The sequence below is a fragment of the Nomascus leucogenys genome, chromosome 4, assembly GCF_006542625.1.
Source record: "Nomascus leucogenys isolate Asia chromosome 4, Asia_NLE_v1, whole genome shotgun sequence".
NCBI classification, from domain to species: Eukaryota; Metazoa; Chordata; class Mammalia; order Primates; family Hylobatidae; genus Nomascus; species Nomascus leucogenys.
The window spans coordinates 66,378,454-66,522,632 of record NC_044384.1 but is presented as its reverse complement, the minus strand read 5'-3'; the positions used below and the strand labels follow the sequence as shown (position 1 = coordinate 66,522,632).

The 144,179-nt window shown below is 43.0% G+C and overlaps 1 protein-coding gene across 1 annotated transcript; it reads left to right on the top strand.

Moving 5' to 3' along the window:
- The first annotated feature begins 65,785 nt into the window (after positions 1–65,785).
- Positions 65,786–66,388, top strand: LOC115834691 (uncharacterized LOC112577592 homolog). The gene has a single exon (XM_030810109.1). It carries the CDS (start codon positions 65,786–65,788, stop codon positions 66,185–66,187), a length of 402 nt encoding a protein of 133 aa, XP_030665969.1. The 3' UTR covers positions 66,188–66,388.
- The last annotated feature ends 77,791 nt before the right edge of the window (positions 66,389–144,179 follow it).

The window sequence follows — 144,179 nt, the reverse complement described above, 5'->3', positions numbered from 1 at the left end:
ATATCATACACAGCAGGCATTATCAGGAGATAAAGTAAGCGGTACCTTACATAGCTCAGTTTGAGGAATATTACAGGACACCTTATTTCAAAATACCCACTTACCTAAAGTCATTCCATTCTTAAAGCTTTGCTATTCTAGTTTGTGATGTGTTTTCCTTTGGTGTTAGCAGGGATTGATTGACAGTCTATTAGAATAAAGTACTGTGCAGCAGGGAAGGGGAGGGAGAAGGGAAAATGGGAGCAATCCACTTAGAGAAGTATAGAGTTTCCTAGGGCTGAGGAAGGGTTCCAGGTGTTAAATATTTTCCTTCTTTCCTTAACCTGAATAGATCGTTGTCACTTTCCTTCTCTTAATGAATATTTTATAGGAAAACCATTATGTTCAAGATTCTTGGCCGGGCGTGGTGGTTCACACCTGTAATCCCAGCACTTTGGGAGGCCGAGGCAGGTGGATCATGAGGTCAGGAGTTTGAGACCAGTCTGGCCAAGATGGCAAAACTCCATCTCTACTAAAAATCTTTAAAAAAAATTAGCTGAGCATGGTAGTGGGCACCTGTAATCCCAGCTACTCGGGAGACTAAGGCAGAGAATTGCTTGAACCCGAGAGGCAGAGGTTGCCGTGAGCCAAGATCGCACCACTGCACTCCAGCCTGGGAGACAGAGTGAAACTCTGTCTCAAAAAAACAAACAAAAATAATTCTCAACCAGGGCCAGGGCCATTCCCTGCGCACTCCTCCCCTGTCGCCAACCGATCACACAGACACAGACACACAACAGGGTAAATTTGACAATGCCTGAAACATTTTTGCTTGTCATACTGGGAAGACAGTGCTACTGGCATCTGGTGTGCAGACGGCAGAGAAGCTGCTCAATATTCAATAATGCAGGGGACAGACCTCAAAAGAAAGGATGATCCAGCCTAAAATGTCAAAAGTGCCAAGGTTGAGAAACCCTGGTCTTCTAATACAGTCGTGTAAATGAAAGACAAATAGTTCCAGTCAAATTCGCGTGATCATCCATTCACTCATTCGCATTTAGTGAATTTCCCCTATTTTCCAGTGTGTTAGGTACTAAGATGCACAGAAGAGATACACACAATCCCTGCCTTTAAGAATTTGCCATTTTCAACAAGAATGACACCATATCTGATACAAACATTCAGAGCAAAGCCGATGATTCCCAGATGTGCGATCAGGGAGCGCCAATAAATGGCAGCATTTAAATAGACAGGTATTAATCACATCGCGGAGTGGGGAGCGCTGAGAGGAGGGTTAAGGTAAGGCACAGCTAGGAAAGAGAAACCGGAGAGGCAATTCATTATGCAGAACCAGGGGCAAACCCATAGTACAGGATCAGAGCAAACAATCTGGAGTGGAAAGGATGAGAGGTTACACTGGAAGGGCAAATGAAGCCAGATTGCATGACGTCAAAAAGCCAGGCTAAGAAAGTTTTGTTGCTGTTTGTCTCCTTTTTTGTTTTTTACTACATGTTATAGCAAAGGGAAACCATGAAAGGTTTTTTGAGACAAAATATCATGATCAGAGACATGAAGCTGAAACACTTTCCTGGCAGAAGTGTGTGAGTGGTGGCCCCCACTGCTTCCTGAACCGGCCACCTGGAGAAAGAATAGGAGCACCTGCTCTGTAAGACCAGGCTGCCTTTTGCAGACGCTGATCTTGCTGCTTATCTCCTATTTCCTTCCTTTCCTCGCTGTTAGGATTTCATCTTTATTACTGGTTTTTGAGCTGTGACTCTAGGACTTCTTAGTGACAATTTTGATCCTCACATATTAGTATCAGAATCATGTGGGGAGGGTGGGGCTAGGGAGACAGGACTGAGGGGCTACCAAGGGGTGAAGAATATGTTCATTATCTTGACTGTGGTGATGGTTTATGGTGTGTGCATGTGGTAAAACTTCTATATTGTGTGTTTTAAATAGGTGCAATTTATGTCAAGTACACTACAACAAAGCTGTTCAGGGAAAATAAAAAGAATCACCTCTAAGGCTCTTTATAACTTATTGTTTCTGATTATGCAAATTTGGGGTGAGGCTTGAGATTTTGCATTTCTAACACACGTTGGGAAGCATTGCTCTATGCTGACCTTGATAAACCATTTCCCTTCCTCTTCTGCTTGGTTTCCAGATTTCCCTGTCAAGATTCCTCTTGAAGGGGTCTTGGGCACATGCCGACCTTACTTCATCAACCGCTATTTATCTCTTATCAGTGAGGTCTGCCTTCTCCCTTCTCCCACTCTAATGAAATTGCTCCTTCAAGGATCATATGTGATACTGATCATCAGCATTTGTACAGTACTTATGTGCCAACTTTGTTATAAATACTTTACATATATTTTAACTCATGAATCCTCCTAACAGACAGTAAGATAGATACTATTGTAATCTCAACGCTGGCTCCAGAGTCATGTTCTTAACCACTACTTGTCTTAATTGCCATTTCAATGGCCTCTTTTTATTTGACCACTGAGAATGGAGAAAAAAGAGCAACCCCTGACATTCCGAAGCTGGCCTGGCGCTCATAGCTAGTGTTGGGAATAACACTCAAAATCCTAGGGAGACTGAACACTCAAACAGAGGATTCTTAGCAAAGCAATTTTACTTCTACACAGAGGGGTGCTTCCCCTTAGCCAGTCACCATGAGAGCACACCTGAACAAAGGGGCATGAGAGCCTTTATTCCTGACACAAGTCCTGCCCCTGTACCCTTTCCCCTTTGGCCGGGGTCAGGTCGCACAATCTGAACTAATCCCAGTTGGCTAGACATTTGAACTTTTTTTAGATAAGGTGGGCACGTAAGGGAGAGAGGGGAAAGAAGGGGAAGGGGTGTCTGCAATGAGCTAGAGAGCTAGTCTTCTTTCCAAATAAGGAAAGGAATGTGAGCTGGTACTGATAAGCCTGGTACTGTGGCGTGTCCCGGCATGTAACAAAGGCAGAAAAGAGAAAAAAAGGAAAAGGGGTGGGTGGGGGGTGTGGATTACTATGAATTAAAGAGTAATGGATTGGTCAGGCTATTTGAAGAGAAACCTCATCATATCCCACAGCTAGGATGTGTTAATTTCCTATTAGACATAAACAACTTCACAGAATACCACCCTCAAACAAGCCTACCCTGAGACTGTGGTAAAATGAGTCAAAGCAAGGCAAGTTTGTCATTTTGTCTAAGAACAGATAAAAGCAAGGTCACTGTGTCACCCACGAAACACCAAACCCCCTCTCCCAGCCAAAATGAGTGACTGCTACTTTACCAATTACAATTTTATCCTCTTTCTAATTCTCCCTCTCTACACATAAGATTTATTGAGATACCCAATCACAGAATTGTTGTACTCCTGAAAATACCCAATTCTGAGTATGCCCCTGCCTCCTTCAATACCTCCTAAATCACTCAACCAAAGCCCAGCTCTTATAATTGGTTGTCACACATCTTACTGAGACATGCCATAATTACACTGGTGTGTGATTTCCCTGCCTGCAACAAGAGATAAGCCCAACTTGTTCAACTCTAAGTGTCTTCCTGGTAGCCTTTGGCTGGAGGGCACTGCCACCTCTGTGCCACATACAACTTTCCACTCCTTGAAATCCTCTTCTTCCTTGGCCTATAGACATCATTCTCTCCTGATTCTCCTCCTATTATTTTTTAACAACTTCCAATGATTTCTACTTCCTGGTATTCATGTCCTTGTGTAATCCCTTCCCCTTGAGTGTGGGCTGGTAGTGACTTGCTTCAAATGGACAGAATACACCAAAAGCAATAGACTGTCCCTTGTGAGAGTCGGTAGCAAAAAGACTGGCTTCTGTCTTACTTGCCATCTCTTGCTTTCTTACCTGCACACTCTTGGTGGAGCCAGGTGCCATATTGTGAGCTTCTATACAGAGAAGCCCATAGTGTCAAGGAACCCAGGTAGCCTCCCGGCTACAGCCAGTGAGGAACTAAGGCCATCAGTCCAAGCCTTGTAAGAACTGAATCCTACCAACCACCATTTGAGTTATGTTGAACTGGATCTTCCCTTCATCAAGCCTTGAGAGAACTCTGACCCTGGCTGAAACTTGTAATTGCAGCTTTGGGAGAGACTTCGAAGAGAGACATCCAGCTTACCTGTGCTGGATTCCTAACCCACAGAAACTTAAGATAGTAAATTTTTGTTATTTCAAGTCTCTAAATATTGGGGTAATTTGTTATGCAGCCATAAATAACAATTACAGATCTCCATAATAGAAATATAATTTTTTCCACAGCATAGATTTAGCTGTATCACTGACATAAACTCTTTCACAGTTGACCATCGCCTCTAGGGTAAAGGCTGACCTATCCGTGAAATATATCCTCTGCTTTAGTCCCAATAAACTGCTTATAGGTCTCAGAACATGCCAAGTGCACTCTCTCTGTGACTTTGACTTCCCTGTTGACTTTCCCTGGATGTAAGTCTTCCCAAGAGCTCCCACACTAGAATTAACTGCTCTTCCTCTGGGGTTCCAAAGCCCAAAGTAAAAGTAATGGAGGCAGGAAAGGTAGAGAAAACACACAGAAATGAGGAAACAAAGAAAAATACATTTAATAACACAAGAGACAGCAGCTAGAAGAATGATGGCAAAAATTCAATGGTCCCAAAAAGAAGGGACAGTGCACTGCAGCAAAGGGCGGGCTTACCTACAAAGGGGATGGAAGGCATCCTTTGTGAGAGAGTCAGTCTGATCCTTAGGTTGGGAGTTACATTTGTAGCTAGGGGGAATGATGGTATAAGCCTTAGGTGAAAGAATGCAGTTGCTATTTTTGCCCAATCAACATAAGCAGCCTGAGGCACAGGCAGATGCCTAGAGCCCTGCTCCTGTGTGGGTGCCCATCATGCAATAGCCTCTGGGTACATTTACAAATATTATTTTTAGATGTCATTTTTGGCTCTCAGAACTTTTGGCTATCAGAGTTACTTTACTCTCCACCCTTAAATTAGGTTTCTTCCCTGTGGAATGTCAGGGGTTCTATGATGAAACCATATCAACTGCGCTCAAAATTATTATTAAATTTCCTTTTCACAATGTTGTTTTTATTTTTCCTGGTTGGGGTGGCCATTTGGTGTAAAGAAATGAATAAGGGAAAAACCTTTGCTAAAGGCAGCAGCTATGAGAAATATTTAACAGTATGCAAATTCAGCAGGCAGCTCTCCCACTGAAAGAGAAGGGAGGGGGTTGTTCTACCCTTAAAAAAAGGAAATGCATTAAAATGCAGTCATTAACTGGTGGAGTATTCTAGAATTGGCAGTTACCTACTGAGATTTTGGGTTAAGTTTCTCTAGGGGTATAACAAAATTGTACATCCTCATGGGAAGCAAGAAGAGAGGAGGACTTGGAGCAGTGGAGCATGGATCTTAGCAGAGTGGAAAGAAAGGAAAAGAAATGCCTTCCCGGCATCATTCTGATGGAAGATGGGGAAAAGCTGCCTGTGGCAGAAACAGGGAGAGCAGTTCCGCCTGCCAGGGTTAGCCAGCGGCCATGTGTTACTCATTTACTCTGCAAGAGTTTTGATGCCAGCTCCGGCAAGTTTGAAAGAAGCACTCTAAGCCCTGTTTAGGATGTGGGTAGTTAATTACAGTGACAATACATTGAAAGGGAATAAGACAGCCATGTATCTGGCTGTCACCAAACCACAGATTTTTAGGACCCAGAATAGGCCTTAGCACTGATAATATTTATTTCTTTGATCATCAAAGGTCATAAGAAGGCTTTTAAATATGAAAGGCATGCTAATATTTTATATGGTTTATGAATTTCTTGAACTAATGTATATGAACACAGTGTTGTCATTTTTGCTTTTATTTATATTGCTTGCCTGTTTGCTTGCCTGCCTTTCTCTCTCTCTTTCTTTCCTTCTCTTCCTCTATCATCTAGGAACGCTGCCAGCGTTCCCAGGAGCCACAGGACCCCAGAGATGTTCCCAGCTGCATGATCCCGGGCATCAGCTGAGGGCAAGTCAACCTCTCTAAGGCTTTGAGTTGTGCAGGCTCCTTGGCTGCCTCAGCACCTCCCTCAAAGCAAAGCCCTCCCACCTTGGAGTTCAGCCCATCAAGCCTTCCACCTACCCAGCTGCCTCAGTCACCATCAGAGTCCATGTCTCAATATCACCACCACTGGCTGGATTGTTCTGAATATTCTCTAATCTAACCTCATTCCCACCCATCTCCATCCTCCCAAATTATTCCAAAATGTCCCTCTGCAATTCATAGTTCATCATCAATAAAGTCCGAGTGTATCTTCAACCTCTCATCTAAATATTCCATTCCACTTCTTGCTTTAACTCAGGAGTTGGAAAACATTTTTTTGTAATGGGCCAGATAGTAAATATTTTAGGCTTTGCAGGCCACATCATCTCCATTGTCATTGTTACTTGAAAGGGGTCCCAATCCAGACACCAAGAGAGGGTTCTTGTATCTTGTGCAGGAAGGAATTCAGGGTGAGTCTGTAAAGTGAAAGCAAGTTTATTGGAAAAGTAAAGAACACAAAAGAATGGCTACTGTATAGGCAGAGCAGCCCCGAGGGCTGCTGGTTGGTTATTTTTATGGTTATTTCTTGATCATATGCTAAACAAGGGGTGGATTATTCATGAGTTTTCTGGGAAAGAGGTGGGATTTTCCCAGGAACTGTGGGTTCCTCCCCTTTTTTAGACCATATAGAATAATTTCCGGGTGTTGCCATGGCATCTGTAAACTGTCATGGTGCTGGTGGGAGTGTCTTTTAGCATGTTAATGTATTATAATTAGTGTATAATGAGCACTTTTGTCACCATCTTGGATTTGGTGGGTTTTGGCCAGCTTCTTTACTGCCTCCTGTTTTATTGGCGGGTCTTTGTGACCGTATCTTGTGTGACCTGTATCTTATGCCAACCTCCTATCTCATCCTGTGACCAAGAATGCCTAACCTCCTGAGAATGCAGCCCAGTAGGTCTCAGCCTTATTTTACCGAGGTCTTATTCAAGATTGAGTTATTCTGGTTCTAATGCCCCGACACAATTACTTAACTTTGTTATTCTGGCACAGAAGCAGCCATAGAAAATATGTGAACAAATGAGTGTGCCTGTGTTACAATAAAATGTTATTTACAAAACCTGGGGGTGGGCCATACTTGGCCCAGGGGTGGTGGTTTCTTGATGCCTGTCCTAAGGGAAACCAGTCTACACCCCAAGGACTGTGCTTCCCACAATGTTCAGGTGAAGGTTGTTTTTCCCCCTTAGAAACTTCCTAGATCTGAGCTATCCATTACCAATCTCTTTGTTATCTCCTCTCATTTTTTGATGAATTGAACATTTGAATCACTTCGTTTTCAACCCTACCATCATTCTTGGAGATTTCAGAATTTAATAAATGTTCCATCTAACACCCTGGTCATTCAGTTCCTTAATCTTTTAGAGCCAATAATCTCTTATTCTGTCTCACCTCAACCACCCACTCACAAAGCATGCCCTAGACCTTGTTATCACCAAGCACATTCCCAATATTATGAGGGCAAATATCTTATTTCCAGCAGTTACCTCCGATCCTTCAGCACATCCAATCAGCCTACCTTACGAGTTCCCTGAATTTAATGAGACCTCCAAGCCACTGGCCCCTATCTCTCTGTCATGCCCTGCTTCGTTCACATCCTCATTTCTCTCCTGGGCTTGATGATCCAGCACCATAACCACTCCCTGGAAAACATGCAGAGCCCTCTTGCCTTTTCAATCTCCTTATCATATTCCGACCCTGGCTAAGCCTAGATATCCTCTAAATGTGTACCTGCTGCAGAGCAATTCAGTGTGGCAGCAAAGACTCACACAGCCACACTGACTGGACTCACTGGGCACAAAATACAACAGGGAGCATAACAGACTGAAATCCCTGTTCTGGTGGAGCTATCATTTTAGTGAGAGAAAAATAGACAATAAGCAAGAGAAGTCATTAAAATATATAGTAAGCTAGAGGATGATAAATGCTAAAGGCAAAAAAATAAAGGAGGGAAGAAAGTAATGAAAGGAGAGGGAGATGGGAAATTTTAGATAAGGTGGCCAGGGAAGTCTTGCTGATAAGATAGCTTTTGGGCAAAAACAAGAAATCAGTGAGTACAAAACCATGTGTACATCTGAGGGAAGGGCATTCCAAGCTGAGAGAACACAACAATATAAAGGCGTTGTGATGGGCATGTGCCTGGCCCTTTTGAGACACAGCAAAGAGGCCTGTGGGGCTCAAGCAGAGTGGATGAAAGGGAAGAGTGGAAGGAGATGTGATCAGAGAAGTAGTAGGACTGCAGTAGTTATTTATCACTGCATAATCAGTTACCACAAACTGGGAGGCTCAAAAGAATACCCATTGATTATGGTCTTAGTTTCCATGGTTCAGCAATTCATCACTGGGTCCTTGGCTCAGGTCTCACAAGGCTGCAATCAAGATTATAGAGTGGGCTGCAGTCTCACTAGAGATTCAACCAGGGAAGGTTGTCTTCTAAGTTCATTCATGTTGTTGGCAGAATTCACTTGCTTGCAGCTATAGAATTGAGAGCTTTAAGATTGTTTTACTGGGTGTCAGCCAGAGGCCACCTTCAGCTTCTAGAGGCTGCACAGAATTTCCTGCCACATGGCCCACTCCATAGGCAGATCAAAACATGGCACCTTGCTTTCTTAAGGCCAGCAAGAGAGGGAGAAAGTCTGCTAGCAAGAGGTAATGGTAGATAATGTAATCAAAAGAGTAACAGCCATCACTTTGCTGTATGCTATTGGTTAGAAGGTAGCCATGGATTCCACCCACACTCAAGGAAGGGGATCACACAGCAGCATGAACACCAGGAGAGAGGATCATGAGGCCACCTTAGAGTCTGTCTTCCACAAGGACTCATCACCTAGGGATATATGCCCTTGTAAGGTCTTTGGCTTTTTCTCTGAGACAGGGAGCCATTGGAAGGCTTTGAACCAAGGAATTACATGCTGTGATTTGTTTTAACAGAATCACTCTGAATGATGGTTGGAAATAGACTCCCACAGGCTGAGGACAAAAGCACAGGATCAACTAAGATGCTATCCAGGTGAAAGTGGATAAGGGTAAGTTTGGGGTGGTGGCCATGGAGAAGGAGAAGCCATGTTCTGAATATATTTTGAAAGCCAGGCCAACATGATTTGTTACAGGTCGGATGTAGAACACGAGGAAAAATGAGGAGTCAAGGTTTATCTCAGATTTTTGTGCTGAACAACTGGAAGGATGGAGTTGCCATTATCTGAGGTGGGGAAGATTGAGGGAGAATATCAGGGGCCCTTTTTTGGATACATTTGAGCTTCCAGCCATTTCATGGCAGATAAGTTATGCTACGTACACTCAACCCTGGAAGGAAGAGTGATTCGTCTTTATTGGAACTGCCATCTATGCCAGATTTGGGTTTGCATTCCACACCTGCAGCACATCTGCAAGCATTACTGCTTGAGTGCTGAGTGCTTCATTTATGGGCATCAGATCCCAGATTCCACAGTATTGCCTCAGAGGACCCATTTATGGCAAAAAAAGTATGAGATACAGTGGTTCTCCTTATACATCCCATTACCTGGAAGCAGTAAGAATGTTGGAATGACGTAGTAAAGGTTCCAAAAGGGTGTGAGCTTGGGGATGCTGTCTTTCAGGATGGTGTCTCTGCACTGAGCTACTGGCTGATACAGAGTGTTGTGTCTCTGACAGTCAGACTTCATGGGTCCAAGAATTAAGGGGTAAAAGAAGGATTGGCCCTTTCAACATCACTCCCAGTGACTCACCAATCCTGCAAGTCTAAGCTCCAATGGATTGAAGATTCTTGTTCTCAGAAGAACATTGCTTCAACCTGGGCACAGTAAGATGTCCATGGAAACTAAAGCAAGTCTGAAGCCTGGACAATTTGGTCTCTTCAAGAGGAGACAACAGCAGGCAAAGGAAGTTTCTATATGAACATGGGAAATCAATTCTGATTATCATGAACAGCTACTTATTGTTCCTGCTACTATGCAACCTGGAGGACCATATCTGGAACCCAGGGAATTCATGGGGGCATCTCATAAGTGCCCCAGGATGGGTGAATCTGTGAAAAAGTCGACCCAATGTGGACATAAGTAGAGCTGAGATCTGCAAGAGATTGGCCAGCAGACATGGGCGGTGCCCCACATCATGCCCCCATGCCCTCCACCCTGATTTCAGCAGCAGGTATGGCAGACAGTTCTTGTGTATGTGGCAGTACGTGACCTCCAGTGCCTTCTGCTTCAGAACTTTCTCTGAGGTTGCACTAACTCACTCAGCTGAGGACATGTGGTTGGGAAGGTGAAGGGATTTAATGTCTTCAGAAGCAACCCCAGAGCAAGAGGTGATGGGAATGATAGAGAATGTCCAGGCTTCTATGTTTTGGTGGGATACTTTTCTGCATGGGTCCTCAAGGGTTTTCTAGTGGGACATGAGCCTCAGGTGCCCAGAGCAGCAAACAACTCAATAACATACATTGTATTGGCTTTGGCTTTTATTCCTTCCGTTCCTCACACTTTCCCTCCTTAACTTCTGCCTCTCAGGATCACCACCCAAATCCAGCTTAGGCGCTAGTCCCCCCTGGCCTCTACTGTGTGGACCTTCACTGACAGAGGAAGCCCTGAAGTCTACCAAGTCTGCAGCACAACTCCCAGGAGTCCCTGGGGCAAGCCTAGGGCTTCCATGGACAACAGAGCCCAGGGCTCTGACTTTCCAAATCCCAATCGCTTCTTTATTTCTAAGAAATGCCCTATCCACAAAGGGTCATTTCAAATGATAACTTGTTGTTTTAGGTATGCAGTTCAGTGAAAATCTGCATCGATTAGAAAAAGTTTAAGACTTCTCCCCGACTAGAATTGAAATTGCACCCCCCAACTTTCCTAGTCCTACCCCATATGGTCAAGTCAAAAGTGATTTAAAGATAAAGATATCGCTATCTTTAAATCATTTTTAACTTGAATTTGATGCAAATCAGGCAGCGCATATTCATGTATTGTTTTATTACTTTTATGCTAAAGTTCCTGTTTCATTTATATGGTTTCCACTCAGAATGGGCATCTCCTAAAAGAGAGGAACTAAGTTTGTATAAGCCTCTTTGCTATGCAGTTAGATGCATAATACATACATACACATATTATATATATATATATAGAGAGAGAGAGAGACAGAGAGAGAGATTTTATGCCACAGGTGAAATTGTTTCTTTCTTTACTTGATGATGAGTGCTCCTTCTGTCCATTGAGTTAGACTATGGATAAATTCATCACACATGAAAAAGAAATCCTTTAAAATTACATGCATCTTTCCTGATCTAAATCAGTTCAGAAATATCATTTTGACAAATGTCTGAAAGTCTTAACAGACCTAATTTCCCAGAGGTCAAAATATGGCAGAAAGAGGAATGAGATGGAGGACATTTGGCTAATGGCTTCACAGGCTGGAGTGGGAAAATTGAGAGCATCATATACCATGATGACATGGAAGTGCCCATCTTGCCATACTTCATGCCAGCTCAGATATCATAAAAAAATGCCAGCTTTTATCAGCTCTCTAATGGATTTGTTAGCAGTTCACGCAAGGGAGTGTCCCTTCCCATGATCTTCCTTTCAAAGAGTACATTTCTTTTCTTCCTAATTCTGCTCCATCATAAGAAGGAAACTGGTTTATAGAGTAGGGTGTCCTCTGATCAAAATGAAATTAATAAAGAATCAGAGGATTTTCCCCAGGGTATTCCAATAGCCTCTCCAACTAAAACAGCTTCTGATAACTGACAAGGATCACGCAGTTTTATGATCAGAGTCCTCTGCTCTGGCTCAGCTCTTCATCTCACGTCTTTGAGCTATCATGCCAGGTTGCTGGATGTCAAAAGGGAGAACAATACCAGGCTTCACATCCAAACAGTCCTTTTGTCCACCTGTGAGCACAGATTATCTGAATTAAGAATGTTACACAGCTATGAGAAATGTAGTTTCCTTATAATGCAACACCCTGATTGGAGTAATTAAACAACAACCATTAAAAGTACCTTTCCAAATTCTGTTTTCCCCCTAATTTAATGACACAGATTTATTACTCATCAGATATATCTCTAAAACAAACATGGGGTTCATTTATTAATCAGTAGAAGGATGTGCTATTGGGCTTTTCTTGGCTTTGGCTGTTAGTTACATTTAAAAACCACAAAGATTAAGGCAATGAAAAAATACACTGTATTTTATTTGTGTTAATGTCAAAGCACACTGATGAATTGAGTTTCCCAGGCTGTACAACTGAGGAAAACCTTACATGGGATGAGGGGCTCTTGCTGAGATTAGCCTTGCTGAGATGAGATCCTATTTGCCCTGGATAGATGCTCTCACCCCGGAAGTGATGAGAGAAGCATCTTCCTCCAGCATAGAAGGCTCTCACCTCTCTGTCAGAGCAAATTAAATCACAGAATTTGCCTTGCTCATATTTTAGAGCCTGGTGCAAGTCTCATCTTCCCCTATACCATATTCAGATATCTTCATTCAGTATTCTCTTTCTCTGAACATTTAAACAATTGCTGTCCTTAGTATCTGTTCTAGCACTTAATCATTTGCTATTTTGTGTTACCTAACAGTTTATGCATTTATGTCTCATTTCCTTGTTCAAATTTTCTTTTTTCTCCTTGTTCAAATGTCTAAGCTCTTACAAAATCATATCTGCTGATCCCAGGGCTGGGAAAGTAACAAAAACTCAATAGTAGATGTTTGAATGGATAGATGAATCAGGATGGATTCAGACTGAGAAATGGGGTGGCATCAGTGTGTGGTGACTTCGCCAGTTCGGAATACTTCTCAGTCTACTCTGAGAATGACTTGGAGAACTTTGTACTTTGAGACCATCAGCAGTTAAGGAAGATACTGCTATGGACAGGAAGCAAGCAAATACTCGGTAGAAGAGGGTGGTTCCCTGGGAGAGGCCCCACCCCCAACACTGGAAGCCCTCAGCCCTAAATGGGAGCAGGCATTCTTGTTTGTGCATCCATATGTTGCCTTTTGACCTGCCCTATCCTGCACCCATATAAACCCCAAACCCCAGGCTCCATGAGCAGAAGAGCAGCACAGCAGAGAAGGAGAGAAGAGAAGGAGCATCTGAAAGCTAAGAGTAATACAGCTGGGGACAGTTGGAGAGGAGATTGGCCATGGGGCAACCAAACTCCAGGGGCAGATCATCTTCCCACTCCATCCCCTTTCCAGCTCCCCATCCATACTGCTTAGAGCCACCTCCATCTGGCAATAAAATCCCCCACATTTGCCCTCCTTCAATTTGTCTGTGTGACCTAATTCTTCTTGGATGCCAGACAAGGACCTGGATACCAAGAGGGCACTGAGTTGGTTAATACTTAAGCCATCTGTGGATGGCAGAGCTAAAAGAGCACTGTAATACCTCCACTGGGGCTTTGGGAGTTGCAGGCATCCACCCCTAGATGCTACAGTGGGGCCAGAGCCCAAAAGTGCTCCCCTCGGCTCTTGCACCTGCCCGTCTGTGTGCTCCTCCTCCCATAAGGGGTTGAGTGCACAGCGGCCAAACAGACAAGCCACACCCATCCCATGTCCTGTGAGGGAGGTCAGGGAACTCTCCCATTTCAATACTACACAGGAGTTTGATTACTGCCCTGAGACGATATTACAAAGACTTACATTCAATATGCTCTTGAAATGAATTATAAGACATCATTAAAAGAAACTGATTTACTTTTTTTCCAATTTGGGAAATACAAATAATATGCATAATGTTTTCTCTATTGTATTTCTCATCTTTTTAAAGGATAAAATAAAATTCAAAAGAGCAGGAGTTCAGACATCACTAACTTTCTGCCCAAGCCATCACAACAACTTGTATCAGTGAATCCTTTTGCCATTTTGTTACTTAGAATTCTACTAAGGTTGATGCAGGAATTCAAAGTCTCTATTGTTGGGGAATCACACTGGTCTCAAAACTTCAGTCTTTTTAATATTTATTCTTAATCTCAAATCCCTGTGGCTTTCTTTGTTTTAGCCAAATTACATACATTCTCCTAATGACAGTAAGCCCATTCCCCATTATCCTCAGGGATACATATGTTCCAAGACCCTTCCCCATGGATGCCTGAAACCTTGGATAGTATATATACAGTTTTTTTCCTATACATGCATACCTATGATAAAATTTAACTTATAAATTAGGCATAATGAGAGATTGACAATGATAATAATAAAATATAACAATTATAACAATATACTGTAATAAAAGTTATGTGAATGTGGTTTTTCTCTCTTTCTCTCTCCCTTTCTCTCTCTCAAAGTGTCTTAAGATTTTCCAACTGTGGTTGACCTCAGGTAACTGAAGCTACAGAAAGCAAAATCACAGATAAGAGGGCACTACTCTATATGTCAATTTAGTTTTTAATTATTTTTTTAAAAAATGAAAAACTCTTCAACAAGTAAATATGATCAAATGAAATATTCAATAGCATTTTTTATTAAAAAAACTCTGGATTTTTGTTTTTAGAAGATGATACAATTTTTGATTAAACCTCATATCTGGTCTGGTTCCATTTCCTAAAACATCCCTAAAGTTGCTTATAAACGATTTTAGGGGACTTTACATATTTTGATTGATTACTTGATGAAGAGCATCAAATATTCACCATATTGTTATGATTAAAACTAATCTTGAAAAACAGCACTTTGCTATATGGCTCCTGTTTCAATCAGGTCTTTTTTAGCTTTGGCCATCCACATTCATTCTGCCTCCAGAATCGATAGACTACAGCCCACAGGCCATATCTGGCCACAATCTATTTTTGTATGGCATGTAAGCTAAGAATAACTTTCACATTTTTAAATGGTTTAAAAGAATCCAGTAAATATTATTTTGTGATATATGGCAATTATATAAAATTCAAATTCCAGTGTCCATAGATAAAAGTTTTTTTTTGTTTGTTTGTTTTTTGTTTTTTGTTTTTTTTTGAGATGGAATCTCGCTCTGTTGCCCAGGCTGGAGTGCAGTGGCACAATCTTGGCTCACTGCAACCTCCGCCTCCCGGGTTCAAGTGATTCTCCTGCCTCCCAAAGTGCTGGGATGACAGGCGTGAGCCACCGTGCCCAGCCAAATGAAAGTTGTAATGGAACGTAGCCAGCGTATCCATTTATATTTTGTCTATGGCTGCTTACATACTACAGTGCCGAGTTGGGTAATTGCAACAGGGACCATACGGCTCAAAAAGCCTTAAGTATATGATCTAGTCCTTTACAGAAGAAGTTTGACAACTCCTGCTCTGTTCTGTTGATTTTTTTCAGGCAGATAATCCCATCTGCCTCCCCTTGTTTGCCGCCCCCAGCACTAGTTACCTTTAAGCCTGAGCTCAGCTCCTCACACTCTGTGGAGCTTTTGTTCATATTGTAAGTCCACACTGAGTTTTCCTTTTCTTAATGTCAATAAAGCTGTTCCCAAACAGATAGGCTGCAACCCGGGACTCGTGGTAGCCAGCCCTTAAGATGGCCCCAGTGTGCTAAGGTTGGTGTTTGTGACCAGAAGAATTTAGAAAAAGTGATTGTCATTCCTGAGATTCCATTATAAAGACACTGTTGCTTTCATTTTGGTCTCTCTCTAGCAGTCTCATGCTCAGATGTCTCTGCTTGGGGAAACCATGTTGTGAGCAAACTGACAGAGGGGGCCATGTGGAGAGGAAGCCTCCTGCCAACCTCTTGCAAGTGAACTTGCAAGTGGATCCCCCAGCCTGATGTCAAGAATTCAGAGAATATGGCCCCAGCCAACAGCCTGAGAAACCCTGGCCCAGACCATCCAGCCGGGTCATCACAGATTCCCAACCCTGAGACAGCATGTAAGAAAATAAATATTTGCTCCTTTAAGCAGCTAATTTTGCAGTAATTTGTTATACAGCAATAGATAACCAACACAGACCTCAGCCAGTCTGGTATTGTCTACTGGGGCACTATCTTTCTTCCTCGGTCAGATATCCCCAGTCTGCTTCTAATTTTGTTTGTTTGTTTGTTTGTTTTTTTGAGGCTCACTGCAGCCTTGAACTCCTGGGCAGCCTCAACCAATCCTCCTGCCTTAGCCTCCCACATAGCTTGAACAACAGATGCATGCCACAACAGCTGGCAAATTTTAAGAATTTTGCTACTGACATGGGGGTCTCAACATCTTGAGCAGGCTGGTCTCAAACTCCTGGTCTCAAGCCATCCTCCTGCCTTGGCCTCCCAAAGCTCTGGGATTACAGGCACGAGCCACCATGCCCAGTTTGTTTCTGGTCTTTTTTGAGGTGTGAGTTTCTTTCTCTTTTAAGACCCTGCCACAGCTGTGGGACTTGGCTGATTTTTTTTTTTAATTTTATTTTATTATTATTATACTTTAAGTTTTAGGGTACATGTGCACAATGTGCAGGTTTGTTACATATGTATACATGTGCCATGTTGGTGTGCTGCACCCATTAACTCATCATTTACATTAGGTATATCTCCTAATGCTATCCCTCCCCACTCCCCCCACCCCACAACAGTCCCCAGAGTGTGATGTTCCCCTTCCTGTGTCCATGTGTTCTCATTGTTCACTTCCCACCTATGAGTGAGAACATGCAGTGTTTGGTTTTTTGTCCTTGCGATAGTTTGCTGAGAATGATGGTTTCCAGTTTCATCCATGTCCCTACAAAGGACATGAACTCATCATTTTTTACAGCTGCATAGTATTCCATGGTGTATATGTGCCACATTTTCTTAATCCAGTCTATCGTTGTTGGGCATTCACCAAGTCTTTGCTATTGTGAATAGTGCCGCAATAAACATACATGTGCATGTGTCTTTATAGCAGCATGATTTATAATCCTTTGGGTATGTACTCAGTAATGGGATGGCTGGGTCAAATGGTATTTCTAGTTCTAGATCCCTGAGGAATCGCCACACTGACTTCCACAATGGTTGAACTAGTTTACAGTCCCACCAACAGTGTAAAAGTGTTCCTATTTCTCCACATCCTCTCCAGCACCTGTTGTTTCCTGACTTTTTAATGATCGCCATTCTAATTGGTGTGAGATGGTATCTCATTGTGGTTTTGATTTGCATTTCTCTGATGGCCAGTGATGATGAGCATTTTTTCATGTGTTTTTTGGCTGCATAAATGTCTTCTTTTGAGAAGTGTCTGTTCATATCCTTCACCCACTTTTTGATGGGGTTGTTTTTTTTCTTGTAAATTTGTTTGAGTTCATTGTAGATTCTGGATATTAGCCCTTTGTCAGATGAGTAGGTTGCAAAAATTTTCTCCCATTGTGTAGGTTGCCTGTTCACTCTGATGGTAGTTTCTTTTGCTGTGCAGAAGCTCTTTAGTTTAATTAGATCCCGTTTGTCAATTTTGGCTTTTGTTGCCATTGCTTTTGGTGTTTTAGACACGAAGTCCTTGCCCATGCATATGTCCTGAATGGTATTGCCTAGGTTTTCTTCTAGGGTTTTTATGGTTTTAGGTCTAAGCTGTAAGTCCTTAATCCATCTTGAATTAATTTTTGTATAAGGCGTAAGGAAAGGATCCAGTTTCAGCTTTCTACATATGGCTAGCCAGTTTTCCCAGCACCATTTATTGAATAGGGAATCCTTTCCCCATTGCTTGTTTTTGTCAGGTTTGTCAAAGATCAGATGATTGTAGATATGCGGCATTATTTCTGAAGGCTCTGTCCTGTTCCATTGACCTATATGTCTGTTTTGGTACCAGTACCATGCTGTTTTGGTTACTGTAGCCTTGTAGTATAGTTTGAAGTCAGGTAGCGTGATGCCTCCGGCTTTGTTCTTTTGGCTTAGGATTGACTTGGCGATGCGCGCTCTTTTTTGGTTCCATATGAACTTTAAAGTAGCTTTTTCCAATTCTGTGAATTCTGTGAAGAAAGTCATTGGTAGCTTGATGAGGATGCCATTGAATCTATTGAGTCTGGCTCTGTCGCCTAGGCTGGAGTGCAGTGGCATGATCTCCCCTCACTGCAGCCTCCGCCTCCCAGGTTCAAGCCATTCTCCTGCCTCAGCCTCCTGAGTAGCTGGGACTACAGGCCCACACCACCACGCCCAGCTAATTTTTTGTATTTTCGTAGAGATGGGGGTTCACTGTGTTGCTCAGGCTGGTCGCCAACTCCTGAGCTCAGGCAATCCGCCCACCTCCGCCTTCCAAAGTGCTGGGATTACAGGCGTGAGCCACCACGCCTAGTCGGTTGATTATTTTTTCTTAACTTTGACCTTTTGCTTTTCTCCTCCGCTAGGATCCAGCCTCTCCCCTTGGTTGTTGCGGTTCCTGGCTGAGGCTTTATAGCCTAGTGCAGACTCCTCGGTTCTCTCCAGCCCCAGAATAGGAATTCAATTCTAGGTTGTGGATTTCAAATGTCAGATAGCCATTGGTGTCAAGGTCTCTTGATTAATATTTTAAATAAGAAAACAAGGCAAAAAATTTCCCAGGGGAAAACACTTGTTATGTGTTTTTGAATATTCTTACTATTAATAATATCATTGTCATATTTTAACCTTTCATTTGAGGAAGATAAGGATTATAAGAACATGTAGAATCATGGAGGAAATTTAGGAAATCTGATTTATACCTGATAAAAATGAGGCCCCTGAGGTTATGTGAAGTTCCCAAGGTCACTCAACGCTAAGAAAGAGCATTTAAGTGGAACAAGTATGTTAAGGATAATGGAAGCTGAGCAAGGATCTTTTGGGGAGATGGGTGGAGCTTCCCTGAGGATGGCTATCACGCCTTTCTGTATGAGTGAGTCCTAGTCCAGCTACCACAGGCTGGACACCGAATGCAATGAACCAGCGATATGACTCGAGATGTTGTTTCTTATGTTTTTATGTTACTTTTAGGTATGACACAAAGTCTGGATCAAATAGCAGCTACTTGGCTGGGCACAGTGGCTCACACCTGTAATCCCAGTAATTTGGGAGGCCGAGGCGGGTGGATCACCTGAGGTCAGGAGTTGGAGACCAGCCTGGCAAACATGGCAAAACTCCTTCTCTACCAAAAATACAGAAATCAGCCAGTCGTGGTGACGGGCCTCTGTAATCCCACCTACTGGGGAGGCTGAGGCAGGAGAATCACTTGAACCAGTGAGGCAGAGACTGCACAGTGAGCCGAGATCGTGCCACTGCACTACAGCCTGGGTTACAGAGCCAGACTCTGCATCCAAAAAAAAAAAAAGCAGCTGCTAGACCCGAGTGCCCAGCTTCCATAGGAAGATGTAAGAGTCTTTTTTGATGGATGCTTAACTGTCTGTTTGAGTCTTTGAGTCTATGAATCTGCATTTCTTCCAGTGCTACACAGAGAAAATAAGGCCTAATCAAGTCTGGGGAGGAAAAAATTCAAAACACGCTGACAGAATGTCTAGGAATTGGATGGAAAATGTACATAGTGAAAGGATTGGAAATGAAATGGAGCGGGGAAGAGGAAAGGATGCTCTAGTGTTTTATTCTACACACTTTATATTTTTGAATCTTTTACAGTAAGAATGTATTTGAGCATTTCTTGTGTAATTTTTATAAGGGTTTATGAATTTTTACCAGAAAAGTAGGCCTACTGGTCGTAACCATTTTAGAAACTGAGTTTAAAAGTGGAATTTGTGAATGTGTATGGCACGTATGGAGCTCAAATAATTGTCCCTACTGAACAAATAAGCATGGGTTGATGATTGCTATCATACAGGAAGAAGCTAAAGCAACCTATAAATCAATCCACATGTCTTAATAGAAGTGAAAATCAAAGGCAATAAATTCAACACAACCAATCCCGGGAGAAGAAACGGGGCTAAGTTATGGCTTAAGAGATTTGAATGAACTGTAATAAAGGGCTTCTTTATGGTGGAGCTATTAAAAGCAGGGAGGAAATTTAGTAACAGATTATTCAGGCAAACTGGGACTCTTTTCCCTTGGACATTTTACAAATGGAATTAAAAAGCACTTGTTTCTGACTAATTAGGAATAGTTCAGCTTGCGGGTTGAATTAGTTATTTCTATTTGGTTACAGAGAAGACAACTAATAGCGACTTTGGTAGTCACAGTCAACGTGCAATCATTTTAAAATAAAATAAATTTGGAGATAAATATGTGTGTTTTAACTGCCTAAATCCTGGAAAATAAATTGAAATTTAAAGGGATATTCCTTATAAATATCTCTACTTTGTCACACACCTATGGTTCAAGTTCAGATCTTCACATCTTTTAAATGTTTTAAAACTTAGTTATAATTTTAACTTTAAAAATAATGGACACTTTTTTTTGAGATGGTGGGGTCTCACTATGTTGCTCAGGCTGGACTTGAACCCCTGGGCTCAAGTGATCCTCCTGCCTCAGCCTCCTGAGTAGTTGGGACTACACATCTGTGCCACCACACCCAAAGACACATATTTTTGTGTGATTAAAAAAAAAGGTAGATACAAAAGCTATAAAGAAAAAAAAAGAAGTATTTCCAGTCAATAATATCCTGGAAAGCTTAATACAGTAAAATCTTACTATTTTGGACTAGTTCAGAGAAAAAAACAAAGGATTTTATTTTAAATGATTTTAATACTTGAAGGTAAATATTATGCATAACATAACTAGGATAAAAAAATGGTTGTTTTTTAATGAACAAACAAGTTATATGACTCCAAAAATATGTAAGGCAAGCTCGCTTTTATAAATATTTTAAGCATTTTATCTTGATTAAGCTTTTAATTCATAGTAACAGTAAAAGAAGACTGACTTGTTGAAGAAAATCAACCACTGTCTACACTTAATCACATTTTTCAAATAATGGAATCCGTACTACTGTGGTTTTACTTCCTTGTCTTCTTTTTCCCTGTGAAGTGACAATCTTAGTTTCTGACTGTCGAATTAAAAGACGCAGAGACAAAGCAAGGAACCGGAGCAAACACTGTGCATAACTTATGCAACGAGAGCAACAAACCAAAATGCCAGCAATTAAATATTGAGACAAGTTTTCACACACGATAAATTATTTGGCATAGGTGATTTGCTTTAAAATTCATCCCTCAAGGAATATATTTATCACTTTCCAAATGTTTATATCCAGGTCAAGAAAAGCTACAGGATAAAGGAAACTTAAGTTAATCCAAATAGCATATTGAAATCCCACCTTTAAAAATGTTAGAAATTATTTATTTATTTATTTATTTATTTATTTATTTATTATTTATTTTTTGAGACAGAGTCTCGCTCTGTCACCCAGGCTGGAGTGCAGTGGTGCCATCTCGGCTCACTGCAAGCTCCACCTCCTGGGTTCACACCATTCTCCTCCCTCAGCTTCCCGAGTAGCTGGGACTACAGGCACCTGCCACCACGCCCAGCTAATTTTTTTGTATTTTTAGTAGACACGAGGTTTCACCGTGTTAGCCAGGATGGTCTTGATCTCCTGACCTCGTGACCCACCTGCTTTGGCCTCCCAAAGTGCTGGGATTACAGGTGTGAGCCACTGCGCCTGGCCTAGAAATTATTGAGAATAATGCCTGTATTCATTTGAGACATTTTCCAATCCTTTTTTTGTATTGTGATTTTTAGATGTGATATTAACTTTCCTGTTTAATTTGCTTTAGTTTATTTTAAATTATTAGCTTAGTAGCCATAGTAATATTTAAGGATTAAACTATATAAATCATAGGATTATGAATATTTAATTTTTTTCTTTTATACTTTTATATGTTTTCTGACTTTTAAAAAAGGTAATGTGCACCTATTATTTTTGTAATAAGAAAGAAACTCCATGTTATGGATTTAAAAATATTGATTCAGAACCTTGAATCTTTCCAGGACAGGGGAACTCACTAGCTGTGCCACACTGAAATCCTGTCTTGAGAGAGATTTCGAGGATTCTGTATAACCATCTTCCCCAAGTCATGAGGTAACTAGACAGGATGGGAAGGCTCTACACAAGAGTGAGTCCCCAACCTTTATAGGTATACCTTGGAAAACCAGAAATCACTCCTCCATTTCTCAGAGACTCCATGAGCCAGGAAAAGGAAAGATCTGGCCAGGTATTACCTCCATCATTCCCTTCTCCTCCTCTTCCTCCCCCTCTTCCTTCTCCTCCTCTTCCTCCTCCTCCTCCTCTTCCTCCTCCTCTTCCTCCTCCCCCCTTCCTTCTTCTCCTCTTCCTCCTGTTCTTCTTCCTCTTCCTCCTCCCTCTCTTCCTTCTCCTCTTCCTCTTCCTGTTCTTCCTCCTCTTCCTCCTCCTCTTCTTTCTCCTCCTCCTCCTCTTCCTCCTTTCTCCTCTTCCTCCTCCTCCTATTCTCCTCCTCCTCTTCCTCCCTTCTTGTTCTTCATGAGGAGATGAGAACTTTTTTAAATTCTATTGGAAAAATAATATAAGCAAAAAATTATTTATGTGTATTTATCCATCCATCCATCTGTTCATCTATCCATTTGTCCATTTATCCATGTATATCGGTTGCCTCGAGGAGGGGGAACTGGATGGTTGCTGGGGAGGGAGGAAGATTTACTCTCCACTGTATACTCTCTTTTAACTTTTGACTTTTCTGCCATGTTCATGTAATACCTATTCAAAAAAATAATTTCCTAAGGAAAATTACAACATGAGACAAAAATTTTTTTCAGAATAATGATGTAAGAAAACCAGCTAAGAGAAAGTTATAAGAGCACTGTTGTGAGCACTTCCTTTACACATGTAGACTTATTTACCCCTACCAGGTGGGTACTCTGAGCAGCATCTCCACTTTACAAATATGAAATGGGAGAAACTAAGTATCTGCCTATACACACACACACACACACTCACACACACACACACACATACTCACACACGGTTTTGTTATTGCCAGATAATCTTCAAAATTAATTGTGTAAGATTATCTCTTCCCCAAATTTGCATAAGTATGCCAGTTTCCCCATACTTTTGGCAATACTTTTATATTTTAACCACTGAATAAACCAATATACATCAAGTTCTATTAGACGTTAGCCTTCCCAACTAGATTTAAACAAACCGACCAACAGAGTTGCTCACAAGTAGTGAAACTGACTTACTAATGATTTACCTCAAGGTTTCTACTGACAACTCAGTAATGATGTTAATAGCTAATGAAATCTTCAGTAGCAAGTTACCCAGCTAGATGGAGAAGGATGAGGGCCAAAAGGTTGATGACACTCAACTAACACACTCATACACAAGAGACCAGGACTCCTTTATGTGCTCCTATTGCAACACATGACTTTCTCCCACGGCACTTATCACTGGTTTAACATTTTCGCTTGTGTGTATGATCCCTTGATTTGTGAGACCTAGAATTGAAATATCCATCTTTTCCAGTAGATCATGAGCTCCATGAGGGCAGAGCATTGTGATTTTGTTGGTCATCTTATTCCTGCACCTGTCCCAGGGACTATCACAGGTCTAGACAGATGGATGAGAGTTTCAACTTTATCCTGTGTGTCCCTGAAGGCTCTTTTGGTTGCAGGTGCAGAAGAAGTCATCCCCATAATAGACAGTTACGTGTCACATAGTTCGAGAAAAGGCTAGAATCTGAGCACATTAGAACCCTTGAGTTTGACTCTCCTTGGACAAATACTATGGCTTTGTTGACAAGTGGGTTTGTCAGCACTCTTGAAACTAGCTCTCTAAGTTGACAACTATATTCAACACCATAGAATACTTTGCAGTATTGTAACCCCTTGCTATGAAGAGATATTCTTAGGAGTTACTATGATTAAAAAATCCATTGCAGGCTGGGTGCAGTGGCTCACCACCTGTAATCCCAGCACTTTGGGAGGCCGAGGCTGGTGGATTACTTGAGCCCAGGAGTTCAAGACCAGCCTGAACAATATGGTGAAATATCATTTATTAAAAAAAAAAATTAGCCGGGTGTGGTGGCATGCACCTGTGTTCCCAGCTACTCAGGAGGCTGAGGTGGTAGGGTCACCTCAGCCAGCGGAGTCAAGGCTGTAGTGAGCCATGAACACACTCTGAACTCCAGCCTGGGTGACAGGGTGAAACCCTGTCTCAAAAAAAAAAAAAATCCATTGCCAACAGAATAGAGAACCCAGAAATAAAGCTGCACACCTATACCAGTGCACACCTAGTCTTCAACAAAGTTAACAAAAATAAGCAATGGGGAAGATCTCCCTATTCAATAAATGGTGCAGGGATAACTGGATAGCCATATGCAGAAGACTGGAATTGGATCCCTACCTTTCACAATATACAAAAGTCAACCCGAGGTGAATTAAAAATTTTAATATAAGACTTCATGCTATAAGAATCCTAGAAGAAAACCTGGAGGCCACCATTTTGGACATCAGCCTTGGCAAATAATTTATGACTAAGTCCCCAAAAGCAATTGCAACAAAATAAAAAATTGGCAAGCGAGACCTAATTAAACTAAAGAGCTTCTGCACAGCAAAAGCAACTACAAACAGAGTAAACAGACAACCTACAGAATGGAAGAAAATGTGTGCAAACTATGCATCTGACAAAGGTCTAATATCCTTATAGATTCTTATAGATTCTGGATAGAATCTATAAGGAACTTAATTCAACTAGCAGAAAACAACTAACCCCATTAAAAAGTGGGCAAGGAATATGAATAGACATCTCTCAAAAGAAGACATACAAGTGGCTGACAAACGTGAATAAAACTTTCCACATCACTAATCATCACAGAAATGCAAATCAGAACCACAGTGAGAAACTGTCTCACATCAGTCAGAATGGCTACTACTTGAAAATCAGAAAAACAGGCCAGGCATAGTGGCTCATGTCTGTAATCCCAGCACGTTGGGAGGCTGAGGTGGGAGGATCATTTGAGTTCAGGAGTTCGAGACCAGCCTGACCAACATGGTGAGACCCCATCTCTACTAAAAGTACAAAAATTAGCCAGGTATAGTGGTGCACGCCTGTAGTCCCAGCTACTAGGGAGACCGAGGCAGGAGAATCGCTTGAACTCTGGAGGCAGAGGCTGTAGCGAGCGGAGATCATGCCACTGCACTCCAGCCTGGGCAACAGAGTGAGACTGCATCTCAAAAACAATAATAATAATAATAATCAGAAAAACAACTGATGCTGGCAAGGCTGCATTGAAATGCAAACACTTATATACCATTGGTGGAAATGCGAGTTAGTTCAGCCACTGTGGAAAGCCATTTGGAGATTTCTTGAAGAACTTAAAACAGAATCACCATTTGACCCAGCAATCCTATTACTGGGTATATATTCAAAAGAAAATAAATCATTCTACAAAAAAGACACATGCATTTGTATGCTTATGGCAGCACTATGCACAATAGCAAGATATGGAATCAACCTAGGTGCCCATCAACAGTGGATTGGATAAAGAAAATGTGGTACATATGCTCCATGGAACACAATGCAGCCATAAAAAATAACAAAATCATGCCCTTTGCAGCAACATGAATGTAGCTGGAGGCCACTATTCTAAGTGAATTAATGTGGGAATGGAAAACCAAATACCACATGTTCTTACTCTTAAGTGGGAACTAAACATTGGTTACTCATGGATGTAAAGATGGCAACAATAGACACTGGGAACTACTAGTAGGGGGAGAGAAGAAGGGAGGCAAGTGTTGAAAAACTAACTGTTGGGTACTATGTTTAGTACCTGAGTGACGGGATCAGTTGTACCCCAAACCTCAGTATCCTGCAATATACCCATGTAGCAAACCTACATATGTACCCCATGAATCTAAAATAAAAGTTAAAAATATTTTTTAAAATCCATTGCCTTTATCACTACTCCCTTCCCCACATTCCCATTTTGTGGATCTAAACTTTGAACCCAGCAGCCAGTCAAAGAAATGGAGTTAAATAGTCTCCTTGCTTCTGAATGGTGAATGCTCCCCCTTCCCTCCAGTATTTAGCTATTAGTAAATAGCTGGATCTTACCTTAAACTTTAAGTCTGTGTTCTTTTTTTTTTTTTTTCCAACACACAGGTGTTATGCTTTAAATGTGCTTCCTGGAGTTCATGTGTTGGAAACTTAATTCCCAGTGGGACAATGTTGTGAGGTGAGATGTAATGTTTGGTTTTGAGGGCTCAGCCCTTATGAATAGATTAATGGCATTATTAAAAAGAATGGCCGGAGTGGGTTTGCTCTCCTGTGCTCTTGCCCTTCCACCTTCTGTTATACAGCAAGTTGCCCCACACAAGATGCCAGCACCTTGATGTTTTACTTCCCAGCCTCCAGAACTATGAGCCAATAAATGTATGTTGATTATAAATTACCCAGCCTCAGGTATTGTGGTATAGCAGCACAAAATGGACTACAACAATAGGTGATAGAAAACTCAGCACACGCTGGCTTAAATATTAGGACCATTAGTTAACTCACATAACTGACTTAAATGTTGGCTTAAACTAGTAACTCAAACTCATCATGGAGCTGGCTTCTTTCCATTTCTTCTCTGCCTTTCAAAATGTCAGCTTCATCTTAGAGTGGACACCAATCATGCTGCAATATAGCTTCCAGATGCTTGCAGGACAATATATATCTCTGCTGGAGTGGGAGGCCTTTCTATTAATTCTATTAATATAATATATCTCCCCAAGGAGTGGGGGGCCCTTCTATTAATCATGAAAAAAGAGACTTTTCTTACTTGAACCAAATAGTGAAGATTTTCTTTCAGGGTTTATCCCAGGAATTAGAGGTAGAATCAGTACCACCAAAACCACGGGGGTTTTGGTAAATGCTGGAGAGGCTGCCACAGTGTCCTCTAAGTCAGTAATAGCTGTTATAGTACTCGCTAAAGTTTACTGAGCACATCCTGTTGGCCCAATATTAGCTTAACAGTTTACACACATTGTATTATTTAATCATTACAACAAACATGACAAGTAGGCATTACCATCCCCATTTTACAAATGAGGAAACTGGAATATGTCCAAGGTTGTACAGGAGGATTCTAGAGATAGACTGAGGACTACAATATCAAGTCCATGATTAAAACAACCTCAGTACACAGTAAGAGTTATGGAAGGCTTTTGAAGGTGGTGTGGTATGTGTAAAGCAATGATTTAGGGCCCTCAAAACCATCCCTTTAGACCTCTAGATAAACCATCCATTTCCCTTATAAAACCAATGAAACCATATTTACACCCCTGCAATGTATGTGTCTTCTCCACTCTCCCACATAACCCCCTACCCCTTACCCTCAAACAGGCATTTTAAAGTATTTAAAGTATGAATTTTTTTCACCATAATTTGCAACAAGAAGCATTAGATATAAATCCAATTTAGTTAAAAATAGGGAGAAGATATAGATAACATCCAGAGACCCCATTGTTATCTTGAAACATGAAAAGAAGCAAAACCTAAATAATCTGTCAAATTATAAGACATAATTGATTTATTTAACACACCCTCCAGTGATTCTCTGGATTCTACTTCCTCCTGCCTATTCAGGGAGTCTTTTCCTGTAATGATAATTATTCTCTCTCTTCCATTGTTGGTTCTCCTCCTGTTTTAGATCATTCTCATCAGCATAAAAGAATGCTACAATTTCTCCCACTACAAAAAACACCTTGAACCCCGCCCCCTTCTTTTCCAGGAAATGACCCTTTTCTCTTCTTTCCTTTACAGCAAAACACCTTGACAGAGTTCTCTCTTCAACCTGGTCCCAACAGGTCTCCCTACTCCTTGGAGACCATTCTGATAAGGGTCACCAATGTCCTCCCAGTGCCAAGCCCAATGATCTGTTCTCAGTCCTCATTTGTTTGACCTTTTGGAAACATGACACAGTGATCACTCCATCCTGCTTGAATCATATTCTTCACTTGGCCTCCAGGAAACCACATTCTTGGGTCTTCTCCCACCACTTCTTCTCAAGTTTCTTTACTTGGCATTCCTCCTTATCTTCTTGACCTCTAAATGGTAGACCGCCATGGGGCTCCATTTGACGTCAGACCCCGTTCTTCATAGATTTCATTCCCTGAGTGGTCTTGTTCACTTCCGTGGCTTTAAATACTATAGGTGGGTGTCGGAATACATCCAGGTTGCTATAACAAAATACTTTAGGCTGGGTAACTTATAAATAATAGAAATTTATTACTCACAGTTCTGGAGACTGGAAGTCCAAGATCTTGCCACCAGCAGATGCTGCTCCTGGGGAAGGTTCATTCTGGCTCATAGATGGTGTCCTCTCACTGAATCCTCATATAGTGGAAAATACAAACAAGCCCCCTTGGGCCCTTTTATAAAGGCACTAATCCCATTCATGAAGGTGGAGCCCTCATGACTTAATCATCTCCTAAAGGCCCCACCTGTCAATACTATCATATTGGAGAGTAAGTTCCAACATATAAATTTTGGGGAGATCATAGCAGCTGACAACTCCCCCATTTATATCTTCAATCTTTACCATCTCCCTGAACTCTAGATGCTATATCCAACTTCCTACCTGACATCTCCACTTGGATGTTTAACAGGTATCTTCAACTTTACATGTCCCAGAAAGAACCCTTAGTGTACTTCCCCCAAAACCTGCTTCTTCCAGAGTGATCCACAACTCATTTTTTCAAGTTGCTCAGAAAACTTGTGATCATTTTTGGATACCCATCTTCCCCCTCACAACTAAAATAAAATTTATTAGTAAATTTTGCCAGCTTGACTTCCAAAACACACTGCAAATATGGCCATATCTCTGCTGCTATCATCCTAGTCCAAACCATGCCATTCTTCCTTGGCTTCCTGAAACAAACTTCTCTGCTCTCTCAGCTTTCATTCTTCCTTCCCTAGTCTATGCCTCACATAAGAGCTAGAATAAATACTTTTAAATGACACTTCTAGACATAGAATGCACCCACAACTTCCTCACCTCACCCAGAATTAAGTTCCCATATTTACATGGTGCAGGAGGACCAATATGGCTTGTCCCCTTGGTACCTCTACCACTTCATCTTCTGTATGCCGACCCTTGTTCATTCACCTCCAGCCCCAATGAATCCCTTGCTGGAAAGGACACTTCTGGCACACTCCCACCTCTTGTGTTTGCAGTTACTGTTCTGCTTCCTAAATGCTCTTCCCTAGATGTTCACATGGCTTGCTTCTTCATTTTATTCCGATTTTGCTTGACTGTTACCTTACCAATGTGGCCTTCTGCTCACTGTAACTGAAATAGTAATGTCTATTCCCCCAGTCTCTGTTCCTCTTTATCCCCTTATCTAGTTCTCTTTTCTTCACCTGATGTAATTTATGGTGTCGTATTTGCTTATTGTTTCTCTCCCCTCCACTAGCATTTAAGTTCCAGTAGAGCAGGGACAGCTGTATTCCAGGAATGTAGAATAGTGTCTGCTAGGTGGTGGGTGCTTAAGATGTATTTGCTGAATGAAGAATGAAGGAATGAGTGAGGGACTTCGTAGTTATCCCCCTTTGCTTTGTGCATCTATTCAGTGACAAGTATCTGTAGATTCTTCAAAAGGCCATTCATATCTCTCTCTTCCTTTCATTTTCATGACCACAACCTTAGTGGACCTCCCACCTGGAGTAGTGAACCTCCCACCTGGAGAGGGATCTCCAGTCTTTGGTTTCTACTCAGTCCACCTCTCAAATGGACCCTGAACACCGATGTTGTTAATAGTCCTGAAACCACTTTCACCTAAAGCTGATTGCACTCTCTATAGTGAAATCTAATATTTGAAAAGCCCAGTTACTCCCTATTGACTCTTTTTTTTTTTTTAGACAGGGTCTCATTCTGTGGCCCAGGCTGGAGTGCAGTGGTGTGATCACAGCTCACCGCACCCTTGACCTCCAGGCTCAGGTGATCCTCTCGCCTCAGCTTCCCAGATAGCTGGGACTGCAGGTACATGGCACAACACCTAGCTATTTTTTGTTGTTTTTGTTGTAGATACAGGGTTTTGCCATGATCCTCAGGCTGGTCTTGAACTCCTAAGCTCAAGTGATCCACCCACCTTGGCTTCCCAAAGTGCTGGGCTTACAGGTGTGAGACACCATACCCATCCCCTATTGACTTTAATATAAGTACAAACTCCTTTATTTGATATTCAATAAACTTCATGTTATGGTGTTAAAATATTTCAAGCTTTGTTTCCCATTTTTCTCTTAAATGAACCTCTCTTTCCACTGTCTTTGGACTATTCTAGGCCCATTCTTCATTACAGATCCTTACTCATATTCTTGCCATAGCCTCTCCAAATTGGGCCTAAATTATAAAGCTTAGCTCAAAGTCCACCTTCTTTTGTTAGTCCTTACTACAGCCCTACAGCTCATTGATAGCCCTCTGAAATGGAAGCCCTTCCTATCTGTATCACTCACTTTTTACCTAATCCGATGACACAGCCAGAAGGAACTGTTCTATGTTTCCAAATATCGTTGCTTGACTTTTCCAATGTATACATTGCACAATGATCAAATGAGGGTAATTAGCATATCCATCACCTCAAATAATTCTCATTTCTTTGTAGTAAGAGCATTTAAAATCTTCTCTTTCAGCTATTTTGAAATATATAATACATTATTGTTAACTACAGTCACCCTACTGTGAAATAGAACACAATAACTTATTCCTCCCATCTGACTGTAACTTCGTACCCATTCACCAACCTCTCCCCATCCTCCCCTCCTCCCCAGCCTCTGCAAACCACTATTCTACTCTTTACTTCTACAAGATCAGCTTTTAAGATTCCACATATGAGTGAGCTCATGCAGTATTTGTCCTTCTGTTCTTGGCTTATTTCACTTAACATAATGTCCTCTAGGTTCATACATGTTGTTTATAGTATTTCATTGTGTATATATACCACATTTTAAAAATCCATTTATCCATTGACTTAGGTTGACTCCATATCTTGGCTATTATCAATAGTGCTGCAATAAATAAGGGAGTGCAAATATCTTTTCAACATACTGATTTCAATCCTATGCAGTGGTGGGATTGTTGGATCATATGGTAGTTCTATCTTTAATTTTTTGAGGAACCTCCATAACTTGTTGTCCATAATGACTGTATTAATTTACATTCCCACAACAGAGTACGAATTCCCCTTTCTCCATATCCTCACTAGCATGGGGTGAGATGGTGTCTCATGGTTATTTTGATTTGCATTCTCTGATGATTAGTGATGTTGGGCATTTTTTAAATATATCTGTTGGCCATTTGCATGTCTTCTTTTGAGAAATGTTTATTCAGATCTTTTGTTTATTTTAAAATCGAGTTATATATTATTTTCCTTTTATGCTATTGAGTTGTTTGAGTTTTTTATATACTCTGGATATTAACCTTTGGTCAGATGCCTAGTTTGCAAATATTTTCTCCCATTCTGTTAGTTGTCTCTTTGCTCCTTTTTTCCTTTGCTGTGCAGAAGGTTTTTTAGTTTGATATAATCCCATTTGTCTATTTTGTTTTTATTGGCTTTGCTTTTGAGGTCTTATCCAAAAAATCCTTGCTCGGACCAATTTCATGAAGTGTCTCTTCTGTGTTTTCTTCTTGCAGTTTTTGAGTTTTGGGTCTTGCATTTAAGTCTTTAATTCATTTTAATTTTTGAAATGGTAGGAGATGAGGTCTAGTTTCATTGTTCTGCATGTGGATATCCAGTTTCCCCAGCACCACTTATTGAAAAGACTGTCTTTTTCTTTTCTTTTCTCTTTTCTTTTCTTTTCTTTTCTTTTTTTTGAGATGGCGTGTCACTCTGTTGCCCAGGCTGGAGTGCAGTGGCGCAATCTTGGCTCACTGCAACCTAAGCCTCCCAGGTTCAAGCAATTCTTCTGTCTCAGCCTCCCAAGTAGCTGGGATTACAGGCACCCACCACCACACCCAGCTAATTATATCTTTTTCTTAATGTGTGTTCTTGGTGCCTTTGTTGAAAATCAGTTGGCTGTAAGTACATGAATTTATTTCTGGATTCTCTATTTTGTTCCATTGGTCTGTGTGTCTGTACCAGGATGTTTTGGTTACTATTCCTTTCTAGTATATTTTGAAGTCAGGTAGTGTGATGCCTCCAGCTTTATTCTTTTTGCTCAAGATTGCTTTGGCTATTTGAGGTCACAAAAGATCACAAGTAGCCAAAGAAATTTTGATCTTTTGGGATTCTTCACAAATTTTGGGACTGCTTTTTCTATTTCTGTGAAAAAATGTAATGGTATTCTAATAGAATTGCATTGAATCTATACATCACTTTTTCTGGTAGACTGCCGGCATATAGCAGCACTACTGATTTTTTTAGTGTTGATTTTGTATCCTGCCAGTTTACTGAATTTGTTTATTAATTCTAACTGTTTTCTGGTGGAATCCGTATGGGGTTTTCTATATATACGATCATGTCACTAGCAAACAGGGAAAATTTGACTTCGTCCTTTCCAATTTGGATGCCCTTTGTTTCTGGTGCCAATTATCTTTTAATCTGGTTTTGTTTTGTTCCTTCCCTGTGGTAGTCAATTGGGTTATTTGTTAACCAAGTCATTCAATATGAATGTTAGTCAGAATAGGCTAGGTTATGCTGCAGTAACAAAACAACCCCCAGATCCCAGTGGCTTAAATAGAACAAAGGTTTCTTTCTCATTTGTGCTACTTACCCAGTGCAAATAGGCAGGGAGCTTGTATCTCATAGTCTCTCGAAGACCCAGGCTGAGAGGTGCTATAGCACCTCATATGGGCACTCTGTGGTCACGGCAGGTGGGAAGGTGGGAGGGTGGAGCGCTGACTTCGGGTTTTAAAACCTCAAATCAGATATGACACTCATGATTCACATCATGTGACACTCATGATTCCCATTCCCATTCACATGGTTTCACCTATCTGTAATGGAGCTGAGGAATGGGAGGGCACATGGCTATCAAGCAAAATATTTACATCATGAATAACTCAGATATTTACACAAATTGGTAGTTACCTAGAATGGACTGGAAAGTAAATAGATTTTAAGCTGTATGATGTTTCCTGCAGCTGAGAAATGTCATATAATTTGTTTGTATGTCTTCTTACTGTGATTTAATTTAAGGTGAAAGCTCAATTCAATGCCAAACCATAACAAGCTTAATTTTATGCCTTGGAGTTAAGAATCAACTGGTGTTGATTCTTGTGTACACAAAGCAACTATTTTTAAAACTTATTTGCAAAGTCTTAAAAGATTTTCACATATTCCAAGATAACTATGAAAATCATCATCTTATTTAATATATGGCTGATGCCTGTTAGAAAGAAATGTCATTTTCCTAGCATCTCTTACTGGCAATTGAATGGGGGATTGTAACACTTGGTATGTCATTCAATCTCTGCTGAAGGATTTTTAGGTCAGAAGTGCACTTCTTAGTCTCCCTGACGAAGCTACAAGATCTATAATCAGTTAATAAAATGTTTTCGTGAATCATGACTAGGGTATTTCACTCAAATGTAACTGAAATAGCACAGATTATTCTGGCTTGTAAAGATAAAGCTGTGTGCAAACTTATTATGCAATAGAGAATAGCTTCATGTTCATTATGTTCCAACCATGCTTGGTAGACTTGCATTTGGATATGTCAAAGTCAGGGTAATGGCTCTGTTGCCCAGGCTGGAGGGCAGTGGCACAATCTCGGCTCACTGCAACCTCCACTTTCTGGGTTCAAGCAATTCCCCCACCTCAGCCTCCTGAGTAGCTGGGACTACAGGCGCATGCCACCAGGCCCGGCTAATTTTCCTATTGACTTTCGAAGTGTGATTTTCTAATTGCAACTTTCAAAATACTTTTTCTTATCATGTAAGACTAAAAAAAGTCTTTGTAATTTGCATGTGTGACAGATACCTGTAGTATTCAACACTTCATTTCTTCCTCTCTCCCTCCCCTTCTTTCTCCTCTTCTCTTTCTCTCTTTTGCTTTGGGCTTAGAGGGTCAACTTAAGCATTCATTAAAAATTAACATTCATAGAAACTATTTTCATTCATTCACATAAAGCTCTTCTCTTGTTTGTTAGTGAGTGTGTTTTTATATTAGTCTTTTATCAACATATTTCATTACCCTTCCTGCTCACTATTACAGGCAAACATTTAAATTTGATATGCACTTTATATTTGCATGGCTTCTTGCAAAATGCGTGGTTTTTTTGTAGGTATCTTTACTTTTGAAATAGGATTTTAAGTCTCATTCTAGTTCCTACCACATGTTGGTATGTGAACTGCCATGGGTTCTAATTGCTGTATGGTATGCCATGGCATCTATCTGCCATGGATTACTTTCCCAGTGATGGAAACCAGGTCACCCCTTGCCACCACAAACAATGCTTCCATGGACATCTTCACATATGTCCCCTGATGGACATGCCTAAGACCTTTCATGACTTTTGCTCCAGGGTGGAGGAGTTGCGTCACACATGACTTAGCCATGTTGTACTACTCTGAGGTGGCTGTCGCACATCACTGTGCTGTGAACTGTCCCTCCGCATCTTCGTTAATGCCAAGGTGCTGTGGGAGCCATCATATGAGCACCACTTGATCTTGCCTTCTGGTCTCAGTTAGTTTGGCCAGAGGTCACCCAGGGCTTCAACTGGGCCAATGACTTCAATCCCAGGGTGTTAGGACTCAGGAAGGACTGATTCACAGAAAGAAGAAAATTTGATGCAAGTCAGGGCACCAAGACAAAAGCCCAGCTAGCTGGAGACAAGACTCTGATAAAAATTAAGAGGAGCAGGGAGGAAAGGATGAAAGGAACAACAACAACAACAAAAAATTAGGGCAAAGCTGAAATGTGATGGATGGGAGGGTTTACAGGGCTCAGTGGATTCCTAGCTTGGGGGGTATAGACAGGCCAGCCCCTCTCAGAAACCCCATGTGCCTTAGCAGTCGCTGCCAGAGTCATGTGGCGAGGAATGATCCCCTTTCAGCAAAACATCATCATCTCTCACATTAAATTAATGATGTTAATTTGAATGTTATTGCTTTTGTAGTTCTGCTGGTAATTAATTTGTAAATTTGTTTTGGTTTTATAACTGTAAACGAGCTATGATCATAAGGTGCTTATACTTAATTTTAATTTCTTTTTTTTGAGTAGCAATGTGATAAAAAATATATTTAAAATCAATGCTGAGAGTGTCCCTTTGTTTTGTAAAAGTGTCTGAAGTTTCCAACTCAGGTTGGAGAAGTATTGCTCAAAGCCTGGTCTCATGGTGCTGGATTTTGGGCTCACTTTGGGCACACCTATTTATCTGTTTGATATCCTCTTCTTAGATTCCAACTCCTAATAGTCTTTTGTATCCTGTTATGCCATCCAGTAGATTGCTTTCCTTCCAGCCTCATGGCTTTGGTAAAGTTTGAAAAGCATGCTGCCAGTCAATCGTTCTTAGTTGGAAGCAACAAAGCCAACTCTGGCTGCTATAAGCAGAGAAGAAACTGATTGCAAATATTTTGAGTGGTTCATTGGTGCACTGGGAAGGCCACAGAACTTTGGGTGGAACAGGGAGAAGGTAGCCTGAGCAGTAGAAGGGACGGCATCACAAACCACTCGACAGAGCCCAGCTGCAGAGGACATTGCTGCTCCTGGCACCTGGACGGCACTGCCTGCGCAGTGTCTGGCCCTGGACCATGGACATAGATGCTACAGTGGTGCCAGTGCTGACCTGGAAACCCAGAGCTTCTGCCACCAGAAGGAATTTGTCTCAGTCACTATTCTGAGTTCCTATCCTCTGTTCAAAGTGGGTGGAGGGCGGTGAGTCTGAGTGGCTGTGCTAGGGTCACTTACCCACACTCCAGCTGCATGGAGGCCTGGGACCCAAATATCTGGCACTTTTTTTCTTTTTTTTTTGAGATGGAGTGTCACTCTGTCACCAGGCTGGAGTGCAGTGGCACGATCTGAGCTCACTGCAACCTCCGACTCCCTGGTTCAAGTGATTCTCCTGCCTCAGCCTCCCGGGTAGCTGGGATTACAGGCATGCACCACCATGCCCAGCTAATTTTTGTATTTTTAGTAGAGACGGGGTTTCACCAACGTCTCAGTCTCCTGACCTTGTGATCTGCCCCCCTTGGCCTCCCAAAGTGTTGGGATTACAGGCGTGAGCCACCGTGCCCGGCCAGTGTCTGACACTTTCAGAATCTATTTTTGGAGGTAAGCTCTGCTTCCCATCAGGGCTTATTATGTAAGCAATTCTCCAAACACAAGAAGAAGGTTCAGATGAGAGAGGTCGGGGGGAGAATTGATACTCTCCATGCCTTTTATGTCTTTATCTGAGTAATTGTTTAACATGTCGAATAGGAACTCAGGATGAGGACAGCTAGGAGCTGGCAGGAAGCCTTCCTCCTGTCACTCTGCCCATCTGGATGGATGGCGAGACAAGTCCACGCAGTGAAACCGGGCAGCATCTGAAGTTTGTCCCTGCTTTCTGCATCATCCACAAGTCATGTTTCCTCCCAAAACCCACATTCATGAAGGGAGGAGGAGGGAGGAGACAGGAGGAGAATCAGGTTAATTCTTGTTTTGTTTGTGTTCTTTCATCTGGCTAGATGCATTTCCAGAACCATGTAAATCAATGAATTTTTTTCATTACTGCAATAAAATTTGCCTTTGTACCCGACTCCCCAAGGTATTGGAACATAAACAGAGCTTCCACAATTCACACTTCACCTCGCTCAGGCGCGATGTCTTTGTTAGACTCTCTTTGATCATTTCACTTTTGATCTGCCTGTTTGCTTGGAAAGAGCTATTCAAATCTGCAGAGGGCCCTTCTACAGCAAACTGTCCGAGGAGGCCCACTCAGGACCCACATCAGCTGTGATGTTAATTTTATGTGTCAACTTGACTGGGCTAAAGGATGCCCAGATAGTGGTAAACATTACTTCTGGGTGTGTCTGTGAGAGTGTTTCCAGAAGAGATTAGCATTTGAGCTGGGGGCTGAATAAAGAAGATTGCCCTCACCATTGCAGATAGGCACTATCCAATCCCTTGAGGGCCCGAATAGAACAAAAAAGTTGGAGGAAAGGTGAATTTATCTTCTCTGTTTGAGCTGGGGCATCTGTCTTCTCCTGCGTATGGACATCAGGACTTACATCCCTGCACCCCCTGCCAAGTTCCCAGGCCTCACATAAGGGTGAAGGTGGGAGGTGGCCAGTAGCTCATCAGCTAGAGCCAAGTTAATTTCCCCTTTGGACCAGAGCAAGGGAAAGAAGAAAGATTGGTAAGGAATGGTATTTTCCTTCACCTTCAGGAGAGAACACTCAAACAGGTGTAAAGGAGCCCAACAAATGCTAATCAAATATATCTCAATAAGCTATTTTACAAAAACAGACAATGCTGGATTAATAAAACTTAAAAACAGCAACTGCAATCTTAGACCCAAATCTAGGAAGTCCCTTACTTTCACATGGAATGAGTTATAAATGCCAAAGTTTAGATGCAGTGGGGGAGAATCCCAAGACAGCTGATATATATCATAAAAATGCTTGAATTATTGCTCCTTCAGGGCTGCTTACCCAGCCATCCTGCAGGATGGTAAGAGGCTTCCTATTTTAGGAGGCAACTTGCAGCACCCAGGGGCTAGGAGAGCTCAGCTGCCATTCCCTTCTCAAGGAGGCCACAAGGCCCTCTCAGCCACACGCTTGAGGTGGATATGCAGGGCCACCGGCCACAAGCCTTCAAGCTGGGACATACCAGTTCCCAAAGACTGAAGTAATGGGAAGGGTTGACCCTCTCTCCCTCTTCCCTGAACACTTCTACTCAATTGGGAAAGGGGTATAGGGTCATTGCAGGTTCATTCTAGGGATAGCCTAGGTATTTGAAAGATGAAGTGGGCCACAATGTGTAGACAGATGCCCAGCCAGCTGTTAGTATTAAATTATTTTTGAATGTTAAAATGTTGGCCCAAATGATTTCTTAATTATTTCAAATAGAAACTATATTTGGATTAGGCCTTTAAATGTGGATAGAAGCTGCACTGGAAAATGCCTGGTCTTTCGGCCTAAATACAAAGGCAGCTCAGCATTTGTTTGTTGCACTCATCATCAAATACTAAGGTATTTTGATAAGAAAGCCCTTTATCCATCCTTGTTTAATGGAATTGGGAGCAGGGAGATAGGAGAGCCAAGCTTCTCAGGGTCACAACTATCTGGTGTCAGAATAGATGGATAATTAGAATGATTATTACTTTAAATACACTATAGGCAAATTAATTTTGTAAAAGTGAAAACGCATTTGTTCTCTCTTCACAGAGATGCAGAATGAAATAGTTTGACATCAGATAATAAGAGCCAAGGCAGAATTGTTTCCTCTCAGTTATTTGGAGAGCCATCCATCCGGTCTTTGTGTGTACCTATTCGTTCTAATGGCATGGCTGGCTCCCATTCATTCTAAGCAGTGGAGACGGAGCTCAGGAGGGCTCTTCCAGTGTGGTATTGGTGAGATCTGGGTCCCTCTTCCTTTTTTTTTTTCCTCAGCTCTACCACTGACTTGCAGTCGGGACATTTATCCTCTTTACAGGGTTTACAGAGCTGTGATCAAGCACTCAGTCTTGGATTACAGTCCCATCTATCACTGAGGAGGGGCTGTGGACCTTGGAAAAATTAGTCCCCAAGTTCCCTCCTTTATATAATGAAATTAGGAGCAGTACCTACCCCATAGTTTGTTAAATCATTAATAAGAGAATCCACCTAGAACACTGGCCAGCATGCAGAGCACTCACTAAATTCTCAAACACCATAATTTATTATTATTTAAATAATTTTCTCTTATCTTGCCCTTTATTTGACTAAATGATTGAGAAGACATAATTATATTGATGATCATGTGTTTGTGTTACAAATATGAAAGAGACTAACGTATTTAATGAAAAGAATGCTCTGCACTGTTTTATATGCCTCAACACAGGGATGAGTAGTACCTTCTTCCTGAAAGCAGCACGTCAGATGATCACTATCGAGCACATGTTTGGGTTGGAACTCTATGGCTGCCTTTGTGTAGGAGACTTTTTTGGGTTCTGTTACTTCAACTAAGCAACAATTCAGTACTTTCCAGACAGCTCTCGTGTGCTATATCTGGGTCTACTCCAGTCAGAATCTTCAAATTTTAATTCCAAAACACTTAGTTTTCTTTCTTTGTTAAGTATGATACCATGACAATACAATTCTGGGTGGGAAGTTGCCTCATTTATAGCTTTCTAGGAATTTTTTTTAAATTTAAAGTACCCTTTAACAAGACAAACTACATTTTGACAATGCTAAAGCACATTTTAAGAAGGATGGAAGTGTTTTGAGGAGTGAGATGCTTTTACCTTTACTAATTTATTTCTCTGTCAAGAGATAGTTTTCAATGACAGAGATCATGCTTAGTGTGGGAATGGTGAGAACTCTGTTAATGTGACAGTTTTAGAAACTTTCAACTTTTTTTTAACAACAGCAACAAAAACCCTCTGCTTAAAAACAAAGTGATAAATTTTAAAAAAATTTTAGTCCTTAGAACATTCGCATTTGTGTTTATAACTTCAGGCACATTAAGTTCTTTTAGTCTTTTGTTGTACTCCAGAAATACCTGTTTACCAGATTTCTCAATGGAAGGTCAAGTCTCTTGAGAACGCACCTTTGTAAGAATATCTTCTCAACAGATGGATTTTCTTAGCCTGGATTTTAGATTATGTATTTTCATGATATATGCATTTGAAGGTTCTGCAAATATATTTCCTTCTATTGATAAAGTAATTTATTCCAATTCCAATTTTCTCCCAAAAATATTTTGATGGCTTTCAAAAAGCTTTTATTAGAGATACAACCAAGAAAGAAAAATGAAAACCACAAGATTCAGCCCAATCGCTTCTAATGTTATTGCTCTGAGCCTCCTCATAGTGCAAACAAAGAGGAAAATGAAATTAGTTACAATATTGACATTGTTTTAAAACCTAAATACCCATGAATTGCTTATGAGGAGGACATTTTGTCCTGGCCCCAGGATCTGAGAAAACTTTCTTCCCTTGGGTCTTATAAAAAGAAAACTATGTAATATAATTTTTCTAAAGTTCAAAAGATCCCTACACTAAACTTGTAATACTGAATTTTCTATGACTGTCCTCCCATAAGTAGGAGACAGTGCAAAACCACAATTCACTAAAAGCCATTCTATGAAAGGTCAAAGCACAGGCAAGTAACCTAGGACCCATAACGATGTGAGTCCCGCCCTCCTTCCACCATGGACTGAAATCTAATTCCAGGAAGCCCTCTCAGGAAGAGACATAAAACCCTAAAGAGAAGAGCTGACTCACCCCAATCTGCAACAGGTGACAGGGTCAGAAAAAGACAGGTATCCTTTCCATGCAGACCGAGCTAGCAGAACTCCTGGCCTAACAATCGTCAGCTGCAGGACGTGTGATACCTTCCAGGGCAGTGCTGTCCATGGGAACGTTCTGCAGTGACAGGAACCTTCCATACTCTGTGCTGTCCACTTCCATAGCTACTAGACACATGTGACTGTTCAGCATGTGAAATATTGAGGCTGAGAAACCGAGCTCAAATTTTCTTTGCACTTAATGAATTGAAATTTGAGGCCGGGCATGGTGGCTCATGCCTGTAATCCTAGCACTTTGGGAGGCAGAGGAGGGTGGATCACCTAAGGTCAGGAGTTTGAGACTAGCCTGGCCAACATGGCGAAACCCTATCTCTACTAAAAATACAAAAATTAGCCAGGCACAGTAGCTGGCACCTGTAATCCCAGCTACTTGGGAGGCTGAAGCAGGAGAATCACTGGATCCCAGGAGGCGGAGATTGCAGTGAGCCGAGGTCGTGCCACTTCACTCCAGCCTGGGCAACAGAGCAAGACTCTGTCTCAAAAAACAAAAACAAACAAAAAAAGAAATTTGAAAATCCACATGTGGCTAGTGGCTACCTTATCAAACAGGAGGCTCCTGAGCACCATGAAGTAGGCAATTCAATGTACCCCTGCTCTCACTCTGGGCCTCCTGTGCTGCTGGGGGCTTCTCTTGGCCAGGCCTGGTGTAGAGGGGAAGAGCCAGACATTGCATCTGTCTGGATGGTAGTTCTGAGAGCATGAATTGGTAATGGCCTCAGTCAGGGATGATGGAGCAGGACAAAGGCTGGGCAAGTGAGTGAGATGCCCAAACTGGGCCCAAAGCCTACAGCAGTCACGGGGTCATTGACAGCACTCAGAGGCCTCTGTACTCATCTTGATGGCCATACCTGGGGACAGGTGATGTGCAGCTCAGGCCGGGGTTTACAGTGGCGGCTCTTGTGACAAGTTCGGACTCAGTGGTGCGTTTATCTCCTTTCGCTGTTCTCAGGCATGAGGTGTAGAGGGCCACCAGCCGGGGACCCACATTACCGATGAGTAACAATGTCATGAACTCATTTTAGTCACATTGCTTAGATTGCAATTCATAAGTTTAAAGTAGAAGAAAGTTTTTAAAAAAGAATACAATAATAAGAAACAAACCTCATTTCACAACACAGGTCCAGTTAAGGAAAGTAAATATAAACCAGATTCCACGGTGTCTTACTCAACAGCAAAATGTTTTTAAAGGGTAATAAGACAAGATGTTCCAACATATTCCAGTAATTGCTGAAATTTTAACCCCCAAAAGGATACACTTTGGTGATACAGAAATAATAAGGGAATGTTTTGGAACAGTAGCAGATATTGCATTCGTTATTTGAACATATGTAAATTTGATATAAAAAGAATGATGCTGGTAACATTTTATTTTTTTTTGAAAAAGTTTGTGTGTGTGTGCAGGAAAAAATCACTTGCTTGGAAATGGGTCAGTGTAATGCAGTTCAAGTAAAAAGCTTCTATACACTGGCTTACACCAAGAACTTCCCTAAACATGATTGTGATTTTTCATAATGATCATAAATACTAGGGCAAATGGAAAATAATTACTCTCTCTTGCACTAATATATTGCATTAGCTATAGAAAGTGATGTCAGATTCAAGTCTAATTACTTCTGTTTCACTTCTGCTATTTTTCTCCTCGCTTTATTATTTTGTTTTCTGAGCTTCCAGCCATTTCTCTAAAAACGCAATATTTCTTTATCAAGTAGCAACAGAAATGATGTAAATAAACAATTCCTTAAAAATTAAATGAAGCCAGTCATAAGAGTCGGGTGAAACAAGTTATTGCTTTCTTCTAACAGCAAGCCTATGGGATAAGTAAAAAGATGTATTAAATATCCCTTGAATATTAAGTGTACTTTACTCGTGGATGCTTGGCACACATTTGCACACCACATTAATGTGGCATATTCAGGCTTCAAAGGTCAGAAGCAAAAGCCTCATATTTTAGCCCATGAGAATGAGGAAGAGGATAGGTAAGGGAAAGTTACATGATGATTCCTCAGGCCCCGGTGGAAGCTAATGTGGATGCTGATAGGACCATTTTTACCTCCCCTCTGACAAATAGAAGCCAACGTCAAAAAGGAAAGGTCAAAATAGATGACAGAGGAGAGTCAATAGGAACAAAAGTAAAGAAACTGCAATTGTAATCCCAGCAGTTTGGGAGGCTGAGGCCGGTGGATTACCTGAGGTCAGGAGTTCGAGACCAGCCTGGCCAACATGGCGAAACCCCATCTCTACTAAAAATACAAAAATTAGCCAGGCGTCATGGCGCGTGCCTGTAGTCCCAGCTACTCAGGAGGCTGAGGCAGGAGAATCACTTGAACCTGGGAGGCGGAGCTTGCAGTGAGCTCAGATCATGCACTGCACTCCAGTCTGGGTAACAGAGTGAGATTCCATCCACAAAACAAAACAAAACAAAAAACAACAACAAAAAATCTTGCTATATTGCATGGAGTCCTGTTGTTAACATGCTAGCATCAAGCTCCCAAAGGCTTCATGAGGGTATTATAACTACTCTCATTATTGTTGATAATCGTAAACACATACTGAGACCTTATAATGAACCAGATGATACGCTAAATATTTTACTTATGTTCTATCACTAATTGTTTAAACCAATTCAGTGAGTTAGATACTTTTTATAGCTGAAGAAGCTGAGCTGCACAGTGTTGAAATAGCTTGTTCAATAAGTGGAGGAATAAGATTCAGGCTCAGATCTTCCTGATGCCATGTCTCCCTTCTGATGGCCACACTCTCACATGGGAAATAGATTCTTAGGGTACCAGATTTCCAAGTGTCCAAGCGGTTCGAATTTAGTTACATTTCCTGTCACTCTCACATTTTGGGGTAGGAGTTACACAGGTTGCTTACAGACTCTTAAGGGCCTTCGTCTTATTTCTTATTTGTTCTCAAGCTTCAAAGTGCATCAACTGTATCCATGAAACTCACAGTATTAAAGATTATATTCATGAAGTTCTTTATTCCTATTTCCTTTTCTAGATGGAAAGTCTCTGTCCTTTCTGTATCATTTCAGGGTGGGGATTTTGCTCCCTGCCATATTCTTGGACAATTGGAACATAGAAATCCAGATTTGGAAAATATGTTTATACAATGAAGATCTCAGCTTTGTGACATGGCCCGTAGGGACTGTTCACATAATTGTTTGTAGGTGCCAGGTTAATCTTTATAATCCATGTAGTACAAGCCTTGTTGCTAGGCAAACCTGGATTTGAACCCTGGTTCTGCTACTGAATACTCTAGGAAGTTGTTTATCTTTGCTCTGCTTTGCATTCTCCTATAAAATGGGCTAAAAGTATTTGTCTCTTAAATGAAGTTGTGTGGTTTTCATACATGGGAGGTGAAAAGACCTGTTCAGTGGTGCTTAGTCACTCAACAAATGACAGCCCTGTGGTCCACAGCTGAAATTATGTCATGACCAGACCCGGGGAACAGAAACAGCATACAGCAAACACCGTGGCCTCACCTTACTCCATGCAATTCCCAGCAAACTAGTTCAGAAAGTGGTAGTTGGACAGTTCTAATTTCCTTGGGTTCCTGCATGGCTGAGAATATCTATTGCCTTTATACATGAAAGACATGTACACATGGAGGACAACTTGACCTCTTATGCAGTTCTGTGTTATGTGCTTTCTCCTTCAGAATGCCACGGGCGTTGCCCTACTATGTTCTGGCACAAACAGTCAAGGAAAAATCATTGCTAGCCTGGTTCCACCCTCCTCCCTGCCCCCATGAGGTATTCTCTTCCTCTGCCTGGATTCCTTTGAAATGGAGGTTCTGTAAATTTACCCAAATGTGTCTTGGTGTTGATTCTGTATCACTTTTTCCCAGGACACAGATTTATTTTCATGGAGAGAGATGGTCAGGAAACACAACATAAAGAGTAAATTACAGGCCAGGTGCACTAGCTCATGCCTGTAATCCCAGCACTTTGGGAAGCTGAGGCAGGTGGATCACTGGAGGTTAGGAGTTCGAGACCAGCCTGGCCAACATGTTGAAACCCTGTCTCTACTAAAAATACAAAAATTTAGCCTGGCATGGTGGCATGCGCCTGTAGTCCTAGCTACTCGGGAGGGTGGGGCAGGAGAATCGCTGGAACCTGGGAGGTGGAAGCTGCAGTGAGCTGAGATTGTGCCACTGCACTCCAGGCTGGGCAACAGAGCCAGACTCTGTCTAAAAAAAAAAAAAAAAAGAGTAAATTACATACTGTTTGGAAAGGGATAGGGACCTGCTGGATAGAGGTGGGATGCAATTTTCAGTAGGGTGGTTTTGGGTAGATCTCTCTTGGAAGGGGACATTTAAGCTCGAGTTGAAGGAGGTGAGGGTTGAAGCCAAGTGCACATCCTGAAGGACGGGAGGTTCATGTAGAGGGAGCCACAGCTGAGGGAAGCAGCGAGAAGCGAACTGCAGAGTGAGAGGGGAGGGGAGAGCAGGGGGAGGTCAGGGAGTGCAGGGGGCTGGGTCCAGTAGAGCCCTGTGACCATGATGGAGGCTTCAGCTTTCTTTCTGAGTGACCTGGGAGCCACTGCAAGGTTTTGAGCAGACGAGAAACCTGATCTGATTTGTGCTGTGAAAGGAACATTCTGACAGCTGTGTTAAGAATAGATTAGGTTGAGGGAAGACTCAGCTTTTCTTCAGAAACACTTTTTCTTTAAAAATCTATTATATTTTTTATTGTTTTGGTTCCATTTTATTCTGGTATTCTCTTTAGAAACAAGAAGGACACATGTCTTGGGTCTCTTGCTCAGTATCTCACCTCTGTGATCTTTACAGGCTTTTGCAGACAGCTGCCTTCTCATCATCTTGGGACGAGGTCCCCATATGTGCTCTCTATTTATTCATTCAACAGATAGCGATTGCGTGCGTTTTTGTGTGTTAGTGACTGCTCCACTGCTCAAGGTACAGAGGGAGCAGGAAGGTGAGGGCGCTTGCTTCGAAGATGCTTACACATCAGTAGCGATGATAGAGTGAGAGCAGATGAACACACACGAGGATCCCATACAGCCATGGGGCTGCAGGGAATAGAAAGTGGGGGTGACGTTCTAGAAAATGATGGAGGGAGGAGCTTGGGATACTTAGGTCAAAGGAGGTCGCTCTGAGGTGATCTTCGAGCTGAGACCAAAGTGACAAGACGACACCAGCCATGCGCCTAATCAGCAGAGATCAATCGAGGCAGCAGGAAACAGGGAGACCCCGAGCACTGGGAATGAGCTTGGTGTGTTTGAGGAAGGAAGAGAAGGTGGGCACATAGCAAGCAAGGGAGGCAGTGTCACCGTAAGGTCAGAGACGCAGGCAAGGAAGGAAATTGGATTTTATTTTCAGGCAAAGGTAGTCATTGGAGGATTTTAAGCAGAACACGGATGTTGTCTGGTTTACATTGCTGGAAGGTCAGAGTAGGGCAAGATTTCTTAAACAAGACATAGAAAGCAAACTGCAAAGGAGAAGATTCATAAATCATACTTTTTATTGTTAAAATAAAAACTTCTACCAAAAAATAAGATTTAAAAAGGGAAGAGGCAAGCAATCATAAAACCAACCAATGGTTAGTGTCCAGAATATATTTAAAAATTCCTACAAATCAAGAAGAAGGAAAACCTTCAATAGAAAAGTGGGTTGAATATATCAATAGGAAAATGGAAGTCAATTCACATGAAAAGGATGCTCAAGGGGACTGGTGTTCAGGGACATGCAGATTTTAAAAGCCAAAAGATACTCTTTCATTCCCATCAGATTGGTAAAAGTCAATAGACCTACCATATAACATGCTGGAAAAGATGTAGAGGAATTGGTACTCACACACTGCTGGTGGGGGTTAGAGTGGTAAACGATATTGTGGAGAGTGGTAGGTACTACCAAGAAAAGTTGAAGATGCTTATTCTTTTCAACCCAGAAATCCTACCACTGAATACATATCTTACATAAAGTACTGTACATGTATGCAAGGAAACGCCTCAAATATGTTCATAATAGCATTGTTTCTAATAACAAAAAAGAAACAAAGTATCAATGGGAAAATAAATTATTTTCTATATTTAGGATACTATACAGCAGTGAGAAATTGATGAATAAGAGTCACAGGTATTAAAGTAGATCAATTTCACAAGCATACCGTGGAATGAAAGAAAGTTGTAGAAAAAACACTTAGTATGATACCCATAAATATAATTTAAAATGCCCAAGCACTGTATGTATTGCTTAGAAATCAAGAACAAGGATACAAATGTATAGAAATGCATGAAAATGACAAACCAAAATACAGATTAATGCTTACCTTTCATGGGCAAGAAAGGGGACCTAATTAGGGAGACATATTCAGAGCTTTCACCAATGTTTGCAATGTTGTTTTTTGTTTTTTGTTTTGTTTTGTTTTTTGTTTTTTTTTGAGGCGGAGTCTCGATCTGTCGCCCAGGCTGGAGTGCAGTGGTGCGATCTCCGCTCACTGCAAGCTCCTCCTCCTGGGTTCACGCCATTCTCCTGCCTCAGCCTCCCGAATAGCTGGGACTACAGGCGCCCGCCACTGCGCCTGGCTGATGTTTTGCATTTTTAGTAGAGACGGGGTTTCACCGTGCTAGCCAGGATGGTCTCGATCTCCTGATCTCATGATCCACCTGCCTCGGCCTCCCAAAGTGCTGGGATTACAGGCGTGAGCCACCGCGCCAGGCCTGCAATGTTGTTTTAATTAAGTCGCATATGGTGGGTATATGGGTATAGACTGGGATTTTTTTTGGTTGTTATTTTTACATACAACATACTATTACGAAACCTTTAGATACAAAAAACAGATATAAAGAAAAAAGATCCCTTAAGCTACTTGTGGAAAATGGCAAGAGAGAGTGAAAGCAGAGATAGCCAGTGGAGGATTGGCAAATACATCAATCCAGGCAAGAAACTGTGGAGATGGGGGAACGTCAGGGTAGCACCAACAGGACTTGGTGATAATTGATGCAGAGGGAGTTAAAGAGAGGAATTAGGTATGACTCCTAGAATGTGGACTTGAGAAATGGAATGAATGTAGAGCCACTTATAATGAAGACTGGCACATAAGAATGTTTAGGGATGGGAAGAGATCATGAAGTTCAGTTCAGAATAAATTATGTTCGCGATAATTAGTAAACATCCAAGTCCAAATGTCAAGTTGACATTTAGATATGAGCCAAGAGCTCAAGGAAAGGATTCGGTGCTAGAGATTTGAATTTGGGAGTTATTAACATCTAGATGGGATGATAATACCAGGAGAGAGATGCCAGAGTGTAAGATGCCCAGGAATATTCACTGGGCATTCATTCTGTTATTGACCTAGAAGGAGGTAACACAGAAACCTGAAAAGGAGCCAGGTGTCTTCAGAAGCCAAGTAAGGGGATAATATCGAGAAGAAAGGAAGGGCTAATCCTGCTGAAGTCAAGTAAAATATGGACAGTGTAGTGTCACTATGGAGGTTGCTGGTGTCTTGGCAAGATATGCTTTGGTGTTGTGGTTGGGGCAAAATACAGACTGCACTGAGCTCAGAGTGAATGACAGGAAAAATGGAGATGGACTAACCCACCTACAGGTAGCAAACAAAATACAATTGAGGGTCCTTTTTATACCCCCACTCTTCTTCTTTCCCTCCCATCCAGAGTCAATCACTGTTTTGGAGGTGGTAAATATTCTTTCCATCACATTTTTATACTTCACATGCATATTTATAGAATTAAAATGCTTTGTGTTTGAAAGTTTATACAAATGCTATCATATTTGACACATCAACATGCAACTTGGCCTTTTCCACTGCATATTGAAATTTTGAGATATTGGCAACTGCAGATTAGTAGACGAGTCATTTGTTGTTAACTGTTTTATAGTATTCACTGTATCAATGTAGGACAATTTATTTCTTTATTCTCCTATTTACAAATATTTAGGTGAGTTTCAACTTTTGTTGTACCTGGCTCCTTAGACTTATGTTTAGAGTTTCTTTTGTTCGAATACCTAAAAGTTGAAGGGTTTTTTTTGTTTGTTTGTTTGTTTTGAGACGGAGACTCGCTCTGTCTCCAGTTTGGAGTGCAGTGACACGATCTCTGCTCACCACAACCTCCGACTCCCTGGTTCAAGCAATTCTCCTGCCTCAGCCTCCCGAGTAGCTGGGATGACAGACATGTGCCACCATGCCCAGCTAATTTTTGTATTTTTAGTAGAGACAGGGTTACACCATGTTGGCCAGGCTGGTCTTGAACTCCTGATCTTGTGATCCTCCCTCCCCTGCCTCCCAAAGTCTTGGGATTACAGGCATGAGCCACCACACCCGGCCAAAGTTGAACTTCTGATATCTTAGATTATAGGTGTCTTAAACGTCTGGAGCTGCCATTTAAAAATACCATAGATGGCTATAATAGCTTAAACAACAGAAATTTATTTTCTCACAATTCTAGAGGCTGGAATTCTGAGATAAGAGTGTCAGCATGTCTGATGGAGGTCCTCCGCCTGGCTTGCAGACTGCTGCCTTCTGGCTGTGTCCTCACATAGCAGGGGGAAAGAGAGAAATAGAGAGAGAGAGAGAGAGAGAGAGAGAGAAAGAGATCTGTTTTCCATTTATTTATTTATTTTGAGATAGGGTCTCACTCTGTCACCCAGGCTGGAGTGTGGTGATGCGATCATTACTCACTGCAGCCTTCACCTCCTAGGCTCAAATGATCCTCCCACCTCAGCCTCCTGAGTAGCTAGGACCGTAGGCATGCGCCACCACACCCAGCTAATTTTTAAATTTTCTGTAGAGATGGGGTGTAGAGATGTGTTGCCCAGGGTCTTCTGGAATTCCTGGGCGCAAGAAATCCTCCTGCCTTGGCCTCCCAAAGTGCTAGAATCACAGTTGTGAGCCCAGTACTTGGTCTTCTTTTTTTCTTATAAGGTCACAGTCTATCAGATTAGAGTCCCACCCTATGAGTTCATTTAACCTTAATTACCTCCTAAAGTTCCTATCTCCAAATATAGTCACATAGGGGCTTAGGGCTTCAACATATGACTGTGTGTGAGTGTGTGTGTGTGTGTGTGTGTGTGAGAGAGAGAGAGAGTGTGTGTGTGTGAGAGTGTGTGTGTGAGTGTGTGGCAGGGGCACAATTCAGTCCATAGCAATAGGCTATGGGAATTTTCAGTTTTATTGGATACTGCCAAATTGCTTTCCTGAGAGTTTGTATCAATTTACACTCTGATAAACAGGGTAAGAACCACGTGAAGTTGAAAATCAAGCAAAGTAGTAAAACTTTTAAGTTTTTCTAACATTGTAGGTCACAAATTGATATCTGACATTGAAAACTCATAAGACATGAATGGGAACCAAATTCCAGATTCTAGAAACCATTAAATTACAGACTCTTAAGAACCCTCATCTTTGAGAGGCACCTTAAATGCCATTTTGTTTAACCACTAGATAATATCAGAATCAGTCAGGTTGTCCACCCAAACACCAATCATTTGTTAAGCATGTGAGATTTCTCAAACATCTTTCAATCATGGAATTCAATTAATGTAGGATAAATTAGTTGATTAATTAATCATTAAACAGTAGCTTCCTAAGATGACATGGGTCATCTTAGGAAGCTACTATTCTTTAGAGTAAAATGTGGGAATGCTACTTTATAGCACTATAGGAGCAAAACCATGCACAATATTTCAAATATACACTTTCTAAGTGCTTAGGACAAATACTGCCTCATTCTGATAACATAGTGTAAGAAGGCCTTGCCCGGCCGGGCGTGGTGGCTCACGCTTGTAATCCCAGCACTTTGGGAGGCCGAGACAGGCGGATCACCAGGTCAGGAGATCAAGACCACGGTGAAACCCCGTCTCTACTAAAAATACAAAAAAAAAAATTAGCCGGGCGTGGTGGCGGGAGCCTGTAGTCCCAGCTACTCAGGAGGCTGAGGTAGGAGAATGGCTTGAACCCGGGAGGCGGAGCTTGCAGTGAGCTAAGATTGTGCCACTGCACTCCAGCCTGGGCGACAGAGCAAGACTCCGTCTCAAAAAAAAAAAAAAAAAAAAAAAAGGCCTTGCCCAGGAACTCATGAGGTTCAGAGTTAACTTAGTTGAGCTGTTGGTCCCTTTTTGACCTGATATCTTGGTTTGTATGCCCGATTTCTTGCTAAGATTCTGAGTAAATGGTCAGAACCTTGTGCCCTTCTTTCCAGTAATTAGTTCTCCTGATTTTATGGTCACTCCAACACTCTACTTGAGATACTGGGTGCCCTCAGTACTCCAGTCCTACTTTGCTCTGCCCATCCACGCAGATCTCCTGTCACCTACGCCAGATAGCACTTACCCACCTGCTTGGCTTCCTCTTTTTTTTTTTTTTTTTTTTGAGATGGAGTCTCGCTATGTTGCCTAGACTGGAGTGCAGTGGCACAATCTCAGCTCACTGCAACTTCCGCCTCCCAGGTTCAAGTGATTCTCCTGCCTCAGCCTCCCGAGTAGCTGGAATTACACGTGCCCACCACCACATCCGGCTAATTTTTTGTATTTTTAGTAGAGACAGGGTTTCACGGTGTTAGCCAGGCTGGTCTTGAACTCCTGACCTCAGATGATCTGCCCACCTCAGCCTCCCAAAGTGCTGGGATTACAGGCATGAGCCACTGCACCTGGCCCCTCCTTTTGCCTTCAGTGTATCCTGGCTGCCCTTTGTCTATCCCATACTGTACTTCTATCTGTTCAACAAATATTTGTTTAATTCCTACTGAAAGTTGTGAAGACTGAAATGAGCAAGAAATACTCACAGAAGAAATAAATTGTGAGCTGAGCTTGAGGGATAGAGAAGTGTAGGAGCGATGAGAAGGCATTCCAGGCCAAAGAAATACCATTAGGAACAGGGACACACCTCTGGAATGAACACGGCATGGTAAGTTACTTGTAAAGCCAAATGAGAAGGGCAGGAACAGGTACCAAAAGGACAAACTCAGTTCCAGCTGCTACCAAAAAGGCACTGGTGTAGCAGGCTAGCATGCATCCAAGGAGGAGCTGCACCTTCAGTGGCAATCAAAGCACATGGTGCCCAGGTGTGGGTAGTGCGGATTTAGATGATGTAAGTGACCCAGGAAAGGAGTCCCATGAGCCAGGAGAAGAATAGCAGCAGTGTAATACACAGTGAGGAATACTCAAGAAGGCAAGGCAGGAAAGCCAGTGGCACTAGGCAGGTCTGTGGTGAGGGGGCAGTCCTAGCCACTGAGCTGGGGCTCAGGAAACAGAGCCTCAAGCCCTGGAAATGGGGGTAGGAGAGTAAAATGGAGCTTCAACTATTAGAACCAGAGCACCGTGGCAGGAGTATTATTAGTGTGCAGCCCCCTAAGATGGACTTACATAGCTTTTTAGATTGGCTGTGGTCCAGGGAAGATGAGGATGGCTTTAGCTGCACGTGGGGCACAGCAGGTCGCAGCTGCCGCTGGGGTAGGGACACCACGGCTGGAATGATGAAGTGCTTTATGGAGAACAACTCCATTCTGAGGTCTCCCGGACCAAATCCAATCCTCAATCCTGCCCGTGAAGGGAGGTATTTTTTCCAGTTCAGGGAAGCAGTAAAAGGAAATGGATGTGAGTAAGAAGAGCAAATCTGTTGGTAAGTATGATTAAAGGTGGCTAAATAGAACATTTTAGGTGCCAAATAATTTTTTTTTTTTTTTTTTTTTTTTTTTTTGAGACGGAGTCTCACTCTGTCGCCCAGGCTGGAGTGCAGTGGCGCAGTCTCGGCTCACTGCAAGCTCCGCCTCCCGGGTTCACGCCATTCTCCTGCCTCAGCCTCTCCGAGTAGCTGTGACTACAGGCGCCCGCCACCACGCCCAGCTAATTTTTTGTATTTTTAATAGAGACGGGGTTTCACCGTGGTCTTGATCTCCTGACCTCGTGATCCGCCCGCCTCGGCCTCCCAAAGTGCTGATATTAAAAGCGTGAGCCACCGCGCCCGGCCGATGCCAAATTATTTTTAAAACAGTGTGCAGTGTTTACATGCACTGCCACAATCTTATGGTTGTTTTCCAATTATTGTTTTCATCAGTGCAGATCTGAGTGTGAACCATATGTTATGCTTGTTAAAATAGAAAAGAAGAGAAATTATGTAAGATTTGTTGACCATTGCACAAATGTACTAGAATCCTGGCAAGTTCTTTGTGGGTGTCAGCCTGCCATGCTGGCTTGCATAGACAGTTGCAGGGTTTTTTTTGTTTTTGTTTTTTACAGGGTCTCATTCTGTTGTCCAGGCTGGAATGCAGTGGCATGATCCCAGCTTGACCTCTTGGCTTAAGCAATCCTCCTGCCTACACCTACTGAGTAGCAGGGGCTACAGGCATTCACCGCCACACCTGGCCAATTTTAAGGTTTTTATTGTATAGACGGCATCTCACCATGTTGCCCAGGCTGGTCTGGAACCCCTGGCCTCAAGCAATCTTCTCACCTCAGTCTTCCAAAGTGCTGGAATTACAGGCCTGAGCCACCACACCCTGCCGACAGTTCAAGATCTTAATTGACCTTAGAGAAAAATAAACTGAGAGCCTACTAAAAAGGGCTTACTAAAGAAATACTGTCTGTGGATTGGACTAACTACAGAAATACTGACTATAGGTTAGATGAACAGCTTCTTTTACCAGCACCCCTCAAAGGCTGGAGGAGATGCCATACAGAGCAGGGAGGCGTTGGCTGGGGACTTTATGGGGACAGGGCTTTGGGCATATATGTGTCCCTTTGCTCCTTTCTATAATCCAGGCACTTCAATGCCTTTAATAATAACAGTTACACAGTCTATAGTAAATCTGAGGTCAGGAGTTTGAGACCAGCCTGGCCAACATGGTGAAATCCCATCTCTACTAAAAATACAAAAATTAGCCAAGCATGGTGGTGGGCGCCTATAATCCCAGCTATTCGGGAGGCTGAGACAGGAGAATCGCTTGAACCTGGGAGGCAGAGGTTGCAATCAGCTGAGATCATACCACTGCACTCCAACCTGGGCGACAGAGCAGACTCTGTCTCAAAAACAAAAAACCAAAAACAAGTAATACAGTCTACAGTAATTGTCTAGACAGCAGCTTTCCCCTAGATGTGATGACTGTGGTCGTCCTTTCTCTCGTGTACTCACACTTCCTCCGGCAATAAGAGGAAACACTGGTGGTGGTTAGGAGTCCCAAGTGTCCTTGGTGAGTGGGGCAGGCACTGGCAGACAGAGCAGGGGGGTGTTTGCTGGGGTGCATTTGGAGTCTGGATTCTGTGAACTGGTGATACCGGGTGCTGAGGTTAGCCCAGGCACTTCTGTCCATCTACCAAGTTGCTGTATTTTATTAACTCCAAGATGCCACCAATTGTAGAAGGTGCCATTATTGTATATACTGATAATTTTAAAAGTTCCTGTCAATTCCAATTGTAAAAAACTGTCAACACTAAGGCATGCTGGTTTCAGAGACACGAGCAAGTGAAAATAGGAAGTGAAAATATATTTTGGAATTGATGAAAAATCGTACTATTCTGTGAAACCTCCTGGGAGAAAATGGACTGGAACTTTAGCACAGCACTGAACTTTTAAAGGCAAAAATAAAAATCGCAGGAAAAGTCACATTTCAGGAAAAGCCACATTTCAGGAAAAGCTCACAGGCGCCCTGAGAAAGAACTCACAGGGGGACGCAAGAGTCTGAGGACACACCCCAAGAAGGCTGGAGGGTTGGTACAGGGTCTGGGGTACCCTGATAAGCGTGTGTGGAAACAAAGGGCTGTAACACTGGGCTGGGGACACACTGGTCTGAAGGCACGCATGGCAGTGCCATGGGTTTCTCTCCACCATCCTGCGTGAGGGCTGGCAGGGCAGGAGCTCGCCACATGCCCAGGAAGGTGGGCATTTTGCAGCTGCTGCTCCCAGCTCTGCTGCTGTCAGTGAGATGGCAGTAGGCATGTCAGGGTCCCTGGGGTTGGGAGTAGGAAGAGGAGGGGTGGAATCTTCATATTAAGCTTAGAGCGGGTGCCTCCTGGACAGAGGTATGAGGCCGCACCTTCGAGAACCTTGGAAATGTGTAGGTGAAGTGACTCCCTACCCCAGGAGAGACTGGGATTCTTGCTGGAAGGCAGATGCAGACTTTGTAATTTGAGCCTCCATGTACATCCAACCTCACTGATGCCCACGTGAGAGGAAGATGACCACAAACTGGCCCCGCTCTGATAAAGGAGGAGCCGTAGAGATGAACTTTCCGGTGTTTGAATAAACCTGAGTGAGTGGATGACGATAGTAATGGAGTCAGGCCAGGAGCACTGGCTTCCCAGGACTCAGCGTTACTGAGGGGGAATGTCTTAGTTCGTGTTGTGCTGCCCTAACAGAATACCTGAGACTGGGTAATTTATAAAGAACAGAGATTTATTTCTTCCAGTTCTGGAGGGGAGTCCCAAAAGTTCAAGGCCCACATTTGGTGAGACCTGCATCATCTAATGACAGAAGGTGGAGAGAGAATGGGGATGCGGAGGGAGGAGCAGAGGAGGGAGAAGGAGGGAACATCCAAACTCAACCTTTTGTCAGGAGCCCACTCCCAAAATGGCATTAATCTATTCACGAGGATAGAACCCTCACGACCTAACCACCTCTTAAAGGTCCCAGCTCTCTATGCTGCTGCATTGGGGATTAAGTTTCCAACACATGAGCTTTGAGAGACACATTCAAAGCGTAGCAGGGAGCAGTGGGAAAGACCCCTCAGCTTCTGTCCCCCAGCTATCGGCACAGCGCTACAGGTGAGGGGAAGACATCTCACATGGCAGGAGTGTCACTAAGCTCAGGGGTCTCCTGTCTTCCCTCAGTGGCTTGCCATGGCATCTAGAATCCTGATGAGCTTCCTTCTGGAATGTTAAATTCATTTGCACTCATGCTTGTGTGGGGAGAGCAGGAGTCTAAAGACATGGAGAGAAAGCCGTTACCCGGGGATAGTAATGACTAGTATTTAGCACGTGGGGGCTCTAGGTCCCAGTCAAGAGACACGAGGGGTGAGTACCAAGTCTAACTACTGTCTCAATGGAGTTCCAGAAGCAGATAAGGGAGAAATGAGGGAGAGGCAACATATGAAAAATTAATGACCAAGGCTTTCTCAGGACTGATAAAGCTGAATAGAAATTAGGATGTATAATTACCAAAGTAATAGAGAGACAAAAATAAAATGTGGGGGAGGGAGAATACTCTCAAACAATGCAAAAGGCCAGAAAGAAAAAAAAAGGCAGTTTTTTTGAATTAGCAATTAGAAAATCGAGGCAAACAGAATGCACAAAATAAAATGGTAGCAATGCCTCTAAATATATAGTCATAATCAATGTGAATGTATTCAATTTCCGCTAGACAAAAAGAAGAAAAAAAACAAGTTACATGTTGTTTATAAATCCAAATCTAGAAGACAAGGCTTCAGAAAAGGATATGGCCCAGGGTGGTCAAAGGCTGCATTAGGAGTGCTGTTTGTATTGAATAGACCTGGTTATACTGGAATTATGTTTCCCAAAAGTCTCTTTTTTATCCTAGACCATGGCCTTGAATTTCTAGATGCCCTAGTTTTTTTTCTGTAATCCTGCGCTAATTTTAAACATTAACTTAAAACAGTAGCAGAGCAGGATGAGAGCTCAGTTTCCTGATTTCTAGATAGCACTGCGCCTGTCCCGTGATTTCTGCCCCCGCTAAGGACTTGTGCAAGCAAGCATCCTGCTGCCAAAGGGAGACGGAAGGATTTGTCACTTTTTCCAAGGTCGCGAGTGGAGTTACAGGTAAATGGTTAGAACACGTGCTTCCTTTGAGCTTTCTTCCCAGGAGGGCACCCTCAAGTGCCCCTTCACCCACTCGTAGCTTGGTGGTCTTCTCTGCTCAAGTCTGTCTGCCTGCCTGTCTGGTCCCAGATGCTCAGCTCCCGTGGTTCCTCCTGTAGCTGTTGCCCAAGCTTTCATCTGAAATTTGCTTACCTGGTCTCCTCTCACTCAAGGGTTGACGTGGTAGCTGCTAAAGGGAATAAACTCCAAACACACTGCAAGTTTCTTAAGGAGACATTTCCCCAACTAGGAAACAACAATTCAATATATTTTGGTTAAGAATCTACTCTGTACAAAATCCCATGCTGGATGCCAACAATTCAGAGTAAATCAGACACTCTAGTCTCTAATGGATGAGACAAACAAGTACACACATGATTCCAGGATCATCTATTTTAACAGTAGAAAGGTCACGGGCATCCCTGACTCCGTGGGGGTCAAAGAAAGTTTCTGGAAGAAATGACACCTGAGAAGGGCTCTGAAGAGTAAGTAGACCAGTACTAGTCTGGGGCCTGTTAAGAACCAGGCTGCACAGCAGGAGGTGAACAGTCAGCCAGTGAGCGTTACCCACTGAGCTCCGCCGCCTGTCAGATCAGCCGTGGCATCAGATTCTCATAGCAGCTCGAACACTATTGTGAACTGCGCATGCAAGGGATCTAGGTTGCGCGCTCCTTATGAGAATCTAACTAATGCCTGATGAACAGTTTCATCCCTAAAACCATCCCCTCCCACAACCCTCCCCCCATCTGTGGAAAATATATATTCCACCAAACCAATCCCTGGTCCCAAAAAGGCTGGGATCACTGCTCTAGAGAACTCCATGTGTGTCTGTGCAACTTGGGTGCACAGTTGCTTGGACCAGATTGCACAGATTTATGCTGAAGTGATAATAGTTTAGATAAATAGAGTTAAATAAAAATATGATTAAAATTAATTTCACCTGTTACTTGATGTGCCTATTAGAAAACTGAAAATTATATGGCTAGGCGTGGTGGCTCACGCCTGTAATCCCAGCACTTTGGGAGGCCGAGGTGGGCAGATCACGAGGTTGGGAGATCGAGACCATCCTGGCTAACACGGTGAAACCCCATCTCTACTAAAAATACAAAAAATTAGCTGGGCGTGGTGGTGGGCACCTGTAGTCCCAGCTACTAGGGAGGCTGAGGCAGGAGAATGGTGTGAACCTGGGAGGCAGAGCTTGCAGTGAGCCGAGATCGTGCCATTGCACTCCAGCTTGGGTGACCGAGCAAGACTGCACAAAAAAAAAAAAAAAGAAAGAAAACTGAAAATTATATATGTGGCTTACATTGTATTTCTATTGGACAACAATGGTTAGGTAGTGCTTGACTCTTAAGCACTCAGTCAATGTTAACTCTGATTATGTTTCAAGAAACTTTATGAGGTCAAGGAATGCATATTGTTTAGTGCTGTCTCCTGAGTAACTAAGAATGTTGGCACATTGCAGGTGGCCAACAAATTGGTTGACTGATGAAGTGCAGGACAGATATATGCATTGCTGGTTTTTGGCCAGTGTTTGTTCTGCACTGTTGCCTGGGGCCTGTGTTGGCTCTTAAAAACCCACAATATCACAGTTAGCTGGTTGGGTCCATGGGGTCCAGCTCACATTTTACTTCCTCCAGGAACCTACTCTATTTCCAGTTCCTGCTCCCTATTATCTCTCCAATAAGAAATGATCTCTCCCTCTTATAAAGTCATGCAACATTTTGGAAAAATATTTCTTACAAGACTTAGCCCTGCTTCCAGATATAGCTCCTCTGACATATTAATGTGAGTACCTCCAGAGCTCACTCACTCTGATGCCCCGTCTTCTGCTTATTGCTCTGAGCAGAGCAGGTGTTCAGTATGAGTGTGTTGAACTGAATTGATATTTTCTTTGCACCTTTCTTGTATCTTTCTTCACAGAACGTAGCATCTGGCTGGCCACTGAAAGTGCCCAGTAAATACTTGCTGAATAAATAAATCAATGGGACTGACCTGCAAAGGGAAGGAATGGAAACACCTCTGTTAATGTCATGGGCATTGTAATGGTTGCCTTGGAGACCTTGCTTCTCTGTGGTCAGAACCACTGGTGCTTATAGTCAAGGGGAGGAAGAGTAAAGGGCAGGTTTTGGTAGACTGGTGGGAAAGGTGGAGCTGTTCCCAGGTTCCAATCCCACCCCCAGAGAATGTCAGCCTGGGTGACTTTCTCCACAGCCTTTCCAATACAGGGCACCGTCTGCTCTCACCAAACACCAAGGCCTGGACAAGGTGATGGCTTACTCTTTAGTCAATACCCAGCATTGGTCAAAACAAACCAAACCAAACCAAACCAAGATTTCTACGCAGAAAAGACAGTCCAATGCCACTCACAATAATTTAGAACATCTTTTGGAAAAAAAAGCCAACCCCCAACCAATAAACTCCCCCAAACCCCCTAAGTAAAATCCCTGGACTCTGTGGCTATGGGTTTCCATTGCATGCTTTCACAAGGGAGAATGGGAAATGTACCAGAGCCCTTAGGGAGCAAGCATGGGGTCACACAGTTCATGACGCTGGGCTTCGGACCTGAACTCTGCTACCTGCTGCCTCAGTAGTTCTTGGCAAGTTACTTAATCTCTCTGAACCTCAGTTTGTTTTTCTGCAGTAGTGACAGGTAACTTATTGTGAGAGCTGTGTGCCAGGTCCTATTCTAAATGAGATAGGTTCTATTAAAGCCTAGCATGGATGTATTACTATCATCTTCGTTTTACAGATGGGGAACCGAAGCACAGAGAAGGTAAATTACTTCCCATGTCACATGCCTCAAACCTAGTTGTTCTGCCTCGTGTCTGTGTTTTGGAGGACTGTATTATCCATCACATGGGGGTCTTGTGAAACAAGTAATGAAGTTCCTGGCACCCAGTAGCACCCAGCATGTGGTGGCAATGACCCATTACCTAAAGCTGTCTCCTCCTCAACTAGCGGCCATTCCCTTCTTTTGATAGATTATGGTGTTTGCTCTGAATCAGCACCAATAAACAGAAGAGGTTCCTCTTAATTATCTATAATGAATCAAAGATGTCACTGATTTATTGCATGCAATTTAGATTCCATTTAAACTGCTGAAAATCAAGCATTGTGAAGCTGTTCACAATCACATTTTCTCTTGTATGGATAAAAAGTTATTAATTTCCTAATCCTGTTTGGCACTTCAAACACTAGATGTAGCTACTTTGCCCCGTATAGAAAGCAACTTTGAGAGACAAACATTTCCTTCTTCCGATGTAAGAAGACGTTCCATTTTATCTTTTAAAATGATGGTCTTGATGAGTCGCTCTTCAGAGGATATTGTGAAGTGAAGCCAAGTAGCAGCCAGACAGACAGTCCAGGTATCTGTGGAGAATTATCTGTCAAAATACAATCCAAGTATTAGACATACTTGCTTTCCCTCTTTTGTCTTTCTACCATTCCAAATTTAGACTGAATCAGGCAACATGAAAAGGAGATGGGGGGATATGAGGAAGTTCATAAAAGAAATAGTCTATCCTATCTGTTACTGAACATTTTGAAACTCTTTAACCCTTCTTTAAAAATTGTGCATCAATCACATGTGCGCCCCTGCCTTCCTTCGGCTGCCTTCGACTTCCTGACGGGGTCTCAGTACTCAGCCAGCAAAACTGCCATTCTCCACAGTGAGTGGTCATTTTCAAGCTCAGCATGTGAGCCACGGCTCTAACAGGGCACACTGTGTAAGTCCTGGACAGAGAGGGACCTCTACGCAAGGGTATTCCCACAGAATGTGAATCACTGTGATTCCCTAAGTAGCAATGATGCACTTCACTCAATGCCTAGAGAAAACAAAATTTATGTAGTCACATGCAAAGCATCTGATGAAGTGTATCTCACCAATTTTAGTGTATTATATAAATATTAATGATTTGTTGAATTTGAAAATTTTTAAACAAATCATAAAAAAGAACATCATTATTCAACACATTTCTTATTAGTATAATATATAGGAAAAAAGAAAAAATGGAATATGCTATAATAAGGTAGGTTATCACAGCCATAGTGTTAGAAAATACATGGTTTTGGGGTGTTTGAAACAGAGTCTCGTTCTGTCACCCTGACTGGAGTGCAGTGGTGCAATCACAGCTCACTGCAGCCTCAGCCTCCCAATCCTCCTAAACCAATCCTCCCACCTCAGCCTCCCAAAGAGCTGGGACTACAAGGCATGCACCATCACAACTGGCTAATGTTTTAAAAATTTTTTGCCCGGGCTAGTCTCAAACTCTTGGGGTGAAGGGATCCTCCTGCCTCTGTCTCTCAACATGCTGAGATTACAGGTGTGAGCCACCTTACCTGTCCAAAAATAGATGTTTTGTTTTGTATTCAAGCCCTTTGTTCAAAATGCAACTGCTCTACTTCCTGGATACATGGATATGAACGTCCTCAGAAGAGCACTACTGAGCCCAGAGTCCAAACAAAATATAAAGAAATAAGGATGTCAGATCAAAAAATACCTACAGGCCAGCCTGGTTGGGTGGTAAAGACAAGAATGCCCCCTCCTAAACCTTCGGAAGTTGAAGAGCCCTTCCACGTTTCAAAAGGGGCCTGCAAAAGCCAGGTTTCCAGCCTTTGGTTCCTATTTCCCCAAACGAAAGTTATTCTGCATTGCAAGGCAACCAACAAGTGAGCTCCAGAAAAGCAGGCTTCCTCCTGTAACCCGTTTTTGCCCATTCTTTTTCCCAAACCATAGAATAGGAAACAAAATGTTACAACAAACCCTCAACCCCATGAAGGGCATTCTACTCCCTTCCTGCCTGGGCACAGGCCCCTGAATGTCACTTAGTTTTAGCACAACCTGCTTGGATAAAATATGTTCTGTTTCCATGTGCACACATTTCCATACATGCAGCAGATGAGCCAGAGAGATTTCTCTGAGCATGTAAATTCTTTTAGAGGAGACAGAGAAATCAGCCTTGTACCAATTTGGGAGAACACCCCCTTCTGACCACGTGGGAGATGGATGACCTGTTTACAACTGAAACCTATGCAGAACATTTTTTACTGCAGAACAAGCAGCTGACATGATTGCTGTCGCTGTTCACAGAGCCAAATATGAAGATGATTGTAAAGAAAGAGACGGTCGCATCAGATAGAAGATGTGATCCTGCTCTCACGTTTTTCCTTCTGGCATGACCATACACGTTTTATAAGTGGGGAGAAATCCTGATAAAAGCCCTATCCCTGCCATTTTAGAAACTCTGAATAATGGCATGTCTGAGACTTTTTGTAACATTTTCAGTAGTTGAATCCAGTTTGTATTATCTTTCAACCCATTCTAAACACAGGTCAATACTGACTTTGCAAAGATCTAACTTTCACTCCTGCAAAGTGTTCTAAAACTTGTATTTATTTCTCTCCTTTCTGAAACACAGTCTGAATGTCTTTGTAGGAGCTTTAGTATTTTGGGTCTGGGCTGAAGCAAAATGAAACGGCATCATGCTGGCTAGAGTTCAGCATTTAACATTTTAGAAAAGTCTGTAAAGAGAGCTCAGCTGAAATAGACAGGAATCTACATTCATGTGGCCATCAAAAGAACAAAGCGAGCCGGCAGGGGCGGCCCCAGTGTGCGGCGTCGGGCTCAGAAGAAACACCAGCGATCCAGGGAGAATATTGGCAGGGGCAGGGAGAAAGAAAAGCTTTCTTGGGGCTACTGTTCTTAGAATTTTTCACCTGTGTACAAAAGGACAAGAGAAGCTGATCTCTGACGAGGACATGACTACATCAAAACCCAGCTTCCAGAGACTGCTTAAAACGGTCTCTGCTACTCCTTGGATGCCCTGATTTACATGCAGTGGTGGGAAGGGAGCCACAGAGATGGCTCCAGCCCAGCGCCTGGCCCGCAGGGCTGGAACAGAACAAGCAGATTTCCAGGGCCTTGGAAAGACAAACGGTGCCTATGTGGCGTACGTCAACGAAACTCCAGGACAGCCTGGCACGCAGTAAGACATCAGTGAACAGTGAAAAGAGCTCTATCAAGGCCTCACGGGCTGCTGGGGCCTGGTCACCTGTTGCCTGTTCACGAAGGGGCAAGTGTTTGAGTTGCCAGCTCCGAGAGGGCTGATGAGCAGCACGCTCCCTGGAGCCATGGTACTGGCGTCTCCCCCAGGTCCGGGGCTGCCGCGCTTGGGAAGGGCACGGGGTCACTCGGGAAGGCTGATTACACAGGGAACTTTGAGCTCCAGCACACAGATGGGAGGGGAGTCGGGTGATGCAGGAACAAACACAGCTCACAAACAGAAAGATAAAACGCAGGGGCTGCCCATGAAGGGGAGGGTGCCCCTCTCTCCCCAGTGGGGTAATTTCCAACTACAGAGAACAGTCGCTGCCTCAACAATAGAGAAGAACATTTTTACTGATGTGCTCAAGAAAAGATTGGACAATTCTTGGCAAGTAAATAAACATTAAAAAAAAACCAGTGGATTTAAATATCAATGATTTTAAAAGGTAAAATTAGCCGACCTCTCAGAAAAGAATTGAGAGTAGATAGGAAGACGCCTACCTATTGAGAGAATTTGCCGAAGAAGATTTCAAAGGGTTTTTGTTGTGTTTTTGTTTTTCGGTAATAACAGCTCTATCAGCAGCAATGTAAACTATGAATAGAAATAATAATATTTAGTAATCCAATCACAAGAAGAACTGTCGGAAGCTCACAGTTCTGTTTCTTTTTGATCCAATTTTAGATTTTCCCTACAAAAGGGAAATAACAAGGATTGTGATAAAAACTCATTTTCTTCTCTCGTTTAAAAAACATTCATTCCATAATTAGAAGCAATTTTTGATTCCATACTAATGAAGTTATATGGATGCAGGGGCATTTGAGATCCACAGCTAATTCATAAATAGGATCTTGCCAAGAATTTCAGCCTCTCCCCCCAGGAGACCTCTACATAGAGGGTGCTGCAAGTAAGGAAACCTGTTTTGATCTTGGGTGTTTTAGCTTTTTTGTGCCTAGTGTTAGGTGAACCGACACAGAAGCAAATTCAGCAGTCATAGCTATTCTTCTGTAAGCTGGAGGCTGACTCTGATAGGAACTCATTCTGGGTGTCAGGAGGCTTCAGGGGCGAGTTACAGGCAGCTGAGTCTAGTGCCAGCTGCTAGGGGTTCTGGGAGCGAGGAGCTGTAATCAGGCAGGAGAGGCTGGCAAAATTCTAATTCAATTCTAGTGAATACCTATTTCCAAAGGAAGCTGTCATCAAAAGAGGAAATGGTGCAGTGGCCTTGGGAGTTCTGAGCAGAGGCTCAGTGTAGATAGAGGGTTAAACTCTATTTTGTTTTCTGTATTCTTGATACTCTGGCATTTGGGGCTTTGATGCTGGAGAGACTGTCCCTTCCAGGGCTACCTAATTCCTAGAAATAGCAAACAATTCCCCTGTAAGCATGCTTTTGATAAACCAACCAGTCTAGAGCTCACACCCCCAACCAACCCTTTCATCAAACTCTCACTCATCAAACCAATATTTCCCCTGCGCTATGTCACCCCAGGGCCAGGGACCTGACAACTAGAGACCACCTTTATAGCACTGGGCCGCTCGAATAATTTAAAGTACCCAATACTAAGTTTACTCAGCTTACTTACCCTGCCTCGCTTATTCCTTCCCTTGTAAATCCCAGTAAAGTTCCCAGCCACACGGTGCCCACATCCTCTTGTTTCCTGACCATCCCTGGTCTTTCCGGCATGGTGGGGCTTAAAATCCCCGTGCCTGTGGGGATCTGTGAGTGCAGACTTCCTCACAACAGTCATTTCTGCATCTGCCGTCTTACCATACCTGACATTAAAACAAACCCCAGGTACATATTTAACTCAACAGGGTTATGGACCATGGAAGCTTGGGTGGTTCATGAACTTCCCTGCTCCTAAGCATTGCCACGGAGAAGATCAGCTATGCAGACCTTTCGGCTGCAGCTCCAGAAATGGGGGTGAGCGGCCCGGAACCTGCGTTTCTAAGAGCACCTCCATACAACTCTGCTCAACGTGGTGTGAGCAGCAGAAAATAGCACTAGGAGAACCTAGCCACCAGGAGCAGAACTGGTAGAACCAGGTCAAGAAGACAGACCTCACTTTAAAACTTACTTTCTGATGCAGCAATTCCAATTCTAGAAAATTATCATATAAACATGATCTATAAAAATATTTATATGATAAATAAGGAAATAACTAGATATGTGCAAATATCCTTGGAAATCTTTTTATATTACACATAATTTGCAGTAAAAAAAAAAAATCATCCTAAAAAGGCCACGTTAGATTGGTTAAGTATTACATATAATGATATATTTATACAATGCACTATTTAGCAGTCATCTGGCATAATGTTCCATGGAATGTGAAAATATTAATAATATGTTGTTAACTTTAAAAATCAGCCAACAAAACAGTATAATGATATAATCCCTTTTCATTAAATATACATAGACATATATACAGAGGTTAAAGCCTGGGGTTATCTCTGGTTCATGTCGTTACAAATATTTTGTGTATGTGTTTATTTTTCCGCATTTTCCAAATTCTGTACAGTGCACATGAATAATAAATTAATTTCATTGTTTTCTAGCGTGCAGGCTGTGTTCTCCCTACAGCAGGACAAAGGAGGAATTTGGACAATCACATACCCCTCCCCCAAAGATCCAGAAGCTCTCTAAATAATGAGCGTTCGCTAACCCCCAGGCCATGTGGCCTTTGGACACAGCAGGATAGAAGTTGCTTTCTGGGCCTCACTTGCTACAGGTGAGAGTTCCTGACACCTGGAGAGGCTGAGCCCAGGCTCTAAGTGAGGCCTGATGGCTCCAGGTGACTGGAGGCCCACTTGGCAAGAGGGGTGTTATTAGGCCTAAGCGGGGACTGTAGGGGCTGTGGTTATGCTCCAGTTGGTGTAGAGAATTCATAATTAGCAACAGCGGGATTACAAAGCAAGGAGCCAGAAAGAGAAATAAGAGAGGGGAAATAACCTACCAGGAAAGGGCAAGAATAATCCACTCATGACATCATCAGTCCCATAATAACCAAGTGATGATAGTGCTTACATTAAATACACTTTAAAAATAATCAACGCAAAGAGTAGAATAAAAACAATTTGTGAGAAGGGTAAGCATTAGAGTATACAGTAGTTAATACAGCTACAGGGAAAAGAAATCAATGTAGATTAATTCATTTCAAGGTCTCTTGTTTATTAGGAAACCATTATTTCTTTTTGTCACTTTTCAGTCCCTCAAGGATGCTCAGAGGAGCAACAAATGCTCGGATTTCCACAAAAATCTGAAAACTCAGGGGTGTTTGAAATGAATGCTCTGAAAATACTTGTTGCATGTAATTGGAATTATGTAGTATTTTTGTAATTAACAAAGAATTGTTATGAAAATGTGGGGACCCCAAATTTTAAGTCTGCTATATTCCAAGGCAGCTGCCCTCTGACAAATAACCTGTGACAATTTCATAATATAGGGTTCCGAAACCTCATTAAGCCACACGCGTGGTGCAGCTGAAGCACTCAATGCTTTCCAAGGGTTTGTGAAAATGTAATTAGGCAAACCACAGGCATCTGCAAATGTGGTACTTTTGCTCCAGATGGGTGGAATCTCAGGGCGCCCCAGAGCTTTCACAGGGACGATTTCTCTCAGTGTCAGTGACTTGAACACACACCTAAGATGGTCTTTTTGCTCTTGCAGGAGAAAATGTTGCCAAATGGGTAGACTAAACAATGAATGGCTGCTGGGTTTGGTCATACCTCTCTGTGTGTGCCATCAATTGCTGATGGGAGATAGGACATTGTTCCGGCTACAAAATGGGTGCATGATCCTGGTAACTGATGCATGGGCCTTGCAAGATACGTCTATAGAATTGGCTATAGGTACTAAGCACAGAAGACCATCGGACCCCTGTGGAGCCAGACCCCACTGCTTCACCCATGTGGTCAAAGCTGCTCCCTGGATGTCAAGGGTTGGCCATTCTTGTGGTGTCAGTAGTGAGTGCTTGGATGAATGTGAGATCTATAGGCTGGTGATGCAGATGGTGATGGGAAGAGACAGTAGAGATGCCAACACACTCCCTGGACGGTGTTTCTGGAGGGAAAAGGCCCTGGTCTAGCGAGCCAGTGGAATGTGCTGTGGCAGAAAATCCACAGGCTCTGGAATCTGACTGTCAGAGCTTGGGCCCTGGATACAGTGTCTACCACCTTTGTGATCTGTGGCATGTTATTTAGTATCTTGGAGCCTCAGTTTCACCTTCTGTATTATTAGGGTAATAATGTTTTCTTTTGGGGCTTTTGGTGAGGATTAAATGATATATGGGAAGATTATTTTGAGAAGTATTAATTGATGTGCCCCTAAATTCACACACACACGCACACACTTGCACACCCCTATACACACACCCACACCCTTTTATCTCATCCATGCTTTATATGATTTACTAATATTTAGGTCTATTAGCAGGTCCATCTTAGTAAATGAAAGTTGAATCAGACAAAAAGAAATGCATCAAATTCTTGGCTTTAAATGAAAAGCAAAACAAACAACCCTCATGGAGGGGTAAGACGGGAACACTTGGGAAGCACATCTGTTTTGTGAGAGCTGCGTGGCTCTCCCACAGCCCCACCCGGATGGCTGCAGAGTCCCCCCGGCATGAGTTGCTGAAGAGCCCCTGGCCTGAGAGGAAGGGAGAAGGTGGGACACAGGGGCTTGCCATGATCAGGGCCCCGACTGCAAATAACAAACATGAAGTCTGGCTAACCTAAGGAGAAAATGCATGTATTAGAGGGATATTAGGAAGGCTGCAAACACAGATTTGGAAAATCAAGAGCAGTCAAGAGACTCTGGTAGTAAGCGCCCCGCCAAGGTCCCCTCCCAGAGTTACCTGATTAAAATGAGGCCGCCAAGGCTGCAGGATCTTGCCCCTGGTATCCCCGCTGCCAGTGGTGGACGGTGGATGTCCCTGAAAGATGCTGCAGGAGGAACTGACATTTTGTGACTCTGGCTGCAGATGGAAAGTCTTGAGGGCCATGGCCCACCAGCTGGCGACTCCCAGGCATCTAACCTCTCAGGATTCCAAGGTAGGTGGGGGCCTGCTTTCCACCAGCTCCACAAATGGCCAGCATTGTCACATAGGAAGGCGGCTTGGACTCTGGGTGACACACAAAAGCAAAAAGCCCCCTGACACGTCCACTGCAGCCCCATGGTGTCTTGCCCTCCCTCCTGAGATTAGCCCATGGGGTGTCTTGAAGGGAGACCACTGAAAGAATAGCCAGAGAGGCCCCATGATTTCAGGACAGAGGGGCTCTGTGTTTGCTTCTGGGAAGGCAACCAGGGTCCCAGACATCTTTGCCCGCACCAGCCAAGGTGGAGGTAGCAGTGAGCAGATGGCGTCAGGGAGAATCCAGGTTGGAAAGGCCAGTTACAGTCAGCTGAGTGTCTGTGGCCTTGGGCAGCAAGGACAGCCCAAAGTTCCCAGGCTCTGTTGGGAAACTTTCAGAGGAGGACCAACGGAGAGCTTGGGGGACGGGGTGGGGGCATGCTGTGGCCACATTGAGGAGGTGCTGCAGAGCCCGTGGGCCCTGTGATGAGGTGTGAACAGGAGAGATGCGGCCCAGGGTTTGCCATCACAGAGGGAAGACTGCCCCTCAGCCTCGCCCCTCCCTCCAGGACCCAGGCTCTAGAAGAAACTATTAAGATGTGAACTGGGAAGGGGGAAGCACTGAATTTCCTGACTTTACCTGACGTAACTGAAAAGGCCTAAAAATGACTGTTTTCAGCTATCATGTAGAATGGGGGCTTCAAAGGAAGCCTAGGTTGAATTACAGAGAAGGTAAAACGACCACATTTTTCTGAATATCTGAGCCTCTGCCTTGAACATGTGTATATGCTACATCAATTGTCCTCTGTTAGGAGTGACTTTTGCCCCCCAAGGGACGTTTGGCAATGTCCGGAGATAGTTTTGGTTTTCACAACCTGTAGGGAGAAGAGTATGAATTGCTCCTGGCTTCTTGTGGATAGAGGCCAGGGAAACTGCTAAACAGCCCACAAATCTTTATGCAAACTGCACATGAAGGAATTATCTGGTCCAAAACATCAATAGTGCCAAGGCTGAGAACACTTGGGAGCTCTACTGGGGTTTTAAAGAATCATTCTGCAGTGCATGTCTGCCCTGTAGACCAGTTCAAAGTCCTAGAATTGGAATTAGAGTTTGGTGATCGAGGGGTAAGGTCTAGACCCTCTGAGAGAAACTGTGTGTGCAAAGAGAAAGTGGATTTGGCCAGAAGTCAGGGTGGATTTCAGAACTATCAAGGATTTGTAAAAAGACTGCTTTGAATGGAGAGGTCAGAGCTAGAATATGGGACACCTCCCAGCTCTGGCCCGAACCTGCCCTGTACACTGCACTACAGAAGTAGGGCAGGCTTAGGGGCACATAGGAGCCAAGAGGGTGCATTGGTCCAGTAGGAACTTAGGCTCAGGGAACAAATATCTCTCCTCTTGAAGCCCACAGGCCAAATGACAACTGAGAGAATATCATTTACTTCTTTAGCCAATGCCAGCTTTTCACTTTCTCAACTAGGTCTTCCTGCCTAGTTGGAGGGCAGGAAATGCTCGAAGGAGCATTTGGCAATATCGGGAGACATTTTTGATTGTCATGACTAGGGGGATGTTATAGCATCAGCTGGGTAGAGGCCAGGGACGCTGCCCAAGATCCTGCCATGCACAGGACAGGCCCCTCCCCTCCAACAAGGAATCACCAGATTCAAAACTGTAATAGTGCCAACATAAAGAACCCTGCCCCTGGTCAGTGATTCTCACCCTTAGTTGTATGTCAGAATCACGTATGTGGAGGAGCTTTACTAAAATGTACGGGCTCTGTCCTTTGCAATTCTGATGAATTTTTCTAAGGTGGGACGCATACGTTTTTAAAGCTCTCTAGTTGATCCTGCTGTGCAGTCAGGGTTGACAGCCTCTGATGGAGACTTTGCCAGGCCTCTTAGAGTTAGCTGGTGGATACTGCCTGCTCCTGTGCCGTTTAACCACCTGGGGTGGGGAAAGGAGACGAGAACCAGCATAGTATCCACTCTCAGTGCAGGGAAGAGAAGCATCACCCAGTCTCCAGATCTCCTGCAGAGCTGGGGAAGTGAAAGAGAGAAACGTGATCCTTTGTTCCTCTTTAGGGTGAGGAATATTCACTAGGACGAACATCTGTGATGGTTTGAAGTATTCATTGATGTTTTGCCCCAAACATATAGTCCCTATTAAACAATAACCCTCACCCATTTCATTCATTCAGGCCCCTGATATAAAGCCTCTAGTGCCATTTGCTGGAAGGAGTGGAACTAGAGAACAACAACATCTGATTCTTGGCCTTTAAGTTAAAAACAAGTATTGTGGGGTGAAGACAGAAAGTTTCTAGAACATTACTGTGCATCCTGTCACCACCAAATAAAACTCCTCTGAAGTGGTGGGGGAAGCATCGGGAAAGAAACGAGGGACTTGGTGATGCCCTGGTGGCCCACTGAGCCAACGCGGATGGGGGTGGCAATAATAGAATGCACCATTTGGGAATCCTTGGGCAGAGGGACCTTGGGCTCCCTGTGTGGAGGCTGGAGGAAGTGGTCCGGGTTCTAGCTCTCTCTGCACTTCTGCATGGGGGCCACCGGGGGCGCTGTAGAGTTCAGATTGTGGCAGGGCAGCTCTGGTTGCAGGGAACAGGGACAGCCCTGAGTCTTCTGTGCCTTAAAGAAAGGTGGATCATTGGAACACTTCTCCTGCCCCCAGAGAGGGATAGGCCAAGAGAGGGCATTGGGCTTGCTGAAATCCTGTGGTGGAGGGCCTGGTGGGATTATCAGAGAGGGTTCAACCTGGAGGGATGTCTGTGTCCATGTGACACCCCAAAGGGAAAGTGGGCCCAGAGGAAATGTTATTTCAGGCCTTGAATGATGGAAAAACCGTAATTGCCTAAGACTATATTTTCTGCCATCAAGTAGTATGGGGCTTGAAATGCACGTTGAGTTCTAGAAAAATAAAATGTGCTATAATGTCTTAAAAGATTTGAGTAAATGGCAAGAAAAGTCAAATCTACATATTCAAAGTGCACAGTACTTCCTAGACCCTGGATGAATTACAGTGAGCATTACCATGTAAACCAAATGACTGTGGCCCCAGCTCTATCAGCTTGATTGCTAGGAATTGGTCTCAAAGTGTTTTGCAGGGATGAGGGATCCCCTGGGGACCTGCCGTAGCCTCCACCTGGTGCTGTTGCTTCTGCAGCTCGTGCTCCCCATGTTGTGGTGAGCCGAGCATCCCTCCTCCCACAGAATCCCTGCTTCAACCCCTGGCTGGCCTAAGGGGAGGGGGGAAAGAGGGAGGGAGGCCCCCTCCTCTCAGCTTCTTTCTGTTAGCCATGGGCAGGCCCCGCCCTTTCATCTCCCACAGCACAGCACCTGCCAGAGGATGTGAATTTTAGAGGATGTGAATTTTATAGTCACAAAATCAAGTGTGTAAAAATGAAACTTTATAACTGCACTTAGTTCTTGAGCCCCCATTTCTGCTGATGGCAGAAAACTTGTTACTGCCAATTGAATATAAACGATGTTACTAAGTATTTCTCACTCTACTCTGGGTGAAAAGTTCAGGATGTTTTCCTTTCCCTGCTCATGACCTCTCCCTATGGGTAGTCTAAGAATCAACTAGGCATTTGGGGGAAGGAGCATCTATTTATCCATTATGTAGCTCAGTTCAGGATTGCAGCCTTTGCCGACGTAACATCCACTTGTGCATTTTTTTTCACTGAATGCTACGGTGCTTCACTTAGCGAAAGTTCCACGTTCCTACTGCATTTTGGTTTTCAGGTCTACCCAGGTCACTCTGTTTCCATTTAGCCCTCCCTGTCCATAACCAGAATGTGTCCTCAAGCCCTCCGCCCCTTGCTGTCCTTCATGGGGGCTTGGCAAGCTTTTGGAGGGCTTAGCATATTACTTTCTTTTTTTCTAGGTTATTCTAAGGCAACGTAAACCTCCCTGCTAAAACCTCAATGGCTTACAATAATAAAGGTTTATCCTTCAGCCACACATCAGCTGTGGGTGTGCTCGAAGCTCTTATCACTGGGATCCAGGGAAAAGGAACAGCTTCCACAGGAAGGAAATATTTTGAGCAAATAATACACTCTGCCATACTCTTACCATTCAGGAGTTGGGAGAGACTCAGAGGAGTCTAGAGGAGAGACTCTAGAGGAGTCTAGGGAGAGACTCAGAGGAGGTAGACGTTCAGCTCCTTTCTTCTAAAAACACCATGCTGTTGTTTCTACAAGCCACACTTGGTTAGCAGGTTGGCTGGGGGATGCGCTTGACTTCAAGATGAGCTGCCTTCTCAGGCTTTACCTCCGTGATCCCCCCAGTTCCGGGCGTTAGCTATTCTCTCTTCCCTGGAGCATCATCCAGGGGTGTCAGAGGGCAGGGTCCTTTCTTAGACACTCACTAGTGTATGTGCCCTGCTCATGTTCCCCCTAGAATTTTTCTTTTCTTTTTTGAGATGGAGTCTCGCTCTGTCTGGAATGCAGTGGCATATCTCGGCTCACTGCAACCTCCCCCTCCTGGGTTCAAGTGATTCTCCTGCCTCAGCCTCCTAAGCAGCTGGGATTACAGGCATCTGCCACCACACCCAGCTACTTTTTGTATTTTAGTAGAGATGGGTTTTCACCACGTTGGCCAGGCTGGTCTTGAACTCCTGACCTCAGGTGATCTGCCCTCCTCGGCCTCCCAAAGTGCTGGGATTACAAGCGTGAGCCACCGCGCCTGCCTCCCCTAGAATTTTTCTTTGCATCAGCTGCTTGAACTTTTTCTTCTTCTGGGCAGGAACATAGCTGAGGTGTCATCCTGCATTCCTCACACCTAATGGTCTAACTAGGCCATGAATTGTCCCAGTCTTTGGTGCTCACAAACCATCCTATGCCTCAAAAAACCTCTGTCTCACAAGACACATCTTCAGCTTTCGGCATCTTGGTTATCAGTTTAAAAAATGACACTGACACATTCAATTGACATCTTTATTCTTGGCGTGTCTGCCCTTCCCTGAAGCAGTGGGGATCATTGCTTTAATGGGTAGAGGGTAAATACAACAAAAGATAATGTGGTGGGGGGAAGGTTCTTATTTTCTCAGAATTTTAACTTGCCACACGTTTGATCAGACTTTACTGAAGCTTCAAAAATAGCAGTGAAGAATAACATGGAGAGAATAACTTCCATCCAACCGCAAGTTATACTGAGCCATTGACTCTAGTACCGTACCACCACCCCAGCATCCTCATGCCTCACCAGAAAATCAAACTAACTCCAGGCTCCATTTCCCCTCCTAATGTGTCCTTCCCCAATCCTCATTTTCTGCCCCAGTACAGAGCCCTTTTTCAGGACGAATGACGGCGAGACCATCAGTTCCTTTCAGTGGAAACTCTACACCCTCCTGTGCTACCTCACTCCCCCAGCCTTTGTTTTGACTCCATGGCTCTGACAATACATTCAAACTACTCTGATAGAAGGACAGGCGTCAAAGTCGGGGTCTTTAAGTCTTAAGTAACAGCCCAGCCCGCCTTGGATGTACAATGCTCAGACTGCTTCCTTTTTAGTCTCTATCCAGTGGCATTTCGATAAGCCTCATAATCTAGTCTCACCCAGGGTTGTTTTGTTATTATTTCTGTAACTTTTGTAGCCATCTGTGGGTCAAGTCCAACTGTTACTGTAGAACCAGTTCAATCTGGTTCGACTTTGTTAGTAACAAAATGTAATAAAATAATGAGTTGTTTTTCTGTGTAAGGGATCCCAGGTTGCAAGTCAGATAACCTGCGCCTGCCCAGTTGAACCAAGTATGCCCAATTTGTGACCTCAGTGCTGGCCAGAAACAAAAAGTCAACCACAGTTGAAGCCTAAGAACTTGGATCAAGGAGCAGGGACTGAATTCAGAAGCAGAGAAGCCCTGTTTCGTTGCAGTGCGGACTTAGCCAAGTACCCGTCACCGCCTCTTTGCATGATCTGATCAAATCATGCCTCCTTCCATCTTCCTGTCTCCCTCACAGTTACACTTTTGCATCCTTGCCAGTAACTTGCAATAAAGCTTTTTCTTTTCCCCAAAGCTGGTGCCATAGTACTGTCTTCTATGCATGTCAGAAAACGTGATGCACGTCCATCACTCCGTGACACACCTATTCTCATTCATTTCGGATCTCCTTATCTGCTGTTCTTCCTCCTCACTAAAAGGTTTCATCTTTTGCAAAATTAGATTTTAGCTGTGCTGCTACTTGACTGATTCCAGCAGGACGCACCCATGCTGACCACTGTCAAGAGCCTCAGTCCTGGCAACCCTGCACTTTTGTCAAGTCCCATGACCTTCTTCATAAAACTCTGGAAGAGAATGTTTTTTTCCTCTATCTTAACACAATACAATTAAGACATAATTAGTGAAAAATTAGCCAAGCAAGTGACCTCTGGGGCATAGCATAATTTTCCTGTCCTCGTGGGCTCCAAATAGCAATTGAAGAAGAATGATACCAATTATCATTCTGGAGAGACCACAGCCTTAGGGAGAGGGAGCAGAAGATGACATCTGATGCCTGGATGGCTGATGATGGCCTTCATGCCACTTCACCCCTGGAAGCTCACAATAGATGTGATAGCATCTGACTCCCACCCAAGGGTTTTGTAGAAATAACCAATTACCTTTACAATGATGTGACTGTCATTGGCATGCTCAGTAACCAGCCATCTTAGGAGGCAAAACTCACTGCTACTACTGGTTCACCTGGGTGTAAACCCATTTTACACAGTCATGTGGGCTTTTCATTTTTAAGCACAAGCAAGATGTAATTCATCCATATTTCTTTATAGATCCATGTCAGGGTATTTTTATTCTATTTGAACAGCATCATTGTGGTACACAACATCCAACGAAGGGCTTGGGGGTTGCCAAAAAAAAAATAGTCAGCTATTGTTAGCTTACTTTATTTCTTCTTCGAGTGACTTCCTTTTGGAACACTTATCACTGATCTTGGATAGGCTTGCTCTACCGGACTATTCAGAGGAAATTAATGTTAAGTGTGACAGCTAATCCCTGAGCCATTTCAGTTTTTAATATTCTACAAGTGTCATACTTTCTCAAGATTCTATTCATAAAGACAATTTTAGAGTGCTGATGTCCATGTAATTTTTATAGGCTAATGGATACTTTTCAATGTAGTAACACCTTACATTTGAACTGGCTTTGGTAGTCTTTAAAGTGCTGTCACTCATCAGTCTCTCATCTGTTCCTGTAAGGTTCCTGTGAAACGGGCAGAGGCATTTTTCCTGCCATACAGAGACGTTGCTCCTGCTGAGCAACACAGAGCTGAGTCACAGACAGTTTAAGTGCTTGTGTGACTGCTTAAGGGCCAGACCCTAACTAAAACTTCAGCTCTTCCAGTTATAGTCCAATCACCTTATCATACTTCCTAGAAAGCACATTGGATTTGGAATCAGATTTGCCTTTAAACCTGGATTTGCTACTTGTTATGTCTTGAATGCGTGTCCCCTCCAAAATTCATGTTGAAACTTAAACCCCATTGCAGTGGTATCTCTAGTGGGGCCCTTTTGGGAGAAGGGATTAAGTCATGAAGGCTCTGCCTTCATGAATGGATTAGTGCCTTTTAAAAGGGCTGGAGGGAGCTAGCTTAAGCCCTTTCTGCCCTTCTGCCTTCTACCATGTGAGGGCACAGCATTCATCCCTCTAATGTGTGAGAATACAGCAAGAAGGCCCTCAGCCAGATACAGAGCCTGCTGGCCCCTTGATCTTGGACTTCCCAGACTCCAGAACTGTGAGCAATAAGTTTCTGTTCTTTGTAAGCCACCTAGTCTCTGGTATTTTATTATAGCAGCGCAAACAGACTAAGACACTACTCACTGCATTTGTGGTCACTTATTTTACTGGGTTGTTGTGAAGCTACAGTGAGGACATGAATATGAAAATGTCACCCAAATATGGACCCCTGTTCTGCTTTCCAATCTAGACATTGGGGGCATATGAGAACCTCCTTCGACTTCGGAAGTGATTTAATAAAGTTCCACTGTGGTCTCTGAAGCTCAGTGGTTCTCAACTGGGGAAAGGAAATGTCTCAATGTCTGAAGAGGCTTTGGGTTATCACAAATGAGGTGGGAGGCTGCAACAGGTATCTGCTAGGTAGAGGCCAGGGATGCAGCTCAATGTCCCAGAATGGATAGGATAGACCCATAACAAAGTTTTCCGACCCCAAATGCCCATAGTTCCAAGGTTGAGAATCTCTCGTCTAGAGCAGGGATTCTGAACATGAGGTCCCTGAACACATCGATGGGCCGTGAGAATCTAGAAACCCACCTTCAGTAATTACACAGTCTACTTGAGGCAAGTGTGCATTGTTCTGCGGCAAGGGTTCATGACCATCAATTGATTCTCATAGACATTTGTAGTTTCAAAGTAGCTATGATCCTTGCTCTAGCCCTGTCTTTAAGTCCAGTGAAACTACTGCTTACACAAAGGTTTGCATCTTCAAATCCTTTGGAGGAGGAGGAATGACATATCATATAAATAAAATATGATGTATTGCCCTTCACGAAGTAATGAGCATAATAAAGGAAGATGCACTGGAAGAATCTAGCAGATGATGGGCCACCAGGCAGAGCCAAGGTAGCACTGGGAGAGAAAAATGATTTCCACTCCCAATTCTGGTGTACCTTGTCCAGAAAGAGTCAGAATAATTCAGAATCGGCCGGGCTCAGTGGCTCACACCTGTAATCCCCGCACTTTGGGAGGCCGAGGCGGGTGGATTACGAGGTCAGAAGTTCAAGATCAGCCTGGTCAAGATGGTGAAACCCCATCTCTACTAAAAACACAAAAAATTAGCCAGGCATGGTGATGGGCACCTGTAATCCCAGCTACTCGGGAGGCTGAGGCAGAGAAATGATTGAACCCAGGAGGCAGAGGTTGCAGTGAGCCGAGATCACACCACTGCACTCCAGCCTGGGCAACAGAACAAAACTCTGTCTCAAAAAAAAAAGAAAAAAAGAAAAATTAGCTGGGCATAGTGGTGTGCACCTGTAGTCCCAGCTACTCGGGAGGCTGAGGCAGGAGAATGGCTTGAACCTGGGAGGCAGAAGTTGCAGTGAGCCGAGATTGTGCCACTGCACTCCAGCCTGGGTGACAGAGCGAGACTCCATCTCAATAAAAAAAAAAAAAAGAATAATTCAGAATGAGGCTTGGGAGTATCGCTGACAGTGACCTACTCGCCAGGTGAGGGAAATAAATTTTTTAGGGCAACAGTAGGCTATGATTAAATATATTTCTTCTGTGTACTTGACAATACCCTGAGAAGTTTATTTATGTTGTCTCATTTGAGGTTATGTTTCTCCTACAGGGTATGTAGCTTATTCACCCCAGATCCAGGTCTTCCTGGTTCACCAGAAGATGGAAGCCCTGCTGGAATCTAAACATTCCATTCAGGCATCCTGGCTAAAGGACTAGCAGGCAGATGTCAACATGCGAAAGATTCAATCCTCTGCTACAGCAAGTATTTATATATAAACTCTTCACATTATAACCATCTACATAAATCTGATGAAGTTATAAACCCTTCCTCAGAAAACTGTTCCTGTGCCCCAAACACACCTAATATTTTTCTTTTTAAGATGGCAAGAGTTCACATTCTCTGTGATATACAAATAATTACATCTTGATTAGAGCATGCGTTTCTTTCTCTCTATTCTGTAAATTTTATTTCATAAGGTCTTGAATCAGCTCTAGCCCATCTCTGGCTTCACTTTCTAAATTATCCTCCTAGATGTTTTGGCAGTTGCTGCAAAAAGGCTAGAGGAGAATAGTTCAGGCCAACTTTTAGACAGAATGCTTTATTTTAATGGCTATAGACTGTTACATTGTAATACATTTCTCTTCTCTAATTTCTATGCATTGAACATGCCCAAAATACAAATAGTTATTGCTGGTGTTAATACTCAGTTCATATTGTTTTCAGAGGTGCATGAATTCTGTGGGTGAAAATAACCTGTTCCTCTTTGTCTGTGTCTGACAATTACTCAAGAAAGACCTGGAGGTAGATTATAATCCTTATTTTTAATATTATTCTGGATTATTTTGCTCCAAGTCCAAGCCTCCTTCCTGGAACATAAATGAAGTTTACTGCAAATGAGATAGTTATAAAGCCTTAAAACAGACAACCTTAAGGTGAAGGTAATCAGTTAGGAAAAAAATAAAAAAGCTAACCCAACCCTCATAAGGAAAATGGATAAAGCCGAGAAGCACTAATGGGTTAGAGTTTATAACCTACAGCTCATGTGGTCCAATTCTATCATTGCCGAAAGTAATCACATTGTTTTACAGCCATTCCGCTGCCTGTACCGTCTCAGTCCAGGCCCTAATTCAAGTGCCCGTGTTACAAGAGCTATTGTCAGCCATCATCGGCTCAGGAGGGAGCACTCACAGCAGCCGGCCTATTCTCTCTTTCTTTGAGTGAGTACTTCAGGGTCAAGTTTTGGCTTATTAGTTGTAACATAGTGTAGAGGGTAAGCCATGAGGCCCTAGCTACACTGCCCACTTGTAAGCACAAACAGAAGAGACTTATTTCTCTGGAGGTAGTGATAGAACATCTGTCTTCAGAGCCAAACTCATTCAAAGACACTGAAAGAGAAACAACACATCCTCTATGAGTGCAAGCTGGTCATCCAGATGAAAGTAAGGACTCCCCACAGCACGGAAAACATAGCCATATCCTCAGATGTGTCACTAGCTGCATTTTGCCAGCCAACTTTTTCAGATGGGTCAACTCAAACTTTGCTGGTGGAGTTAGACACAGATGGCTGAAAGGGTGGCCAGAGAACCGCAAATCTTAAAGGTAATCTTTTCAACGTGTGAGGACATTTACAGTAAACAGTCTAGAAGCAGAGAAATCAGTCTAGCCACAAAATATTTGGAACAAAATAAGGTTGATTATGTTTTGGTGTACAGTAAGTGTAAACTATTGACCCTCTAAGATAATGAGAGTCAGTGTACGATTGATCAAGAATCCACACGGCATAAACAGATGACTCAGTTTGGAATTCTGCGTCTTCCATCTCTGGATGTGTGATCCAGGGTGTATTATTTAAATTCTCTCTGGTTAGTTTTCTCATCTGTAAACTGGGGTGTGCACAGCATTTTTGTTATTCGAGTTGTTGAGATTTGAGTGAAGTAACATCTGTAAAGTATTAGAGCCTATGACAACGCTTGAAACAATCATTCATTCAACAAGTATTGATTGAGTGCAAACTATGGGCCAGGTGCTGCTTGTGGTATTTAGGGTACAGTGATGGACCCTTAAAGAGACAAAAGTCATATACAAAGAAGTCACAAACACTAATGGAGAAATGTGAGCGATTATTAGTGCTGAGAAAAATCCGATGGATTTTTTTCATCATGGAGGAAGCATGCATTTCAGGAAGACTAGATCCTGTCTACCCAGGCACATTGCTCAGAGAATGTGACCACCTCAGGACAACTTCTCTGACTTTCTAATGAGCCTCTTTTCTTCCTCCTTGACAATTAAAATATTTCTTAAAATATGGCATCACCAGTGGCCAAGGAACTGGAGACCCGAACTGACCAGCCATAGTAAGCAGAGATCATGCATGGAACCTAACAGCCCCCAAGGCCCTTCAGGGGTGCCTCTCAGCACAGTGGCATCTCTGTGGGGGACAGATGCCCAGCCAGCATCTGCCCAGTGGGTAATCCACCCTGATCCTTACAGTTGTGCCAGGTACAAGTTTTCTGGCTTCAGTGTGACACTTGAGCCCGGCTGTCTTGATAGCCACAGTCCCTTTTGCCCTTTCATGTGCCCTTGCCCCTACTTAGTGTCCGGAAGCAGTGAATGAAGGCTTTGTTGGTGCTTGTGTTTGTCTCATTCGCTGCAGCCTGGCTGATGCTGGCTCACCCCAGTGTCTGTCTCCAACAATCGCAGAGGTTAGGGGTGTTAGTTAAAGGGACCTGACACCTGAGATAGTGCCCTTCCTTGTCCCATGGGTAATGGACCAACCTAAGTGGCTGATCCCTCTTCCAGTATGTTTCAATTCACTCCTCTTAATCTTTTCCACACTTAAGGTTGCATGCTCAGCTATGCCAATTAGCAGAGGCTTATAAGCTCAGGATTTGAAGGCAATTGACTGGATCTGAAATGATAAAATGAATGAAAGGACAAGTAAGAACTTAACTAAAAATGTAGAATACATTCCACAGCCTTTGGAGGAATAGTTGTGCTTACCCAAAAGAACTGTTAAAAAAAAATTGTGTTCTGGTTAAAATACCTTTGTATGGAAGATAGTTTTTAAGCTACCTTTAAGGTGGCAACATTGCATAATTATAAAATACATATATGTTATATATGGATATTGTACATGGTATAATATATATGCATATTATATATGGTATAATATATAATATCCATATATACATATAAATATATATACATAGCTGTGTGAGTTACTGAAATGATATACAGCTTTGCTCCATAAGCACAATCTATATTAACATGAACCACCTTTAAAAATAAAATCTAGGCAGGGTGTGGTGGCTCACACCTGTAATCCTAGCACTTTGGGAAGCTGAGATGGGAGGATCACTTGAAGCCACAAGTTCAAGACCAGCCTGGGCAACATAGCGACCTCATCTCTATCTTAAAAAAAAAAAAAGTACATGATTAGCTTTTGAGGATGATGTATTGTGATGACTTTTAAATGAGATAATGAATATAAAATCTATAGATTTATAGAGTTGAAATGTAAATCAAATAATTTATCAGTTTGGTACGTGTTCAGAAATTATTTTTATCTTCCAAATTGGTGTTAGAAAATATTTCCATTTGTTTGCAGCTAAAATATATTCTCTTAACAAGTGTATATATTCAAAAAGTCCTTGGACTGTTGAATGGATTAAGGTTTAAAATTACATCATTTAGTTTAGACGGGAGCTCTGAAAGACTAATGGGACTTATTTTGTTTCCATTACAGTGGTTTCCAAAAGACACATGTTTCATCGTAATTAATGGATTTAAGTTTTCTCCCATCAGACATTTTACCAGGCTAATAATAAGTAATAAAGTAGACTCATTTGAGTTTTCGCTTGAGGTACCTGAAGGTAATCATAAAGAGAGAGAAAAAATAGTGATATAATCCACAGACCAGATCAGAAGCCCCCAAATAGCTGAGAGTTGACTGTTTGCAAGATCCATGTCTCCTAAGTTAGAAGCTGTGTAAAAATTAGAACACATAGAACTAGCACTGAAGAGGCAGAAAAGTGCTTTTGAGGTTTGACTTTCCCCTCCCCTGAATATTTTTTTAGTTAAAAGAAAGAACATGTTATAACCTCAGGCATACCTTAGTTATAACCCAACCTGAGATGGTGTTACAATTGCCTGTACGGGTAATCTGTTTGGAATAGGATATTCTGAAAGGGCTCAAATCATTTTGTTTTTTTTCTAGTTGCTAAAATAAGTCTGATAAAATTTTAATTTTTTTGCATTAGTTGGTTTCAAAAGCTTCTTTGAGTAAAAGTGACTCAGCAGCTAAGTTAAAATATTGCAGTCTTTTTTTTTTTAAAGTAAACACAATATGCCCTCAAGGAAAACAGTATTTTTCAGCAAGATATGGAGACATTAATGTTGTTTATTTTTTACATATTTGTCTCTTAATTCTCAAAGTAAGATCACAGTGACAGAGCCATTAACATAAAGGTTAAGAAGAGCCAAGAAAAACAATTGAACTGATGCTTGAACCAGTCAACCCAGGTTAGTGGGTCATTTTTGCAAGAGAGATTGAGAGTCATGAAGCATTTCTCTGACAAATTTTCAGTTCTCTGTTTTCATTCCAATTTGCTTTCTGACTTATAATAACCACAGTCTTTGGTGTTTTAAAGATCTTGACAGTTGAACATGGATTTATAGACTGCAAAGGGCTTTAGAGAAGATTCGGTCCTATCTCTATCTCACTTTACAGGTGAAGAGAGAGCGCCTGGGGAAGCAGAATCTTTACTTGAAATTGTACAAGTAGAAGCCTCCTAACTTAGCCCAGTGTTCTCCTCACCCCCAACACACACCCTGCTGTACATGCCACCACATACATGTTTAGGTATCACATTTGCATTAACTTGAACATGGGCAATGAGTTTTGTCCAATTTGTCAGAAAAGAAGGAGAGTGTGCCTCGCCTCCCCTGCACATGCTTTTTCTCAAATGGTCAGAGCTACCCACCTGCCTTCAGCCCTGCCTGACCCTACCTGGCGGCAGGAGTATGAAAGAGGCAAAGCACCTGGAGCTCTCCCCAAAGCTTTGGTAAATTACTATAGAATCGTGAATGACATAGGGACTGGAGGGGTTTCAGTGTAACCCTAAGAGTTCTTTACACTGTGGCAGCCATCTTTTACTCCTCGCCAGAAGTGGAAACAAACACATTTCTGGCAAAACAAAACAAAACAAAAAAATACCCCAAACCAAAAAACAAAAAGACAACAACAACAACAAAACAAACTTCAAGGGGCAACAGTCGAGGGGCTGCCTGTGGCAGCGGTGGAAGGTGGACTGAACTGCAGAGGGCGGGGGTCTTTCTGGGGTGACAGGAATGTGCTGCATCTTTGGGTGGTGGTGCTTTCTCAGGCATCTATAATCGTCAGAACTCATGGAATTGCACACTTTAAATGGATTCAGTTTTTGAATGTACGTAATTTCCCAGTAAAGTTGAGTTTTAAGAAAACTCGACTGGGAGTGGCGGCTCATGCCTGTAATCTCAACACTTTGGGAGGCTGAGGCGGGAGGATTGCTTGAGTCCAGGAGTTCGAGACCAGCCTGAGCAAAATGGTGAGGCCCTCATCTCTAAAAAATAAATAAATAAATAAGCCAGGCATGGTGGTGGGCACCTGTGGTCCCAGCTACTCAGGAGGCTGAGGTGGGAGGATCAATCGAGTCTGGGAGGTCAAAAAGAAAACTATCGGAAATTGACACAATGGGAATCTAATGATAAAAGCTTCCCAATTATTATTTATCTTGTTATGAATAAAATAGGCAGTATTATTAATACTTTATGGTTTTAATAATAGTATCCTATGGTACTTTTAAGAAAGCAAAATCACCCACCTATATGATATTGGTAGTGAAAAGTTTCTGAGTGTCAGGTTTGTTTTTTTTTTTTATTTTTTGAGATGGAGTCTTGCTCTGTCCCCCAGGCTGGAGTGCAGTGGCGCGATCTCGGCTCACTGCAAGCTCCCCCTCCTGGGTTCACGCCATTCTCCTGCCTCAGCCTCCCGAGTAGCTGGGACTACAGGTGCCCGCCACCACACCCGGCTAATTTTTTGTATTTTTAGCAGAGAGCGGGGTTTCACCGTGTTAGCCAGGATGGTCTCGATCTCCTGACCTCGTGATCTGCCTGCCTTGGCCTCCCAAAGTGCTGAGATTACAGGCGTGAGCCACCGCGCCCAGCCGTCAGGTACATTTTTAAATATAAGACTGTGTAAGAAAAAGGTGAATTTAACTCAAGACTTCCCTCTCCTACTCAGGAAAGGACTGCAAACTGATCTTCCTGGATGTGAGAAGCAGGAAGCCCTATCTTTTTAACTCTTTGCTGACCGGAGTGCCTACCTCAGTCCACAGGCGACAAAGAAATACTTTTTTTAAAAGTTTACTACTTTCCTCTACTTATTTTCCACTTGACCTGATATCTAAAAATATAGAGCCATGCAGTAGCCTCCCTATCTCCAGGACAGCAGATCATTAATCTACAGCTCTGGTCAACTACCTTAAGTCCACCAATTAGCTTCTATCTTTAAGCATACCATTTCAAAAGGCCTCTCCCTGAGTCTCCAGGGAGGATGTCTAAATGCAGTGGCCTATTTTCATGCAACCTAATGCTCTTAAACCTGATACTATCTCTTGCACCTTGGGGTTAGGCTTCATGTGAAAGGCAGTGGAAAAGGCCTGAATACTTCTCATGTAATCCAACGGAAAGAGGGCCTCTCTCTTAGTGTATGGTGTTTCTCTGCTCCTGTGATAGAAAATGAAAGCATTACAGGCTTAATACGTTAAATGGGGAGAATGTTGCATAGCAAATAGTAAGTAAAATCTATTACGTACTTTGCCAATGCTGTTGGGTCTTTAAATAACGGAGCAGAATGCCCTCTGCAGAAGATACTGTCTGTGCGAAGTCACAGCTCCAGAAGAGCAGGGAAGACGGCCTCGCTCCCTGGCACTGCTGCCTGAGTTCCGGTCCCCTGGGCCCTGGCTTCCTCAGCTTATCTGCTGGTCTGAGCCTTCTTTCCTCCTCTCCTTGCTGGCCTCTTTTCTTCTCCCTTAGAAGCTCTCCTGTTTACCAGTATAACTCAGGAGAATTCAGGACGGTAAGTAATTTAATGACCAGAAATTAGGAAAACAAGCTCGATTTTTCTCTTTCTGAAGCCCTTCCTCTAGGGTTATCATTGATTCTTTGTGTAATTTTCTCTCTTTGATCTGGTATATTTCTGTAAAATAAGGCAATGTTTTCTGCAGTTTTTTTCCCTAAAGATACATATTTCACCTCCGTGCATAAAGAAGGAAAATAAGTAGGGATGTGCCTGAGGGTGGAATGGAGATCAGAAACTGGGCAAACGTACAAATCATGGCAAACGTCATCATCCAGCTTTCTTTTTTGATGCTAGTGTTTAAGAGAGGCAGAATGATGCTGAGAGAAGCATGTGGACACTGAAGTCAGACTTGCAGGGATGTGAATTGAACTGAGTGACCTTGGGCATACACGGTGGCTTTACTAAAACTTTCTCCTCATCTGTAGGGAGGAATGATACCTCCCTTGCAAAATATAAGGCATGTAAAGCTCATAGTCAATACACAATGAAGTAAAAATATCATTAACAGGAAACTAACTGGGTTGACATTTCAGAACACAACTTCTGCAGTCACTTTCCACTTTCAAATTCCATGATTCTGCTAGTTTGAAAAACAGTTTCTCCTTTTATTGAGGGAATCAATATATCATTTTGTGGACAAGAGTGAATGCCCCTTGTGGGACATGCAAATTATTATTTAAGGGAGGCATTCCCACCTGGAGGAAACAGCACAGATTTGGAGTCAAAAGGCCTGGCTATGGCAAACGAAACAAAACAAACACCTCACCATATTAGCAATGTGACCTAGAAAAAAAAGGCTTAGCTTTGTTTTGTTTTGATTTTAATAATAAAATTGCTAAGGCAGGAAGATCACTTAAATCCAGTTCAAGGCCCCATCTTTACAAAAAAATAAGAAAATTAGCTGTGTGGGGTGGTTCATGCCTAAAGTCCCAGCTACTTGGAGGCTGAGGTGGGAGGATCACTTGAACCCAGGAGTTAGAGGTTGCAGTGAGCTATGATTGCACAACTCTACTCCAGCCTGAGCGACAGAGTGACACTTTACTCTCAAGAAAACTAAATTAATAAAATTAAAATAAATAAAATTATGTGTTCCTGCCTGGGTGCAGTGGCTCACACGTGTAATCCCAGCACTTTAGGAGGCTGAGGTGGGCAGATCGCTTGAGGCCAGAAGTTCAAGACCAGCCTGGGCAACATGGCCGAACTCCATCTGTACAAAAAAAAATACAAAAATTAGCCAGTTGTGGTGGTGGGCGCCTGTAATCCCAGCTACTTTGGAGGCTGAGGCATGAGAATCACTTGAACCCAGGAGGCACAGGTTACAATGAGCAGAGATCACGCCACTGCATTCTAGCCTGGGCAACAGAACCAGACTCTGTCTCAAAAAAAAAAATGTTCCAAACCCTCTAGGTAAAAAGCCAGAATTTTGATATACGGGTTTTAAAGAACCACTAATGCTGAACCAAACAAGCACAGCTGTTTATTATTCTTTGACATCTCAACTGACAACAAATTAGAATCAGAAGCTCCCATCTGAAAGTGTAAAGAGGGATGAAAATGTCATGGAAGAACATCAGAGATTTAAAGAGAGGAGGAAAAAAAGAGGTAGAAAAATGCTCATCATTGATAAAGAAAAGTGGCGGTTTGTGAGGCATTTGTAATAAAAATATTGGGGTAAGTAGACAAGGATTCGTCAGAAGGCAAAAAGGTGTGTGGTTGAGCAAGACAAGCGGGAGGCCTGTGGAGCTGGGCCCAGTGGCACAAGTGGTGAAATTGACTAATGAGAGACTTTTTTCCTATTCACTAGAAAAAAAATTAGCAAATTGGCTGAAAGTTTGGAATTTTAAAATTTGGCTTCACAATAGAAAAACTAAACCCAACAATACTTTCTGGTTGCGAACAGTCCCAGTGATCACAGAACAATGAACAAGGGAGAGACACACGTGGTGGACTCAGGAAACAGCCACGCAGGCGAAGGAGCATGGTTTCCTTCCAGGAGTCTGTTGCACTAAGGGCTGCAGTTTTAGATTAACCACATGTCATACAGTCATGTCTTTCTGCTGTTAGTTAACAGTTATTGATTGCTTACCGTGTGATCTGCACTGGGCAAAGCAAAAGCTCATTTAATCCTCATGAGAACTCAAGATATGAGTTCAAGTTTTATTCCCATTTTAGAAGGAAATATGTTGAGTAACAGAGTGGCCAATAATTCACCCGAAATCACACAACTAGAAGGTGTTTGGGATTTGGGCTCATTGCCAAACCAGAGATGATAATGCCAGTACTTTCTAACTCACAGGGTTTTCGGGGAGGGTCAAATAGAAGGAGATAAGTGAAAATGTAATGTAAAACATAAGCTACCTTACCAATGTGTATCATTGAGCTGACTAAATGCTAATTATATGCTAACAGAAAACAATTTTTTTTTTTTTGAGACAAAGTCTTGCTCTGTCACCAAGGCTGGAGTGCAGTGGCGCGATCTCGGCTCACTGCAACCTCTGCCTCCCGGGTTCACATCATTCTCCTGCCTCACTCTCCAAGTAGCTGGGACTATAGGCGCCCGCCACCACGCCTAGCTAATATTTTGTATTTTTAGTAGAGATGGGGTTTCACCCTGTTAGCCAGGATGGTCACGATCTCCTGACCTCGTGATCCACCCGCCTCGGCCTCCCAAAGTGCTGTGATTACAGGTGTGAGCCACCGTGCCCGGCCAACCAAAAACAATTTTAAACCTTTTGGAGATTGGACAATATTATCATATTTAAATATTAATTAAAATAGTTGCTGGGTGCGGTGGCTCATGCCTGTAATCCCAGCACTTTGGGAGGCTGAGGTGAGCAGATCACCTGAGGTCAGGAGTTCAAGACTATCCTGGCCAACATGGTAAAATGCCATCTCTACTGAAAATACAAAAATTAGCTGGGCGTGGTGATGGGCACCTGTAATCCCAGCTACTCAGGAGGCTGAGGCAGGAGAATTGCTTGACCCTGGAAGGCAGAGGTTGCAGTGAGCCAAGATTGTGCCACTGCACTCCAGCCTGGACAACAGAGCAAGACTCCCTCTCAAAAAATATATGTATATATTAAATACACATATTAAATATGTATATATTAAATACACATATTAAATATGTATATATTAAATACACATATTTAATATGTATATATTAAATACACATATTTAATATGTATATATTAAATATACATATTTACATATTAAATATGTATTCTAATGTGTATATTTAATATGTATATTTAATATGTATACTTAATATATATATTTAGTATATTTTATGGGCCTAATCAAACAAGTAACTAACATTGTTAAAGTGTGAACATTTGGCCGGGCATGGTGGCTCACGCCTGTAATCCCAGCACTTTGGGAGGCCGAGGTGGGCAGATCACGAGGTCAGGAGATCCAGAAAACAGTGAAACCCCATCTCTACTAAAAATACAAAAATAAGCCGGGCATGGTGGCAGGCGCCTGTAGTCCCAGCTACTCGGGAGGCTGAGGCAGGAGAATGACGTGAACCCGGGAGGCGGAGCTTGCAGTGAGCCGAGACTGCGCCACTGCATTTCAGCCTGGGTGACAGAGCAGGACTCTGTCTCAAAAAAAAAAAAAAAAAAAAAAAAAAAAAAAAAGTGTGAACATTTACCAATGTAGATGGATCTCAAAAACATACTGTTGAGGAAAAAAAAAAAAAAGGCAAGTCGTGGGATGCCATGTACCATTTTTTTGCCATTTGTTCAAATGTCTGAAATATAAAGTGGTACTATATAATATATATGGATAAATACACATTTAGTAAAATTATAAAACCATGGAGGATGTTGAAATTTATATAACAGCAGCTGCTGTAACAGATAAGCCCTGAAATTTTAATAGCTTTAACACAAAGATGCTCATTTATTCTCATTTGTATCACAGCCTAATGGATGTTTCTGGCTCCACGCGGAAACCCAAGAACTCTGGCTAATTCCATCATGGGGTCTTTTGCTTCCCAGGGTCAACTGGGGAGAAGAACAAGGGACAAGCATGTCTTCTTCATCACTACTTGTCCGGAGAAGGACATTATCACCCCCATCCAGGCTCCTGTGGCCAGCATGCAGTGATGCAGCCGCACCTGACTGCATGGAAGACTGGGAACTGTTTTTTAACCTCCCGCTCAAGAAGAAAGGTCACTGATCTTGGTGAACTCACAGGGTTTTGAGAGGATGCACAAAGAGGATGCACATGAACTTCTGGAGAGTTGCCATGTGTAGTCTGGGGAAAAAAAGGAAAGCTAAAGGAAATATGCAAAATGTGATATTTTTTGAAGCTGGATGAATGGTACATGGGTATTATGGCACATTCTGTACTTTTTTTTGTGTTTAAATGTTTTAGTTTTTAAAAAGACCAAAAAGGGGGAAATGTGAACCTTTTCTTAGCGCTACATATTAACCTGCCTGAGGTCTCAAGCTAAAACTGGGCTGGCAAACTAAGGCTCACAAGCCAAAAATAGTTTTTATGTTTTTAAAGGATTAAATAAATAGATAAGTAGAAAGAAGAAGAATGTATGACAGTGACTGTATATGGCTGAAAAGCCTAAAATATTTACTATCTGGCCCCGCTGAAGGAAAAGTTTGTCAGCCCATGTCAGAACAAAAGAAAATATGATGTATTGTCTTAAAAACGTAAGTTAAAACTCACTACATGCCAGGCACTGAGCTCATACATGAATTTTTTAAAAAATTTAATCCTTATGACAGCATTATCAACTAGGCCAACGAGGAAACTGAAGCACAGAGAGCTTAGGTAACCTACACAAGGTCATACAGCTATTCTAACCCTAGCAGTATGATTCCTACCTTCTTCACTACTATATTATTCTTTCATCCTAATTCGCTTTTCCATTTTTCAAATTTAAAAGTATATTCTGAACCATAATAATGAACTGATGAAATTATAGTTTACGTTCAAATTTTATTTCACATTTACATATACGTACATGTATATCTACAGTTTCAGCAAATGAGCCTCGTAGAAGGCACTATGGATTTCACTTCAGTGTAGTAAAGGGAGCATTATGAAATACTTGCTGTCATGAAAGATAAGGCAAGACTGAAATGTTTCAGGTTAGTGGAGACTAAGGAGAAATAACTTCTGAAAGCAATGTGAGGTCCTGGGATAGAGAAGATACTGGGAGAAAAGCTGGTGTAACAATTGAAGAAAGTCTATAGTTGAGTTAATAATATTTTACCACTATTAATTTGCTAACCTTGATAATTATACTGAGATTATGAAATATGCTAACATTAGGAGAAATGGTATGAAGAATATAAGGGAATTCTTTGTACTGTTTTCGCAATTTTTCTTCAAATCTAAAATGATTCAAAATTAAAGTTATAAAAGAAATACGAGTGGTTCTGAGAGACTAATAATAAAACATATGCAGTGAACATTTATTGAGTCTCCACACACACAAGAAGGGGTGTCAGGTCTGATGGCACCCTCACCAGCTAAGCCTTGCCTGCAGCGGCTCCAGGGTGAGCAGATCGACCCTCCAGTGTTCCACTGAGAGAGTTCCCATCAGCTGAGGCAATTCTCTGGAGAAGGGTCCTTGGCAGTCCATTTGGGAAACACCTGGAGGATGGGGTACCATCTGATGAAGGGGTTCCCTGTGGCATCACAGTATGATAATGACATTTGCTGCTAAGACTGCTAAGATAGGGACTGGAAAGTGGTCATTGGAGCCATCACACCTGCAGTCATGCCGACGCAAGTACAGTCAGAGCAGTGTCTGCCGAGGTGGAGGGATGGAAGGCTCATGGAGTTAGGTTGAATAACACAGGTGCGGGCAGCAAGTTTAGACCACTCTTCTAGCAAACCTGGATGGAAAGGGGAAGCTAAAAAAAATAAGGTGTCTGCTAGAGGGACATGTAAAGAAAAATCTATTCTGTTATGAATACCTGCTACACCACAGCCTCTTCCTAGTGGGCCTTTACTGGCAGGTGGCCATGTTTGTCCCAGCTCTGGCCACAGCTAATTTGATCTTGAATGGGCTGGAGTGTAGTCTACAGAAGCAGTCAGTGCCTGGCAGGAGGGTCTTGCTGATGGCACGAGGGTGACCAGCCAAACAAACTTGATCTTTCCTTTGGGGGAGCTTGAATGTGAGGCTGACTTTGCAGAAGGAGAGATGGGCAACTGAGCCTGAGGTGGCACCAGAGTTGCTCTCGGGTCATCAGAGCAGGGTTGGACCATCAGAGCTCCAGCTAGTCACCAAAGAGCTGCCACCTTCCAGTTCTCCTTGGCCTGTCTGAGAGCTGCTGAGAGCATTTCCTGTCTGTCTGTGAAGTCTCATATTATATATTAGATTATTAACTAAATATATAAAAGGTATCCTCCTTTTCCAACCCTCTCAAAGAGCCTAACTCAAGGCAGATGGTATGAGGGGACAAAGAGGGCTTTGCATTGCATTGTGCCAAAACTAAGATTCCATGAGCTGTAAGGCACACTACAGTTATGTACCTAGAGAAAAAACCCTTGCAATAGACTGGTAAGGGGCCTTCATTGTAAAAAAACATGCTGGTCTCAGAGATGCTAAATATGAAAAATATATGTCTTAGAATTGACGAAATACAGCACATTCAGAAAATGAGTGTTGGAGATGCTTACAGATTGAGTTAAAGAAATGGTTAGGCAGACAGAGAAGAAGATACATCAGGGAGAGAGGGTGGGATGCTTGCAACAGAAGCAGGAAGGAACTGGATCAAGGGAACAGAGGAAAGTTTCCATATTCCTGTCATGTATGGTGGGCCTTACAGATGTGGATGGAGAGAAATATGTAATAGAAAAAAGAGATATTTCAGGCCGGGCACAGTGGCTCACGCTTGTAATCCCAGCACTTTGGGAGGCCGAGGCAGGTGGATCACGAAGTCAGGAGATCGAGACCACGGTGAAACCCCATTCTCTACTAAAAATACAAAAAAATTAGCCAGGTGTGGTGGCGGGCACCTGTAGTCCCAGCTACTCGGAGAGGCTGAGGCAGGAGAATGGCGTGAACCCGGGAGGCGGAGCTTGCAGTGAGCCGAGATTGCGCCACTGCACTCCAGCCTGGGCGACAGAGCGAGACTCCGTCTCAAAAAAAAAAAAAAAGAACAAAGAGATATTTCAATAGGTTAGGCCTGGGGGCCTTACTTTTCTGAGTCATTAGGAGGCAATTTTGTATTTCCTTTTGGAATTATTTCAGGACCATTTTTTATGGGTTATTTTATAAGCTCAGACTTGTATTTCTGAGTTTTAACTGCATTTTACCAATGATTCTATGAGATGGCTGAGAGTGTAAAGATGTAGAATTTAGTGTTTAATAAAAGACAAACCAGCTCTAACACAAGAGTGTTGCTTCTGTGCACATGCTGTATTTCAGCAGAATTGCAACTATAAATTTCACATAATATTACCAAATGATGTGATCTCAGATTATGATGTTTAATGAAAAGACTGTAAGCTCAAAAGCACAATGCTAGAAAATCTGGCATCAGTGCGGGGTCTTTATTATACCTAGAAAGGGCCTGAAAGTTCAGGTGAACCTATTTCTTGATTCACAGATGAGAAAATGAGGCTAGCAGATGATGGAATTTGCCCAGTGTCATACAGAGGGTATGAGGAACCAGGACTTCAGAGTTTCTCACTCCAGATAAGAGGATTCCTCTATGTGCTCCACCACTCACTTGGCAGATTTTATAAGTTCTTCCTTCAAATTAAGTTTTTTTGAGACACAGTCTCACTTTGTTGCCCAGGCTGTAATGCAGTGGTGCAATCATAGCTCACTGCAGCCTCGACCCTCTGTGCTTCAGCCATCCTCCCACCTCAGTGTCCCGAGTGGTTGGGACTACAGGCATGCACCACCATGTCTGACTAATTATTTTTTGTAGACACAAGGTTTCACTATGTTGCCCAGGCTGGTCTTGAACTCTTGGGCTCACATGATCCTCTCACCTGGAACTCCCAAAGTGCTGGGATTACAGGTGTAAGCCACCATGCATGGCCCAAATTAAATGTTTTATTCATTTTTGAACAGTTATATGTGTTCCAGATTTGCTTTCCACAAAGATACTCATTTTGCTAACATTCAACTCAAGATAGAGAGATTCTTGAGTTTGGGACTTTGACATTCAATGCATTGGTGCTATGTTGGCACATTATTTTGATTTGTTCTTGGGGGTCATAAGCTCTTCAAGGGCAGTGGTTGCAGGGGCACTCTGCCAAACTCAAGACTGCACCTGTACTTTGACCTCACCTAGTGCTACTTTAAAAATGGCTGAGCAGACAAAGACGTTCCGTCATCTCAGGGAAGACCAACCTCCCCAGCTCAGTGTTTGAGGACTCTATAATCAGACAGCAATAGAGCTGCCAGCCATATCCCCACTGGGTCATACCCCATGTTCAAGTCACCCTGATTAGGTTTCTTTTCTCCCTCAAACTCCCATTGCATCAATCTCTGTGCCTTTGTTCATGCTAATCCCACAGCCTGAAAGCATTTTCTGCCTGCCAACCTCTTCAAATGCATTTCCAGCCATGGTACTGCTCGGTCCTTAGCAAGTACCTGCTGTTTGCAGGTGTCAGGGCAGGCAGGCACGGGCCTCCAGCAGTGCACAAAAAGGACCTTGTCTCTGCCATCACAGGTTTTTCAGTCCAGTGGGAGGGAGCTACACCAACACACAGCACACAGCAATATGCACATCATCATCAACAGTGGTAACTGCTATGAAGCCAAACACCAGAGTGCTGAGATCAAATAGGAGGAGAACCTAATTTAACCTGCCTGGTGGTCTGGAAAGGCTCCTCTGAGAAAGTAACATTTGAGATGACATTTGAAAAACCTTTAACCTCCAGCAACATCGACGCGTTCATAATTCCTGGAAAAGGGCACGGTGTTTCCTGCCTGGGTCCTTTTGTTCACTGTGTTCCCTTGGTCTAGAACCTCCTCGACTCACCCACACTGCCGCATTCTATTGTTTCCTTCTGTATCTGACCTATTCCTGCCTATACTCCAGACAAGTGTCACCTCCTCAGAAAACTTTCCGTGAGTTTCCCCCTCTCGCCCTCTCATCATGTGGGCTTGGCATTTCCTTTTATGAGCCCAGAGCACCTTACCATAGCACCTGCTATGTCGTGCTGACATCACCTGGCCTGTTCAGCCACCGTCTCCTCAGCGAAATTCTTCAAGGGCGGAAGTAAATCATCCTTGTAGACCCAGACTCTAAAACAGCATGTGGTATGTGGTAGGCATCTTGTAAATGTTCTTGAAGATCCATCATTTATTTATCCAGAGGGCCCCAAACATTGGAAGGTTATGGTTCTCATTTGTTGAAAAATACGACTCCACAGAATCTTTTGGTTTTACTGCTTCCAAGAAGCAAAACACTAATGAATATTTGATTTTTAATCTTCTGGCTTGAATTTTGATCACCATTAGGCAAATCACCAAGTGAGTCAATCAAGCCTAACCTACACGCTTTACAGGAAAACATTAGAGGTGGAAAGGGCCATGTCATTCACTTAAATGCTGTTTCTTTCTACATTTTAACATATTTAAGAACTATGTTTAATAATCAGATAATACTACTTATAAAATATAGTAGCAGCCAGAAAAAACTATCAGAGAAAATCGAAGCAGGGGCATTTCAAACTGGGTTCCTTCGAGTCCTGGTTATGTGGAGATGTCTCAGGGAGGGCTGTCGGGTCTCTGGGACTTCAGTGTCACTGCTGTGGTTCCATCTGTTTCCTCATCCTTCTGCGTGCCCCAAACACCTCAGGCCCCATAACGAACTATCTTGGAAATGGCCTCTTCTTATCTTAAAGCTCTCACGATTTTGGGCAGATGTCAGCTCGAGAGATTTGTTGTAAACAATGTTTACTTGTCTAGATTAAAGATTTCTGGACTCAGGAAATACTTTTGAACTTGAGAAATAAGACTGTGACCCAAGCAGTGGGATGGGGCAGCAAGATGGCCCCAGGCAGCAGGGTCAGAGGACCTCAGTGTTCAGCTCCAGCCCCTTCCAGCTGCAGCCCTGGAGCAAGAGACTCCACTCTCTGGTGCCTCACACTCAGCATCTGTGACATGGGAGACGTGCCGTGACCTTCCTCAAATAGCCGCTGGAGGATTAAGGGAGACGACAAATGTAGGAGTTGTTTACCATGGCGATAATGATTACAGATGGAAGTAATACTATGAAGGCTATGAAAATAAGTTTAAAAGCTGTGAGCACACAAAATACTTTTGTTTACTGCCTCCAAGATGCAAAGTCTAAACAGTATTTGGTTTTTATCATCTGGCTTGCGTTTTGATAGCCATTAGGCAGACAACCAGGTGAGTCAATCAAGTCTAGGTTTTTATATTTTATGGAAAGGCGTGAGAGGTAGAAAGGGCCACGCTATTCATTCATTTAGATGTTGTTCCTTTTAACATACTTAAGAGCTATATCGAACAGTTAGAGAGTAATATTTAAATTTTCACCGGTGTGCAGACAACCAGAAGGAGCTTTCAGAGAGGATTTCAAACTGAGTTCCTTGGAGCCCTGCTTCTGTGGAGACATCTCAGGGAGGGGTTGTAGGGTTTCTGGGACTTTGGGGTCACTTCTGTAGTCCCACCTAAGTTCCCCCATGCTTCTGTGTGCCCAAGGCACCTCGGGCTCCACGAAACACTACCTTGGAAGTGGCCCCTTCCTTGTCTTAGTGCCCTCATGGTTTGCGTAAGCTTAAGCGTTTTCCGATCTCCCTCGGCTCCATGTCTGGCTTCCTGAAGATCTGGCTTCTTGAGTATGCACTGCAAAATGTTGACTGCTTGCTCTCCTTACTACCCTCATCTGTGTCCTTCAACGCTGCCTGTCCCTCTCCAGCAGGGACCCTCTGTGTTCTTGTTTTATGCGAAGTCTCGTTTTTCTGCTAGGTCAACATTCTGGAGGCTTGGAGGGCCTCTGGCACTGTGTTTTGTGAACGTGTGAACGCTCTGTGAGTGAACTGCATTCTAAGCTGAAAATGGTCAGGGCATGGTGTGGCCATGTCCCTAGCTGGCTCCACGTTGGGGTGGGCCCTGTTATAAACCACAGCCCGCCCGTTGTCCTGTAGGCCACAGAGACACACACAACCATTATTCAATTCATTAGGTAGGAATTTAGCTACATTTATTTCCCTAAAATTAAATGCAGTTAGCTTGAGAGTTTTAGTAAATGTTAAGTATGCATAATTAATAACAAATATTTTGCTCAGAGGTTCCCAACAGATCATTTGTGATTAATCAGCTGATTCCGAAGGTTAGTCAAGTAGAAGACTTAGTAGCCACATTTGCCTAGATAAGACCCTCAAAACTCACAATCACAGAGACGCACACACATACACAGACATGTACACACACACACACACACACACGTGCAACATTGGCTTTTACATATTAGGCCCTAAAGAGGATAATTTCCTCCCAAGTTTGTCACTTCAAATGTTTCTTAAAATCATAGCTCATTTCCGGCGCGTCAGCTCACGCCTGTAATCCCAGCACTTTGGGAGGCCGAGGCGGGCGCATCACCAGGTCAAGAGATCGGGACCATCCTGGCTAACACGGTGAAACCCCGTCTTCACTAAAAAAAAAAAAAAAAAAAAATTCGCCGGGCATGGTGGCGGGTGCCTGTAGTCCCAGCTACTGGGAGGCTGAGGCAGGAGAATAGCACGAACCTGGGAGGCGGAGCTTGCAGTGAGCCAAGATCACGCCACTACCCTAGAGCCTGGGCGACAGAGCAAGATTCCATCACAAACAAACAAACAAACAAACAAAGTTGCTTCTACTTACCACTTGCCCATTGCCATCAAAATATGTTAGATCTCAATGTACAGATGACATGCGGCCATGATGCACACTGTTCCTGTCTAGGGTGAAAGCAGGCTATGTGGTGACCCGGCAACACCAATGCACCAATTAGGCTCCACTGTTTAGATGGCTAAAATGAAAGGACTAAAATAAAATGTAGAACTTGTTTATCATGGTGATAATGATTACATATGGAAGTAATATTATGAAGGTTGTGAAAATAAGTTTAAAAGTTGTGAGCACACAGAACGTGATCCATTTTGAGACACCTGTTTTTGCTATCCCATGGCCATAATCATAAACTAACAGCTCTTGAGATTATTTTACTAACGCATTAGACTTAGAAAAATAACTAAATTGATCTTTTAACTTTAACTTTCCATGCTGAGGGAAGTTCAGAAAATCTAAACGAAAATCCTTTTTTAAGAAGTAGCCTCCCACAGCAAAAAGTAGTGTTTGAATCCATCAAATAGGTGTTATCTACCTGTCTCCCAAACTTATGGGATCTTCATGAGGATTCAATAAGATAATTAATAGGTAAGTACCTACGTATTGTGAAATTGTATACAAATGTAAGGGACTGCTTTCATTATTACAGTTATTATTGCCTCATTTATTATTATTGTGGTTAGGAGTTTGGTGTGAGTCTATTACCAGCTAGAGACTTTTCTGGAAGAAATAGCAGACCACCATTAGGACTGAATATAAAAACACCAATAATTTTCTTAGTCCCTTTCCTAGCTTTTCAAAGAGTCTCATGGCAGGTAGCACCATGCCTCTTTGAGTTCCATTTTATCATTCTGATGCTTTACTTAAATATTATCAGGCAGGAAAGTGTATGGCAAATATTGCTCAGAAATTCATTCAATATACATTACTGGTGGCTGCCTGCATGCTAGGCCCCAGCCATAAATGGATGAAACAGACAAAAATCTCTGCCATGTCCTAGCCAGAGCAATCAGGCAAGAGAAATAAGAGCATCCAAATAGGAAGAGAGGAAGTCAGCTATCTCTGTTTGCAGATATGACTCTATATCTAGAAAACCCCATAGTCTCAGCCAAAAAGCTCCTCCAGTTGATAAACAACTTCAGCAAAGTTGCAGGATACAAAATCAATGTATAAAAATCACCAGTACTCCTTTTATTTATTTATTTTTTGACCGAATCTCGCTGTGTCACCCAGGCTGGAGTGCTGTGGCATGATCTCAGCTCACTGCAACCACGGCCTCCTGGATTCAAGCAAGTATCCTGCCTCAGTCTCCTGAGTCCTATACACCAGCAATAGGCAAGCCGAGAGCCAAATCAGAAAGGCAATCCCATTCACAATTGCCACATAAAGAATAAAATAGCTAGGGATATGGATAACCAGAGAGGTGAAATATCTCTACAAGAAGATTATAAAACACTGCTCAGAGAAATCAGAGATGACACAAACAAGTGGAAAAACATTCCATGCTCATGGATAGGAAGAATCAGTATCATTAAAATGGCTATACTGCCCAAAGCAATTTACAGATTCAATGCTATTCCTATCAAGCTACCAACGACATTCTTCACAGAACCAGAAAAAAAGCTATTTTAAAATTCATATGGAACCAAAAAAGAGCCCAAATAGCCAAGGCAATCCTAAGCAAAAATAACTAAGCTGGAGGCATCATGTTACCTGAATTCTAACTATACTACAAGGCTACAGAAACCAAAACAACATGGTACTGGTACAAAAACAGGCACATAAACCAATGGAACAGAATAGAGAGTCCAGGAATAAGGCCACACATCTATAACTATCTGATCTTCAACAAAGCTGGCAAAAACCACCAAGGGGGAAAAGATTCCCTATTCAATAAATGGTGCTGAGATAACTGGCTAGCCATATGCAGAAGACTGAAGCTGGACCCCTTCCTTACACCATACACAAAAATCAACTCAAGATGGATTAAAGACTTACATGTAAAACCCCAAACCGTAAAAACTCTGGAAGACAACCTAGGCAATACCATCCTGGACATAAAAATGGGCAAAGATTTCACAACAAAGACACCAAAAATAATCACAACAAAAGCAAACATTGGCAAGTGGGATCTAATTAAACTTAAGAGCTGCACAGAAAAATAAACTATCAACAGGGTAAACAGAAAGGGAGAAAATATTTGCAAACTATGCATCTGACAAAGGTCTAATACCCAGCATCTATAAGGAACTTAAATTTACAAGAAAAAAACAAACAATCCCATTAAAAAGTAGGCAAAGGACATGTACAGACACTTCTCAAAAGAAGACATAGATGCAGTGAACAAGCATATGAAGAAAAGCTCAGTATTACTGATAATTAGAGAAATGCAAATCAACATCACAACGAGATACCATCTCACACTAGTCAGAATAGGTATTATTAAAAAGTCAAAAAATAACAGCTGCTGTCAAGGTTGCAGAAGAAAGGGAATGCTTATACACTGTTGGTGGGAGTGTAAATTACATCAACCATTGTGGAAAATAGTATGGTGATTCCTCAAAGAGCTAAAAGCAGAACTACCATTCCACCCAGCATCCCCATTACTGGGTATATACCCAGAGGAATGTAAATCGTTCTACCATAAAGACACATGCACACAAATGTTCATTGCAACACCATTCACAATAGAAAAGCCATGGAATCAACCTAAATGTCTATCAATGACAGATTGGATAAAGAAAATGTGGTACATATATGCCATGGAATACTGTGCAGTCATAAAAAAGAATGAGATCATGTCTTGTCTGGGAACATGAATGGAGCGGGAGGGTATTATCCTTAGCAGACTAATGCAGGAGCAGAAGACCAAATACCACATGTTCTCACTTATAAGTGGGAGCTAAATGTTAAGAACTTATGAACACAAAGAAGGAAGCAATAGGCACTGGGTCTACTTGATGGGAGAGGGTGGGAGAAGGGAGAACAGAAAAGAAAAGATAGCTACTGGGTACTGGGCTTAATACCTGGGTGATGAAATAATATGTGGCAAGAGAGACAGTGAGGAGTCAGGGACTATGCCAAGCTGATGTGACAGTGTACTTCTCATGGATGTAGCTTCTAAAAAGTATGGTCCAGTTAAAGTATGGTCCCTTAAAATCTTTAGGTTATTTACGGGGATAAAAAATTATACCTTAGTTATAATGTGCAGGTGATGAGTGCACTAAAAATCTCAGAATTCACTACGATGTAATTCATCCATGTCACCAAAAACCACTTGTACCCCAAAAGCTATTGAAATAAAAAAAAAATCTTTAGGTTATGTTGTTGAAGTGTCCTTTAGAAATATCAGCTGGCCAGGCATGGTGGCTTATGCCTGTGATCCCAGCACTTTGGGAGGCCAAGGTGGGTGGATCACCTGAGGTCGGGAGTTCGAGACCAGCCTGACCAACATGGAGAAACCCCATCTTTACTAAAAATACCAAATTAGCCAGGAGTGGTGGTGCATGCCTATAATCCCAGCTACTCGGGAGGCTGAGGCAGGAGAATCCCTTGAACCCAGGAGGCAGAGGCTGTAGTGAGCTGAGATCGTGCCACTGTACTCCCAGCATGGGTGACAGAGCGAGACTCCGTCTCAAAAAAAAAAAAAAAAAAAGAAATATTATCAATTTACACTCTCACCAACTGTTTTTATTTGTATTTCTTCAATTAGTACTGAGTTTGAACTTTTAAAACATATTTATTGGATATTCATTGTTCTCTATTGTATAATCACATTTTCTTCCACTGGTACAAATGTCAACTTGACATTTGTATATATATTTGTTATAATTACCATATATCCTGGGTTTGCATTTAAGCCTTTCATTCTATTTATTCCCAATTCATCACCACATTGTTTTAATTATTATAGTTGTATAATATATTTTAATACCAAATAGTGTGTCCCTAACATTGTCTTTTATTTTCAGAAATTTTATGGTTATTCTCACATGTCTGTTCTTTCACATAAAATATGGAATCATTTTGTTCAGTAAGGTCATTTGGTTGGGAATTATACAGAAATCATTGAATTTACATGTTAATTTAGGGAAAAATGATATTTTTTTCTCTCAATATCTTCTTTTTCAATATTTATTGTATAATTGGCCACCTTATAAGCTTCCTTATTGTTCCTGATTTTTGTTTGTTTATTTGTTAATCCTGGGTTTTCAATAAGTAAAAGCATGCCATCAGAAAATAATAATAACTTTGTTTCTTTCCTTTCAGTATTGAAACCTCTTATTTCATTTTTTTGTCAATTTTATGTCAGTATGTCCACATTAATGTTAAAAGAAGTAGTGCTAAATGAAACTTAAACTGATTGTAACATTAATTCAAAGACTTTTGGTTTTGTCTTGTTTTTACCATTTTTCTTGCTGTTTCTAAATTATATAACAATAGTTTTTCAGAAAAGAGGCTGAGTGCAGTGGCTCACACCTGTAGTCCCAGTGCTTTAGAGGCTGAGGCAGGAAGATTGCTTGAGGCCAGGAGTTCAAGACTAGCTTGGGCAACATAGTGAGACCCTGTGTCTACAAAAATATAAAAATGTAACCAAGTGTGGTGGTGTGTGCCTGTGGTCCCAACTACTTGGGAGGCTCAGGTGGGAGGACTGCTTGAGCCCAGGAGTTCAAGGCTACAGTGAGCTGTGTTGGTGCCACTGCACTCCAGCCTGGGCAACAGAGCAAGACCCTGTCTCTAAAAAAACAAAACAAAACAATAATTTTTCACAAATGATAAAGAATTTAGAAGATGGTTTTTTGTCATGTATTAAAATAATCATTTTTCATTTTTTACTAAATAACATGGGAAATTGTATTAATAGTTTTATTATATTGAACATGTTTGCATTTCAGGACTTCAGGAATGAAGTTCATTTGGCTAATTATGAGTTTTAAAAGGAAATTAATATCTTTGTTTAATCCTATGAATAATAGTCACCAAATCAGTGCAACAGGTGCAATTCAGTCTCGCTTCCAGTGGCTCTGGTTTATTAAATTATTATTATTATTATTTTTAAGACGGAGTCTCGCTCTGTCGCCCAGTCTGGAGTGCAGTGGCACGATCTCAGCTCACTGCAAGCTCCACCTCCTGGGTTCACGCCATTCTCCTGCCTCAGTCTCCTGAGTAGCTGGGACTACAGGCGCCCGCCACTTCACCTGGCTAATTTTTTTTTTATTTTTAGTAAAGACAGGGTTTCACCGTGTCAGCCAGGATGGTCTTTATCTCCTGACCTCGTGATCCGCCTGCCTCAGCCTCCTAAAGTCCTGGGATTACAGGTATGACCCACTGCACCCGGCCTATTAAATTAACTATTAAAGCAAACTAACCACAGACCAAATGCCATGGAAGGAGGTTCAGAATAGCGTGGACTAAGTTTAATTTTACATTTCAGGCAATTCTGAAGACATAAAACATGGTTGGCAGCAAAAGCTGAATATTGCAGCTTTACAACATAGATTAAGAAATGAGATGAAATCCACTTGGGGATTTAGATGCAGTTGTTGACAATTATAGAGTTTCGAGTAAGATGATGAAAGCAAAGACATGTTCATCCTAAATGAAAAGGCCACTTGGTATGCCTTGCTTTTCCAAATACAGATGTTTAATTGGGAAATTCAGGTAGCAAAACAGTGAGTTATTTAGGGTCATATTGCTTTATGCTTTGGCATCAAAAAAAGAAAAAAATTATCTTGGAGATATATTTCTGTAGAAGGAAAACTAAATTCATTATTAATTAATTAGTGGGCCAATTATTCTGTGATATCTATTATGAGGCTCCAGTTTTGATTTGAAAAGGTAACAAACCTAAGCAAGGCTGGTGAAGAGTCCCTCTCCAGCTGCCTCCCCTGCCATGCCTGTCCTGCCTGGCTTGGTGGTCTCCTAAGCGGCGGCTATTTCAGCTACCCCTTCATTCGGCAATTTCAGCCTCCCTCTCAGCTTCTTTTGGCCCCCGTTTCTCCCTAAGTGTCTCAAAGCTGCACACTCGGGTTTTTATACTATTTTTGTGAGATCATCTAACCTTTTTGTTTTGTTTTGGTTTTGTTTTGTTTTTGAGACAGAGTCTCGCTCTGTTGCCTAGACTGGAGTGCAGTGAGTGGCACCATCTCAGCTCACTGCAACCTCTGCCTCTCAAGTTCAGGTGATTCTCTTGCCTCAGCCTCAGCCTCTCGAGTAGCTGGGATTACAGGGATGCACCACCATGCCTGGCTAATTTTTGTATTTTTTTTTTTTAGTAGAGACAGGGCTTCAACATGTTGGCCAGGCTGGTCTCAAACTCCTGACCTCAGGTGATCTGCCCACCTCGGCCTCCCAAAGTGGTGGGATTACAGGTGTGAGCCACCATGCTCAGCTAGAGATAATCTAAACTTTAAGCTCATTTCTTTTTTTCCTAGAAGCTCTTCGTTGGTAAACTTTTGTACCCCTGTTTGGATGTCCTTCCTAGTCTTTATGGAAGAAAACAGGGGCAGTAGCTGAATGTAGAAAATGCATAAACCAATGGAAGGGCGAGGATGAAGGAGGTCTCAGGTTCTATTTAAAAATGGCATCGCAATATGCATGAGGCCAGAAAATGAATTCAATTTTTCAACTCTGAATCCGAAAAACTGATCAGGGCAAAAAGGGAAGGCTGTGCTCAGCCCCGCAAGGTCCCTGGCTTCATGCATATATGCGGGTCTACAGTTCACAGCAAATCTTCAAGGAAAGTGGGCTACCTGTCATACCATCCAAGCACAACAGCAAACTTTGTTTACCAGGCACGATAAAATGATCTCCTCCCCACCAGAAAATATGTATTTTCTGTCTTCCAATTCTAAGTAATCTTTGTGAAGCCTCTTGTCTGAGGATTTCCTCAGCATTTTTCCTGTACTGTAAATCACTCCTTCTCTCTGCTGTCTGACGTTTTCTAATGAGAACTTCCCTTAGGCCTCTGGATGACTCTCAGGGTGGGACACCATGACATGTCTATTCATCTTCTGTGTTTCCAGGGTCTCGGGAACACCAGGTTTTCTGTAAAGGGGTGTGTAGCTTGTACTTTCTGTCTCAACCAAAACTGACACCATGAAAAGGGCTCAGAAATGCCATGAGCACGATTCTAGTAGTCGGATCTCTGAGGGCATTACACTATGAAAGAGACAAACCTCCCCAGGCCCTTGGCTTCAGATGGCGAGTGTTTTCACAGCGGGCATGTGGGCATGTGTTGAAACTCCTTTCTGTAATATAAAGAAGATACTTCATATGGGGTGTGGGTGATTTTGTAATTTCCCAGGTACCATTTCTAGGGATAGATGCTTCTTCCCTCTTTATTCTGCTCTGTTCTATCTTTCTCTCCTTTTTTCCCTCAGTTCCTTTGCCCATACCCATGCCCTGCCACCACTCTCCCTTTCTCCTTTTGTCCCTCCTTCTCTTCATCAGGTATTTACGAAGTGCCTCCTGCTGGCCCTGCCCTGTGCTAGGGTGTAATGGGGAGCAAAGTGGCCACTGCTCTGCTGTCACGGAGCTTCCAGTCTAAGGAAGGAGCAGCAATTAACCAAATGATCAAACAAATTAAAATGTAACCACAAACATGACAACTGCTGAGAGAAGAGATACAGAGAGCTGTAGAAGACCCAAACCAGGGAATCTGCGGAGGTTTTCCTGCAATGCTGCTGTTTGAAGTAAGACCATAAAAATGGGGAGGAGTCAGCCGGGTGTGGTGGCGCACGCCTGTAATCCCAGCACTTTGGGAGGCTGAGGCAGGCAGATCACGAGGTCAGGAGATTGAAACAATCCTGGCTAACGTGGTGAAACCCCGTTTCTACTAAAAATACCAAAAGAAATTAGCCTGGCATGGTGGTGGGCGCCTGTAGTCCCAGCTACTCGGGAGGCTGAGGCAGGAGAATGGTGTGAAACTGGGAGGCGGAGCTTGCAGTAAGCTGAGATTGCGTCACTGCACTCCAGCCTGGGTGACAGAGTGAGACTCTATCTCAAAAAAAAAAAAAAAAAAAAGTGGGGGAGAGGAATCATGTAGGTAAAGAAAGCAGTGGGGGGCTGGGTGCAGTGGCGCACGCCTGTAATCCCAGCACTTTGGGAGGCCGAGGCAGGTGGATCACGAGGTCAGGAGTTCAAGACCATCCTGGCCAAGATGGTGAAATCCCTTCTTTACTAAAAATACAAAAATTAGCTGGGCGTAGTGGCGGGTGCCTGTAATCCCAGCTACTCGGGAGGCTGAGGCAGGAGAACTGCTTGAATCCAGGAGGCAGAGGCTGCAGTGAGCTGAGATTGCACCACTGCACTCTAGCCTGGGCAACAGAGCAAGGCTTCGTCTCAAAAACAAAAACAAAAACAAAACGAAAAAACAGAAAACAAAAAAAAAGCAGTGGGGAAGGGCCTGGTAGGCCGAGACCCCAGCAAGTGAGAAGGACTCAGGCAAGAAGAGGCGAGAGGAGGTGAGGGCCATGGCCTCTGAGAAGAGCCTGGGAAGGCAGGCAGCAGGCAGGTCATGCAGGATTCTGAGGCCACATTAAGGATTTTGGTGCAATGCTAAGAGCTACAAGAAACTATCAAAGGGTTTTATTTGGGGACCGGGGGTTGATTCGATCAGGTTTGCATTTTTAAAGATCACTCTTACTGATGCATAGGGGAATGAATTTGGGAAGAGCAAGTGTGGGGGTGAGAGGCCAGTCTGAGGTCCATGGTAAGGGTCCTGGTGGTTTGGTCTGGGTTGATCATAGTGGAAATGGAGAGGAGATGAGGGGTTTGAGTGATATTTCAAATGTAAAGTTAGTATTAGTCCACATTAGATTAGCTATGGGGAAACAGGAGAAAAGGAGATGTCAAAGATGACTCCTAAGTTTTTGGTCTCCTCCTAAGTGGATGGATGGTCATGTTATTTACTGGCAGGGGCAACTGCAAAAAGATAAACTTGGGATAGTAGTTTTGGACACATTGAATTTCAGGTGCTTTTGAGGCCTTCAAAAAGAGACACAGACTAGAAGATCAGATACCTACGTCTAGGGCAAGAGGAGTGGTCTGGCCTGGGGATACACAATTGTGAGTCACTGGTGCACAGTTGCTGAAGTGAGTCACAATTGTGTATCCCCAGGCCAGACCACTCCTCTTGCCCTAGACTGGAGCCCAAAGTATGGGAGAGATTGTTTAGGAGATAAAGTGACACGAGGAGGAGCTCAGCCCGAGAAACTCCCGCTTGAACAGTTGGGTGGAGGAAGGCAAGCATGCAAGGAGACCCGGAAAAAAGTGTGGTATCATGAGGGCCAAAGGGGAGACAGAAGGGTCCAGATTGGAAAATGCAGGTGACAGGCCAAGTGAACTGAGGACTCTAAACATCCCTGGATTTATTAACGTGGAGGTCACTGGGGACCTTGGCAAGCTTTGTAAATGTCATCTCACAAAGATGTATACCAAAAAGATGGACCACTGACAAAAACAAGGCTGGAGCAGAAACAGACAGTCTTCAGGTAATTTACTAACAGATATGGTCTATACTGCCACTACCTTTTGACAAAAATAAATTAAAAAATAAATTAATGATTCAAATCTGGGGAGATACAACTACAGATTTTTTTGTGTAAGATGCCTTTTTTTTTTTTTTTTTTTTTTTAGATGGAGTCTCACTCTGTCGCCAGGCTGGAGTGCAGTGGCACAGTCTCGGCTCACTGCAACCTCTGCCTCCCAGGCTCAAGCGATTCTCCTGCCTCAGCCTCCCAAGTAGCTGGGACTACAAGCACGAGCCACCACGCCCAGCTAATTTTTGTATTTTTAGTAGAGACATGGTTTCACCATGTTGGCCAGGATGGTCTCGATCTCTTGACCTCGTGATCTGCCCGCTTTAGCCTCCCGCTATTTTTTTCTTAACAAAGTCTCCTTAACAGGAGCCCCCAAGTCCAGGGGTCTTGTTGAGAACTGTAGCAGAGTAAGTTCAACAGTGGCTGTAAACCAAGAAAACACTTATCAAAGGTGCAGGCATAGAAGAGATTCTGGCCGGTGGTTAGTGTTCTTAACCAAAATAATGAAGGTGGCTATGAACCATTTCGATAGCAGCGTGTCTTAACAATGCATACAAGCATGCTCCTAGTGACTTACTTGAGGTTCCTGCCCACAGATATTTTTTCCCTTAAAACAACTGGTGAGGTCTCAAGTCCCTATTTTCAGACAGATGGGATTTTCAGTGAACATTCTTCCCTCATCATTACGCTTGGATCTAGATGTGCTGTTAGGTCGATATCTTCAAATGTTGAATTAATGGTTGCCTGCATACCCTCTCACTGAAGGGGACCATATTGGACAAATTCTAAAACTGTTCTTCCCAAGAAATGATTGAATTCTCGATTTTCACATCTGTATCACCAAACGAATCTCCAGGGAGTTTTTGCTGTACTAGAGATGTGGCCAGTAATGGTGGAATTCTTCTACAACAGGTATTTGGCAAATTATGGCCCATGGGTTACTCTACTTTGCTGCTTGTTTTTCTATGGTCCACCAGTTGAAATGTTTTTCTTTTTGCAGTTTTAAATGCTCAGAAAAAAAATAACTTTTTGTTGTTGTTGTTTTGTTTTGTTTTGAGACAGAGTCTTGCTCTGTCGCCCAGGCTGGAGTGCAGTGGCACGATCTTGGCTCACTGCAAACTCCGCCTCCCGGGTTCACGCCATTCTCCTGCCTCAGCCTCCCAAGTAGCTGGGACTACAGGCACATGCCACCACGCCCGGCTAATTTTTTGTATTTTTAGTAGACATGGGGTTTCACTGTGTTAGCCAGGAAAAAATAACATTTTTGATGTGAAAATTGTATGAAATTCAAATTTCAGTGAGTATATAAAGTTCTACTGGAATTCAGCCACATTCATTTATTTATTCATTCTCTGTGGCTGCTTTCATGCCGCGGCAGAGCCGCATAATTGTGACAGAGTTTGTATGGCTCACAAAGGCTAAAATATTTATCCTCGGGTCCCTTACAGGAATAGTCTGCTGAACCTGCTCTGGACAATGATAATTTCAGGACTCTGACTCCCTTGACCTTTGAGTTAGCATAGAAAGTGAAGATCATAATGCCACTCCTCCTTTGCCAAGCGTTTGTTCTAAAGTCCAAAGTGTTTTGGGCTCAAAATAGGCCTGTGAGTTAGGAAAGGTGGGCATTATTAACTCAGTTTTACAGATACAGAAATTAGGCCCCAGAAGTATTGACCAGGCTGAGCTCACAGCAAGCCTGTAAACAGGTACTATTGTTTCCATTTTAATGATGGGAGAATGCAAGCCAGGCATAGTGTCTCACGCCTGTAATTCCAGCACTGTGGGAGGCAGGTAGATCGCTTGAGCCCAGGAATTTGGGGCCAGCCTGCGCAACAAGGCTGAAATCCCATCTCTACAAAGAATACAAAAATTAGCCGGGCATGATGGTGCATGCCTATAGTCCCAGCTACTAGCAAAGCTGAGGTGAGAGATTCAATTGAGCCCTGGAGTTCGAGGGTACAGTGAGCTGAGATCACACCACTGCCCTCCAGCCTGGGCAATAGAGTGAGATCCAGTTTCTTAAAAAAAAAAAAAAAAAAAAAAGAAAGAAAGAAAAAGAAAGAGGGAAAGATGCAGACTCAGACTCAAAGAGATAAAGTAACTTACACAAGATCACTCATTGCTTCAGAACAGGAGTTGAACTTGGATCTTCTTATCCTAATAAAGTTCCGTCCCCCTCCCACCACTTGGCTGCCTGCTGGGTGAAGCATTTGGCCTGTTTCTGAGCTGTCCTTTTTGCAAAGAGGGTTATCTTTGGCTTTAATACTGACACCGCCCCTGAAGAGGAAGTCCTTTGTTTGGTCTTGATCTGGTTTAGGCCAGGAAGTACTAGAACACTTTTGAGGTTTCTCCCCATCCTCTTGGGGGCCCTTGGGTAACCCTAGCTTAAGTAGCAGCTCCAGGATGCCAGCAGGTACTTCCCCACGGAAAGCAGACAATTGTCTGGGGTCCTGAAGTTGTGGCTCAGGAGAGCAGGCTCCAGCATTTGGGGGCTTCCATTTCTTTATCACTTCCCACTTCTCTGGCCATCTTCTGTCCTCCTCCTTTTCTTTGTTATTCTCTTTCCTTTCCTTCTTGTCTTTGTTATTCTCTTTTCTTTCCTTCTTGTCTTTCTCTGCACATTCTCTAGGTTGAAGCACCTTACCAGTGGCAGCAAAAAGCAGGGCCATTTTAAATTCGTGCACTGCCAATTTTGCAGTAATGTAGTTTTATTCTGCCACTGGAGTTCATTGGTTGAGAGTGTTGCTGTGAATATGGATTGTCTGCCGGTGGCCTGGAAGGCTGTGAGACTCTGGCTTGTGCCTGCTTGTCCCACCCATTTCTCTGGCTTCTCTCTGTTCTTTTGCAATTCAGAACCTTGGCACATGCTGTTCCCTTTGCTTGGAATTCTCATCACAAGACCAACTTCCTGTCATCTGCTAGGTCCTGGCTAACAGTCACCTCCTTAGAGTTCAGTGAGGCCTTCCTGGATCCCTCAGTCTAGAGCAGCCCCCTCCTCCCTGTGTTCTGCCAGGTCACCAGTTTGTTTTGCTCATAGCCCTGTGCCCTATTATGCTGTCTTCTTACTGCAAAGGATGAACCTGAATGCAGCTCCAGGACCTCCTCTGACTAGAAAGTATGGCAGTAGTTCTAGCATTCATCCCAGTGCTGGGTACAAAATAGGCATCAAGAATGTTTTGGGATATTATGCTGATAGAAATAAGACAGGCACAGCAAGACAAACACTGCGTGATCTCACTATATGTGGAACCTAAAAAGAAATTGGACTCATAGGAGGAGAGTGGCTGGGGCAGGGAGTGGACTGGGGAGATGTTGGTCAAAGGACACACAATTTCAGTTAGACAGGAGGAGTAAGTTCAAGAGATTCGAAGTACATCAGGATGACTACAGTGAACAACATATTCTACACTTGACAACTGTTAGGACAGCAGATTTGAAGTGTTCTCACCACAAAAACAGTACATGAGGTAATGCATATGTTAAATAGCCAGATTTAGTGATTCCACAGCATATACATATACCAAAACAGTGTGTCATACACCATAAGTATATACAATTTTTACTTGTCAAGTAAAAAAATAATAATACGTTTGGATGATGAATAAAATTTTTAAAAAATAAAATCCACAAAATAAAAATCATTATAATTTGCAATTCAATGTAGATTATATATATATATCTATAAAACTATGTATCTATAAAACTATATATATAGTGTATACAGTATGACTATATATTGTATATAGTCAGTTGAAAATATTGTAAGTCAAAAAGTGCATTTTCAACTTCCAGTATTTTCAAACTTCAATGGGTTTATCCAGGCATAGCCCTGTTGTACGTCCAGAAATGTACTGAATGCCTATTGGAGACAAACAAACAGAAAGGAAATAATAAAAGAAGGAAATATGGAGTATTAGAAATGAAGAAAGAACAATAAAAAATAAGTAAATAGGCCTGGTGTGATAGCTGACGCCTGTAATCCCAGCACTTTGGGAGTCCAAGGCAGGCAGATCATGAGGTCAGGAGAGCGAGACCATCCTGGCTAACACGGTGAAACCCAGTCTGTACTAAAAATACAAAAAAAAAAAAAAAAAAAAAAAAAATTAGCCCGGCATGACAACGGGCGCCTGTAGTCCCAGCTACTCAGGAGGCTGAGGCAGGAGAATGGCGTGAACCCAGGAGGCAGAGCTTGCAGTGGGCCGAGATCACGCCACTGCACTCAGCCTGGGAGACAGAGTGAGACTCTGTCTCAAAAAAAAAAAAAGATAAATATAATAGACTATCCTCTTGAACGCTCTAAATTATGTTAGATGATTGAAACAAAAATTATAACATTGTCTGATCTGGTTCTCAGTATATACACAGAAAATATTTAAGCTAATTATACTATAAAGTAGGGGAGGGAAAATTTAACTTAAATGGAGGAAAGGATTCTACACTTTACTCAGACATAAAATGTTGACACTAGTGGGCAGTGAAAATTTATATACGTAAAGTGTAAGACCTAGAGCAACCACAGAAATATCTACACAAAAACATATACTCAGAAATTTACATACATCAGAATGAAATTCTAAAAAATCTTCAGGTAACCTCAGAAAGGCAGGAAAAGTGAAACAAAGGAACAGAAAATGAGGACAAATGAAAGACACATAATAAAATGGCAGAATTAAGCCTTAACATATAAATAGTTAAATTAAATGTAAATTTAATTGCTCTAAATACACCAATTAAAAAACATATGGCCAGGTGCAGTGGCTCACACCTGTAATCCCAGCACTTTGGGAGGCCGAGGCAGGCAGATCACCTGAGGTCAGGAGTTTGAGACTAGCCTGAACAACATGGAGAAACCCGTCTCCACTAAAAATAGAAAATTAGCCAGGTGTGGTGGCGGGCGCCTGTAATCCCAGCTACTCAGGAGGCTGAGGCAGGAGAATCGCTTCAACCCCGGGAGGCAGAGGTTGCAGTGAGCCGAGATCGCGCCATTGCACTCTAGTCTGGGCAACAAGAGCAAAACTCCGTCTCAAAAAAAAAAAAAAAAAAAAGGCTGGGCGCAGTGGCTCACGCCTGTAATCCCAGCACTTTTGGAGGCCGAGGCAGGCAGATCACGAGGTCAAGAGATTGAGACCATCCTGGCTAACACGGTGAAACCCTGTCTCTACTAAAAATACAAAAAATTAGCCAGGCGAGGTGGCGGGCGCCTGTAGTCCCAGCTACTGGGAAGACTGAGGCAGGAGAATGGCATGAACCTGGGAGGTGGAGCTTGCAGCAAGCCGAGATCATACCACTGCACTCCAGCCTGGGCAACAGAGCGAGACTCCGTCTCAAAAAAAAAACATTGTTAGAAGTGACAGAAAGAGGCTGGGTACGGTGGCTCATGCCTGTAATCTCAGCACTTTGGGAAGCTGAAACGGGTGGATCACGACATCAGGAGTTCGAGACCAGCCTGACCACATGGTAAAACCCTATCTCTACTAAAAATACAAAAATTAGCTGGGTGTGGTGGTGAGTGGCTGTAATCTCAGCTACTCAGGAAGCTGAGGCAGGAGAATCGCTTGAAACCAAGAGGCAGAGGTTGCAGTGAGCCGAGATCGTGCCACTGCACTTCAGCCTGGGTGACACAGCACAACTCTGTCTCAAAAAAAAAAAAACAAGAAGTGACAGAAAGAGACAAATCCACAATTATAGTTGGAGACTTAAACACCCTTTTATCAACAATTGATAGAACTACTAGACAGATGCACGGCAAGGTTATAGAGGAATTTAACCACACCCAACAGGATCTAATTGGCCTTTATAGAACACCCCATCAACAACAGAATATATATTCTTTTCAATCAAGGAATATTCATTTAGATAGGCCATATCCTGGGCCATAAAGTAAACTCCAACAAATTATAACTAATTGAAATTAAACAAAAATGTGTTCTCTGAGTACAAATGAATCAAACTAGAAATAAAAAACAAACAACAGGAAAATCTCTAAACACTTGGAAATTAACATAATTCTCAATAATCCATGTATCAAAGAAGATGCCTTTTAAAAAGTACATTGAGCTGACCAGGCGTGGTGGCTCACGCCTGTAATCCCAGCACTTCGGGAGGCTGAGGTGGGCAGATCACGAGGTCAGGAGATGGAGACCATCCTGGCTAACGCTGTGAAACCCTGTCTCTACAAAAAAATATAAAAAATTAGCTGGGCATGGTGGCGGGTGCCTGTAGTCCCAGCTACTCGGGAGGTTGAGGCAGGAGAATGGCATGAAGCCAGGAGGCGGAGCTTGCAGTGAGCCAAGATTGTGCCACTGCACTCCAGCCTGGGTGACAGAGCGAGACTCTGTCTCAGAAAAAAAAACAAAACTAAACTAATGAGCTATCACCTCACACTTGTTAGAATTGCTGTTATCAAAAAGACAAAGGATAACAAGTGTTGGCCAGGATGTGGCGAAAATGGAACCCTTATATACTGTTGGTGGGATTGTAAATTAGTACAGCTACTATGGAAAATAGTATGGATGTCCCTCAAAATATTAAAAACAGAACTTCCATATGATCCAGCAGTTCCACTCAGCATGTCAAAGAGATATCTGCACTCCCATGTTCATAGCTGCATCATTCACAAAAGCCAAGATATGGAATCAACTTATGTGTCCACCAGGGAATGAATGGATCTTTAAAAATGTGGTATGATCCACAATGGAGTAGTACTCAGCTTTTAAAAAGAAGAAAATCTGTCACTTGTGATAACATGGATGAACTCAGAGGACACTACACTAAGTGAAATAAACTGGGCACAGAAAGACAAATAATGTAACTTCTCACTTATGTGTGGAATCTGAAAAAGCTGAACTCATAGAAACAGAGTAGAAGGGTGGTTACCAGAGGCTGGATGTAGGGGTTGGAGGCGGGGTGCAGGAATTGGACGTGTTGATCAAAGGATACAAAATTTCAGTTAAACAGGAGGAATAAGTTCAAGAAATCCATTATACAACATGGTGACTGAACAGTTAATTAAAATGTATTGTATTCTTGAAAATCACTGAGAATAGCCAGGCGCGGTGGCTCATGCCTGTAATCCCAGCACTTTGGTAGGCCGAGGCGGGCGGATCACGAGGTCAGGATATCCAGACCACGGTGAAACCCCATCTCTACAAAAATACAAAAAATTAGCTGGGCACGGTGGTGGACCCCTGTAGTCCCAGCTACTGAGGAGGCTGAGGCAGGAGAAGGGCGTGAACCCGGGAGGCGGAGCTTGCAGTGAACCCAGATTGTGCCACTGCACTCCAGCCTGGTTGATGAGCGAGACTCCATCTCAAAAAAAAAAAACAAAAAAAACAACAAAAAACAAAAAACAAAACAAAACAAAACAAAAAAAAGAAAGTCACCGAGAATAGATTTTAAGTGTTGTCACCACAAAAAATAAGTATGTGAGGGAATGCATATGTTAATTAGCTTGATTTATCTGTTCTGCAATGTATACATATTTCAACACATCATGTTGTACATGATAAATATACACAATTTTTGTCAATTAAAAATAAATAAGAGAAAAGACACAAACTACTAATAATAACACAAATAAAAATGGGTAATATTATTATAGTCTCCATGAACAGAAGAATGGTAAGGGAAAGCTAAAAACAATCTACACAAATACATTGAACAATTGAGATAAAATGGACCATTCCTTCAAAGCACGAGCTACCAAAATTCATCCAATATGAAATAGATAGTTTACATATCCTTTTAACTATTTAAAAAGTTCAATTTTCTTGAAAAACTCAAGAAACGATGGCTTCACTGGAGAATTTTACCCAATGATTAAGAAGAAATGTCACTGGCCGGGAGCAGTGGCTCACACCTGTAATCCCAGCACTTTGGGAGGCCGAGGCGGGCAGGTAATGAGGTCAGGAGTTCGAGACCAGCCTGACCAACATGGCGAAACCCCGTCTCTACTAAAAATACAAAAATTAGCCGGGCTTGGTGGCATGCGCCTGTAATCCCAGCTACTCAGGAGGCTGAGGCAGGAGAATCGTGTGAACCTGGGAGATGGCAGTTGCAGTGAGCCAAGATAGTGCCACTGCACTCCAGCCTGGGCGACACAGCGAGACTCTGTCTCAAAAACAAAAACGGAAGAAATGTCACTAAGTCTACACGATCTCTTTCAGAAAAGAGAACACATTTCCACTCATCTTATGAAGGAGGTGTCATTCTTATACCCAAACCTGACATAAACAGTATAAAAAAGGAAAACTACAAATCAGTACCTTCCATCAATATAGGTAAAAAATCCCCAGCAGTATATTAGCAAGTAGAAGTTAACAGTATATAGGAAGAATTATACACCAAGACCGAGTGGGATTTATTTCAGGGCTGCAAGTCTATTGTAATATTTGAAAATTAATGAGTGTAATCCACCATATTAACAGGCCAAAGAAAAAGATCACATGAAAATACCAATTGAAGGCCGGGCACAGTGGCTCACCCCTGTAATCCCAGCACTTCAGGAGGCCAAGGTGGGTGGATCACCTGAGGTCAGGAGTTCAAGACCAGTCTGACCAACACGGTAAAACCCCATCTCTACTAAAAATACAAAAATTAGCCAGGCTTGGTGGTGCATGCCTGTAATCTCAGCTACTTGGGAGGCTGAGGCAGGAGAATCACTTGAACTCGGGAGGCAGAGGTGGCAGTGAGCTAAGATCGCACCACTGCACTCCAGCCTGGGCAACAAGAGTGAAACTCCATCTCACAAAAAAAAAATTAAAAAAAAAGAAAAGAAAAGAGAAAATATCAATTGAGACAAAAAATAATTTGACAAAATTCAACACCTGTTTACGATAAAGGCTCTCAGCAAACTAAGAGTAGATGAGAATTTCCTCAACATGATAAAGATCATCAACAAAAAATGTACCACTAGCATGGTACCTAATGGTAAAAGACCAAATGCTTTCTTCCTAAAATTGGGAACAAGGTAACAATGGCTGCTCTCACTGCTCTCATTCAGTATAATACTAGAAGCCCTAGCCAGCACAATATGGTAACAAAATGAAATAAAAGACACACAGATTAAAACAGAAACGATAAAACTTTTCCTATTTACAGATGACAGGATAATCTACATAGAAAATCCCAAAGAATTAAAAATACAAACAAAACAAAAATCTGGAACTAATGAACGAGTTTAGTAAGGTCACAGGAGACAGGATCAATATACAAAAATCAAGTGCATTTCCACATACAAGCAATGAACACATGGAAAACAATACAAAGCAATACCATTTACAGTAGCTAAAAGAAAAAAGAGACTGGGTGTGGTGGCTCACACCTGTAATCTCAGCACTTTGGGAGGCTGAGGCGGGCAGATCACCTAAGGTCAGGAGTTCGAGACCAACCTGGCCAAAATGCTGAAACCCCATTTCTACTAAAAATACAAAAAAAAAAAAAAAAATTAGCCAGGTGTGATGGTAGGCACCTATAATCACAGCTACTCGGGAGGCTGATGCAAAAGAATCACTAGAACATGGGAGGCAAAGGTTGTGGTGAGCCGAGATTGTACCACTGCACTCCAGCCTGCTAGATAGAGTGAGATTCCACCTCAAAAATAAATAAATAAATAAAAATAAAGGAGAAAGAAAAAGAGAAGAAAGTAGCAGGTATGAATCTAAGAAAACATGTACAGAACTTTTATGTTGAAAACTACAAAATAGGCTGGGTGTGGTGGCTTACACCTGTAACCCCAGCACTTTGGGAGGCCGAGGCAGGCAGATCACAAGGTCAGGAGTTTGAGACCAGCCTGGCCAATATGGTGAAACCCCATCTCTACTAAAAAATGCAAAAATTAGCCAGGCTCGGTGGCGGGCACCTGTAGTCCCAGCTACTTGGGAAGTTGAGGCAGGAGAATTGCTTGAACCCCGGAGGCGAAGGTTGCAGTGAGCTGAGATCGCGCCACTGCACTTCAGCCTGGGCAACAGAGTGAGACTTCACCAAAAAAAAAAAAAAACAAAAAAAAACCTACAAAATACTGATAAAAGAAACCAAAGATCTACACAAATAAAGACACGTACCATGTTTATAAAGGATTGGAATATTCAATACAACGGAGTTAACATTTCTCTCTCATTAATGTATAGGTTTAATGCAATTCATATCAAAATCACAGCAATATTTTTTGCAGATATAGATCAACTTATTCTAAAGTATATGTAGAAAATCAATGGAATTAAAGTACCAAAAACAACTTTGAAAAAGAAGAATGAAGTGGTAGGAATCACTCTATTTGATTATATAACTTACTATTAATATATAGTCACAGTAATCAATACCATGTGGTATTGGTGAAGAGACAGACATACGTAGATCACTGGAGCAGAATAGAGAACCCAGAAATAGACTCACAAGTACAGCCAGCTGATTTTGGCAAAGGCACAAGAGCAATTCAATGGAGGAAGAACTGTTTTTTCAACAAATGGTGCTGGAGCAGTTGGACACCCACAGGCAATCATCATCATCATCATCATCATCTTGACCTAAGCCTTACACAAAATTTAACTCAACATGGATCACAGATGTAAGTATAAAATGTAAAGCTAGAGCACTTTTAGAAGATAACATAGAAAATCTTTGGGACTTAAGGTTTGGTAGACTTCTTAGACATGACGCCAAAAGCATGACCTGATTTTTTTTGAGAGGGAGTCTTATTCTGTCACCCAGGCAGGAATGCAGTGTCATGATATCGGCTCACCGCAACCTCCACCTCCCAGGTTCAAGAGATTCTCCTACCTCAGCCTCCCGAGTAGCTGGGATTACAGGCGCCTGCCACCACACCTGGCTAATTTTTGTATATTTAGTAGAGACGGGGTTTCACCATTTGGGCCAGGCTGGTCTTGAACTCTGACCTTGCGATCCACCCGCCTTGGCCTCCCAAAGTGCTGGGATTACAGGCATAAGCCACCGTGCCCGGCCAAGTATGATCTGTTTTTAAGAAATGATCAATCGGATTTCACCAAAATAAAACTTGCTAAGTGAAAAATTTTGCTAAGTGGATAAAAGAATAAGCTACAGACCTGGAGAAAACATTTGGAAACCATGATCTGACAAAGGACATGTACATAGAATATATAAAGAACGCTCAAAACAGTAAAAAAAAACCACAGTCCAATTAGAAAATGGGCAAGATATATGATCAGAAACTTCACCATAGAGAATATCCATATGGCAAATAAGCACATGGAGTTATGTTCAACATCATTAACCACTAAGGAAATGCAAATTAAAACCATGATGAGACATCACTATATACAGTACCTACTAGAAGAGCTAAAATGAAAATAGCAACAATCCCAAATGCTGAGGAGGGTGCAGAGAAACTGGATCTCTCACTCATTGCTGGCAGGAATGTGAAATGGCACAGCCACTCTAGAAAACAGTTTGGCAAACTCTTTAAAAATGAACCACACTTACCATATGCACCAGCAATCACACTCCTGAGCGTTTATCCCAGAGAAATGAAAACTTACATCCACACAAAAATGTGTACATGAAAGTTCATAGCAGCTTTATTTGTAATAGTCAAAATTTGGAAATAATCCAAATGTTCTACATTGAGTAAATGGCCAAATAAACTGTGCTACGGCCACACCATGGAACACCCACCAACAATAAAAGGGAGCAATTCATAAAGATACCAACGTAGGCTGGGCACGGTGGGTCATGCCTGTAATCCCAGCACTTTGGGAGGCCAAGGCAGGCGGATCACGAGGTCAAGAATCAAGACCATCCTGGCCAACGTGGTGAAACTCTGTCTCTACTAAAAAAAAAATACAAATATTAGCTGGGCATGATGGCGCACGCCTGTAGTCCCAGCTACTCTGGAGGCTGAGGCAGGAGAATCGCTTGAACCTGGGAGGTGGAGGATGCGGTGAGCCAAGATCGCGCCACTGCATTCCAATCTGGCGACAGAGCAAGATTCCGTCCCCCTCCAACCAAAAAAAAAGATACTAACGTAGCGGATCTTTGTGGTGATGGAATTGTGGTGGTTGCACAATCAACATATGATAAAATTGCATAGAACTATGTGCGGATGCATGCACACACACACATAAACACACATAAGTGCATGTGAAATGGGAGGAATCTGAATAAGATCTGTGATTTCTACCAATGCTAATTTTTTGCTTTGGATATTGTACTATGATTGTGTTACTATTGATGTTACCATTGGAGGAATTGGGTGAAAGGAAAATAGGACCTCTTCACACTATTTTTACAATTTTCTGTTAATCTAGAATCATTTTAAAACAAAACCAAACTATGCTGAGAAGCAAAAATAATAAAATAAAAATTATCTGTATTCCCTAGTATTCAGCTCTCAGTATTTGTTAAACATTTATTCATCTTTTTCTTTTTGTGTCTGAGTATATTTACAAAAATGGCTTATAATGTTCATACTTCTTTGTTACCACATTTAAAATTCAGTAACAGGTCATGAGCAGGTTTCCCTGTTTAAATATTTTCTACAATAACCTTCCATGTCTTACTGGTATTAGATAGATTAAAACAATGCTATTTCAACTTCTTTAAGTAACAGAACACCTCTTTCTTAAGCCCTGATATTGTGAGAGAGGGAAAGGAGGAGCTGCTCATAGAGTGGAGAGCAGAAAGCGGGTGATGATCTGTTTGCCCCAGTGTTTCCCTGTAATGGTCCTTGTTGCATTTCTAGCAGACCTTAAGGCTCTGGGCATGCGGTTTGAAAATCATATCTATTTGAAAAAACCATAACGAAAATGCTCTATCAAATACATTCAATGCTGAACGTTTAATTGTCCTAAACTCCATCCTTACCCTTCACCAGATGTGCTAATCACCTTGGCTTAATTGGAAATGAGAAACATCAATGTTTGAAACGCAGTTGCTGTGGTGATTAACAGACGCAGGGGAGTGAATTAGCTGACCTTTTCTGTTTCTTCTGCAACTTTTCATTTAAAATTCCCACTTTCCTAAGCAGTGTCATTATAGCTTCTATCTTGACAGCTGAGTTTTATACAGCAATATATTTTCATCTATAGGAATTGTTATTGGCATAACATTCTTAGCAATGCTGAGATTTTCTTACCAAAATTGAAAACATGTCAAGACCTCCAAAATCATTCTGGCAGTAATTAACCTAAGCTTGCCCTATAAGGTTTTTTGCTAGTATAGATAATTTGTAAATACGGCACAATTTTTTAAAAAGTTAAAGCACTTAATAAAATAGTCAATTATGATATATAGATCCAGCTACACAAAATGCTTCTTACAAATGCACGTATTAAAATTATATTTAGATCGCAGCTTCCTAAGAAAACAATTAATGCACCATATTGAATAACACACACTTTCCACTAAAACTGAAAGGAAAGGCAATGTTCTCTCAGTGAGACATGCCTTTGGCAGTTCATTCCATTTGCAGAAGTCTCAGGTGCCAAATTTGCTGTTAATCAGGTTTTCTATCTCAGCTGACAGTCCTGGTGGAGTGCCATGCTTTTATTTTCTTGTCCTATTTAATGTCATGATTCAGAACTTAGAGAAAGTATCATCGTCTCTACATGGTGTGCAATGTAAAAATATAACCAGGTTTTCAATGTCTGAATTTTTCTAGAGAAAACAATTATGGATACAAACTTTAAAAATTGCTCCCAGAGGACTCTAACAATCATGCACATTTTTTTTTTTGAGACTGAGTCTCACTCTGTTGCACAGGCTGGAGTGCAGTGGTGTGATCTTGGCTCACTTCAACCTCTGCCTCCCGGGTTCAAGTGATTCTCCTGCCTCAGCCTCCTGAGTAGCTGAGACTACAGGTGCACGCCACCACACCCAGCTAATTTTCTTATTTTTAGTAGAGATGGTGTTTCACCATGTTGGCCAGGCTGGTCTCTAACTCCTGACCTCAGGTGATCCACCCACCTTGGCCTCCCAAAGTGCTGGGATTACAGGCGTGAGCCACCATGTCCAGCCCAATCTTACACATTTTTTAGGGTATAACCAATCCAAGGATTTTCCTTTTTACAGTATCCCTTCTCGGAGCCCGTAAGTGCCCATCTCATATCATTACTTGTGCAAAGCTCAGTTACCTTCCCGCCTGGACTAAATGCAGTTCCAGGGGGCCTGAGCATCCCAAAATGAATACAAAAGCATCTCAACGTTACTAATGTTTTTTGTGAATTCCCATTCATTGGGATCAGTTTCAAGGACTATTACAGATGCTTTCTGAAAAGCAATTCGGTTAAGCGATTGACAAAACTGAAGCTTGAACTTTACATATTTCTTCTAAGTCTTTATTGGTGAAAGCAAGAGAGGTAGGAGAGGAGACTGGGTGAGAAGGACAACGTCTGCGTGGCTGGGTTTTACTGAACTTCTGTTATCGTTGTTGCTTCTTAGGTGGAAATGATTCGCTTTTCTGTGAAAATCCTGGGAGTTGCACCCTTCTGTACAGAGTCCAGGTTTATTCCTGTTGTGTTTGAAATGTACCTCTCACTGCTGTGGGACCTTCATTTCCTCATAAGGCAGACAGTTAACAGAGCAGATATTCACTTGGGAGATCAGGCTCCTTAGTGGAGAGTTAGATTCATAACCCAGACACATGACCGAGTTGAAAGAGGATCTCCATGTTCTTAGTGAAATTGAGAAATGGCTGTAGATGCTGTGCAGGATAGTTTGGGTTAGGCTAAGATGCTCTGGCCATGCAGGCTGGGATGTGCACACTGGGGCCAGGCCCATATACTGTGAATTGATGCACATGACTGTCTCCTTCTGAGCTCCCTGTGATCTACAATAGATGGTTATCAATTTATAACCAGCGCATCACGTATTCTGAGCAGTTCACACTGGCTGGAACACAAAGCACATACTTATTAGTGACATAAATCAAGAGTTTCTGAGCCTGAATAAAGATGACTTTGTAACCCATACCCAGGAAAAGGAGAATTGGGAAGCAGCACTGGCTATCCCTATGGCAAATGCCAGTCATTCCCTTCCCTGAACACAGGCCATGCAGTGTGAATTCTGTTTCCATGGGAAGAAAGGGCAAACAGAAAATCAGCCTGTGGTTTAAATCAGTTAGGACCTCAGAGGACCCTAGATGCGGGAGCTTTCTTTTCCTTAACTGTGATACATTTTCATGATGGAGAAGAAAGGCTGAGAAAGGAATTGTGACTAGCATAAAAGATATCACGGGGGCCTTGGTACAAATGAAAACCTTCTGTCTGCCGGATCTTTTCTGGTGAGAGGGCAAACTGTGATTTATCTCTGCAAGAGATAGGCATGACCCAGGTGAGAAACTTTGGCTTGAAAATGATTCCCTCCTGGGCAGCAGATGGGTGAATTAAAGGTAAAATGGTTTTTAAGGCCCAGAGTGAGTCAGCCAGAATCTAAACACGCCAAAGGCACACCCAAGGGAAGTGAATAAAGGCTCGCAGGGCATCCGAGCAGCATACAGCTCCTTGGACGGGGTTGGAGGAATTCATTCAGGGAGGCCGGAAAGCCATTGCTCCTGGCTGTGCCCTTACGCCCTCGGTTGGGTGAGTTGCAGCGCTGCACAGAGGGGGCCCAGCCCCTGGGAAGGTGTCTGGGAGACTCAGCTGGTGATGCTGTGGACCACGGTGCCCAGGACACACTGCCCGCCACACCTACAGGGGAGGCAGGGCCAGCTTTGTGAGGAGGACAAGCCTGTCTTAGGACTGGACTGGCAGCTCAAAGTCCAGCCCGACTGAATGTCAGAGATGACCTTTTCCGTGCAGTGGGAGCACTTTACGATTTCTCATCAGGCTCAGAGCCCCATCACTTCCACGAAGGCTACCCCACCCACCTAGAGGATTGTTACGAACATGAAAAAAAAATGTGTCTTTAGGGCACTGTTTGACAGTGATGAGTAAATTGCCTTTGTTTATAAGAGGAGAGCAGGGGACATGTCATTGCAACTGGCACATAACAACCACAAGGTCAAAAGAATAAGCTGCTTGAATGCAGGCATCCCAGTCCCAGGAGCATAACTCCCGGGGCTGTGATCTGTCAGGGATTTGAGAGGTTAAGAGTGTTAAGTGTATAGTGGGGTGTGTGTGCCTGCGCATCTCCCTCCTAAACCATTTTCTTAGGGACTCCCTCGGAGGCTATCAAGCCTTTCCTGATGCAGTCAAATGCTGAATCCACATTTTGTGTAGGTGAGGTTTTATTTTTCTTCTTCTTTTACCTTTGGGATACTCTGGGAAGTAACTAACTTTTTGCTTCTTGGAAGTGGCATCAAAATGTTTACTGTTATCACATTCAGTTCTTTCTCTTCCCATATCCACTTGTTCCCAAGATGGTGTGAGCAGTTTAATCAGGATCATACACCTCCGGTTTATGTGACTGTATTTTTAGATGAGCGTTTCTCTCTTTCAATTTCCTTCTTTTACAATACCATGCCAAAATAAAAAAGGAGAGGGGGAGTCTCTTTCACTTCACATGAATCAGATTGTTGTATCCTATCCAGTCAATACCATCAAAGTCAGCATCAGATAAAAGAACAGGCTTCAAGCTAAAAACAGACTGCACCGAGAAAACCAAAGCCATGAACGCACTTCCACTACATCCACCACCCTATCCTCACGAAGACCAGCACCTGTGCCTGTTCCCCACCCATCACTACGTCTTAGCCTGTTTGGGCTGCTATAACAAAAAAACATAGACAGGGTAGCTTACAAACAACAGGTCTTTATTTCTTACAGTTCTACAGGCTGGGAAGTCCAATATCAAGGCACCAGAAAATCCATGTCTAGTGAGGGTTTCCTTTCTGGTTCATCAGTGGTACTTTTTTGCTGTGTCTTCACATGGTGGAAGGGACTACCTAGCTCTCTGGCATCTCTTTTATAAAGGCCTGAATCCCATTTATGGCCTAATCACCTCCCAAAGTTCCACTTTCTTTTATTTATTTATTTATTTTTGAGATGGAGTCTCGCTCTGTCACCCAGGCTGGAGTGCAATGGCACTGTCTCAGCTCACTGCAAGCTCTGCCTCCCAGGTTCAAGCAATTCTCCTGCCTCAGCCCTTGGAGTAGCTGGGATTACAGGTGCCTGCCACCATGCCCAGCTAATTTTTTTTTGTATTGTTAGTAGAGACAGGGTTTCACCATGTTGGCCAGGCTGGTCTTAAACTGCTGACCTCGTGATCTGCCCGCCTTGGGCTCCCAAAGTGCTGGGATTACAGGCGTGAGCCACCATGCCTGGCCAGCCCCCACTTTCTGATAGTATCATCCTGGGGATTAGATTTCAACATTTGAATTTGAACCAACATTCAGACCATGATGCTATGGTTGAAGTGTCCATACCCCTATCCAAGGCTGGACCCTCCTCTTGGGTCCTGCTTGGCTACTCACGGGCACCTCTCCAGGCTCTTCCTTGTGCCATTCCTTTGCTCAGTTTTTCCTTCCATCTTGAAAAAAAAATTAGATTGACCCCACTCTGGGTTTTACTTCATTTCTTTGCTCCCTTTATAGCAAAACATCTCAAAAGAGGAGTTAGTAGTCTTCCCAAATCCTGCCTTCTGTTCTGTTAAATATGATTCATATGAGCTTTTGATCCCAAAACTTCACCGGAATTACTCTTGCAAATGTCACCAATAACCCCCATGTTGTTTACTTGACCTATGGGTAGCATTTGGCACAGTTTCTCACTCCTGCCTCTGGGAAACTATTCGCTTGACTTTGGGGGTACCACATTCTCCTGGTTTTCTCTGCTGCTTTCCCCCCTTTAATGTTTTATTTGCTGTATCCATCTCAGCTTGCTGACCTCTTGCTTGGAGTGCCCATAGCTCCAACCCCTGATGATCTCATCCACGGTCATAACTTTGGATATTATTGTATTAACTGTGGTGTTTTTTATTTTCTAAATGCTGATGCTTTGACATCTGGGGCCTGGCTGACTCTGGAGGGACTGCTTCTCCCAGGATTAGCCAATTCCTAGAAGTAGTAAACAACTCTCTCAAATGCAAACCAAACCAAGTCAGAGCTCTTATTCTCCACCATTTCCTCATCTGAGCTTTCACACCCTGGGCCACTGTCCATCTGCTTTAACCACACAAGGACCAGATACCAGACAACGAGGGACAGCCCCTACACCCGGAGCCCACTGAAATTATACTAACTAGCCAATCTGAAATGCTCACACTGCCTCACCCATTCTTTCTCAGGGAAACCACGGTGAAGGCTCTTGCCTACAGTTTCCCTCTCTCTCTGCTCTGCCCTCCCATTTCACTTTGGTGCTTCCCCATGTGGCCCTGCTTGGCCTGCCGTTTCTAGGGATCTGTGAATATAATACACTTCTTCCTTCATGGCAGTCCTGTGCACGTCTGTGTATCTTACCATAACTGATTAAAACAAATCCCAGGTACCCTTAAAACAATATACACACAATACACACTTTAAACTTATGTTTCTGTCCCAGACTTCAGTACACTCCTGATGCATGTATCCACCTGCCTGCAGAACGCCTCCACTAGATGTCAAGTAGTATCTCCAACTTAACATATCCAGTCCCTGATCTTCCACTGTTCCCGCCAAACCTGCTCCTCCTGCAGTCTTCCCCATGTTGCTTAATGAAAACTCAATCTTTCCTGTTGCTCAGTCCAAAACAAGGATGTCCTCATTTACTACTCTTCATTCTCCTGTACCTCCAAGCCATCGGCAATTTTTTTTTTTTTTTTGCTCTGCCTTCAAGTGATGTCTAGGACCCATCCTTCTTTTACAATGCCATGCCAAAATATAACCCACTATTGCTATGTCAGTCTTCAGCTCATAAAAATGTACCTGGAACACTGTATATGCTCAATAAACATTTATTGGATGCCTTTCACAGCAAATGTATCTATTTTACGATCTGATTAATTGATAAATCAATGCATGCCCTGCTTTGTTACAAATGAGATATATACTTTATTTCAATCTTATTAGACTTGAAGAAAGACTAAAATTTATTATCCCGATGTAACCTGAGCCCTTGAGATCAAGATGAGATTGTTTCAAGTCTAATTTCATTCTTGGTTAGACGTTCAACCCCGTTCCAAAGCTTTCCACAATTTCCCAAGGACCTGAGTCTCATGGTTACCATCAACTGCAGCTTCCATGGAAATGGCTAAGTCTATGGATAGTTTTTAACATCGTGTGCCTTTTGACTCTTTCTACAACATGAATCAGTTGACATCTGATTCATTTTTCACTCTCACGAACCCTTTTAAGCATAGCACAACTTACCGAATAATTTTGTTTCATAGAGAAGGACTTTATATTGCAGAGACACAATGATTTCAAATTGAGCACTACAAGTCATTATTCTGCATCCACTTACCACTGGGGGTTTCTAAATGGCCACTTCCCTCTACAGGGTCCTCAACCTTACACACTTTTTCTCTCTCTGCCTCCCCAATCTCCTTCCTCGATTGCTACTCCAGCCCCCTTTAAAATTATCATTCTTTTCAGGAGCAGAATAAATGGGCCTTCCATGTTACAAGATCTTCCTCTGAAGATGGTAGTTGGTTTTTTAGTGTTTTTTAATTATGAATTACTTTTTATTATGAAAAATTTCAACATATAAAAATATGAATAGAACAATGAATACTCACATAGCACACCATCCAGATCTAGTAATATTAATATTTTGTCGTATTTTTAGCTGAAACCTTTTAAAGTAATTTACAGATATTATGACACTGTACTCTTAGCATTATTTCAAAGAATTAGTATGTTCTCTTACATAACCACCATGCGATTTCCACATCTGACATTTTAACATATTTCTTACTGTCGTTTAGTATCTAGTTCATTTTCAAATATCTCCACTTGTCTCCCAAACAGTTGTGGTTTGAAACAGATTTTGTCTCAGTGAAACCTATATTTTAAACAGCATCCTGTTGTGAAGCATCTTAATATGGTTGCATGCTTTTCCTAACGCTTCTCTTTGTACAAAGTAGAGACAAACACCAGTGGTCGAATGCTCTCTACTAAATTACCTGTTGCAGTAAATCAATACCATTAAAGTGGGGTCTCTATTTTACACAGCTGTTTAACCGCATGAGATGGATGAACTCATTTGTTAAATTGGGATCTGTAAACAAAAACAAATGGGAGGAAGAGCAACAGAGACAATGAGTAATGGAAACACAGTTTCCAGACTGCAGAAGGCAGGGCTTTACTAGAAAATATCTGCAGCCCTGAGGAAAGGCTTTCTGGGGTTCCTGTGACTGTTACCTAGCAACAAGCCCATCGTGCAGGGCACAGTGGAGTCCAGTTTAACAAGGCTCAGGAAGAACACGTGGGCAACAGCATCAAATTTCTTCTTTTATACTATGTTAATAACTCAGGTCCATGACAGGCTCTTACAGGGGCGGGTGTCTAAAGAAATCATCCCTGAATAATGCTTTCCCCATGTTAAGTCCCTAAAGTAGAAAAATGGCTTTAGCTTAATTTACTGTGCACATGTCATTACTTATTTGTCCGTATATCCATCTGATAAGAGTTAAATATGCCATATGAAAAAGAAAATCATCCAAGCTCAAATTAGTTTTGATGCATGGTGTAAGGCTCCAAGACCCAGCCAAATTCATTCCTAATAGCAAATGAAGTCTGTAACACAGATTTAGTTATTATTAATTTTTTTGCTTTAGAAATTGCTTTTAAGTAAATGACTGCATTTTTTCAGATTTGCCCTCTTTCTTCTATTAGAGTGTTAATCTGAGCTGACTGGATTGCTTTTCTGTCATCTGTTTTTGCATAAGATTTGTCAGGGAAAAAGGTGTGTTTCCATAGTACAGTATTTCAACAATGTAATTATGCCAATGGTCTTTCTTTATTAACAATACCTCCCTTTTAAAAATGCTCAAAAATGCTTCTCTAATGTTGCTTCTCTTTACCTTTTAAGTAAGTCAAGCTAAGACATGCATTAGCCAGAATCAGGACAGGAACCCAAATTTCTTGATCCCTGGTCTAGATTTTCATTGATTGAACTTTTTTTTTTTCCAAATATATTGAGGCTGTAGAAACTCATTTGCCTGGAATTATGTCCTGAAATCCCAAAGTTCTGCAGATAATGAACGTGGGACTTAGAACTTACTTAAAAGGCCATTTTGGTCCAATTGTGTCCAGAGCTGGTTCCTGCCTGTGGGTCGTGGTCTCGCTGTCTTCAAGAAAGAAGCCACGGACCTTCATGGTGAGTACTACAGCTCTTAAAGATAGCACGGACCCAAAGAGTGAGCAGTAGCAAGGTTTGTTGTGAAGAGCTAAAGGACAAAGTCTCCACTGCAGAGGGGTACCTGAGTGGGTTGCCACTGCTGGCTGGAGTGGCCAGCTTTTATGCCCTTGTTGTCCCCGCCCATGTTCTGTTTCTGTCCTATCAGAGTGCCTTTTTTCAATCCTCCCCGTGATTGGCTACTTTTAGAATCCTGCTGATTGGTGCATTTTACAGAGCACTGATTGGTGCGTTTTACAGAGTGCTGATTGGTGCATTTTACAATCCTCTTGTAAGACAGAAAAGTTGCCCAAGTTCCCAATCGACCCAAGAAGTCCAGCCAGCCTCACCTCTCACGGTGGCTGTATTTCCATTTTTTTGGAAAAATAATTTCTGTTGATATTGAGGACACCCTGAGATTCCATAATAAAAGCAAACATTTCTATATGGCTTACTATTCTGTATGGACTGTTCTAAGTTTTTTAAATGAGTTCTCATTTAATCCTCACAACAGTGCTATGAGATAGACACTATCATGATCTTCATTTTATAGATGAGGAAACTGAGGCACGGAGGGTTTAAATAACTTGCTCAAGGTTGTGGAGCTTGTATTTGAACCTAAGAAACATAGCTCCCAAGTCCATGCTCTCAACAATTATACCATCCTCTGCTTTTACATTGGTTGTTTATTCATTCATTCATCCAACGAATCTGTTTTTTTTGAGACTGAGTCTTGCTCTGTCACCCAGGCTGTAGTGCAATGGCGTGATCTCAGCTCACTGAAACTTCTGCTTCCCAGGTTCAAGAGATTCTCCTGCCTCAGCCTCCCAAGTAGCTGGGACTACAGTCGCGTGCCACCACGCCTGGCTAATTTTTTTTTTTTTTTGTATTTTTAGTAGAGACAGGGTTTCGCCATGTTGGCCAGGCTGGTCTCAAACTGCTGACCTCGTGATCCCCCGCCTCAGCCTCCCAAAATGCTGGGATTACAGGCGTGAGCCACCACGCCTGACCTGTCAACACATCTTTGTTGTGAGCACTGGAAACTCAATGGCAAGAAATGGACACTGTCCCTGCCCTCAGAAGATTATCCTCAAGTCTGATGGATATAAAAGCCCAATGCTATACAGGTGGTTGCTGTCCTGTGTCACCCTGTGTAGATCAAATTATTATAAACCTCCAGGTAAGTCACACCAAATTTTCAAAGACTACACTTTTCATTACAAATGTGACTCATTGTCTTAGTCCGTTTTTGTGTTGCTATAAGGGATTACCTGCAGCTGGACAATTTGTAAGGAAAAGAGGTTTATTTGATACACAGTTTTACAGACTACACAAGAAGCATGGCGCCAGCATCTACTTCTGGTGAGGGCTTCAGAAGCTTCCATGAACAGCAGAAGGGGAAGGAGATCAGGCATCACAAGGCAAGAGAAGAAGCAAGAGACAAAAGGGAGGAGGTACCAGGCTTTTTTAAAACCGTCAATTTTTATAGGAACTGTTAGAGTGAGAACTCACTCACTACTGGGAGGACAGCACCAAGATGTTCATGTGGGATTTGCCCCCATGATCAAAACCCCTCCACCAGGCCCCACCTCCACCACAGGGGATTGCATTTCAACATGAGACTTGGTAGGGCCAAACTGTATCCAAACCATAGCATTCATCATCTGTTCATCCACCCATTGATTCATTGTTCACACATTTATTGGGCACATTTACTATGCGTCAAATGCTGGGTCAAGGTATGTTGAGGGTACAGGGATGCCCGCAGAGAACAAGAACCACTTGGCTGGCTAGGTAGGAACCACTGGCTGTAGAGGAATTCTCCACTCCCAAGCCTTGGTGGGTTAAAGGAGCTCTTCTGGTGATGGCGTGTAAGAGGCATGATCCTACCTTCCTCAGGCCCATCCACCCCCCCCACTTTGGAGCCCTGGATTTCCAGCTGCCAGCACGTACATTTCTTCTCCCATAAGTGCTCTCTGGCTGCCATGGGATCTATGACTCCTGGGACAACTCAGCCAATTACAGATGGCAGGACCCTTGGAGGTGCATCTGCTATGCTGGCTCCTGGATTTCCACAGCAGGTTAGAGCTGCGGGTACCCATAGTTGTAACTCACTTGACAAGGAACCCTTTCTGGCCTGTCATTCTGTTTCTGTCTTGCTTACTGTCCTACAAGTGCTCTCTGGATCTCATATCAAATAAAGTAATTGCACTTAAATCCTAGTCCTGGGGATTATTTCTGGGGCACTCAAACTAAGACTTGGGGCACAGTCTGGGTATTCGTATTCTAGCAGCTGCTTGATGGGGTTTTGTGCTGTTTGCATCAGCCCTATTCACTCACGTGGGCATCACAGGCAGCTCTGTTCCATGAAAGACCTTGTCTTTCTTGCAGAAAGCATCGTGTCTTACTTTAAACAAAGACCAAGAACCCTAAGCAGATGTAGATTTGCCTTTTATAAGTTTTTATTCTCAATGACTCCCACCAAAACTTGGCTTTCCTGTGTCTTTATTAACTCATTTCATCCTTTAAGTGCAGTGGCACAATCTCAGCTCACTGCAACCTCTGCTTTCCGGGTTCAAGCGATTCTCCTGCCTTAGCCTCCCAAGTAGCTGGGATTACAGGCTCCTGCCACTGTGCCCAGCTAATTTTTGTATTTTTAGTAGAGACGGGGTTTCACCATGTTGGCCAGGCTGGTCTCAAACTCCTGACCTCAAGTGATCTGCCTGCTTCGGCCCCCCAAGGTGCTGAGATTCTGAATTTGATTCTTGATACACTGTTTTGAGAGTCCAGGGTGGTCTGATTATGAAGGTTTTCAGTGGGTTTGTTTTTAATGCCCTTGGTCTTCAGGTTATAATAGCTTGGGAGGCAAAATCATTAAGAGTGTCATTGTTTTGTGATTTGACCACAAATGAAATCAGTCTTGAGGTTACCTTCCCGGAGATGCCAGTGGTCTGAAGATACATCTCTCCCTACATGTCTACACATCTTCTATGATGGGGAAAAATTCTGCTAGGTTTAAGGAGTGACACTGAAATATTCCAGGACACATTGATATATTTTTTAACCAGAATGGTGTCAGTTTAGAGAAAAACTGAGATGTACTGTGTTAACATCAGTTAAATCAAGGAAGAAGGCAGGCATCTGAAGACAGAAATGATTGAAGGGTTAGCGGGAGGCAAAGTCTGCAGAGGGTAGGAGGAGAGTCGACGAAGGAGGAGGAGAGAGACAAGCAGGAGATAGGACCAAAAAGCCCAAAACAAACACAACCAAACTAATTTTCTCTCTGCTTTGCTCTTCTGTATTTGGGCTCTGTGTTTGGAAAACAAAAGGGAAAGAGGAAAAAGCACAGACATACAAATTTCCCCCAAAGCAGAATGGATGGCAGTCCAAGACTTTGTGTGGAGTCTCATGCTTCATCCCCAGGGCACTTCAAGTGTTCCAATAATTACTGCCCTCGTAGCTGCACGATGGCTTTTGTTTCTTATCACATTTCACACACGTTGATAATGTCAAAATTAGAGACTGTTTCAACTCTGGGTTTATTAAGTGGCTGCTTGAAGTTTCCTTAGAAAATGAGAGGTAGCTGCCCAGGCGCAGTAGCTCACGCCTGTAATCCCAGCACTTTGGGATGCTAAGATGGGTGAATCACCTGAGGTCAGGAGTTCGAGACCAGCCTGGCCAACATGGTGAAACCCTGTCTCTACTAAAAACACAAAAAACACCCGGGCTTGTTCGTGGGCACCTGTAATTCCAGCTTCTAGGGAGGCTGAGGCAGGAGAATCGCTTGAACCTGGGAGGCGGAGGTTGCAGTAAGCCGAGATTGCACCATTGCACTCCAGCTTAAGCAACGGAGTAAGACTCCATCTCAAAAAAAAAAAAAAAAAAAAAAGAGAGAGAGGTAGTCAAGATTAGCATTTATTTGAGTTCTATTTTATAATTGCTTTCTTTTCTATATTTTGATACCCCCCTCCCCTGCTTTTTCCCTCAGGGCTGACAAGTGACAAAGGAGTTTCATCACCCTACCTCTTTGAATATTATTTAACCAAAAAGTGAACTGAGGCAAAGCAAATGCTTTCCTGTTTTCAAATGTGCAGGCATCCTATCATCAACGGAAGTCAATTTCATCTGCCTGATGGGAAAACACCACATCCTTCTTAAATGAAATTCCCCCCTCTGAAATGACGTTCCATACAGGCAAATGACCAATGTGCTGGCGCCGGTGCAGGATTAAAGATGATGATCCTATCTCATGTTTCTACCACCGCTCATCATTTCTAAGCCACAATCATACAGAAACCACTTGATCTGCTTCTGATTCGAGTCTCTTCAGGGGTGGAAACGTAATGGCCAGGGACACCAATAGCTCACATCCCCTGCATGCCTGTGAGGGAGGAAACATCCTGCCCAGAGCCTGGGATAAACTTTGCTCTGCAGAAATCGCCCCGAGATATTAAATGTCCACAAAGAGCAGATGGGAGCCTTGCTTCTCAGAGTTCTTCCTCCAAAGGCCTCTCACTTCCAGCAGCTGGAGATTAGCCCTGACTCCCTCTGAAAGAGGAATGGCTGAGTTGATTTTGTTTCTGTTCCAGTCGGAGGCTTTGCTGTGACTCCAACTCAGAAGGGTGGGCCACAGCCTGGGTGGGAGCAAAAATGTTCTCTTCATAGCTCTGCTGCTGGTGTGGGCTGCTCTTTTCACTCTCTAGACGTGTCTCCCAATCTGTGAAACGGGGCAAGGATGCAGACCACAGATAAATATTCAAGATTGAATTTCTGTGTTCAGGGCTTGGAAATCAAGAACAAAAGGGATAATTTGAACATAAAGCATTGTTAGTATTTTGCATCTACTTCTGCCAGTACTCTATCGTTCTCTGCTGTAGAGTCTTCTCCAGGTTTTCCTTCGGAAACTGTTGCTGCTGTCTGACAACACTCACATGGCTCAGCCTCCGGCTTCCACTGTCTGAGAAGGAGACTGTTCATATAGCATGGAGACAGCCTAGTTAGCCGCACTGATAATTTCGCTCATTAATACATGAAAACTTGAAAACACACACAGAAATAGTGATTTCCCATAAATACTGGGACACTTTCTGCTTTAGAATGAAAGCAAAAGACCTCCTTCACCTTATGTCCCATTACAATGTATGCATGCTGGTCATTTTACCTTCCTGTAAGAAACCCAAGGGACAGAGGGGCCAGAGGCTGTGCTGCTCCCAGTGGCTGCAGTTCTTGGAATTTATGAGGTTGGAAGGCTGTCGGCTATTCAGAATCATAGAGCTCAGGGGCTGACAACGACAGGAAGGGAGTCTCTTTACTATTACCTCTCATACATTGGCTCCATAAATATCTTTTTTATTATTATTTCTGCTGTTTGTAGATTTAGTTTACGGATGTGGTTAATGCTGCATCTGAATGTTAAGGGAGTTACTATCCTTGTTAAGATTCTGACCTATTGGGGAGATTTGCTTAGGCTTTTTTTCCCCACAATAAACACATCTGGTAGATGGCAAGGGGCTTATTTTTCCCCTGGATGCGCTGGTGAGTGTTTGGGGGAGTGACTTCTAAGCACCAAAGATAGCATTCCATCCAACATTTAACGTGCTTTGATGTTGGCTGAGGAAGGTGATCATCCCTGCCTGTGCCTTATGGGGGGCGGAAGGGGAGCCCTGCTGCAGCGGGGTTTCTGTGCTGTTTTCTGCAGGCTGTTTCTGTGCATCTATTCTCCAAGAACAACGACGGGGCTGCAAAGACAAACCCCAAAGCCGAGAGGGGCCCAGTGCATGGGCGGGGGGGTGCACACACCAACACCCCACAAAGCCGCTGTCAGCGCCCATCACCTGCTGAGCGATAGACACATCCTCTTCCTGTCCCAGGGAGGCAGGTCTCTGTGTAGAGTGGTGACCAGCTGCAGTGCGAGGGCTTCATCGGGCTCTTGGTCAGAGTAGTGTCAGGCAAGGTGTGGGGATCAAAGACTGGATTTCTGAGTGAGGTTGATTTGATCCTTAGGACTATGTCAGTCATTTGAAGAGGCAGTTTTGGAAGGATGAGGTACTCACCAAGTAATCAAAATCCTGACTGACTACTCCCAATGTTCTTAATAATGATATTTCATAGAATCATGGGGATAGGGCCAAGACATGCGTGCCTGTGCATGTGTGTGTGCTGGTGTCCGCATGTGTTTGTATATGAACTTGTGTGCACGCGTGCATGTGTGTATGGGTGTGTGCACCTGCCTGTGCATGTGTGCACGTGTGTAGGTGTGTGCACATGCATATGTGTGCACGTGTGTTTGCCTGTGTGTGAGATTTCTCAGCCAGAGCTCTTTTCTGCCATGTATCCAACGGCCTACACCTCTTCCCTACTGGAGCGTCCATAGGCACCAGCAGCACAACAACCTCAAAACCCATTCCATGTTGCTTTCCTTCAAATCTGTTCTTCCTTTCCCTTTTTTCAGAAAACCATATGCTCACTTGTCCAAACCAGAAACACTGATGTTTGTCTTACGTCCTCTTCTCCCCTTTTCCTCAGCTCACATCCATTAAATCACCAAGGCATTTGGATTCTGACTTACAAATCTCCTCTCAAATCCTTCTGCTGTTCTCTGTTCCAGTTGCCATCACCCCATCTCAGGCTATGATTTTCTCCTAACCTGGGTTACTACAAAAGCCCCCTAGAGGGTATGCTTGTCTCTAACCTGGACCCCCTATCCATTTACCTTGTGCAATAAATAATGGCACTTAGGCATAATACCGCCTTCATTAGCTTCCCGTCACCTTCAAACAAGGGTCAGACTGGATTACATGATCTAGAAGGAACTTTGTGGTCTGTTTCCTGCCACTTTCTCCTGTAAGCACCAGTGCACCAGCCACATGCCATTTTGAATTACTTGCAGTTCCCAGACCACCCTCTCTTCTGTGGGCCGTTGTGTATGTTTCTCTTTCTATTCAGAATAATTTCCCCCTCTCTATCCTTAATTCTAATTCAGCATTCACTTCTTGGCTTAGATGCTACCTCCTTCAGGACGTTAATTTTGCCCAAAGATTGAGCAAAATGCCCCTCCATTACACTCCCATGACACCTTATGCTTTACCCCACACAGCTGTGCTGTGCGGTGTGGTGCGGTGCGGTGCGGTGCGGTGCTGTGCGGTGCTGTGCGGTGCTAGGACTGCCTATTGACTTGTGGGTCTCCCAGCCAGGATGATGACCTTCTTGAGAGTAGTAGACACTGTTATTTTATTCTCAACATAAAGTTTCAAGCAACTGGTCAATATTCCCTTGCTTGTTTTATAAAAACACACATGAGTCTTTTTACACCCAGTTCAATGGTTTTCAACAGTACCGTTTCCCTTCCTCTATTTTTCCTCTGTTATTCTAAACACAGTATTTTGTTGTTCAAGTCAATGCATCTGCATAGACCCACAGTTTTGTACCCTGCACAAAACTGTGACTCACCTTACTCAACAAGAAAATAAGTTGCTAATGCAGTTGGCACAGTAGTATTAACAACAGTGATAGTCAATATTTGTTGAGCACTTGCTGTATGCTGTCCAGTGTCCTAAGCTTACATGTGTTAGTTCACTTAATTATCACCAGAACCCTATGGAGGAGGTACTATTAACACCCTAATTTCAAAGATAAGTTTAACAAAGGTATAGTTGAGTGAAGTTGATTCAATAATTAGGAAGTGGTAGAGTTAGGATGCAAGCCCAGGCAGACTGACTTTAGAATCAGACTTTTAATCAATAAGCTCTGTTTTGCTGAGTTGAAATTGAGCTGAAATATGATGTTGTGAATGTTTCCTCCTGGAAAATTTTTCTAGCGACAATCAAATAGTCCCACTGGACCTGTGTTTTTAACAATGTATAGAATGCACTGGGTTTCAGGGATTTCTCCCTCTTCGGGAATTTTTCACTTTCCTCCAAGGACTCAGGAACTGGAGAGCCAGGTGTCTCCCATAAACAAAGACTTCTCAGGTTCATCCAGGATGGGCGTCTGCCAGAGTGGAAAGTCTTCATTTGTACAGGGCTCTCACTCTTTGTAGCCACAACCCTTCCAATGGGCTTTATCCCTAGTCCAGGAGTACTGTGTAAGTATTGTAAGTACAGTTTACTGGGTATGAAGGTAGAAGTGAGAATTTATCTGCTTGCCACCAAATGTGGGAGAGAAAGGCGATAGCTCAACATGTTAAGCACAAGTTGGGGTATGAGACAGTACCCCAAGAAAAGCTGCCTGAAACACTCAGAGACCAGGGGTGCCAGGTGTGGGTGACTGCATGGGAGGATGGAGAAGGCGTCACAGTGAGTCTAGTCCTCTGGCTGCCACAGCCCACATCACAGCCACACTCGCGTGAGGGTACGGAGGCGCTGAGCAGGTCACTCCCAAGTGGGAGCGCTCCCCGTGTGGCTTCCACCTGGGGATTGCTGGGGAGTCCTGCTGCCTGGCCATCTGCCTGTGAGCTGAAAGCCTGGCGTGGAGATATCCTACCTCCTCTAACAATCCCTTCCTTCACCGATACCAAGCTACTTTTCTCTCTTCCTCCCTCTTCATTTCTTTGGTGCGCAGAGACATGAGGTGTGATGAAAGGAGGAAGCAAGAAGCCTTCCTAAAGAAGCCACAACCAGGCCGAGTGCAGTGGCTCACACCTGCAATCCCAGCATTTTGGGAGGCCGAGGCAGGAGGATCACCTGAGGTCGGGAGTTCAAAACCAGCCTGGCCAATATGGCAAAACCGTGTCTCTACTAAAAATTCAAAAATTAGCTGGGTGTGGTGGTGTACACCTGTAATCCCAGCTACTCAGGAGGCTGAGACACAAGAATCACTTGAACCTGGGAGACAGAGGTCGCAGTGAGCCAAGATTGTGCCATTGTACTCCAGCCTGGGTGACAGAGTGAGAATCTGTCTACAAAAAAAAAAAAAAAAAAAAGAAGCCATGAAGCCACAACCTTCTGTCTGTGCTCAAGGTTCAGACATCCCTACTCCCAAGGTAACAACTCTGACTGTTCTGGAGGAAAGATTAAAAGTCTTGATTGGAATTTCAAAATTTTAATCAGTGGGCCCGACTTAAACAGAAACCACTAGACTGATTTCTGGAGCTTTAAATGCCAAAGTGTGGGGCCAATATTTCTACCAGGGAAAGATGGCTTCCAAATGAGGCATCTGGCATCTAAGCACACACGAGCATATGTGTTTACTGTGTCCAGATAAGTCAACAACTTTACTGAGCACCTACCCTGTGCCCAGAACTCGACTGAATCAACTGTGAGTGTTTGGCAGCAGGGATATATACATTTGCCTCTAGCCTAGTGACAGCAGCACAACAGAAGGGAAGAGAAGGCACTCTTGTTGAGACATGTGTCTGGAAGATTTCTTCTAGTACGGCCACTTTTACAGCTTGTAGGCGAAGTTGCTTCCGTTGGTGTACTTTTGTTGTAAATATTACTTCTTCCCCTCCATAGATGAGCCAGGGAGGCTAATAGCACATGCAAATGGGCAACATGAATCCTGGCAGGGAGATGTCAAAAGTAGGCACCCCGTGGGCAGATGGCTGGCAGAAATTTACTTATTTATTTTTAAACGATCAGTACACACAGTACTTCTGTGTCCAGTCTCTATATATTCAGTTTAGCCCATAACAACCCTATGAAGTACTATTATTATCATGATTTCCCTTTGATGGATAAGGAAGGGGAAGCACAGAGAGGTTCAGGAACCTGCCTAAGGTTACAGAGATGTGGTTTGTATTTGGCCCTCAACATCGGCCAAATTTATTTGCCAACATTTACAAATTGTAAGACTGTGTATGAAAATCCACATTTGTGTTGTTTCTTTAAAAACTGGAAGGTCTGATGACACTGGGCTCTGTGCCAAGCAGAACTAAGCTGTAAAATATAAATATTTATTGACGAGCATACATAAAAAGTCATACAACCTGTGGGGTCCTCATTCTTGTCTCCGCAGGCACTCTGATAAACAATGTATATGAAAGATTCACTCTGAGATGAAAATGAGAGTGTTTTAATAGCAGAGTCAAATCCTCTTTTGGTGGAATTAGGCAATATTATAATCCAATAAATGGTGAGACAAAAAAAGCAAACAGCACTTCAGACCAAAGGTGCTACTCCTAAGATGTTGGCCTACTGGGCTTGCAAGATTCCCAAATGCCATTCATGCAAGAGTGAAAGTACATGAGTAACACTTACTCATTACACTAATAAGAAATTATTTTTAAGAACTTTTATGATCAGGGAAACTATATAATTCCCTGTCTAAACTAGGGCACTTGTAAGTGTAAAAGTAGGTGTTCAACTTCCCAGTTTATTGCATTTTATCTTCAAATGCACCCTTCATTGCCTGCTCTGCTACAATACAGATGAGTCCTGTGAATATTTCTCCTTTGCCAGTTGGAATGCGGTGATGCTTTTTCAGGAGAGGATGTTGGAGGGACATGGGAGGAGGAAGGAGTTTCTCTTCCTAATTCTGTGCTCCTCTCCAGGCTTTGTCACCATGTGGTTTCTCTGGCACTTGGTTCTGAAGGTACATGAGGGCTGGCAATGCCCAGAAGCCAGCAGCTTCTCCCAGGACCCCCCTGAGCAGCTTTGCCACTGAGAGCACCAAGGAGGCACCTTTCTGTGAATGGCTTTTCCTGGACCCCCACTTGTGGCTTTGCAGCAAAGTTCTGAGGCTCAGTACCTCCTTGTGGACAGCTTCTTCCACCTGCACAACACTACAACAAAGGATTTCTGTGCCATCTGGTGAGCCACAGCTGAGCCCTCTCCAAAAGGCCGAGAATTTAAGCCTGATTCAGTCTTGTCCCTAGGCTCTCTATTTCAGCCTTAGGTACCAGGGCTGCTCCTTATATCTGCAATTCTGTAATTCTTTAGAGTTCTCTTTAACGCTCACCAATTTCCCAATTATTTTCATCTCCTATGACTAATTCTCTTTTTTTTTTTTTTTTGAGACAGAGTCTCACTCTCTCGCCCAGGCTGGTGTGCAGTGGCACAATCTCAGTTCACTGCAAGCTCTGCCTCCCATGTTCATGCCATTCTCCTGCCTCAGCCTCCCGAGTAGCTGGGACTACAGGTGCCTGCAACCACACCAGGCTAATTTTTTGTATTGTTAGTAGAGACAGGGTTTCACCATGTTAGCCAGGATGGACTCGATCTCCTGACCTTGTGATCTGCCAGCCTCGGCCTCCCAAAGTGCTGGGATTCCAGTCGTGAGCCACTGTGACTGGCTTTTTTTTTTTTTTTTTTTGAGATGGAGTCTTGCTCCGTTGCCCAGGCTGAGTGCAGTGGCGTGATCTTGGCTCACTGCAAGCTCTGCCTCCTGGGTTCAAGCGATTCTCCTGCCTCAGCCTCCTGAGTAGCTGGGACTACAGGCGCCCACCACCACACCCGGCTAATTTTTTACATTTTTAGTAGAGATGGGGTTTCACTGTGTTAGCCATGATGGTCTCAATCTCCTGACCTTGTGATCTGCCTGCCTCAGCCTCCCAAAGTGCTAGGATTACAGGCGTGAGCCACCGCGCCCAGCCTCCTATGACTAATTCTTTATATTAAACTTTGCCTGTACAATTTACTGTGTATTCTCTGTGGTCTGATTGGACCCTGACTGATGCACAGTTGGTACCCGGAGCGGCCCCAGGACATAGACTTGCAAAGATGGGAACTGGGAATTGGTTTGGTGGTGTGCTTTGGTTTGATCCCAATGCCAAGAACAGAAAATAGGACACTAGTAAGCCATGGTGTGCATCACAATTAATCTAGCCATTACCTGTGGGAAATTTAGATAAAGCATCAATTTAGGCATGTACTTTGGGAGCCCAAGGGCCTGCTGCACTTGTCCATTCTGGTAATAATAATTACCATAAGACCTATGGTGTGGGATGGATTCTTTTGAATGCATTTGAGCACATACAGAAAGAAAATGACAAGCCCAGGTCATTTAACCTTTAGCCCAAGCCATGGTCTAAAAACTGGAAAACCTCCATGCCAGCCCTAGAAGAATCTCATATTTCTTTTTGCCATAGTGCTCACATTGCTGAAAATTAAACACAAAATTTAATTTGTGTTGGTTGCTCAATTACAACAGTTGAACTCACAATCTTTCCAAGTTTCTTATGTAGAAGCCAGGGCATTGACTGGGGGGAAATAGGCTCCTGAAACAGAATGGGAACATCTGGTTAGATGGATTGTCAGATGAAACTAACATCTGAGTCTCAATTACTAGTAGAAGTGGCTTGCCCTCCAGTGTCTCAGGAACCTAGGCCTGTTTGCTTGAAAACTCTGTGATAACCTCACCTGGGCAGATACTTTGAAAACAGGTGACTATTATCTTCATGACCCTCCATAACGACCCCATGCTCCTCCTAGCCTCATAACTAGGCTCAATCTCAGGGGTACAGGTATACCTTATGGCCCAGAAAGAAATAAGTTACACACTAAAAGGATTGCAAGCCTTTGCTAATGTATATACTTAGAAACCTGAGAAGCATTTGTGGGAGTGGTTTCTAGGGATGCCAACCTGAGGATGGAGGCAGAAAGCAGTAGATGGGCTAAATTAATGGATCAGCATTTACTACAGATTCTGGATTTTGTATGTGAGCTTGTGCCATTGGAGGTGGCTCTAACAGTTTAGTTGTTTGCTTGACTAAAACTGGGACTCCACAGTGGCCTACATTTAATGATGCTGAGATGCCTGAGTTTCCCTGGCACAATGTAGAGAAGCGAATCCAAGGATTTAGGGAGATAGGAATTTGGAACTGGATTTTTAATGTGTGACCTGCACACCCCTCACCCCACAACTACCACAAGAAGGTCCTGTAGACCCTTTTTGTTGTTGTTGTTGTTGTTGTTGTTTTGAGACAGTCTCACTCTGTCACCCAGGCTGGAGTGCAGGAGTGCAGTGGTGCAATCGTGGCTCACTGCAATCTCCGCCTCCAGGGTTCTAGCAATTCTCCCACCTCAGCCTCCCGAGTAGCTGTGATTCTAGGTATACCACCACGCCTGGCTAATTTTTGTATTTTTAGTAGAAATGGGGTTTCGCCATGTTTGTCAGGCTGGTCTTGAGCTCCTGACTTCAGGTGATCCACCCACCTCAGCCTCCCAAAGTGCTGGGATTACAGGTGTGAGCCACTGTGCCCAGCCCTGTAGACCCTTTCTTTACTAAGGCATTGAGAAATACATTGATGAGGGGAGCACCTGTACTATGGTTTGGCTGTGTCTCCACCCAAATCTCATCTAGAATTGTAGCTTCCATAATTTCCACGTGTGTGGGAGGGACCCAGTGGGAGTTAATTGAATCATGGGGGCGGTTTCCCCCATACTGTTTTTGTGGTAGTGAATAAGTCTCACAGGGTCTGATAGTTTTATAGGGGAAACCCCTTTAGCTAGGTTCTCATTTCTCTCTTGTTTGCTGCCATGTAAGACGTGCCTTTCACCTTCCACCATGATTGTGAAGCCTCCCCAGCCACGTGGAACTATGAGTTCATTTAACCTATTTTTCTTTGTAAATTATCCAGTCTTGGGTATGTCTTTATCAGCAGTGTGAAAATGGACTAATACAACCTGAATTCGTGGAAACTCTGTGGTTGCTCTCTGTGGTAGGCCAGGTATGACTGTAGAAGATTTGGCTATTCCAATGGCTTCCTGATTTCAATGGGGCTGATGGGAAGCTGTAGTTGCAGTGATTAAGTGGTAGCACTCACCTGAAGACAAGGTGGGTACACCTACTGTGCATGGCAGGTGTTAACCAGAGGCACCAGGAGTATAGCCTCCCTTCTTAGGATTATTGATGAACCATTTATGGCAGATTCAGATAGCAATGTTTGAAGTGTTTGCATCTGGAATGCAGACTTCTGATTAGGGTCTTTCAAATGATAACTAACAATCCCTGAAGTATGGATTTCTAATTTGAAGAGTACTTCAAATGTTAACTGCATCTAGGGAGTAGATTAAAATTAAATTATATCCACATATGTATCACACTGAATATGCTGAAGAGTTGTAAATTGTAGGCCATATAATCAACAGTCTTTCTCACGTGACAATAATCAGTTGCAGTGAGAGGCAGCCACCTCCGTTAGACGGGCACACACACTCCACTGCACCGCAGTCCCTTGCGTGTCCCGGAACCTCCCTGTACGTCAGCTGCCGTTTGTCATCACGTTTGCTTTGTCACTTTTCTCATACATGTGTAAAAAGGAAAGTGGAATATTTATTGTACTATGTCTTTATCAAAAACAGGAAAATAAAAAATAGACCTGGAAAAGCTGCATATTTTGAAATAAAATGGAGATAGTATAGTTATGATTTTTGAAGCCTGTATCTATGCAATTAATATGCAAAGCAAAGTAGATTCATTTGGAAAGAATACAATTTAAGGCACCATGGTGGACTGTCTTTCCAAAGATGCCTCTCACTCCATATGCTCTGCTGTGATGTGACCAGCTGCCCCTCAGTGACAGGCAGGAAACAGAGGCAAAGTGGGCTCACAGGGAGGAAACGGAGGCAAGGTGTCTTGCTCGGAGGCCACCAGGTACAGGCCCAAGTCCGCTTATTCCCAGCACAGTGCTCACAGGACAGTAGGCTGAGCAATAGGGGGTCCTGGAAGCTGATGCCATTCCTAGGGTGCTGCCTGGTGGGTAAGGGCAAGTTTGTGGGGAAGGAAAGAGAGAGAGAGAAAGAAAGAGAGAGAGAGAAAGAAAGAGAGAGAGAGAAAGAAAGAGAGAGAAACTGAATTGGTGTTTGAATTCAATAGGGCAGATAAAAGTAAGAAGACCAGGTACAAGAATGTAGAGTAGAAAACAAAGACACTTGAATCTGCGCTGACTTTAGTGACTTGCTTGATCAATGAGTTGTGAAAGTAACACTCTGGAACTTCTAGGGTGAGGTCCCATTTGAGTCCAGTCAACCCACGAAACATGAGCCATCATAATAAACTGCTGTTTGCAGCCTTTAAGAATGGGCATAGTTTGTCATGCAGCAATTGATAATCCAAACAGACTCCATTATGCAATACTCCTTTATTGTACTTATTACTTCCTGGCCTGGACCCGTAGGTTGTGAGCCTGAGACCTCCCACCTTAGAGTTCTGTAATTGCTAGAGATTGATGTCACACACCTATCTCAACCAGCACTTACCCATCAGGAGTGTTCGTAGTGTGCACACACATGTTCAGCTGGTTTCTGTTGGCCAAACATTTTTTCCTGGGGAAAGAGGAGCCCTCTCCAGCCCTTCCTAACCTTTCTCCACCTCAGAGATATGCAGATGAGTTCCTGAGCCCTGCAGGTGCCCTGCAAAGAGGTGTGCAATGTATACTAAGGCATGTTAATTCAGTTTTTTCTACTTTAGTAACTGGATTTCCTTCATGTTCCTAAAAGACTTTTAAAGGAAGTTAAGTGAGGGTGTTCCACTTTAGAATTTCTTTTTTTTTTGATACGGAGTCTCACACTCTGTCACCTAGGCTGGAGTGCAGTGGCATGATCTTGGCTCACTACAAACTCCACCTCCCAGGTTCAAGTGATTCTCCTGCCTCAGCCTCCCTAGTAGCTGGGATTATAGGAGTGCACCACTACGCCTGGCTAATTTTTGTATTCTTAGTAGACATGGGGTTTCACCAAGTTGTCCAGGCTGGTCTCAAACTCCTGACCTCAGGTGATCCACCCGCCTCAGCCTCCCAAAGTGCTGGGATTACAGGCATGAGCCACCACACCCAGCCTTACTTTCGAATTTCTAAGGGGTACAGTGGCATCACTGTGGCCATACCCTGGTGGGAGAGCATCTAGGACCTGTGATTGTCACCCCAGGGACCCACCCTGAACCCTCATGCTGCTAGCATGTGTCTTCTAGCCCTACAGTCTTTCTGACCTCACCTATCTTCCTTCCTTCCTTCCTCTCTGCATTCTTACATTCGATTTTCTTTTATCACCAATCCAGTTTCTGTCTCTCTCTCTCTCTCTCTCTCTCTCTCTCTCTCTCTCTCCAAGCTAGGCCTCACCCACCTGGAGCCATTATGGGAATGGAGCCCCCCTCCAGGAGCCCCTGGTGCTCTGCCCAATTCTCTGTGATCCCTGTACTAGGAGTTAGAAGAACTGGGACTGGGACTGGTGATGCCATCAATAAATCAACGGCCTTGCAGCAAGATGCTTTACCTCTGTTTCCTCGTCTGGAGACTTAAGGAGAGGCCTGATTCTTGGCTACGTCCAGCATCATGTTCTGTCTCCCACATTTGCCTCCGTTGCTTTACTCTGCGCTTCACCCATAGGCCATGCTTCTCTCTGTCACACCCGGGCCAGCTGCCCAAGGGCCTCCTAAGCACACTCCCTCTGGGATAGGTTGCAATAAGTTTCCACTGCAAATATATTTTATTCTTTTCTTCTTAACATACTATTTGCACTCTACCCTGAACTGTTTCAGAAATCTCAGTGAATAACTGCAAAGATTAAGCCCACCCTTGTTGTAATTTTGGTATTTCAAAAAAGCAATTGCTTCATCCATCATTTAGCTCCGTTCTACCCTAATCGGATCAAGATCACATAATAACCTTTTTCATAACTCGGCAAAACATTTGAGTTCAAATAATGCCTTTACCAAGACCCTGATCTATTGTTTCCAACAATTAAATAGCATTCGTATCAGAGAAGGCCATCTTTTTCCTGCCCAGGCCAGGGCCCTACTTTGGAGGAGTCATACACAGACAGGAAGCCGCGCCCCTTCCTCTTCCTCCACCTGGCCTCCTTGCCAGGACTTGGCTCCGGAAAAGGCCTCTGTGGTCCTAGCTGCTCCGTCTCTGCTCTGTGGGACCTAGGAGCAGGCAGCGTGGAGCTGTCCGTGTCACTTGAGGTCTGGCCTCTGCACAGAATCCGGTCCCTGAGTGGGGCCCTCCCACTCCAGCGTTGATCTCATTCTTCTTCCTGAAACCTGCCTGGCCAGCACGGCTCACAAATGCTATCAGCATTCTGCTTCTTCCCTTGCAGATATGCATGGGAACAACTTCTGAATATAAAGACATTAAACAATGAACATTGTTTGCGATAGAATTAGGGCTAAAGCCTGAGCAAATAGCTGGATGAAATACATCTTTATCTGCCACTGTCTCTGATTTAAACAAGGCATAAGATATTTGTTCAAAACGCTGGCCTTATCTGGCTGTGCCTGCCTTTATGAGTCCCTACCCCGCCCCCTCCCATCAGCAGCTGGGAGAAAATGACATCTTCTCCTGAAAGCAGATGACTTTCCTGCTCTTTTCAGGACACTCTCCCACCAGCCGCAGCGCTCTGGGGGGTTTCTGAGGGTGGTTGCTGTGTCCTGCTCAAGCTGCCCTGGCTGCTGTCACCAGGCTGGCCACCATTTCTGGGTGGCACAGGTGGGGAGTGCTGCTTTCCCCCGGTCAGAAGAATTTGGCAGTAGCTCCCCATCTTCCCAGGCCTCTCTGATCTCTGGTTCCATTTTAATTGAATCCTTTGCAGAATATGTTGGTAACCGATTACACCAGCAAAGTCATCAGAGTGATATTTACATGTCATTAATAAGGCCAGGGAGGGAGGGATGGTGGGGGAAGCTGTGACAGGGGAAGAGGAGAGGGAGGAGAGCAGCTCAGGGCAGAGTGTGGACTCGGGCCGGGTCCTCAGGTTGTGGGTCTGGAGCGAGTCAGACACCTGGCCGGGGAGGGAAAGTGGATGGGTCTTAAACAGTGTGAGTTCCCTTCGGCACCGTCCTTTTGTTTCTTGCCCATCCTCAGTATCCTGAGCCCCCAGAGCCCTCTGACCTTCCTGATCATTTCCTTGTGTCTTGCAGATAAAAGAAGAAGGCAACCTGCCTTTGTGTGCAAGCCTGTAATTGCCTGTGGCCCTCATGCCCTCTGTCCCCATACCTAGATGGATGCTTCCTGAAAAGGTGTTCTCAGTAGCCACTGTGCTCCTCTGGTGGAACCCGTACCCCACACTGTCTGTAAAATCCACCTGAGAAACCACACATGTGAGAAGGGGCACAGGATCAGCCAGGCAGATAAGGGGCCATGGCTTGCTGCAGTGGGGGACCCTCCTCACTTTGAAGGTAGCAGCCTTGTTGACAGTCGCATCTTCCTCAGCACCTGTGTGTAGGGTCCTGACCAGCACAGCACAGTGGCTCC

What these genes read in the sequence shown, in the direction of transcription:
- LOC115834691 (XM_030810109.1), top strand. Translation starts at nt 65,786, where the DNA reads ATGGGTAGACTAAACAATGAATGGCTGCTGGGTTTGGTCATACCTCTC.